This window comes from Notolepis coatsorum (genome assembly GCF_963971535.1).
Source record: "Notolepis coatsorum genome assembly, chromosome: 15".
Classification (NCBI taxonomy): domain Eukaryota; kingdom Metazoa; phylum Chordata; class Actinopteri; order Aulopiformes; family Paralepididae; genus Notolepis; species Notolepis coatsorum.
The window spans coordinates 39,597,029-39,741,207 of NC_140179.1; the positions used below are offsets into that span (position 1 = coordinate 39,597,029).

The window sequence follows — 144,179 nt, forward strand, 5'->3', positions numbered from 1 at the left end:
AAATTATATGAAAAGGTTATGAAATGAACAAGAATGTGATAAAACATGTAATAAAAACGGAGCTCAATGCATACATTTGATCGTCGAAATCCATTTGTTTCCCCAATACCAAGATGACGGCGGTCTCGTGACGTCGGCGTGTCTTCAAGAATTGTAGATTTGCAGATCAGACAAACGAACTTTGATTATGACATTGTGATTTTTTTTTTATCACAGTAGACAGTATTTCCTGATTTATGGGCTGATAAGAGGACATAGCCACAATCCCTTCTGTAAAAAGTTTATTTTTGAATGTATCAACAAAATGAAGTTTTGAATCTGGCATTATCCATGTTGGTGATTCGTGTCTTGGCGATATGCAAATGTTCACATATTTAATGAGGATGTGCCTCATTCACAAATTTTTTCTTAGTTTTTATGTACATAACAAACTGGTAAAGTTTCATAGTGATATCTATTAAAATATTTGTTTAGCAAATTAGGGGGTACTGTCTCGCCTTAACAGACCCTGGTAACTCTCTCGCCAAACTACAGATTCTACTAAACGACTATGGTGTTATTTTAGGATATAAGGTGAACTGGAAGAAAAGTTTAATTCTTCCATGAACAAATTTATATGGTATTGTAGTGCCCAGTGTATCTATGGAAACATGTACATGGGATTATAGACTGGGAGGTCTGTTTACCCAGCTTTAAAAAGTATTATCTTGCAGCTCAAATTAGATTTATGTCATTCCTTTTTGAGAATGATGATGCCCCCTCCTGGATACAAATAGGATTGCATCCCCTGAAAGAATAGGTATCCAGTCATTTTATTCAGAAATTCAGAAAAACAAATAACTGAATTTGAAAATCTGGACTAAATTAGCCCATACCTTTGACTGTGAATAACAAGGTTCTGGAGATTAAATGTACTCATACCGTGTTATTCACAGTAATAGAATAGAATAGAATAGAATATAATTCTATTCTATTCTATTCTATTCTATTCTATTCTATTCTATTCTATTCTATTCTATTCTATTCTATTCTATTCTATTCTATTCTATTCTGTTCTATTCTATTCTATTCTATTACTGTGAATAACACGGTTCTGGAGACTAAATTAACTCATAGCTATGACTGTGAATAACAAGGTTCTGGAGACGTGGCATCATAACCATCACCATCTGTTTTTTGACAGTTTTGAAAAAGGACTTCTCATGTCCTTTGAACTATGAAATATGACCTATTCAACAAGACCTTCTATCTTCAGTTAAGATCTTTCCTTAGAACCAATATAGACCCTGGAATGACTTTGTCTGTATTTACAGAAGTGGAGAGACCTATTCATGAAGGAAGTGGATAAAATTGTATTCATAAAATGTACTCTTTAATGATGAATGAGGGCCCGAAACCAGGTCTACACAGATCTAGAGTGAGATGGGAATCAGATCTGAATATAATAATTGATGAACCGCTTTGGTCAGATTTATGCCAGGACAGTATGTCTGCATAAATGCCCGGTACAAACTGGTTCATTATAATTTCCTCCATCAACTGTATACCTCACCCCCACGGAAAAACCATAAATCAAAGCCTGAACTGTCAGAAATGTGCTTCAGAGGTCATATAGAGGTCGGTTCCTCCCTGCACTGTACCAAAGTGAGTCCCTTTCGATGTGACGTGTGAGACCAAGACTTCAGGGGTTGCTTTCCCATTACACCCTGAGCTTTGCTTATTGGGGAACTTAACAAATTCAGTAAATTTAGTAAATTCCGATTTAGATTGACAGAAATGGCTTTGTGTGTGTGGCCAGGAAATGCACAGTGATGTGGAAATCTGACTCCACTCTTCTTGTTGATGGTCATCAGTTGTATTCCTCTTGGGAAAACTGCATCTAGTCTCAGAAAACACACCTTTCTGAACATGTGGCATCCTTGCTTAGAGTATGTACATCGCTTGATACCCCATAGGGATCTGTTAACCAATAGGCTTCCTTAAAGTGGAATGTTTTTCACTCTATGCACTGACTTAGTTTTATTTTTTGTTATTGTTTCTTGTCATGTTGAGTTTAGGAAGGGAGGGGATCATGGTTCATGTTTGTCTTTGATGTTTTATGTCATGGATAATTGATCATCTTGAAAAGAAAAATCCCCCCACCCCCATAAAAAAGAAAAAATAATCTTATGATTACATTGAGTTGTAGGACATGTTAAGTGTTTTTATGCCTAAACAAAACAAAACGTTTACATTACCCTTTAAATTGTTTTTGTGCCAATATCAGAGGGACTGATAACAATGTGACACGACAACCAGGGGAAGGCGGAACGTGAGATGGCAACTAATCATAGAAAGCTGAAAATCGTCCTCCTCCTGGTCCTGGCATGTGTGGTCATTCTGCTACGCATCAACATTCTGGAGGTAAGACCATGGTTATGAGTGGACCTGCTTAAAAAGTGTGCTCTGTTTTACATTTATATCAAATTTAAATAAATATATTTATGTAAAATGTATATTTTTATTTATATAAAATATATTTATTTATATTATTTCTTTAATAAAAGGACAAAGATTTATGATAAATAATACACCCTTTCATACAAAAATTGCAGCCCAAAGTACTTCACAGCTGTAGACATAAAATAGACATTGGCATAAAATGAGCATAAAATGTACATAATTATAGACGCCATAAAATGAGCAGAGAATTGACATTAACTAACCTTTGTCTTTTACTATTATGCACTTTGCTACTAATTTATCTACTGATTACTACCTACTATGCTAATTATGTCTGGATAATGGGGAATAACAGGACCTGAATCTGTCATGCATATCATACATTTTCCATCTTATTTAAAGTCAGTGGTAAATTACTGACAAAACAGTAATTTAGTCAATGTGTGGTATGTTGACCTGTCAATGTCAACATACCAGCTGAGATCTCTGCGAGGCCAAGGCCAGAATAATTTGTTGACACCAGATTCGGCTCAAACAAGGGACTAAACATGTTTTGCAATTATGCCACATCAATGTGGAACGCCCTACCCAAAGCTGTAAAGGAATGTGAATCACTACCCACTTTCAAAACCACTCTCAAAGAGCACCTACGGGAGACTGCAATTCGAAACTGGCCCCTGTAAATGTCTTAACTCAGCCCCCTCCAATGTACAGTAAATGTCCTAACCCAATAATACACGAGACCCTCTTCTTGGAACCAAGTATGGTTTAGTTGGTATTCCAATGTACAGTTGTACAGTTTCCCCCACCCCGCCTACCTACCCACCCCACCAGTGGCGGCCGGCCGCTGGGGCGCCGCCCCCCTTGATTGAGAGAGAGGAGAAGAAGAACTTGTGTTTTTTATTTTAGATATTTTGAAGCCATAAAAATAAAATAAACATGTTTAAAATGAATAATAATTACTATTAAAATGCACAATAACGTTAATATAGTATATAAATCATTGTTTTGTGCATGCTATTCTTTCTCCACCCTCGTTTGTGACTGACGTCACTCTCAGAAATCTACCTACCTACAAACTTGGGCGCTTGGCTTAACGCACACTGACTCGGCGTCACTGCGCGCAAGCGGCCAATGTAAATTAATCAAGGAAATAAATGTAGCCTATCAACGGCCATAAATATGATCTGTGGGGGCTCGGCTTTCTGGCGCTGCAAGCAAGCAGTCACGCACTCTGTGCTCCACTCTGTGTGTTCACTTGTCACCAGTCCTCAAACAGAAAATACTTGCCTCGAGGAGTATTTTCATTTTCGATTTCTAGCTAGCTATCATGGATAATTCTGTTAAATCCATCAAAGCAACACCATTTGAAAGACGGACACTGCAAGAAAAACTCAGATTGAAAGAGCTTCTGTCGTTTTCTAGCTGATTCGGTAAGAAGTGTTGGCTAACAAGGAGCTATATGGCTAGCTGGATGCAGTCATGTAAATGCCGTATTTTCTGTTACTGGAGTAAAGGACATGAAACACTTTATTTTATTTTTTTAAAGTGGATTAAGGCTTGTGGACAGCTCTCGCCCCCTTCAACTCTTCTGATGGTAAGTAAGTCATATGTTTAATTTGCAAGCCAGCCTTGGCTCTTTTAACAATATGCAAAATATGCTGTACACTGAAGTTATTCTTGGTATATACTGTAGGTCTGATCCTTTGCAATCTTCTAAATTGTGTAGTGCTTGCCTGCTTGGGATTCCACGAGGTACTTAATGCTGTGTGTGAGAGAGAAAGATAGAGAGATAGAGGAGGGGGATACTAATTCATTTCGCCGCGGGGGGGGGGGGGGGATAACCCATGGGACAATGCATTGGTAACTTGTCTCGAATGACAATATATACATCTGTGATTATTATTGTACGGATCGGAATACGGGCGTGCGCGTGGGAGCAGGGGGGGAAACTAACTTTTTGGCTTACCATCCAACTGGCGAGTATATGATTTTTTTTACCAGCCAAACAGATTTTTTACCAGCCATAAATAAATCGCTAATTGTGATAATTACTTCTTTGTATGTCTTCGTCTAAATTGATTTTCAATCATAGTAATAATCACACCATGTCTCTACTCTTTAAAATATTTATTACCATAAAACATTAATAAGTGTCTCTACTCTTCACAATATTAGCATAAAACATATATTAATCACACCGTCTCTACTCTTCAAAATATTAGGATATCACATATTAACATGAAAGAGGGAACTATTCTGGACTGGGTTGGGCTCAACTGGGCAGTGAAAGATGCTGGGCTGGACTGGGTTGGACTCAACTGGGCAGTGAAAGATGCTGGGCTGGACTGGGTTGGGCTCAACTGGGCAGTGAAAGATGCTGGGCTGGACTGGGTTAGGCTCAACTGGGCAGTGAAAGATGCTGGGCTGGACTGGGTTGGGCTGGTCTAGGTTGGACTGGGTTGGGCTGGACTGGGCTGGGCAGTGAAAGAACCAAGCATTTCACCAGGGGTGTAAAGTACTTGAGTAATTGTACTTTGTTACAATACTTAAGTACTGTTTTGGTGGATTTGTACTTTACTCTAGTATTATTAGGTTTGTATACTTTGTACTTTTACTCCATTACATTTCAGAGAAAAAAAACATACTTTTTACTCTTTACATTTAAAATGCAGACCTACAAAGTACAAATCTCACAGGTCCAACCATTTTAATTAGTATATTTTAATTGTTTATCTGGCCGAACTAACATTAACGTTATTAATCCTGTGACCGCAGGTAAACAGCCAATCAAATCCCCATCAATGGAAAATGAACCCGCCCATACCCATGCTGATTGGTCCTTGTGCAACACTAGAAAGCGGGGATCTTTGATTAAACACCTGCTATCAGAAGAATAGACAGTCAGATCCGCATTATGCTGTGATTAATATTGTGATATTATTCAGGGTACTCCAGTATTCTGTCTTTAATATTGTGATATTATTCAGGGTACTCCAGTATTCGGCTTTTAATATTGTGATATTATTCAGGATAATCCAGTAAACTGTGGTTAATATTGTGATATTATTCAGGATACACCATTCTGTTTTTAATATTGTGATATTATTCATGCTGTGATGTGAATGCCGTCCATGTTAGTTTACCTTCAATGGAGAAGTGCATTCAATAATTTTTATGCAAAGAAAGTGTCCTCTGTTCTTTCATTTCAGCATTGTCTATCGCAGAACACATTCCATTGTGGGCAGAGTGTATGCTTGGTTTCATTCCAGCCTTGCCTAAACACCAGCTGATGATTTCACTAATTGGCTCACCTCTTCAACTAACTCACCTGGTGCAATGTATAGTTAAAATGAAAACTTGGCCCATGATGGAATGAGTTTGAGACCCCTGGTCTATCCCTTTCAAAAGAAAATGTACTTTTACTTTTGAGTACTTAAGTACATTTAAAAGTATGTATTTTTTATTTTTACTCAAGTGTGTTTTTAGCCAGATACTTTGACTTTTACTTGAGTCAGATTTTGAGATGGTACCCATACTTTCACTTAAGTATAATTTCTGGGTACTTTTTACATCCCTGCATTTCACTGTAATGTAATAGCTAAATAAAACAAAACTTGAACTTGACTTGTTACATTTGCACTCTGGTTGGATGCCAAACGTATTCCGTTGTACTGTACTTGTGCTGTATGATGACAATACATTGGAATCGAATCTCATGTCAACGCTAGGGGTTCAGCATCAGCAGGTGTATTCTGCATGACAAGTATGACAACATCACCGTTGTGAAGGGCATATGAGCGAGTGGTGATATGGGGGAAAACCCGGTAATAATAAAATGTCACTCGGCTGCATTTAAGCAAAGACGCTCAGTATGTTGAACGCGCGTTATGGTAGCTTGTTACATGCTAGGTAGCTAGCCGGCTAATGCTGGTTGACTTGAGTGAGTGGTCTGTCCACTTCCCCTAGATGGGCGGCATCTTCTAGAAAACGAGTGTTCATTGGAGGAGCTTAGAGTGCAACGATGATGTTCATTGGTTATGGATTATTATGAGGCGCAAATGGGAGGAATCATAAGGGGGCAGACCAGGCTGCAGAAACAAATTAGTGGGGGGGCATAAAATGTTCTCGGGGGGGCACAATGGTTTTTCAACACAGGTTCCCTTTTATACGTTTCAGCTGGGACAACGGCGCTGTGGCTTGCTTGGCGTTGCCCACGGTGCTGAACTAAACAGCAGAGAGGCAATTGAAAAATCAAATTTCTCTATCTTAAGAACATTCACTTATACAAAAACAGACTGAACGGATATATATAACAGACCTGCTGGGGCAGCGGACTGAGAGCAGGGGACACAGACAGGCTGGATAAGATGGTCAGGAAGGCCAATAGCGTGGTTAGGGTGTAGCTGGACGCCCTAGCGAGGGTGGCGGAGAGGAGGAGCCTTGCTAAGCTCCAGGCCATCAGGGAAAACCCCTCCCACCCACTATACACAGACTTGGCTGACAGGAGGAGCATGTATTGTTATAGGCTCACACTACCTAAATGCAGCACTGAACGGCACAGGAAGTCCTTCATTCCGACAGCCATCAGACTATACAATGCATCACTGTGCCTCACTGCATCACTGAGCAAAGAGTGACAGTTACCATCTTCCTGGACTCTTACTTTTTAAACAGCACTGTGCAATATTACACCTACTGTAGACTTCAGTATATTTTTACTGTATTTATTTACTGTATCTTTTATTCTATTTTTATTCTATTTCATTTTATTCTATTCTTAGGCCATTTGTTTTGTTATTCTTATTCGTGACTTGTTCTGTCTAAATGTTTAATGTTGAGTGATTTGGAGTGTCAAATTTCCCTCAGGATAATACATTTCTATTCTATTCTATTCTATATCTTTGAAAAGTCTCCATTTATTCAACACTTCTGAATTCACTGACAAACTGAACTGAACTGACAAAAATAAAGTGCATAAAAAAGCAAACAAAATTCCTCCACAGGCTACTCACCATCATTAGTAGAGCGGCAAGCGGCGTTTGGGGACAGAGTGAAATCTTCTTAAAACACTGCCCCTCCACTCATTCCTGAACTTTTTTGTTAAGTCCTTCTCAAATGCCAACTGAATTAAATTGGCCTTGCGTCGATGAAGCATACTAAGGCGATGTAGGGTAGAAAACGAATTATCACAGAGTGCCGTGCTAGCTTCAGTAGTGTTGTTGTTGACATCAGTGCCCACTAGGGCTAAGCATTTAGATAGTCTACTTTGATTGACAAAAAAAAAAAAAAAAAAAAAAAAAAATCTCAGGGTGGGCACAGCTGACTCAGTGGGCGGGCCAGGCCCCCCAATGCCCGCCCATGGCGCCGGGTCTGCGAGGGCGAGGGATCCAGATGCGGACGGCCGTGTTACTATTGGCTCAAAGGGAAGCGTCTTATACTCTGTGTGGCACTGCCACTCGGGACAATAATACGGTCCGGTCGTGGAGTCACTCCACAAGTCTCCAATACAGCGCTTGCAGAACCGATGGTCGCACTTCAATGTGATCGGGTCGCGATATGTAGACTTACACAAAGGACACGCCGCCGCAGGGGTGTTGAAAGATGCGCCCATTTTGTTTATAAACTTTATCTGTTAGGGTGAGAGGTCCAGGAACTGGTGACAAAATGTCCCGAGTGCATGCAGGTCAGACCTACACAGAGGAAGGAGCCTCTGATTACAACGCCACTACCACAGAGGCCCTGGCAGGCGATCGGGGCGGACATCTGTGAGTACGAGAAAGAAAACTACTTGGTAGTTGTTGACTATTATTCTCGCTACATAGAAATAGCTCATCTACCAAACATGAAGAGTGAGACCACAATTGCTCGTCTGAAAAATATCTTCGCCGGGTGGGGTTGTCCAGATGAGCTTCACACTGATAATGCTAAACAGTTCACGAGCAAGATGTTTGAGAGTTTCACTGTGACATATGACTTTAAACTCATCACCTCTAGTCCTCACTATCCTCAGGCCAACGGTGGGGCTGAGAGAGCAGTGCAGACTGCGAAGAGGATCCTACGGCAGGATGACCCGTTTCTGGCTCTCATGAGTTACAGAGCTACACCAATACAAGCCACGGGTGCCAGTCCTGCACAGCTGATGATGGGCCGCCAGATCAAGACGACGGTGCCTACAGTCGATAAAGTGCTGTTGCCTGTGTGGCCCGACTTCGCTAAGGTGCGTGAAGCTGACGCCAGGGCGAAAAGGAGAAGGCATGCTTACAACCGACGCTATGGTGCCAGAGCACTTCCACCTCTCAGGCCAGGGCAGAGCGTGGCAGTGAAACTCGATGGTGAGCAGTGGCGTCGCGTGGGTAAAATAACAGGGGAAGCCAAAAGAAAATTATAAAAAAAAAAATTATTAAATATTTTTATTAATTTTTTTTTTTTTTAAGTCAAGCAGTCACCATGTACACTACAGTATGGCTCGGCGGCCAGTCAAACTTTCTTTTTATTTATTTAACAGATTGCAGAATGGGTACAATACAGTACGGCTCAATACACACAATTGTATAAGGGGTTGCAGACCAGAGAAAGACGTTTGTCTTGTTTACATCAGGGTCATTAATACTGCTGGAGCATTGGTTAATTTTTGGTCCGATTTTTCCTTGCACGATTTTGCGCGCCGCGTGGGAGCAAATTCGAGACACATATTCGGTTGCAAAAAGGTGTCCCACGGTCTCCTCTATGGCCGTGAATATTTTCACGCGGATCGGAATCACGGCGCGCCCGTGGGACACTTTTCCGTTTCGGCGAGTTTATTCCACGCTTTCTGTTTTCCTTTTCTAAGCATTTTAGGGGCTACATGTGAATGAGTAAAAGTTGCGGGACGCCCAGATGTTTCCACGATAGAAAGCTCGCGTGGATCCCATAATAGGCTCACTTAATACAGCGTTTTTAAAATCACGCGACATTTTCAGGGTCGCGAGCCGACCTTTTCCCCTCGTTTTCGATGATGGAAGTGATTTAGGAAAAGCTTCGGCACGCCGAGAGGTCCGCGTGGATTTAATCTCGCGAGGATCGGGGCAATATTCGGCCCGTGGGAACAGTTACGGGTTAATACAATGTTCAGAGTGCAGAGGGGAAAATATGCTGAGTGTTTTCCTCTCAGCCCCGTTTTAAACTTTGAGGGTGTGGCAGTCAGCTCGAATCTGATTGGCTAGGATCGGATTTGGACTCTATAATGCTGGAAGCCTGGAGAAAGAGACCTAACATCTGCCTCCTCTCCTGCTGCAGTGAGCATAGTGAGGCTGACAGTGTGTTAGAGGGAGTGAGAAGGAGAAGAGGGAGACATTTAAAAAAAAAAAAAAAAATTATAACACAGATGCACAGATGAAAAAGAATGTAAACTATATTAAGCATTCAGAGCGAGGCTCCACAGTACCTCTCAGCCGGCTGCTCCCGGCTGGGAAGCGACTTGCTACGGTCGCGCAAAGCGCCTATTGGCTCAGAAAAGTTGTCAGTCACCAGCCATGTGACAGCCAGGGAGTTATGAGACGTTTGATTGATTGAAAACTTTATTATGTTATGCGTTATCAACTTATCATCATCATGATAAACTTCAAGCTGTCAGACACACACACACACACACACACACACACATCCAGGCAGCAGTGTGTTGTGTGTGCGTGCGGCCAGGAGCGCGCAACAAGATGGTATACATTATGGTATATGAATAGTATATTCCACTGTAGCAGTATATGGTGTGCTGTACATTTGAATCTGATCTAATTTTGCACACGGCCATCGCATTATAATGAGCTGGACAGGTGTGTAATGTGTGTGTGGTGACGTGAAAGCGTATCTGCCGCGCGAGACTAGGCGAGAGGCTCTCGTGAAATCGGCAGTGTCCGCCCTCTTAACTCCTCCCCCGGCTTCACTCGGCTACTCTCGTCTACTAGTCGAGGCAAACCGAAATCCATCTTGAACAAGCCGCCACCCCAGCTTACACCTCCGAGTGACGTCACGCCGCTCTGCACCCCGTCCTATCTGGAGCGGAGGAAAGCCATGGTGATCGACGACGACGACGTAGACGACGAGATCATCATCGGGGTTTCGGCTCTTGGAGGGGCCGTGTCACCTGCTAGGGAGCCTGTTTCCCCTGTTCGTGAGACTGTCCCGGCGCCGGCAGGGCCTGAGAATCGTCTTCCAGAACCAGCTCGGGTGACTTCCAGGGGCAGAGTCATCCGTCCACCTGAGAGATTTAAAGACTTTGTGTGTTATTAGACATGTGGCTTGCCTCAATGGAGCAGAATAACCTCCGGCAACTACAGAGGTGACTGGGTTGTCTACCCCATACCCTCAGTAAAAAAAAAAGAAAAAAAAAAGTAACACACAATGTTGGTTTATGTTCTATTGTGACTTTCTCTGTTAAAAGAAAAGGGGGAAAGGGGGAAAGGAAGTATTGTTATTATGACACTTTGGTTAATGGCACTTTTCTATTTATTATTATAGCACTTTGATTAATGGCACTTTTCTATTTAAAAAGAATGAACTGATTGATATTGTGGTTACAGTATTACCTTGCACTTCTAAGAGCTCAGATTATTTGCTCGTTTGAGAGGACACTGCACTAATTTTGTATTCAACAGTATACACTGTCTCTGACTCAAAGAAGGGGAGATGCCATGTGAATGAATGTACTGGAAGTACAATTGTGTGTGTGTCTCTAAGACCAGACCATATTAGGCGCTCATGCGCCGGAAGTAGTGAATTCCATGTATGCTACCGAAACAACGCTGTGTGGAAGTGTCTACGAGAAGGATAATAAACACCACAACCTATGGAGTTAAAGGAGGTCGTCAAGAGTGTTTATTATATCGGTCATAACTTGAACAGTGTTCTTCTTCACTTAGTTTCACGTAATGTTTTGGTTGCACAAATCACGTGACCCAAATCAGCCAATGGAAGCGAGGGGTATCTAAGCGCGGGGGACCTCAGCCATTGGGTGGGACCCAAATCACGTGACCAAAATCAGCCAATGGAAGCGAGGGGTTGCTATGTGCGGGGCTTGTATGTGCGGGGCTTGTAAGCGCTGCGGTCTGATGTGCTGCAGCGAGATGCTTCCAGCTGCAGCACATCAGACCGCAGCGCTTACTATATCGCGACCCGATCACATTGAAGTGCGACCATCGGTTCTGCAAGCGCTGTATTGGAGACTTGTGGAGTGACTCCACGACCGGACCGTATTATTGTCCCGAGTGGCAGTGCCACACAGAGTATAAGACGCTTCCCTTTGAGCCAATAGTAACACGGCCGTCCGCATCTGGATCCCTCGCCCTCGCCCCTCGCTGCACCGCAGGTATGTCAGAGCTTCAATTGGTCATTCAAAACTAAATTAAAAGATAAACATGTTTACCACATGCCCCCCCAACATCCTCCAATGTACAGTTTCCCCATCCCACCTACCCAACCTCCTCCAATGTACAGTTTCTTCCCCCTCAAATGTATACTCTCTTTTTTAGACCCTTTTTGTATCACAAACAGTACTGTATTTGTAGATCTGGTATGTCATAAATGTATAGATGTAGCAGTACTGTCTATCTGTATGTCATGTGTGTCATATGATGAATTGAAAATGGGGGACCCTGATGTAAACAAGATGAAAGTCTTTCATCCCCTTAACAGTTGTTTGTATTGAGCTGTACTGTATTGTACCCATTCTGCAATTAATAATGTTTTCAATCAATCAATCAATCAGGTGGGACGATGGATCTGTGCCAGTGCCTGTGGTGCCAGCAGAGCCACTCCTTGGTGCCCAGGCCCTCAGAAGGATGGGAAGCAACAACGCCACCAGAGAGGCCATTACTGTCAGGGAAACCTTCACTGGGTACTTCTCAGCTGCTCAGCTGCAGGATAGGTGCCATGGCAGAATGGGATCATCTGAGGACCTCCTACTCCTACCTCCCGTATTCACCCAAAGGCTCTTTTCAGAGCCACCCAAAGGCTCTTTTCAGAGCCACCTACTTTGTGTTGAGAGAGTTGTTCCCATGCTCAACCAAGATTGTCCTTGTACAATAACTATTTATTACCAACAATTTTGTATAAATGTTATTCATAACTAGCATAATGTTTTGGCTATTACGATGCAAATCAAGATTAAACTTTGACCAATGCATATATACATATTACAATTATGGGCACAGATACATTTAGACATTGAATTGATTATTAGAACAGTGCATATTTATTTATCATTTATTTATTTAAACCTAAAAACAATTGAACTGATTACAATAAAACAAAGAACCTACAACTCAACTGGAAACTGAGCCTCATGCAAAACCTGCTGGATTTTCATTCTGACAAGTGAATTCTTTTCAAAAAAGGAGGTAGGGACCGCACTCAGAATATCGTTGTTTTTATTTTCATGTTGTTATAGCGCACTGCTGTGCACACTGATGAAGGCCGGATGGCTGAAAACGTTTTGTGCGCTATAACAACTTGAAAATAAAAACAACGATATTCTGAGTGCGGTCCCTACCTCCTTTTTTGCAACTTAATTAATGTTGGACTACGCACCTGTCTGAGCGCAGTGGTTACCCCCTTTTTCTACTAAAAGTGAATTATTTTCACCATCAAGTGTCCCCAAAGCTGGCAGCAGGCTCAATAAAAAATGTTCATTGCTGTTTCCTGCTGGTAGGTAGTCAGGCGGGTGGTGGTGGTGGAGGAGGAGCCCTGCCCTGCGGTTATGTCCCAGTGTGCAGCAGGTGGTGGAGCAGCTATCTCCGCTGGTGGTGCAGAGCTGTTATGTCCCCGACGGACGATGGAGGTGCCAGGGACCTCCCTCTGTGGAGCAGGTGGTGGAGCAGCTATCTCCGCTGGTGGTGCAGAGCTGTTATGTCCCCGACGGACGATGGAGGTGCCAGGGACCTCCCTCTGTGGAGCAGGTGGTGGAGCAGCTATCTCTGCTGGTGGTGCAGAGCTGTTATGTCCCCGACGGACGATGGAGGTGCCAGGGACCTCCCTCTGTGCAGCAGGTGGTGGAGCAGCTATCTCCGCTGGTGGTGCAGAGCGGGGCAGTGTTGTGGATGGACCAGGGCCCTCCTCCTCACTGCTCAAACCTTGGGTCGTCTGGGTGACAGACGACAGAATATTTGAAGTGATCAGGCCCTAAAGTCAATTATTACCTCTGACATATATGATGGAGGCAAGCAAGGAGTCCACAGTCTGCTGGCTCTCCATCTCCCTGAAATAGCTGCTGGTCTCCCTGTCTTGCAAGTGTGGCTCTAAAAAACTGAGAATGCTCAAATATTTCCATCTTTTTCTTTCTCCAGCTTCTGCTCCACTCTTCTTCTCTTTGTCAGCCTTTCTATCTTTTCTATATTAGGTCTGGAGTTGCCCTCATTAAAAACTGATTTGGAGTCTTTGGGTAAAGGAGTAACCTTAGCCTCCTTCCATCTCTTTGGACATAGTCCCACTTGTATACATCTATTAATAATATGACACTGGACTTGCTATGATCGTAGCAGTAATTCTCAATAATTTACTATCCAAGTTGTCTGTGCCAGCTAACTTGCTGTCAGGTAGAGCCTGGAGTAACCTTTCAATATCACTAACCTCAACCTGTTGAAAATCAAATGTACACCCTTTATCTTTCATTATGATATTCTTAATTATGTCATTTGATTTTGTATTGTTTGAGATGTGCATTCCCTGCCTGAGCTGAGATATCTTACTTGCATAAAAATCATTAAAATGGTTGGCAATATCACATGGTTTGGTTAGGACAATTCCATATGACTCAACAAAAGGTGTACAGACATTGGATTTTCTACCCATAATTTGATTTAAAACATTCCATAGATTTTTACCATCATTTCTCACATCATATAACCATGGTTTAAAATATTCCCTTTTTCTCACCTTATTTAACTTTGTGACTTGATTACGTAAGGAACGGTACTTTTGTCTGTCATCTGCAGAACTGGAACACACTGATGCTTTTTTGGCTACAGTATGTCTCTCTCATTCATTAAAATTCATTAAAAGCTACTATCTATCCATGGGGCTGATTTGTTTCTGACATAAATAAGTCCAGTGCAACCTCTGGGTCATCCTCACAACATACCTCCTCCCAGTTTATACCCAACATTTCATTAATAAAACCTTCTACATTAAAACTCTTATATGACCGTGAGTGAAATTTCAGGGGAGCTCCCACAGACCGTAGTACAATATATACATACATGAAACACATATAACACTGTACATAACAGAATATTTTAAATAAAGTGCATGATGAGTGGTAACAGTGATTATCAAGTCCAGGTAAGTGCATGGTGCACGTGAGGGGACAGTCAATGAGTGTTTAACAGTCTGACTGCTTGGGGGAAAAAGCTGTTCTTAAATCTTGAACTCTTGGCATGTATGGACCGGTATCTCCTCCCTGGGGGAAGGAGCTGAAAGAGGTAATGTGCTGGGTGAGACTGGTCCTTGATGATACACTTGGAGCGGTGGAGGCAGCGGGAGGTGAAGACGGAGGTGATGTTTGATAGAGGAGTCCCAACAATCCTGCCTGCCGCCTTCACCACCCTCTGTAGAGCCTCTTGCTCTGCCTTTGTGCAGCTGGATAACCACACAGACTTCACACAGACTGTCTGTACAATACTGCTGTAGGCCTATAATACTTATGTAAATAAGTAAGGCAATTGAAATATATCTGCAGTACAGCTCAATACACACAATTGTTAAGGGGATGCAGACCAGAGAAAGACTTCCGTCTTGTTTACATCAGGGTCCCCCATTTTCAATTCATCATAAATGTACAGTTCCCTCCCCCTTGTATATATTTACTGTATGTCACAAATGTAACAGTACTGCATGGTCTGCATCCCCTTAACAATTGTGTGTATTGAGCTGTACTGCATTCTGCAATCTGTTAATAAAGTTTTCAATCAATCAATCAATAAATCAATAAATCAATCAATCAATCAATCAATCGGTCACTGTACCCATTATACAATCTGTTAATAAAGTTTTCAATCAATCAATCAATCAATCAATCAATCAATCGGTCACTGTACCCATTCTGCAATCTGTTAATAAAGTTTTCAATCAATCAATCAATCAATCAATCAATCAATCGGTCAGGTCACGTGTATCCATTCTACAATCTGTTAATAAAGTTTTCAATCAATCAATCAGGGCCTGTGGTGGTCACGTGTACCCATTCGGCAATCTGTTAATAAAGTTTTCAATCAATCAATCAATCAATCAATGAATCAATCAATCAATCAATCAATCAATCAATCAATCAATCCCGCAGTGCAACGTGACCCAAATCATACGGCAATCTGTTAATAAAGTTTTCAATCAATCAATCAATCAATCCCGCAGTGCAACGTGACCCAAATCAGCCAATGGAAGCGAGGGGTATCTAAGCGCGGGGGACCTCAGCCATTGGGTGGGACCCAAATCACGTGACCAAAATCAGCCAATGGAAGCGAGGGGTTGCTATGTGCGGGGCTTGTATGTGCGGGGCTTGTAAGCGCTGCGGTCTGACGTGCTGCAGCTGCATACTATTGGCTGCAGCTGGAAGCATCTCATGGAGACTGAATAAATGAACAGTAGGTGGCGAGTGGTTGCGATTCGCCATTTAAACACCAAAGAAGAAGAAGAAGAAGAAGAAGAAGACAGAAACGAATAGTCGCGAGTCGCGACAACTAACGTTATAGTACTAAATTTAACGTTACCACGGAGAAATGGAACGCAAAAAGGCGCAGTGGACCGCCGAGGAGACCAAATGCCTGGTTGCGATCTGGGCAGCTACCGAGTTTCAGGAGAAGCTCGGTAGCGGCACACATAAGGGCAAACTATATGACGAACTGGTGGAGGAGATGGCCAACGCTGGATTTTCCAGGACGGCAGACCAGATCACCAACAAGCTGAAGAAGCTAAAGAAGGACTACCGGGACACGAAGAAGGAGTTGTCCAAAAGTGGTGCTGGACGTTGCGACACATGTCATCACAACTTTGAGCTCCTCGACAGCGTGATGGGCCAGAGACCGGCTAACCAGGTGACGGGGGCGCTGCGTTCAGCCACAACTGCCACCACACTCGATGCCGACCTCGCACCACCGGCCACGCCGGAGCCTTCCACACCTGATGACGCCGGTAGGTTGGCTGCATACCACTCGTTGAAAGTTCAGATAGGCTAATTTATGTCGACCAAAACACCGGAATAATTAATTTGGCCTAAAAGCTAAATGTTGCCGCGTTGTTACGTTGCAGTGACTGACAACTAATGTACATTTCGGTAAGCGACATTTCTGTAAACTCGTGTTCACATCTTTAATAAATGTGCTCCGACTTCTGCATATAATGTTTATTGTGGGAAACCATAGGCTATAACCAAGCCTGACGACTTAACCATAGACTTTCATGACCACGTTTCCAAGCTGTTTATGTTTTGGAGGGTAAAGTAGGTAACGTAATATTCTATGTGTGACATAGCCTTAAACTAAGTCGTTGTGTTTTAATATTGCCTACAGACTCATCCGTCAGGACCATGGACGGTGAGCCCTCCACCAGCAGACATGGTACCAGTGCTGGGTCAGAGGAGAGGGAGACTCCTGACCAGAGGCAGGCAAAGAAAATAATAAGCAAGTATTTGGGGCTAGACCCCCTTCTATTGATGATGATTTATGAAGACTGCTTTCTATTTAAATGTACATCACCCCTGGCAAAATTTAAACTAACATACGTCAGGTTGTGGTGGAGGATCTTGGGTGAATGAATGAGAACTTTATTAACAGATTGCAGAATGGGTGCAATACAGTACGGCTCAATACACACAATTGTTAAAGGGATGCAGACCAGAGAAACACGTTTGTCTTGTTTAAATCAGGGTCCCCCATTTTAAATTCATAGTGACATTTATGACATACACAACATACATGACATCATGACATAGGGACATACATGACATACAGCAGGTATAGTACTGTTACATTTGTGACATATACGATATATGCAAATATACAGTACTGTTACCCAGAGATCCTAACAGAAAATATACGGTGGGGAGGAGACTGTCTATTACAGGGGTCTCAAACTCAATTTACCTGGGGGCCGCTGGAGGTAGAGTCTGGGTGAGGCTGGGCTGCATCAAATATTCCACAAAAAAAGGGTTTCAAGTATTCAAAAAAAAGTACAACTGATGCAATCTTCTCAATCTTTAGCAATAACATTTCAGAACATGAACAGTTCTTCAGAACATAGGCTTCTCAGTGGTGTCAGTGGACTCATCCACAGCTATGGAAATGCACTGTGCATTTTTTTTATTCTATCACAAAGCTGTTTAATCAAATCACCAGCCAGTATTTCAGTTATTCTGGTTGCTGTGCGATCTGAGGGGGATTTGCTTTTGTTTGCCTTCAAACATGGTCTCCATCACTCAGTCATACATTATTTTCAAATTGCCACCCTTCACAAGAGCTACCATTTCCAATGTACAGTTTCTACGTCAAATGTATATACTCTCTTTTCTGGACTCTTTTCGTATCACAAACGGTACTGTATTTGCAAATCTGGTATGTCATAAATGTATAGATGTAGCAGTACTGTCTATCTGTATGTCATGTATGTCATATATGTTATGATGAATTGAAAATGCGGGACCCTGATGTAAACAAGACGAAAGTCTTTCTCTGGTCTGCATCCCCTTAACAATTGTATGTATTGAGCTGTACTGTACCCATTCTGCAATCTGTTAATAAAGTTTTCAATCAATCAATTCTTGGCATGTAGTCACATTGGTTTGGTGCTCAGTCGATTCACCTTTGAATTGCAGTCGACTTTTCTTTTACTGACCATCTTTGAAAATGCCATATTTTTCTGCTGCCTGCCTGCTGGCGAAACTAGGCTAGTAGCTACATTTAGCTCACGGAGATAAAACTGGGAGCGAGTTTACTGTAGATGTGCTGTCAACTGACTCGGACTGAAAGAGAGAGACAACTTGCATTCCGTGAAGACCCGCCCTACTCTGCCTCTGATTCGCAGACTGTGGGTGAGGGGGGTAAACGCTGACGGGATGCTGAATGTGATTGGACCAGACCCGTACACAGACACAGACAGTGGCAGTGCAGCGGGACGCGTGAATATTAAAGGCAACCAACTTGTGTTCAGCTTTTCGTTCAGCGTTTCTCTGATTGGCCACACGGCCACGTGACCGCCCTAGCACACGCCCTTATCCGCGCTGAGAGACGCGGCAGAGAGTGACCGCGGCCACGCATGCGCATGAGGCTCCCCCAGGTGCTCTGAGAGGTGCTCGTTGGTTAATGCCTCGTTGTGTTTGCGTTGTTGGTTAATCCCCGTTGTTGTTGGTTAATGCCATATCGCTATCGCCGCATCACTTCAAGCTTTGCACAACGCCAAACGTGCAGCACAGAGGTAAGCTACAGCTACATGTTTAATTGATTAATGCCATTACCTGCTGTGCTGTAGGCGCAAGCAGAGGTACAGTAGGTGTAGGTTACATGTTTCATTGATTAACGCCATTACCTGCTGTGCTGTAGGCGCAAGCAGAGGTACAGTAATTATGTCTATTTGATTATGGTGAAATTACGTACATGCATGCCTCCCTCTGAAAGCCCATCCACGCTGTGTATCATAGAGCACTGGGTTTTATCACTGGAGATACATTTCTCACTCACCATTGTATTTTATATGAAAATAATTGTAAGTAGGTGAATTCTACACATCTGACAACGCCATCTGACAATATCATAATGATGTGTTTTCTATATTATATCCACAATCATTCATCTAAAAAATTGTATGGGCGTAAATACATGTTAAGATATTCAAAATCGTCACAGCAGTATAGTTTGTTTATACTTCAGAAGTGATGTACAGTGACGAGTGAATCTGGTAGTTGGTTGTTAAAAACGCGAAATAACATAACGTTACAGCGTACAGTTTCTAGTTCAGTCAGCAGCCTCCACTGATGTTATGACGTTACGAAATAACATACATTATGCTCCGCGCTTCAATTATACATTATGCTCCGCGCTTCATTCATTCATTTCATAATCAGTCAGCAGCCTGCGTCCTCCACTGATGTTATGACGTTACAAACGCAGCGAAATAACATACATTATGCTCCGTGCTTCATTCATTAATTTCATAATAAGTCAGCAGCCTGCGTCCTCCACTGATGCAGCCTCCACTGATTGATTTCATTTGGGACCGCTGCCGCTTCCTCCACTGATGGATTTAATTTGGGACCCCTGCCGCGTTCGCGGCAAAAGGGGGCGGGGGGTCGTGGCCAATCAGAGAAAAGCTGAACACAAGTTGGTTCCCTTTAATATTCACGCCAGCGGGACATGCAGAGCACTGCTCGCAGTCAGAGGAGATAGCGAGGATGCATTTGCCTTCCACTTTACTTGATATCACTCCGGAATCACGTTTCAACCAAGTCACTAACATAACGTTGCTGTCATGAGCCTGCGCTATGGTAGCCTACAAGTGATAAAATAAATAAAACTTCCAACTCTCGCGCAACGACTCGGCAAACAGTTGCGTGCGGGCCGCATTAACACTAAACTTTGATGTCAAGTAGGGGGCCGCAAAATATCATCCCTCGGGCCGCAATTGGCCCGCGAGTTTGAGACCCCTGGTCTATTATGAGGGGGGGGGGGGGGGGGGGGTGGACATTTAGGACAGTACATAAAGTACAGATATAGCCTTGTTCCACACGATGTGAAAATCCGCCTAAAATATATACCTAGGTAAATGGAATATTGCTCCACTTCTACAAGGGCTATTTGCATATTCTTGGTATCTAGGTACATCTATGGACCTCAGGGAATGTATTCACAGTGTCAGAAATATTGTGTCTATTACTAGACTTGCTTAAATTGTGATGAAACAAAGGAGAATATGAATTATGATTTTTCTTTGCATCTTTGACAGTGAATAACACCATGATAATAATGACCAAACTTAAAAAACTGCCACTAATCTCGTTCAGTACCCTCTTGAGATCATGTGTACAAAAAAATCGAAGGAAATTAATAAAGGGAAGATGATTAAACCGAAGGTTCTGTAGATACAGTACTGAATTCTCCCATCCGGACCAATGCAATTTGAAATATTATTATAGAATATAGAATATGATGCTTATACATGACCTTATTATAGCCAATTCGCACATTTATATATATATATTATACATAAAAAATAGGGAAACAATGTCCAGGCACGCACTCCAGGTTTTTCCAAATTTATTGGCAGCCTGTAATCATGACGTTTCGGTGTGAACACACCTTCTTCAGAATGGCTTGCATGAAGCATGAAGGGTAAGTGACCCTAGTAAATACAAGTCAAACAGGAAGTGACAACACAGGAAGTGACAACACATTCCCACAAGAGATTGCAAAAAAGTACAAAATACCACTTACAAGCACAACCTTTTCAGAATTATGTAAATCAAAAAGAAAGCATGTAAATAAAAAAGAAAGAAACAGTAAATCACAAAGAGATATATCTATATATAGTTATATATTTTTTTTTATACAGAGTAGGCCTACATCTTAAACTCTAAACATAAACACTCATGACCCATATAAGCCATCTTTCAATTATAAATATAAAGAATGATAAATGAAAATAGTAAACAATCAAATGAAATGAAATAATCAAATGAAACAGGTCAAAACATTTTCCTCATTGAGGCCTCTAGGCTCTAGACAATCTAGAAAATGAATATAGAAGCATTCCCTTTGTAGCAAGAGCCTGTCTCTGTCGCCGCCTCTTGGTGGTCTCAAGACCTGCTCTATACCCATGTATTTTAAGCCAGAAATATCATGTCCTAACTTATTAAAGTGCCTTGCAACTGAAGACTTCTCGTCATTTCTTCTTATAGAACATTTGTGCTCCGAAATTCGATTTTTAAAACGTCTTCTTGTTTTTCCAACATAGTAAAGGTTGCAAGGGCATTTAAGCAAGTAAACAACAAAATCAGAATTACAGGTAATCCGGCCTCTAACAGCGATACTCCTACCTGTACTTGGTTGTAAATAAAATTTCTCTTTAATCATGCCATGACATTGGGAAAATCTGTTTTAACTAACTGGTCCCTTAAGTTAGGTTGCCGTTTGTAGAAGTATTTGGGTGGTTCCTGGAACACACCTCCGATCTTAGGATCTGACTTTAAAATGTACCAGTATTTGTTCACAATATCACGCATATCTCTAGAAATAGGGCTGAAGGTGGACACCAATGCTACCGAGTTGCTTTTTACTTTGTCTTTATGTGTAAAAAGGGATTGTCTGTTTATCTGTTTAGTTTTATTAAGAGAATTCTCAATAAGGGCCTCACTATATCCTCTAGATCTAAAGTTCTGACAAAGCTCCTTGGCTTGTGTATCAAAAATGTCATCTGTATTACAGATACGTTTATATCTCAAAATCTGACTAAATGGAAGGCTCCTCTTGAGCTCTGGTGGGTGATAACTGCTATAATGGAGAAACGAATTTCGATCAGTCTCTTTTTTGAAAACTTCGGTATGGACAATATTGTCTCTTTTTCACCAATACATTAAGGAATGCTATGGAATGTGAATCATAATTCATAGTAAACTTAATAGTCTCTCTCTGAGAGTTGAGAAACAAGTGGAACTCTACCAGAGCCTCTTTAGTGCCTGACCATACAAAAAATAAATCATCAATATACCTCCAATAGGCTTTAATGTGTCCAACATATGGATTATTATTGAAAATACATTCAGACTCAAACTTCGACATAAAACAGTTGGCCATATTAACCGCTACCGGGCTGCCCATAGCTAGGCCTCTTTTCTGTAAATAATATTGATCCTGAAAACGAAAATAATTCTTATTAAGGACTTCCTGAGTCAATGATATTAATGCCTCAGTAGAGGGATGTAGCTCTATTCTCTGATCCAAATAATATCTACATGCACTTAACCCATCAATATGTGGGATGCTAGGATATAAACTAGAAACATCCATAGTACACAAAATATCAATAGCTTCTATACTGCACTCATACAGCTTACTTAGAAAGTCGGTAGTGTCCTTTAAATAACCAGGTTGTGCTGCAGCCAATTCTTTAAGGTGTGAGTCAACACATTTTGAGATAGGTTCTGTAAGTGACCCGATACCAGCCACAATAGGTCGACCTGGTGGGTTATGAAGATCCTTGTGAATTTTGGGCAAAGTGTAAATAATAGGTCTTACTGGGTTATCATTCACCATGAACTTAAATTCCTTCTCAGAAATCTCACCCTCCTTAAGAAGGCGCTTTAGAAGGAGGGTGAGATTTCTGAGAAGGAATTTAAGTTCATGGTGAATGATAACCCAGTAAGACCTATTATTTACACTTTGCCCAAAATTCACAAGGATCTTCATAACCCACCAGGTCGACCTATTGTGGCTGGTATCGGGTCACTTACAGAACCTATCTCAAAATTTGTTGACTCACACCTTAAAGAATTGGCTGCAGCACAACCTGGTTATTTAAAGGACACTACCGACTTTCTAAGTAAGCTGTATGAGTGCAGTATAGAAGCTATTGATATTTTGTGTACTATGGATGTTTCTAGTTTATATCCTAGCATCCCACATATTGATGGGTTAAGTGCATGTAGATATTATTTGGATCAGAGAATAGAGCTACATCCCTCTACTGAGGCATTAATATCATTGACTCAGGAAGTCCTTAATAAGAATTATTTTCGTTTTCAGGATCAATATTATTTACAGAAAAGAGGCCTAGCTATGGGCAGCCCGGTAGCGGTTAATATGGCCAACTGTTTTATGTCGAAGTTTGAGTCTGAATGTATTTTCAATAATAATCCATATGTTGGACACATTAAAGCCTATTGGAGGTATATTGATGATTTATTTTTTGTATGGTCAGGCACTAAAGAGGCTCTGGTAGAGTTCCACTTGTTTCTCAACTCTCAGAGAGAGACTATTAAGTTTACTATGAATTATGATTCACATTCCATAGCATTCCTTGATGTATTGGTGAAAAAGAGAGACAATATTGTCCATACCGAAGTTTTCAAAAAAGAGACTGATCGAAATTCGTTTCTCCATTATAGCAGTTATCACCCACCAGAGCTCAAGAGGATTAGTCAGATTTTGAGATATAAACGTATCTGTAATACAGATGACATTTTTGATACACAAGCCAAGGAGCTTTGTCAGAACTTTAGATCTAGAGGATATAGTGAGGCCCTTATTGAGAATTCTCTTAATAAAACTAAACAGATAAACAGACAATCCCTTTTTACACATAAAGACAAAGTAAAAAGCAACTCGGTAGCATTGGTGTCCACCTTCAGCCCTATTTCTAGAGATATGCGTGATATTGTGAACAAATACTGGTACATTTTAAAGTCAGATCCTAAGATCGGAGGTGTGTTCCAGGAACCACCCAAATACTTCTACAAACGGCAACCTAACTTAAGGGACCAGTTAGTTAAAACAGATTTTCCCAAAAAATTGACCCATTTTATGGCTAATATTCCAAATGGCAATTTTCCATGTTTGTCTTGTACCCAATGTCATGGCATGATTAAAGAGAAATTTTATTTACAACCAAGTACAGGTAGGAGTATCGCTGTTAGAGGCCGGATTACCTGTAATTCTGATTTTGTTGTTTACTTGCTTAAATGCCCTTGCAACCTTTACTATGTTGGAAAAACAAGAAGACGTTTTAAAAATCGAATTTCGGAGCACAAATGTTCTATAAGAAGAAATGACGAGAAGTCTTCAGTTGCAAGGCACTTTAATAAGTTAGGACATGATATTTCTGGCTTAAAATACATGGATATAGAGCAGGTCTTGAGACCACCAAGAGGCGGCGACAGAGACAGGCTCTTGCTACAAAGGGAATGCTTCTATATTCATTTTCTAGATTGTCTAGAGCCTAGAGGCCTCAATGAGGAAAATGTTTTGACCTGTTTCATTTGATTATTTCATTTCATTTGATTGTTTACTATTTTCATTTATCATTCTTTATATTTATAATTGAAAGATGGCTTATATGGGTCATGAGTGTTTATGTTTAGAGTTTAAGATGTAGGCCTACTCTGTATAAAAAAAAATATATATAACTATATATAGATATATCTCTTTGTGATTTACTGTTTCTTTCTTTTTTATTTACATGCTTTCTTTTTGATTTACATAATTCTGAAAAGGTTGTGCTTGTAAGTGGTATTTTGTACTTTTTTGCAATCTCTTGTGGGAATGTGTTGTCACTTCCTGTGTTGTCACTTCCTGTTTGACTTGTATTTACTAGGGTCACTTACCCTTCATGCTTCATGCAAGCCATTCTGAAGAAGGTGTGTTCACACCGAAACGTCATGATTACAGGCTGCCAATAAATTTGGAAAAACCTGGAGTGCGTGCCTGGACATTGTTTCCCTATTTTTTATGTATGATATCAGAGGTTACAGCACCCAGTGTCAAGTCTAGTGAGGTGAGCGCGTTCTACTACTTTTTTCACTTATATATATATTATACATATATTATCTTTCAAATGCCCGAGTTCAATTTGGATTTAGTATCACCAGGCGTGCATAAGACCAGATAATGAAATCTACTGTAATCTAGTGTACTTTTTAATTTTCCCCACAGTGCAACCGTTTTGAAACTAATTTCAGATATAATTGTTCCTACATGCTAACAATAGGGAGGAGAAACTAACTGCGTTTCAATATTTGTCAAAAACGTTACCTTTTGTGGCTTATCGCGAATCATAACAGTTATTGATATGATTCATTCAGAACGCTGAACTTTGAAAGCCCACAGTATCTGACAGGAAGTGTAGTTCGGAAAAATGCCAACGCTGGTCGACAGCTATGCATGTCCTCTACGTAATGGCCACAAAAAGACTACAATTCCCATGGTTCAAAATTTCCATTTCTGTTTCCGTCTTGGAATAGACTTCAGAAAATCGAAAACTTAAAACTATCTAATGGCACTTTTAACCTATTGCTAAACTAACGTATTGATGATAATATACATTCTACATGCTTTTGTGACATGTTAGTGATGTTAATACTTGAAAACGTTTGACAAAAAAATTGCAACTTATATGCAATATTAAAAAAAATATGGATTTATGACCAGATGTCATTTTTTGGGTCGGTACCGACCCCGTGGGGTGGAACAGGTTAAGACATTCAAATATATAAATGTATATAAAAAGAAAAACTCTAAAGCCTAACTAAATTTTGTCATTACATATTTGAAAAGGAGTGGGAAGAAGTATACACTTATACTTATAATGAAAATTAGTTAATAAAACATTTGATGAATTCCTTATTATTATTTGCCAAAACTGTAGCTTACCCTGTATAGTTCCTCTAGCCATTGTATATACATATTGTAACAAAGGTAGCAGACAGGGGTAGGTGGAAGGTGCAATATGGTTGTACAAGTAATCAAACACAGGGGCGGCTGGGTGGTGCAGCGGACATTGCGCTCGTCACCAACGCAAGAGGACACCGGGTTCAAATTCGGCTGTCGGCGTTGCCTCCGGCTTGGGCCGGCCGTCATACTGGCTCAATTGGCAGAGTCAGCGGGTGGAAGTCGATGGGTGGTAATCTGGACGTTGTGGACAGCGACTCCTACAGGTCGGTTGGGGGACGCCTGCACAGCAGAGACAGGAAATGGCGGGGGTAGTGTGAGCCTCCCACACGTTACACCTCGCCAATGAGAGTCCGCGCTGGCAGGTGAAAAGATGTGACAGGCTGCCTCCTCGTGTACCGGAGGGGACACGTGATGCAAGGCTTCTATCCTCCCTACGACCGACCTGTGGGGGGCATATGCGAGCAACGTTCAAGACAGGGGAGGGGAGAATTGGAAATGTTCAGCAAAAATTGGGATGGGAGAAAAAGTGGATAAAAAAAAAAAAAAGTAATCAAACGCAGTCAAATAGCTTTAGCTCCCCGCTGGACAATGGCCAGGGGCATTTATTTAAGCAAACAGAAAATTAAGAAAATCATACCGGCTCCCACTGGAGCACCGAACTGCTTTCACTGTAGTCCATTCCCTAACTAGGCCGGGCCGCTGTCCGGCTTACTGGTTGTCAACTCACGGTTGCAGATGTCTCCCCACAGCTCTCTCACTCTCCAATGCAAGAAACACTCTGAGGCTCTTTGTCTGTTCTCTAGGAGAAATGGAACGCAAAAATGCGAAGTGGACCGCAGAGGAGACCAAATGCCTGGTGGCGATCTGGGCAGCTACCGAGTTTCAGGAGAAGCTCGGTAGCAGTACACGTAAGGGCAAACTATATGCCGAACTGGTGGAGGAGATGGCCAAGGCTGGGTTTGCCAGGACGGCAGACCAGATCACCAACAAGCTGAAGAAGCTAAAGATTGACTACCGGGACACGAAGAAGGAGTTGTCCAAAAGTGGAGCTGGACGCTGCGACGCATGTCCCAACTTCCAGCTCCTCGACAGCGTGATGGGCCAGAGACCGGCTAACCAGGTGACGGGGGCGCTGCATTCAGCCACAACTGCCACCACAATCGATGCCGACCTCGCACCACCGGCCACGCCGGAGCCTTCCACACCTGATGACGGTAGGTTGGCTGCATACCACTCGTTGAAAGTTCAGATAGGCTAATTTATGTTGACCAAAACACCGGAATAATTTATTTGGCCTAAAACCTAAATGTTGCCCCGTTGTTACGTTGCAGTGACAACTAATGTATATTTCGGTAAGCTACATTTCTGTAAGCTCGTGTTGACATCGTGTTGACATAAATGTGCTCCGACTTCTGCATATAATGTTTATTTTTTTTTTATATATTTTTTTTTAATTATTTTTTAAACAAACACATAAACATAAACATAACAACATAAAATTAGATATACAAGCATTAATTAACAGTGCACATCCAATGAAATTACCATTTAAATAAATGTAATATACAAGGTATACACCTAATACTTGCTATCTAATACCCTATACACATATGCTCTCACTCGCTCCCCCCCCCCTTGGATAATCCATCCATCATCATTCGCTCCTAACCAGGCACTACCATTCAAATGCTAGTTTTTATTCTCTCCACCACTTCTAACCACCTCGTAATTTTGGATTCACTGAGACCCAAAATTCTTGCTGTAGATATTTCTAGATAAATCACTTCGAGATATGTAAGAATCCAGACCTTCCGGCACATTTTTTTCCGGTTGAAACCATCGTGATGCTATCAGCTTTTTAGCCGCTGTTATACCAGATAAAACCAATCTCTTTAGCTGTATAGGGACTGCAAACTCGAAAACATCATTCAACAGTAATACAGAGGGGTGTACAGGTATATTCAGAGTTAAGAGATTTGATAATTGCTGGGTCACTTCTTTCCAGAATATCTTAACTGGTGGGCAATCCCAGTACATGTGCATAAATGTACCCTCATCCCCATTTGTACATAAGGAGCATCTGGAGTCTTGTTTAAGACCCATTCTGTTCAGTCTTATAGGAGTCAGGTATGTCCTATGAATATAGTTAAGATTGATTTGTTGATGGTCCGGGTTACGTGACGCAAGTCAAACATTTGCCCAGGCTTCTTGCCAATCAAAATTTATTTCCAGGTCTGGTATATCCCTCCTCCAGACTGAGTCTAGGTGGAGGATTTCATACGAGGACGTTAGTAATTGATGATAAAAATCTGATACAAAACCTCTCGATGTCTCTCTTTCATAGAAGAATTTGTGGTATCTGTGGTGTTCAATTGGTATCCTTAATGGGACACCATGAGCCTTCAAACATAACAATAACTGTGCGTAAAAATAATATGTGGAACTGGTGAGATTAAATTTTTTGTGTATTTCCTCATAACTACAAAAACCCTGTTTGTTGAAAACATCTCCTAATGTGTGTATGCCCTGCTTTTCCCATCTAGGGAATCTTATAGGTAATTTCCAATCAGGAGTGCATTGTTATTGAATAAGGGAGTATGATTATGCCATTTATGTGGGTTAGAATATTTCTTTTGTGTTTCACGCCATATCCGGATCGCATGAGTAATAATGGGGCCAAATTCCAGTTTGCATTGCTTACCGTACTTTTCGCACTATAAGCCCAGGGTACAAAATAGTCACACGCCCACCGCCACAGGCTTGTAGATATAATGTTTGGCCGTCATAAATTAAGGCCTGGGCGCCATCTGGCGGCCAACTAAATCCACTGCATGATGCAGGGAGTAGTCCAGCTGAGCGGGAGAAATGTCGTGGGAGCGGGTGGAAGTTGCCCAATCTGGAACAATCTCCGGGGCTGCAGCTGGACCCTATTGGATGCGGGCGTGGTGAGTTGAAACGAAAGTGAAACTGTGTGTGTGTGTGTGAGATGCGCTCTGCTCACGAGATCAAGTTTGTAACATGAGACGCACATGAGATCTGTCTTCATCCGTTCTTTAGCCTACTACAAAAAAACCCTGCAATCGCGTTTTTGATTGTGCTCTGATATTTAATTTTGCATTTGATTTGACCAAATATGTGGAGGCATATTCCCGGAGTAGCTCCCCCGGGTCCCCCCTCAAAATTAAGAAAAACAGGCGACAACATTAACGTTGACGAGTCAGTTGCTACCACCAGCACCACCGATAACACTGCACCTGCTACTAGCGTCGGTGTAGTTAGGAAATTTAACCAGAAATGGTACACATCTGATTCCGGGAAACCACGAGAATGGCTTAAATTTGAGGGGGGGGGGGGGGGTAAAGTTTTGTATACCATGTCGTGCCAAAGCAACGGATAAAAGAAAACGAAATTCATTTGTCATCGGGACGTCGGTGATGAAACTGGAAGCCATCAAAAGCCACGAGACGTCACGCTGTCACAGGGACTGCTCTGTTGTATACAAAGCACAGTCTACTCCGCTCCTGGCTGCTCCGACTGTTGACCAAGCTGTCAGAGTCGACTCTGGCTAAAATGCGGATACTATTCCGTAACGCCCACGCTATAGCGAAAAAATCAAGACCATACAGGGACTTGGATGTGCGAGTAAGTTTATTGTGTTTTTTTTATAACGTTAGTCCAGCATGTTCATATAGGTGTGTCGGCTTTCACTTTCAGCTAATTATGGTTGTAAAGCCTACCCAGTGGAATTGTTTACATAACAATGCATGATATTATATATTATTATATTATTATTCCATACAAGGCTGGATGCATTACAGACTCCGCTAACATCCCTTGTTGCCTTGTAGGTGGCAAGTATGGATTTGTTTATCTTGTTTGAAGTTGTTTTAATATGTTCTTTAATTCTTTTGCTTCCATATTGTAAATAAATTCGCAATAAATTATTTGCATTTAAAACTATTAACGCTGACTCATTCCTTCAGTCCACTCAAAATTAGGCTAATATTCCTTATGTTGTTTATGATATTAATTGAAAATAGCATACGAGAGTATTATATAGTAATAATAACACATGGCGATATACTAAAAAGCTATTTATAATTTTTGGCTTGTAAAAAATCTGGATGGCTGGTAGTTTTTAAAATCTACCAGCCAAATGGCTGGTAAGTCAAAAAGTTAAGTTTGTTCCCTGTATAAGCCGCACCTGACTATAAGCCGCAGCAGCTAAATTGAATGATGTGTACATATATGTGACCAAGTCTAGCGTTTGTGCCAACATGTCTCCATTTTCATTTTCCAGATTTTTCCAGATTGTGAAAGTACAGAATGTAAGCTTTCAAATGATATGTCATACTTAGAAATCTGAGAATGTTTTGAATATCATATATTCATTTAAATCTTGTTACTCAGTCTGTTGTCTAAGGCTGCGGTTAGTCTTTCGTTTCATTTTCGTTTCATTTTCAGATGAGTTTCGCCGCAACGGAGCGGGAGGCGAGTCACACTTTCGTTTTGTCATCTGAGCACAGTGATGTAGTACACTGCCAAAGCAGTAGGTGGCAGTAGGTGGCGAACATGAAGGCAATTTTCAACCAATCAGAACTTGAATGTGCCAATACACTTCCTGCAAAGAAAATGTCAACAAGGCGGGCGCCGCCATCTTTGCCTATTTACCCAATGCAGCACTTATTTTTCAGCAAAGTGTAATAAAAGTGCAATAAACAAAACGGATACATTCACTGTGTGTTCTGCCTCTCATTTGTTGATGAAACAAAACTAACATCAACACAAGTGACCACCAAGAGCGGATAGTTTAGTCTCAAAAAAGATCGGTGACGTTGTTAGCTACATTGTTAGCTGCATGTTAACGTGAATGGAATATGCCATTATAACAGTATAGCATTGTGGCTAGAAGCTAACGTTAGCTCACGCTAGTTAGCCAGCACCAAACTGATGATATCGGGAGCTATCAGTAGTTAGATAACATTAGAGACACCGCCGTGTGTATTAAACAAAGGTGAATAGATGACTGGGTCATTTTGTTTAATGCTTGTTAAGATCGAAAGAGGAGCTCTGAGCTAACAGGGTCTGATAGCTAACGGTAGCCAGCTGCTCATGCAATCGGTAATGCTAGCAGAATGAATGGATGTAAACTTTATTTAACATATTGCATAATGGGTACAATACAATACGGCTCAATACAAACAATTGTTAAGGGAATGCAGACTGTTGTAGCTTGGACTGGGGTCCTTATAACAATAACTTGACAACACATGGTAGCTGCAGCTATTTGGGACAGCTCTGCTGTCACCGGAAGGGCACGCAGATGGTATCTACTGCGCATGGGCGTTTTCGCAACAACGGCTCCGTGCAGATTACACGACTACTCCAAAACGGAAAACACAATTTAGCGTTTTCAGTAGGGCCACAACGTATCCGCCAAAAACCGCATTTCTGTGTAAAAGGGACAGCAAACGTATTCAAAAACGTATAAAAACGAGCACAAAAACACTGTGTGTAACAAGGGCCTAAAACACTCAAGGGGAGAAAACGCCTCTCAAAGATTTTCACACTTCAGCTAGTTTGGGGGGGGGGGGGGGGGGGGGCATGGACAACTACCCTCACCTGAATGCGTCCATTGTTAACGTTAGGCCTAACAAAAATAATGGTTGGTTTCAGGTTGCCGACCGACCCTGCCGATTTAGGTGCGACCCAATATATTTTATGAGTTTTTAAAAAAAATTATATATTTAAAAAAAAAAAAAAAAAAAATTTTTTTTAGAATAAAGTTTCATAGAAATCTTAGTCAAACATTTAGTATTATGGATATTAAACATGCTGGCAGAGTACATGCATCCATGTTGTTGTGAACATTTTAATTAAATAAAGAAATTCCCTATCCATAGTCGCCGTGGGAAAGAATAAAATAAAAAAATAAAATAAAATAAATTCCCTACCTACCCATGGCCAAACTGACAACCAACCTGAAACCAACTATTATTTTTGTTAGGCCTTAATGACTCTCTGTGTGAATGCCTTTACCTGGCTCAGTGAATCTGAATCCCAACACGCAGCTCTATTCAGATGCAAAAATAAACTCAGCCCCCACCTCTCCTCTGTGGAGAGGAACAAACTGTTTCAAAACAGCCTTTTTTAAACACAGAATTCTTACAATTAGTTATTATATCTGTTTGCTGTTATACAAAATATGTTCTTCAACTCTCGAACTGTAGTTATATATAAATAAAAAAAAAAATTTAAATTTTTTTATTGTGTCTCTGTGTCATTTCACCCTGGCGACTTGTAGGCATCATCACCAGACTGGGTCACATATAAGCCGCACTGGACTATAAGCCGCATGTGTTTTAATGTTTAATTACCATAATGTAAGGAGTGGAGCCTGCGGCTTAATTTGACTCGACACGGGAAACCTCACCCGGCCCGGACACGGAAAGGATTGACAGATTGATTGCTCTTTCTCGATTCTGTGGTGCCGTTCTTATATTGAGCTTTAAGTTCCCACCTCTACAGAGAATGATTCCCACCTCTACAGAGAATGACTCCCATTGGGACACAATACTGTCGGATAAATAACAAGAATTAACTCATTTACAAGTTGTATTAAGTTTAGCAAATAAGGGAACAGATAAATAACATTTCAATGCAGTAAAAAAAGCAATATATCGATTTTCGGGTTTTGTCCACATATAAGCCGCACCATTATATAAGCCGCAGGGTCGAAAAATGGGGGGAAAAGCCGCGGCTTATAGTCCGAAAAGTACGGTAATTGATAATTTGGTGTATACTATGTCCTGCAGTCTATGTGGTGCTACTATATTTACTTCTAAATTTCTCCAGGATACTGATGCTTGGGGATCAAACCAGGTTGTCAGTGGTCTTAAAGTGTACGCCTTAAAATAGTGGAAAAAATCTGGAAATGCCATACCTCCGTCGGCTTTGTTTCTCTGTGCGGTGGATCTTTTTATACGTGGTGGTTTGTTATTCCAAATAAATTTGTATGCGGAAGAGTGTAATTTTTTCCAGTAACCATCTGGAGGGGGTAACGGTAGCATTGAGCTCATGAAGTTGATTCTAGGTAAGACATCCAGCTTAACTATTGAAACCCGTGCCTGTACTGAGTTTTTAAGTTTTGACCACCTGTCAAAGTCGTATTTGATTTTATTTTGGATTTCTATGTAATTGTGCTTCACCGTTTGGCTTATGGTAGGGAATACTTCAACTCCCAAACATCTAAAGTGTTTAACCATTGGTATTTCTACTGGAAGGAGTATATTTTTTGCAGGGGCGTTAAGTGGAAGGAAAGCCGACTTTGGCCAATTTATCTTAAATCCCGATAGATCGCCAAAGTCATCAATCAACTTGAGAAGATGAGGCATTGTGGTGTTAGGGTTTTGCATGAACAGTATTACGTCGTCCGCATATAAACTAATTTTGTGTTGTGTGCCCTTGATTACGATTGGTTCTATGAATTGGGATTGTCTTATATATTGTGCTAAAGGCTCTAATGCACAGTATTGTATATTGTATGGTAACTACGTCTATTCTGCATCGAACATTGTACATATGTCTAAACTGAACACTGTGACCTCATTTTTTTACTTCTAATTTTACTATGTTATTTTATTTCATACTTATCTTGTCTTGCACAGTCTCTGGAGCGCAACAGTAAGAAGCATTTTGTATAAAAGTATTCTGTAATTCTGTATGACAACTATTAAAGAAACTTGAAACTAATGATAAATCGAATAGTCCGGGACTAAGAGGGCAACCCTGTCTAGAAGAGCGTGATACCGGAAAGATTTCGGAGGTGATTATACCTGTTGTAATCATGGCCGATGGGTCTTTGTATAATACTTTAATCATATCAATGAATCCTTTTCCTAACCCCATCCTTTCTAATACTGCCCATAGATACGACCATTCCAACCTATCAAAAGCTTTCATCGCATCCAGGGACAGCATCGCCTTAGGTGTGGTGTCGTCCTTGCTGGCATCTAGTACGTGTAGTAATCGTCTTATGTTATCCGTGATCAAGCGGCCTCTTATGAAGCCAGTCTGATCCGGATGAACCAAAGACGTCATATGCTTTTGAAGTCTGATGGCTAATACCTTAGAGTACAGTTTGATATCGGTTCCGAGGAGGCTTAAGGGTCTATAACTACCACACTCGGTGGGGTCTTTGTCTTTTTTAAGGAGGACTGTTATGATTGCAATATTGTCGTTCTTATGGAAGTTCCCCTCCTTGATTGAGTATAAAATCATATTAAGTAATAGGGGTCCAATTACGTCCCAACATGAGAGGTACATTTCTGGTGGGATACCGTCTCTTCCTGGAGCCCTACCACTTTTTATTTCAGATATGGCCTCCCTGAGTTCATCTAGTGTGATGGGTGTTTCTAACTGTTTAGCGTCATCCTCTGATAGTTTAGGGAGTTTAATTTGATTAAGATATTTGTCCATTTTGTTTTGATCGAAGGTCGTTTCTGATTTATACAAGTTGGAGTAGAACTCTTTGAATGTCTTGTTGATTTTTTTAGTGTCTGTAACAAGTCCTTGTTGTGCTTTAATTGTAGTTATATCTGCAAATGTTGCGTTGACTCTTAATCGCATAGCTAGTAGGTGACTTGGTTTAGAACCTTGAGAATAATTTTGTTGTCTTGTGCTACGTATTTGTACTTCAGATTGTTGTTTATAAATAGCATGAATCTCTTTTTTTTACCACATTAATTTGATTTTCCAGTCGAACCGAGTAGTTATATTGTAAGGAAGAAAATAACGTAGAGTAAAGCGTTTCCAGCCCTGCCAGTTTTGAGCAACGATTTTTGCGTATTTTGGAAGAAAAGCACCCGGTAAAATCCTTGATCAATCCCTTTACCGACATCCATAATATTCTGGGGTCCGGCACCGATTTCGCATTCTCTAGTAGGAATACTGAAAGAGCTTTTTTGAGTTGTGTAATGAATTCCTTGTTATTCAGCAGTATCGTGTTAAATCGCCATCTTGGGGCTCGGGATGACAGTTGAGTATACCAAATGATCCTTTTAGGAGTAAATAACAGTGATCTGATAATGCATTGGGTACCATTTCCACTTCATAGTTATCAAATAGTCTCGGGGTTGCAAAAACATAATCTATTCTTGCAGATCGACAAGAGTACTTCCGGGTCGTGCGGTTGAGTGATCGCCATAGATAATTTACACCTGTATTCTTCGACCAATCCTTTAACGCATTAGATGGATTTTTTTAGGGCTGTCAGTTTATCGCGTTAATTAGATTAATTAATTACACAGCAAATTATCGCGTTTATTAAAATTAACTCAAAATTAATTACAATTTCCATGGTCCATTTGCATGTTCTTGGTATCTGATTCTAGGGACATCTATGAATCTCAGGGAATGTATTCCCAGTGTCAGAAATACTGTGGGCTAGATCCACAAATAATGGAGACTTTTTTTTAATATGGTCCATTTGCATGTTCTTGGTATCTGATTCTAGGGACATCTATGAATCTCAGGGAATGTATTCCCAGTGTCAGAAATACTGTCGGCTAGATCCACAAAGAATGGATTGCACGGTGCAAGTTGCACCCTTACTTAAAATTCCCCCTCACTGGAGGGACTATACAACTCCCGCTGCCTCAAAAAAGCAGTAAAAATACTGAAGGACCCACACCACCCGGGCAACAAGCACCTCGTGCGGCTGCGCTCGGGCAGGCGTTTCAGCGTCATGCCCACCCGGACTAACAGACTGAAGTAAATTTTTTATCCCAGGGCCATATGTGCACTAAACTCAGCTAAATTTTAAAACAACAGTCTCCTTGCACCCCCCCCCCCCCCCCCACGCACACACAACATTAAGAGATAGGGCAATTATATTTTATACCCCCCTGTTTTATTAATGTTATTTACGCCCCACCCCTGTTTTTATGTTTTATATTTAACACTGTGTTTAGGACTGTTTTTATTTTTTACTAGCACCTAGGGTTGCATTTTTTAATTTCGTTGTAACAACTGTAACAATGACAATAAAGATCTATTCTAATTCATTATGAATTGAAAATGGGGGACGCTGATGTAAACAAGACGAAAGTCTTTCTCTGGTCTGCATGCCCTTAACAATTGTGTGTATTGAGCCGTACTGTATTGTACCCATTCTGCAATCTGTTAATAACATTTTCATTCAATCAATCAATCTGCGCGGTGATTGATTGAATGAACATTTTATTTTGAGTCAATTGTAATGAACCAAATGAGAATATCAATCATTTTTTTTTTATCTTTGACTGAATAACACCATGCTCAAATTGACCAGACCTGACAAATCTAAGCAAATTAATAGATGTAAGATGATTAAACAGAAGGTTTTGTACTAGATACAGTACTGAATTCTGCCATCTGGACACATGCAATTGGAAATATGATTATAGAATATAGAATTTCAGGCATAAAATGGTTATGCGATTAAAATGCGATTAATTAGATTAATTAATTACAAATCCTGTAATTAATTAGATAATTTTTTTTAATCGCCTGACAGCACTAATTCTTTTGTTCGTTGGAAAAGGTGGGATAAGATTTATCCAACCCAGGATCCCAAATGGCATTAAAGGGGAACTATTTTACTATTTCTTTCACTATTTGGGCACTTTTACACAATTCCTGTGAGTTTATGGAACACCTCTGTAATTTTTTATTTTTTTTTAATTCATTGTTTTGTATTTCTAATGAAGTCCTCAAAAACAGCATTTTTCTACCTCAAGATCTTAAGCCGTTTTGAGCCTGGGCACCTAAACCACTGCGCCGCCTGAACATTATCATGCAGCGGTGTCTCTCTGACATCACAAATCAGCACATTTTCAGATGACTCAGTTCAGTGAGGGTGAATATTGTGAGAGGAGAATTGGAAGAATGCGCCAATATGAGAATTAGAGACATAGATCATATTAATATAAGTCCACATAGCTAGGAAACAATGCTAAACACTGAAAAAGGCCATTTATAAGATAGTTCCCCTTTAAAACCCGCACCAATTATAAATGAGTATTCTGGAAGGTCTAACATTGTTCTGGCAAGTGTAGTGTAGAAATTAGCTTCGTATAGATTTGGGGCATATACCGCTACCAACGCTATTTTCCTATTCCTGTGTACAATCTTAGCTATGGTTATCCGACCATCTGCATCAGACCATACTCCCTTCAATTCAATATTCAACTTCCGTTTCACGACTATAGCAACTCCACGGGTTCTCGTTCCAAAGGAAGAGTGACTAATGTTATGGTATATGTTGTCCGCTAACGTAGCTTTGTCTTTCACAAAGATGTGCGTTTCGCTTAAAAGAGCCACATCAACCTGTTTGTTTTTCATCAATGTGAGCACGCTTTTGCGTTTATGTTGATTATTTATTCCCCCAGTATTCCAGATCATTATATTCAAACTAGCAATAATCTATACATATTGTTTTGTATTTGTTGGTAATACTTCTGGAGTGCGAATTCACAATGGATTTACATCCTACTATTGAGGTCCCGTTGAGAGCCGAGCATAAAAACATACATATATACAAATAAACCCCTGATCCCCCCTCCCTTGCAGAGCCGTACAAGGTACCTATTTGATACCTCCTTCGCGTACAACTTCTTCCTATCCTGCACCTCCGGTCAGCCCAGAATGAGCAATTTATCCTAAACTTTCCTATGTATACCATAGAATCTATACTTTTAATTCTAATTTAATAGAATGTCACCTGTGGCCAAGCCACTCTCCCGTTAATGTAATTAAACAAAATGAAAAATATACCTCAATTAGTATACTAATTTAAATTTTTTTTTTTTTTTTTTTTTTATTATTATAAACTTCTACTAACATGTATTGGTTAGAACATTTCAGAATAAAGAAATAAAGAATAAGAAATAATGATGTTTAGAATTAGCTATCGAAACCCATAAAGTCAGGGAATAACTACTTAAAATGTCCCCCTTTTTTTTTTTTAAATAACTTTGCATGTTTACACATCTAAATGACAAGGAGATTTTTTAATACTTGTATGCAGATCGTCCCCCGTCAAGAGTGATCATTAATCTGTTATGGTGGTCGTTGTTCTTCACATCTATTTCAAGTCTCATATCGTTGTTATTTTCCGGGGCCATCATTGAAAAAGGCATTGTATTCCTCCAGAATGCTGTCAGCCGCTAATGACTTGCAGATTGTTGTTGTAATGTTCCAGTACATTCCTCTTGTCATAGAACAATAATAATCCAGTGTATTCCAGTATATTCCATTATGACTCATAGCCTTCAAGTAAAAAAAAGAAAATAGAAAATTCTAGAATGTTCTAAAATAGTCTGTATCAAATCATGACCTGCATATTACCATGAATCTATATATATGGTGTTTAGCGTTTTATATTAAATTACTTATCCCTCAATGTTGTCAAAAGCTTGTATGATGCCGTTTTTGATGTCCATGCGATTGTAAAGTTATCCAGAAAATATTAATCTTGTCATCCACTTTTTATATTCTTCATGTAATCTTCTGCCGCCTCAAGCGAACGTAGCACGAATCTCTTTCCATATCCCTCCACAATGGAAAGAATAGCTGGATACCGTAGGACGGGGTGTCTACCTTTCTCATAGAGCTGATGTACTACATCCTTGTAGCGGGCCCGTAGAGTTATGGCTTCCTTGCACATGTCCTCATAGAACCACACTTTTTTCCCTTTGTATATCAGTTTTCCCCATTTCTTGCGTGATTCCCTGATGATCGTGTCTCTTGTTCCAGTTTCCCGTAGGCTAGCAATGATCACTCTTTCCTTGTTGTTATTGTAGTTTACGGTGCCTATTCTGTAGCGTTTGTCCACTATCTGTTCTGTAGGTAGGATTTCAGGACCTAGAATTTCGACTAGCACTGCAGCAAATGTGGCATCTGTGCATTTGACTGATTCATCCAAACCCACTATACGGAGGTTAAATCTGCGGGCATGACGTTCGATTTCGAGCAATCTGACCGTGTTTTCCTCTTTGTTGTCCTGGATCATCTGCCAAAGCTGTTTGTCCCCCACTTGCATCTCCTTCGATACTTCGGCGATATTCTCAAATAGTTCCTTATTCTTCTCTTCTTGTTTCAGTGAGTATTCGATCCCAGTATTTGCAACCGCCGTTATGCGATCGGATTGTACTACAGCCTGTGCATTGATGTCTTCAAGTTTAGCCTCTATAGCCAACTTAAATGCGATAGCATTAGCTTCGGCTCTCTCAACAGCTCTAGCTATATTACCAGCCTTGGCATCAACTTTATCAACCTTGTCGGTTAAGATCTTTATCAGAGCTGTCAGCGTTTTGAAATCGGGTGAAGTACTCTCCATGTCTGTCTCGGATGAGGTCGTAGGAATGTTGGAATCCATGAGATTGTCGAGCTTTCTATTCTCTATAGCGTCTGCTTTCTTCTTCACAGTAAAGCGCGTTACCGCAACGTCTACTTCACGGCTCTTTGTATTATCTTTCTTTGCTGGCATGTTGATTTTTCCTGTTGATATAGTTAGTTGAAGGTCTTAGTTAATATATACGTCGAGGTTTAAACACATTAGTGTTGTATAAAGTAGGTTTTTATGCTAAATTAACAAAAACTGGAGCGGAGCTTGTGACCAATGCGACTGTCACATACTGTCGTCAAACCGGAAGTCTCTGCATATAATGTTTATTGTGGGAAACCACAGGCTATAACCAAGCCTGACGACTTAACCATAGACTTTCATGACCACATTTCCAAGCTGTTTATGTTTTGGAGGGTAAAGTAGGTAACGTAATATTCTATGTGTGACATAGCCTTTAAGTCGTTGTGATTTAATATTGCCTACAGACTCATCCGTCAGGACCATGGACTGTGAGCCCTCCACCAGCAGACATGGTACCAGTGCTGCTTCAGAGGAGAGGGAGACCCCTGACCAGAGGCAGGCAAAGAAAAGAATAAGTAAGTATTTGGGGCTAGACCCCCTTCTATTGATGATGATTACAATGATGATTTATGAAGACTGCTTTCTATTTAAATGTACATCACCCCTGGCTAAATTTAAACTAACATACGTCAGGTTGTGGTGGAGGATCTTGGGTGAATGAATGAAAACTTTATTAACAGATTGCAGAATGGGTACAATACAGTACGGCTCAATACACACAATTGTTAAAGGCATGCAGACCAGAGAAGGACGTTTGTCTTGTTTACATCAGGGTCCCCCATTTTAAATTCATAGTGACATTTATGACATACACAATATATATGACATCATGACATAGGGACATACATGACATACAGGTATAGTACTGTTACATTTGTGACATATACGATATATGCAAATATACAGTACTGTTACCCAGAGATCCTAACAGAAAATATATACACATATGATGGGGAGGATACTGTACATTAGGAGGGGGTGGGAGAAAATGTATACATACGGTGGGGAGGAGACTGTCTATTAGGGGGGGGGGTTGGACATTTAGTACAGTACATAAAGTACAGATATAGCCTTGTTCCACATGTGAAAATCAGCCTAAAATATATACCTAGGTAAATGGAATATTGCTCCACTTCTACAAGGGCTATTTGCATATTCTTGGTATCTAGGTACATTTATGGACCTCAGGGAATGTATTCACAGTGTCAGAAATATTGTGTCTATTACTAGGCTTGCTTAAATTGTGATGAAACAAAGGAGAATATGAATTATGATTTTTCTTTGCATCTTTGACAGTGAATAACACCATGATAATAATGACCAAACTTAAAAAACTGCCACTGATCTCGTTCAGTACCCTCTTGAGATCATGTGTACAAAAAAATCTAAGGAAATTAATAAAGTGAAGATGATTAAACCGAAGGTTCTGTAGATACAGTACTGAATTCTCCCATCCGGACCAATGCAATTTGAAATATTATTATAGAATATAGAATATGATGCTTATACATGACCTTATTATAGCCAATTCGCACATTTATATATATATACATATATTATCTTTCAAATGCCCGAGTTCAATTTGGATTTAGTATCACCAGGCGTGCATAAGAACAGATAATGAAATCTACTGTAATCTAGTGCAGCGGTTCTCAACAGGGGTTCCGCGGCACACAGGGGTTCCGCGGAGAGCTGTCAGGGGTTCCGCGAGATGCCTGATGGGAATGTTTCTTTAAGAATATAGAATGACAACTATTAACTAAACAAATAGTCTATCTAGTGCTTCATGTGTATACAATAATTGCCTAATCTAATAACATGAACTAAAAAAGAAATCGATCAAAATGTCTTCACACGTTTCGTAAAGTTATTATAGAAACAACTTAACGTCCGCGTCAGGCGTCATTGCTTTTACCAACAGATTTTAACGCATTTCCAGAGAAGTCGCATTCGTGTGACGTCACATCGCGGGTCCTATCTCCGTTAGAGCCGGCTCTGATCCGTTATCAATGAATTGCAAAGCGGGCGGCTGTCGTGATAATAATTACTAAATGCATTCAGTGCTGGATCTAATCAAATGGATTTATCGAGACACGTTATGGAAAGTTCAAGACCCGATCACAAGCGTGCTAATTACACGCTTGGGCTACGGTGATGGGCTACTCGCCAAGTGCAGACAAAGTGAGTGTATCCGCTGCTGTTATTATTATGATACAAAATGTGAATGAATGAATGAAAACTGTATTTAACAGATAAACAGTAAAAGGCACTCTGCAGATTACATTTATATATAGCTGTTTTATACGTCAACATTGTGTCCCTGACCGTCAACAAAGAATGGCAGGATGTGATGTCATAAACAAGCGTCACCTCACTAGAATAATATTTCCAAATGGTCACACTATGTTATTTTTATAGAAAACAGTGCAGCTGCAACAGATAGCACTTTATTGATATTTTTCTGTATTTAAAAAAATAAATACATGATTTTCTGTTTTGAGAAATGGTCACACTAGTTTATTTTTTTTTGAAAACAGTGCAGCTGCAACAGATAGCACTTTATTGATATTTTTCTGTATTTAAAAAAATAAATACATGATTTTCTGTTTGATAAATGGTCACAATGTTATTTGTATAGAAAACAGTGCAGCTGCAACAGATAGCACTTTATTGATATTTTTCTGTATTTAAAAAAAGAAACAGACGATTTTCTGTTTGATAAATGGTCACACTATGTTATTTTTATGGAAAACAGTGCAGCTGCAACAGATAGCACTTTATTGATATTTTTCTGTATTTAAAAAAATAAATACATGATTTTCTGTTTGATAAATGGTCACACTATGTTATTTTTATGGAAAACAGTGCAGCTGCAACAGATAGCACTTTATTGATATTTTTCTGTATTTAAAAAAATAAATACATGATTTTCTGTTTGATAAATGGTCACACTATGTTATTTTTATGGAAAACAGTGCAGCTGCAACAGAGCACTTTGATATTTTTCTGTATTTAAAAATAAAATACATGATTTTCTGTTTGTTTCCCGGTTTCAATGGGTTAAATAAACGTTATTTTGAAAGCAAGCACTTTTGTCATCATTGTAGCAAAAAAGACAGGACCGCAAAAGTCTTTATCGTATGTAGGGGTGCCCTGGAATATGTTTTTGGACACAGGGGTGCCTTGGCAGCAGAAAGGTTGAGAACCCCTGATCTAGTGTACATTTTAATTTTCCCCACAGTGCAACCGTTTTGAAACTAATTTCAGATATAATTGTTCCTACATGCTAACAATAGGGAGGAGAAACTAACTGCATTTCAATATTTGTCAAAAACGTTACCTTTTGTGGCTTATTATCGCGAATCATAACAGTTATTGATATGATTCATTCAGAACGCTGAACTTTGAAAGCCCACAGTATCTTACAGGAAGTGTAGTTCGGAAAAATTCCAACGCTGGTCGACAGCTATGCATGTCCACAAAATGGCCACAAAAAGACTACAATTCCCATGGTTAAAAATGTCCATTTCTGTTTCCGTCTTGGAATAGACTTCAGAAAACTTAAAACTATCCAATGGCACTTTTAACCTATTGCTAAACTAACGTATTGATGATAATACACATATATATATATATATATGTTAGTGATGTTAATACTTGAAAACGTTTGACAAAAAAGTCGCAACTTATATGCAATATTAAAAAAAATTGATTTATGACCAGATGTCATTTTTTGGGTCAGTACCGACCCCGTGGGGTGGAACAGGTTAAGACATTAAAATATATAAATGTATATAAAAAGAAAAACTCTAAAGCCTAACTAAATTTTGTCATTACATATTTGAAAAGGAGTGGGAAGAAGTATACACACTTATACTTATAATGAAAATTAGTTAATAAAACATTTGATGAATTCCTTATTATTATTTGTCAAAACTGTAGCTTACCCTGTATAGTTCCTCTAGCCATTGTATATACATATTGTAACAAAGGTAGCAGACAGGGGTAGGTGGAAGGTGCAATTGGTTGTACAAGTAATCAAACGCAGTCAAATAGCTTTAGCTCCCCGCTGGACAATGGCCAGGGGCATTTATTTAAGCAAACAAAATTAAGAAAATCATACCGGCTCACACTGGAGCACCGAACTGCTTTCACTGTAGTCCAGTCCCTAACTAGGCCGGGCCGCTGTCCGGCTTACTGGTTGTCAACTCACGGTTGCAGATGTCTCCCCACAGCTCTCTCACTCTCCAATGCAAGACACACTCTGAGGCTCTTTGTCTGTTCTCTAGGAGAAATGGAACGCAAAAATGCGAAGTGGACCGCAGAGGAGACCAAATGCCTGGTGGCGATCTGGGCAGCTAACAAGTTTCAGGAGAAGCTCGGTAGCAGCACACGTAAGGGCAAACTATATGCCGAACTGGTGGAGGAGATGGCCAAGGCTGGGTTTGCCAGAACGGCAGACCAGATCACCAACAAGCTGAAGAAGCTAAAGATTGACTACCGGGACACGAAGAAGGAGTTGTCCAAAAGTGGAGCTGGACGTTGCGACACATGTCCCAACTTCCAGCTCCTCGACAGCGTGATGGGCCAGAGACCGGCTAACCAGGTGACAGGGGCGTTGCATTCAGCCACAACTGCCACCACAATCGATGCCGACCTCGCACCACCGGCCACGCCAGAGCCTTTCACACCTGATGACGGTAGGTTGGCTGCATACCACTCGTTGAAAGTTCAGATAGGCTAATTTATGTCGACCAAAACACCGGAATAATAAATTTGGCCTAAAACCGAAATGTTGCCGGATTGTTACGTTGCCACATTGCCGTGACAACTAATGTACATTTTGGTAAGCTACATTTCTGTAAGCTTGTGTTTACATCAGTGGCATAATTTCAGTAAAAGCCAAGGTATGGCAAGGAGGGAGGGTACATTTCTGTAAGCTCGTGTTGACTTAATCTTAATAAATGTGCTCCGACTTCTGCATATAATGTTAATTGTGGGAAACCATAGGCTATGTAGCGGGTGTGTGGGTGGGTGGGCGAAAATATATACATACGGTGGGGAGGAGACTGTCTATTTTGGGGGGGAGGGGTTGGACATTTACGTTGGCCAGTTTCGAATTGCAGCCTCCCGTAGGTGCTCTTTAAGAGCGGTTTTGAATCTGTACACACATGACTGTGTGGCACAGCGGAACAACAACACAATCATCAAATTTGCTGACGACACAGTAGTGGTGGGCAGGGCCGCCTGGGAGAAATGCGAGGCCCTGTGCGAGATTTAAACGCGAGGCCCCCCCCCGCCCCCCCCCCCCCCCCCCCCCCCAAAAGGTAAAAAAAAAAAAAAAATATATATATATAATTTTTTTTTTTTTTTATACAGTCAACATATTCGTAAATAATAGCGCTGCCCGAGGCTGGGCATGATACAGTCAACATATAGCAAGAGAGAGAGCGAGAGAGAGCTCCCGTTCTACAGTCAATATACAGTGTACAGAGAGAGACACATTGGAAAGAAATTTAAATGCTATTTGGCCCTAAACAGAGAGTACACAGTGGCAGAATACCTGAGCACTGTGACTGAAGATCCTTGACTAGGTACAGACTCAGCGAGCACAGCCTAGCCATCGAGAAAGGCCGCCATAGGCAGACTGTGTGTGTTAGAAAGAGAGAGAGAGAGAGAGCATGTGTGTTAGAGAGAGAGCATGTATGAGAGAGATAAGCAAAGATGACCCCCTAAAGGATATTCAACTTTTAATGAAAGAACAAAACAGAAGGAAAAGATAACTTCACAAAGGCAACATGAATATACATAGATCCAAAAGGACAAAGATCAACACTTAAATCCAAAGAGAAGAGGGTCTATACCAAGAGAAAACAAAGCAGCAAGGAGCCAATGGCCGACAGCTAAAGGCTAGCCAGGTAGGCTACTGACACCAGGCCACACACAGCTTTGGCCAACGGCCCAACGCTACCCAAGCTACACAAACGAACAAATGAATTCACACACAGCACATGTCGTATCTCCAAATGTTGTGAAGTAACATATGTTTTGCCTGGAAAAAAACATCGTTATTAACAAAACATTCGGGAGGGGAAGGAAGGAAGAGTGGGGTAATGTCATGACATTTTCATTAATCTTACCTGCACCAAGGAACGCAGGGCGAAAGGCCGCAACACAGGTCTCCACGTTGACGAAAGGCCTCTCGCTGTCGGGACAAAAATAAGCTATGGCCAGAGCCTTGTCATGGTGCAGGCCCGACTACATCTTCTGTCAAAGATGATGTCGTAGTCAGAGTGCCAGAACCCCCTGCTATTCTCACGGCTAATGTCAATGGTCGTAGCACAAGCTAACAGCTAACTCAAGGCTAACTGATAGCATCAAACAAACGTTCCCAGCCGAGCGCAGCCGGCAGCTAACGTCGAAGCTAAACAGCTAACTGGCTAACAGTTAGCTCAACCAGGCTATCGCTAACCATTAGCTAACGCAGAAGCAAGCTATGCGGCTACATACAGGTGCTGACACCAGGCACACACCGTTAGCTACTAGTAGTACTACAACAGCTAGTCGGCCAGTTTAGCTCCAGAGAGAGAGAGAGAGAGAGAGAGAGAGAGAGAGAGAGAGAGAGAGGAGAGAGCGATGTCCACGGCGGGAATAGAATAGAGTTAATAGAATAGGTTAAAAACTCACCAAACGTCCAAGAGGATGGAGACAACCGCGTGGAGTTGACGAAGTTCATCTGCCAAACGACCATCCTCTTCATCTTGGCTGCATGTCTCTAGGTTAGCTAACGCTAGATAGCCTTTAGCTAAGCTAGCTACTAGCCGACATCATCATGGCTATATCCCGACTGCATCATGACAAGGCTCCGGCCATTTGTCCCGCCTTTCGTCAACGTTCCTTGGTGACCGACCGACTGATAATGACCGACCTCTTCGAGTTGGCTGGCATAACTAAGCATAATAGTAAAAAGCTGCACGCGCGAAATAGTCAAACGCAGCTGACTCACGCCGGCGTACTACACAAGTAAGTAACCACTCCGCTCCCTTCGTTGAAACCAATAGTATGTCTGCTGCAGAGCACCAGAGCTCCCTTCGTTGAAACCAATAGTATGTCACTGCAGACCCAGGAACAAGTCAGACACATTCTACAAACGTGTCTAATGTGAAATATATAAGCATATAAGCAAAACTAGATTTTAGGTCTGTGATGAAAAAGGGCCTCGCTGGAAGGGGGGCCTCGCAAAAATAAAAAAATAATAAAAAAAATATTTTTTTTTTTTTTTTTTTTTTTTTTTATTATTATTTTTTTTTGCGAGGCCCCCCTTCCCGCGAGGCCCTGTGCGACCGCACTGCTCGCACACCCCCTGAGGCGGCCCTGGTGGTGGGCCTGATCTCTGCAAACGACGGGAGGGCCTACCTGGAAGAGGTCAAGGTCCTGGCGGGATGGTGTCAAGAGAACAGCCTCTCCCTGAACGTCAGCAAAACAAAGGAGATGATTGTGGAATTTAGGAGGTCGGGGGTCAGGGACTACAGCCCCCTCAGCATCGACGGGGCACCGGTTGAGAGAGTGAACAGTTTTAAATACCACATATCCGAGGACTTGACATGGCCCACACACATTGACAGTGTTGTGAAGAAAGGCACGGCAACGCCTCTACTTCCTCAGGCGCCTAAGGAAGTTCAAAGTCAGTCAGAAGATCCTTAAGAACTTCTACTCATGTACAATAGAGAGCATCCTGACTGGCAATATCACCTCCTGGTTTGGGAATAGCACCGCACAAGACCGTAGCAGACTACAGAGAGTGGCCCGTTCAGCCGAGCACACTATTGGAGGGGGGCTTCCCACCCTCCAGAACATTTACAACAAGCGGTGCATGGGTAAGGCTAAGAGAATTATCAAAGACTTCAGCCACCCAAACAACTGCCTCTTTGAACTGCTGCGGTCAGGCAAGCGATACCGGAGTCTCATGGCAAGCACAGAAAGACTCAGAAGAAGCTTCTAACCCCAGGCCATCAGGTTGCTCAACGAACAATAACACTATGCAACAACCATCAAATGCACTCACAGCACACACATCCACACGCACACACTCACTTTAAACAAACAACTCACTGCAGCACCCACTCTACACACTTTAGAACACCTAAACACACTTTATATTTATTGGCAAAGAATTTGCACTACATTTACATTTACATTTAGTCATTTAGCTGACGCTTTTATCCAAAGCGACTTACAAGTTCTGTACGACAAGACAACCCATACCTCAGTACACCTTACTGTAAATTGTACCTAAATTGTAACTGAGGGGTACAATTCCCTGACTGTATTGATAAGTATGGTATCATTAAACCACTACCGTCTTATGTACATTACTACTGGCCATACAGTACACAGGTATCTTATGATGAACACTTCCCACAATGACTCGGTTCCACACAAAACTGGATTTAAGTATTTATTAGCAGCAATGATAGTACATAATATACTTTACTTTGGATGCGCTTATAAGGCAAAGGAATGTGCGTAGGCAAATCAATAACGTATGTCCATTCTCATATTACGCAGGAGATAATAATACAACCTGAATCTTAGGAATTATATCTATGGTACACTAGTAATATAGCGGGAGATACTGGTAGGGTCCCTCCGGTCGTAAGCCAGCAAGGGGAGAGGATTTGTCGGTAGTAGAGTCTGGGTCAACGATGATAAAGAGACTCCAAGTACAGGAGACAGTGCAATAATCTCTTGATCCGCAGACGAATACAGCTGTTCTCCGTAGCATGCAGCTCCGCATGGAAGAAAGCTAGCCGGCCTCAGTGGTCTGAGAGGCGGGCTCGACGTGGCTCCTCACAGAGTAAATCCCACACAATTGTGGGTGTCGGCGATTCTCCGCTCCATCAATTACAGGACCAAAAGCAAATATAATCCAGCCGAAAAGGGCTATGCAGTCGTCGGTAGGTTATCCAGTGTACATGATCCACACGGTCCTCGTCTAGGGCCCCTCGGGTGAAAGCGCCAGGGTAAGCAGCCCAGCCTGGATAAGCACTCTAGCTGGTACGAGGAAACGTTGGTGATGCTGGTAGGGCTGTCTTAAATGCTTCGAAGCTTCGAACGTTCGATTCGATGGCACAAGCTTCGAACATTAAAAAAAAATCGAAGTAAAAAAAAATAAATAATTTTTTTTTCAAATTTTTTGTTTTACTTCGATGTGTGTGTGTGTGTGTGTGTGTGTGTGTGTGTGTGTGTGTGTGTGTGTGTGTGTGTGTGTGTGTGTGTGTGTGTGTGTGTGTGTGTGTGTGTGTGAACTACCCATCCCAGTTAGGACAGCCGAATCCCGTCCAATCTTTCGCCGTCGACTAAAGACTCACTTCTTCAACCATTATCTGAAATGATAAAAAAAAAAAAATGAAATATATGAAAAAAATGAAAAAATATGAAATATAACATTTAGATAAGGTGCTACTGAGATGTTTTGGTGAGTTCTTTGTTTTTTTGTGCAAGTTGCCCTTCTTAAAAATGCATGAACATTCACTGATAATTGGTCTGTAGTGGAGTCTACAAGGTCTACATTGCCGGACCATGTAGAATCCGGACCTTGTAGACTGACATAATTCTGTGCATAGTTTAGTCTACACAGGCCATATTTCAAATAATCAAAATCTTACTTCATTCATCTTAAACATTCTTGATTTGGGGGATTGGTAGTTCCCATGAAATCTGAAGTTGTTCAAACGACAACAGCGATCCACCTTGAATTAAATCACACAGCCGAGTGAAACCTTGTTGGATGCGTCAGTCACGAAAGGGGCTACTTAATTAATTAATCCAACCCACTTTATTTATAGAGCACATTTAAAAACAACAACGTTTACGAAAGTGCTGTACAAGTCCCACAACATAAGATAAAAAAAAAAAAAAAAAAAAAAAATTTAAAAAAAATTTTTTTTTAATTTTTTTTTAATATTTTTTCGAAGCTTCGAATTAAAATCGAAGCTCGGCCCCGAAGCTTCGATTGCCAAAAAAAGCTTCGAAGGTCAGCCCTAGATGCTGGTCACTGTAGAACGGTAGCCGCACGATACACTATACACAAATAGACTATTACTGACTTAATAGAATAGGTCGAACTCGACGGTACAGCGTTAAACTCTGATACTTCAGTTATTAATTCGCACGCGGTCTCAATGCTCTATTTGGGGCCAAACAGGCCATACTTCACCGCACGTTGTATCGTGGGTGAGGCTTCAACTTATTGGGTAACTCTACTTCTGTATTCACCTGCGCCGTATTTATACGTTAGGTGAACAAACTAGTACCAGCTTTATTCCTGTCTCATATCCTTGCGCAGAACCGTTCATGTCCAGGCAAGTCCCCGGCGGTGACTTTGAACCAGACCTTGGAGGTATGGCAATGGCGCCTGGTGGACCGCTGTCAATAGGAGAATGAAATATTATGGTCTGTACTAGGCTAAAGGGATATTCCGTGTATATGTACAAGGAATACACAAGGGATATCAAACGATATACAAATATTATGCAATATATATCAATCAATAAATATATATATTCGGTTTAATCTGATCCTTCGTAACAGCCGCCTCCTAATTAGTCCCACCTAATTAGATAAGCAGAGACAGATTAACCGCACTGTCCGCTACTCAATGTCTGTTGGGAGGGTAGGGCAGTTCACAAAGTCAGGGGGTCATGGTCGTCATCAATAGTGTCGGGGAGCCTTGGCAACTCTATTAGCCTCGCCACGGGCCGAGTGTATATCCGCCCTTGGACGAGCACTTCTGCTGCTCTGACCTTTCCGTCGGCACCGGTAATCACTTTGCTTACGCGGCCGGCCGGCCACATAGCTCGGGGTAGTGACTGGTCGATAATCATGACGACTGTTCCTTCTGTCAAATTGTCTCTCTCTTTCACCCATTTCTGGCGGGTCTGTAGAGACGGTAGATAGTGGAGTAGGAAACTGTTCCAAAACTTGTCAGCCAATACTTGACTGTACCTCCACATTCTTCGGCCGTTCGCTTCTTCAGGCCTGTACACTGTCTGTGGTAGCGCGGGGTCCAGCCGCCCCATCAAGAGAGTGTTGGGGGTGACTGGGTCGACATCTGCTACATCACTTGAGACGTAACCGAGGGGCTTTGAGTTCAATACTCCCTCGATCTCCGTGAGGACTGTCGTTAGGACTTCTTCCGCCACGGTCTGGGCCTCAAGCACGGCGTACAGGGCTGTCTTTATTGAACGTACTTCTCGTTCCCAAGTTCCACCGAAGTGAGGTGCGTTCGGGGGATTAAACTGGAAATCAATCTGGTATGGAGCGAGGTGGGTCTTAAGTTCTGGGCCCATAGCTTGGAAGCTCTCTCTCAGCTCTCTTTCTCCGCCTTTGAAGTTTGTCCCGTGATCAGACAATAATATAGACGGTTTCCCTTTCCGCGATGTGAATCTTCGGAAGGCCATAAGGAATGAGTCTGTGCTCATGGTTGGAAGGAGTTCTATGTGCATCGCTCGGGTGGTCATGCATTTGAATACAATACCCCACCGCTTCTCGGTTCCTCTTCCTTTCTTTACATACAGCAGGCCGAAACAGTCCATACCGGTGGAGTGAAAAGGCTTGTCGCTGAGTCAGAGGCGACAGGGGGGTAGGTCAGCCATCCGGGGTATACTGGGCTGTGCTCGCCATTTACGACAGTCTAGACAAGTCCGCTGGAAACGTCGTACTGCTTCTCTCCCTTGCAGTATCCAATAACGACGTCTGATCTCCGCGAAGACTCTCTCTGCCCCGGCGTGATGCACGTCCTCGTCGTATTTCTTTATGATAAGCTCTGTGACCTTGTGTCGGCTGTTTAAGACTATCGGGTACTTGACGTCATCCGGTAAGTCTGGAGCTCTCCTCAGACGACCACCCACTCTGATGAGATTATGGGCGTCGCTCTCGGGGGCTAGGTGGAGCAATCTGCTGTCTGACGGGACGGGCTTTGCTCCCTGTAGACAGTCTAGCTCGTCGGGGAACGAGTCTCTCTGGGCTCGCTGTAGCAGAAGAAGTTCTGCTTCTTCGTAGTTAGCTGCAGTAATGTCAGTAGTGGGCTGAACCTCTGGGTGGTGCCACAGGAATGTCTTTAGCTGCGCACTCTCAAGGGTGAGGCAGTCGTCTATGTTGGGGTCTGTGGGGACGAGTGTGTGTGTCAACCCACAGAACATAGATTTCTTGTTCTCTGCCTCCTCTTCACTCGCCTCCCGTGGGGTGGGTGTAGTAGGGATGTGCATCTCCATCACGAGGCCGATGCGATGCGCATCTCGATACGGTGCCAACGATACGATACATTAACGATACATTTGAAGCACCGGGCGATGCAATGCGATACGATTCACCCCCTGTTGAGATACGATACGATTCGATACGATTTGATTCAACATAATGCGATTCGGGGCGATACGATGCGATTCAACACGATGCAAAATAATGATACAATTTTATGGTATGACAGAGGATTTGGTTGTATTCCTTATATGCAGCTTATATTATTATTAAAAATAAAATAATCTACTGTAAGACAATTTATATAAAAACTCTTAGGTGCCTAAGAAGACTTTTGCATAAACTGTCTTTTCTATCCACTTTAGCTAAAAACACACACACAATGTACTACTGTGAGACAATAATAATCATACACAAAGGGATAATGGCTTATAGCAGACTTAAATGATTTTATAATATTTCAGATAATGAAATTAAATGTTTATCAACTATCCAATTAGTATTTATATTGTAACGTTTGGCCACGTTAAATCATTGAACAGAGAGAGAGAGAGAGAGAGAGAGAGAGAGAGAGAGAGAGAGAGAGAGAGAGAGAGAGAGAGAGAGAGAGAGAGAGAGAGAGAGAGAGAGAGAGAGAGAGAGAGAGAGAGAGAGAAGCGTCTTCAATATACCCCCCCCCCCCCCTCCTCACTAATGGAACTGGTGTTGCGTTAGTTAGTTAGTTAGACACTTTAGTTTAGCGTTAGCTGAACGGCTAACTGGCGTTAGCCAGAGGAAGCCCAATTCTATTCATGTCCTCGACTTCCACTGTTTGTTGTTGTTAACTGTGACGCGGCTCTCGCCTTCTGTATTAGTAGTATAGTATCAGCTGTGTGCAGTCACAGTGCACTGCTGACAGAAGTGGATGAGAGGAAATTATATTAATGCATCGGTTTTGACCGACGCAAAGACGCTACAACAAGATGCATCGCGAGTTCAACCTGAGTTCTAGCCGGTGCGCACGTATTCCACCGGTGCACGCGCATCGTGAACGTGTATGCCGGCGCACCGATGCAAATCGATGAATCGTCACATCACTAGGGTGTAGGCCACTCTTCTTCCGGGAGCTTGAGGAACTCTGGCTCGTCACTATATAGATTGTGACGGGTGAGGTCATCCAGGGACATTCCCCGGGTGATGACGTCAGCTGGGTTGTGTTTTGTGTCCACATACCTCCAGCTTGCTGCTTCTGTTAAATCTTGGATCTCTGTGATTCTGACTCCCACGAAGACCTTGTATCTACACGAATCAGACTGGATCCATGTGAGTACGGTCGTGGAGTCTGACCACAAGATTGTTCTTTGCACCGGGATGGTGAGTTCACGTTGGATTAACGTGGCGAGTTGCGCTCCTGCTAGGGCTGCGCAGAGCTCTAGACGCGGGATAGATTGTTGCTTGCGGGGGGCTATTCTTGAGCGAGCCAGGATGAAAGCAGTATGTATTTCTCCTCCCTCCTCTCGGGCACGCAAGTAGGCCACCGAACCGTAGGCTACTTCGGAGGCGTCGCTGAAGACGTGCAGGTCCATCTGGCACGTCTCCGGCCTCACTGTGGGTGGGAAGTAGCTGCGGCGTATGTTGACACCTGGGAGTGAGCTGAGTTCTGTCTCCCACTCTCTCCATGTGGAGGCAAGGTGTTCGGGTATGGGGTCGTCCCAGCCCTGGTCCTTGTCCCATAACGCTCTTACAATCATCTTTGCCCTGGTGGTGTAAGGTAGAATACATCCCAACGGGTCATATTGTCTGGCGAGTGTTCTGTATACACTCCGTCTTGTGGTCGGTAGTGCAGTCGACCTTCCCTGCTCCTTGGTCAGGGGTGTGTGTTTATAATGGAGCGAGTCTGTTTTGAAGCGCCAGACTAGTCCTAATGTCATTTCTTGGGCTTCTCCTGGGATGGTCGCCATCCAGGTCTCGCTGCTTGCTGCCTTGTCCTCTGGGGAGAGGCTGCGCAATACTTGAGGGTCGCTGCTGGCCCACTGCCGGAGATCAAAGCCGCCTTTGATCAGGGAGGCGCGGAGCTTGAGTAGGAGGGCCTCGGCTTCTTCTGGCATCGAGACGCTTTGCAGACAGTTGTCCACGTAGAAACTATTTCCTACACTTTGTCGGACCTCTTCATCAGCTGCTGGGTCCTCTGCGACATGTTTTTGCAGTGCAAACGTAGCACAGCATGGGCTGCATGTGGTTCCGAAAGGGAGGACTTCCCATTGATAAATGGCTGGTTGCTCGTCCCCGATCCTCTCTCTCCATAGGAACCGCAGCAGGGGCTTGTCCTCTTCCACTAGTCGCACCTGCAGGAACATCCCTTTGATGTCGCCGCTGATGGCCACCTTGTCTTGGCGGAAACGTAGTAACACGCCTAGTAGAGAGGGGCCGAGTGTTGGGCCGGGCAAGAGCTCTTTATTCAGATTTTGTGATCCGATCTGGTAGCTGCAGTTGAACACAATACGATCCTTGCCGTTGTGGTGGACTTTGTGGTGCGGCACGTACCATGATTCGGTCGTCTGATCGGCCTCTTTAATGTCAATTTTCTTTATGTGTCCCGCTGTGATTAGCTTGTCAATCTCAGCGCGGTACACAGTCTCTTGAGCGGGGTCTCTGGCTAGGCGCCGCTCTGTGTTCAATAGATACCGCTCCGTCGCTTCTTTTGGGGCGTGGAAGGTAGGCATACCCTCTCGCCTCAGGAGTGGAGTTGCGTATCTCATCACTCCGTTGACTTTGACTCTCTTTGTCCCCCGCTCGAGGAGGGCTATAGCATAAATGTCTTCCTTGGAACGAATGTCTTTCTTTTCGTTCTTAAAGGGCATTGTCTCTAGTGTCCATAGCCTCTCGACATGCTGTAGGAGGGTGGTGTCTTCTTCTGTCACTCTGGAGTGGAGGCAGCTAGTGGCTGCTGTTCGGTTAGGAGACCTAGCGAGGGGGCCTTGTAGTGTCCATCCTAGGCGGGTCTCGACTGCTGCAGGACAGCCTCTGGGCCCTGTGTGGACCCGGTCCATCGGGACGATGAGGTGTGCATGGTCGGAGCCTATCAGCAGGGTCGGGGTGGCACCGTCTATGAGCGGTATAGGTAGTTGACGCAGGTGCACATATTTATCCATCAGCTTGGCGATGGGGTAGGTGTACTGCGACAGGCCTATATCTTGGCTGGTGAAAGCGTTAGTGATCCTATACCGTCTCTCTGGCTGCCCGCTTGCTGCGATAGTGAATGAGACATTCTCGCCCTTTATCGTCTTTAGGTCTCTTCTTATTGTCCGAATCGTCATCGTTTCTTCGCTCCCCCGCAGCCCCAGCTGGGCCGCAGCGGACGCGAGGAGAAGGGTCTTCTCTGACCCGTCGTCAAGGACGGCGTAGGTGTCCATGACCTTGTCTTGGTAACTCAATGTTACGCGGACCACCTTCAAGAGCACCCGGGCGCCCCCGCTGCTGGCGGGGTCAATGTACATAACACTTGCCTTTGTGCTGCTTGAGGGTGCAGGCTTTCTTCTGTTACTGTCATGTAGGACGTCCAAGTGGGCTCCGTCACACCGACTACACCTCTTCTTTAAGCGGCAATCGGCTGCCATGTGACTGCGCGCACATCGGTAACAGCGTCGGTTGGACTTTATCCATTGACTCACCTCGTCGGCGGTCATCTTCTTGAATGTGTCACAGTGTGACAGCCAGTGTTCCTTTTCGCAGTACGGGCACACCATCTTCCACTTCTCTTTCATCGAGGGGGTACTGTGGTTCTTGTTGCTCGGTACTGATTCTGCTTGGTGCATGACGGTCACCAATCTGCGGCCATCGTTTGCTCTCCTAGGTCCCTCTCTGGAGCTTGGTGTGCTCCGCACGAACGTATCCAACCGTAGGCTGTTGACTTCTCTCGCCAGGAAGTCGGCTAGGTCTAGGAGGGATGGCTCGGGACCGTTAGGATCACGGTGGTCTCTTTGCCGCCTGAAGCGCTCTTGTCGGGCGGGCGGAAGCTTCTCTAAAATCCTCTCGACATTAGAGTTTGCGTACAGTTCGTGCATACCCTTTTCCTTTTGCGCCCCCAGCATCCCTACCAGGGATTGTACCTTGATAGACAGGTCATCTAGTGAACGATTGTCTGTGGCTGGGGGTAGACGGTCAATATTCCTTATCTCTTGTATTACGTAGTCCCATATGTGTCCATATCTTTGGTCGAGTGCTGCTAGAGCCGCGGTGTATGGGGTAGTAGAGGTGGAATATGCCAGCGCTATATTGTGCGCTCGGGGCACCTTGAGGTGCTTGAGTAGGATAGCATATTTGTACGGTTCATCAGCTACATCGGACATCATTGTCTCTAAGCACATTCGTAGCTCTGTGTACTGTGCTCTGTTCTCGTGTGTGAAGTCCGGGAACGTCGGTGTGCCAAGGTACGATGCCATGGATGGCTGGCACATCGGTGAGCGTTGGAGGAGAGGCCTCCTAGGCGAGTCTCCTCTTACGTGTCGTGGTGGGCTGGTACCTGCTGGGTACCAAGGCCCGCGTACCCAGGTGCTGTTCCTCGGGGCTGGTCGTGCGTCAAGCTCACCCGTGAATTGAGTCGGGGGTCTGTAGCACAGAGCCGCGGGGGTAAAGTCTGGGCTGTACTGAACCTCCTGGTCCTGTGGAGTACTGTGATGCTGTTGGGCTTGACTCTCCTCCTCTCCCTCTTCTTCTTCCTCTGGCAGGTCATCTAGATCCTGTAGTCGTCTATTTAGCCTCTCTGCGGTATAGACCGGTTCTTCCCTGTAGCTGGGTCTCGCTTGGACCGGTCGGGGAAGGGGTTCGGAGAGGGGTATAGGCTCTCTCTGGTGGTCGGGCTCAGGGTCGCTTGATCGGGTAGGGGAGGGTGCCCTTGACCCTTGTCTTGACGAGGCCCTGGAGCCCCGTGCGGAGGGAGGGGGGGTTGCCCTGGTAATCAGCTGCTCCATTATCTGCGCTTGTAATCGGTCGCGCTCGGCTTCGCGCTTGGTGAGAGCGAGGTCGCGCTCTGCTTCTCTTTGGGCACCGGCAGCGGCGCGCTGGGCTTCGGCGGCGGCGCGCTGGGCTTCGGCGCGGTCTCTTCCCATATTCTCTTCCGTCTGGAGGCGTCTAATCTCTAGGCGTATGCGGTCTTCGTCACTCCGTTGCTGCGCTTGAAGGCGCTCTCTTTCCATGGAAGAATGTTCGCGCTCACTAAGCGTCTGTGCTTGGAGTCGATCGCGCTCGGTTGAGGCTGCCAGGCTGGCGAGGAAGGCCTGCGCCAGCATCTTGTCCGCCTCGCTGGGGGAAGACGCTGGTTGAGGTGATCCGCTCCTGGTAGTACTCGTTGGAGATCCGTTCTCCTGTGGCGTATCGAGGAGATCCATCTCCGGGGTGCTCGTCCCTTCTTGTGGTGGGTCGAGTTCCATCCCTGGAGGGCTTTCTTTATCCTGGAGCTCTCCGGGGACTACTTCTTCGGTCTTGGCGGGGGGTAAAGTCATGTCAGGTCCCTCCTGGTCCCCACCGTGAGCTTGGTCAGTTACGTTAGAACCCACTAGGGTCTCTACTGGCGGGGTAGCCTGGTCGGTAGGGTCGGACATAATTTTACTATCTACTTTTTCCGCGTTTACCGTCTGTAGAAAGCTAGGTGGTATACTTTATACTGGCAACGTAATCCTCTAAGTACTGAGGTGTCTGCCGTCTACGCTGCGGGCGATCTATTTTAGGAGAACCGTTTTGTGGAGTGTTCATCATTGGCCATGTCAATATTAATACCACTATATTAATATTACGCTAGTTACCCTCCGGCTCGAAGGACCAATAGTAACTGAGGGGTACAATTCCCTGACTGTATTGATAAGTATGGTATCATTAAACCACTACCGTCTTATGTACATTACTACTGGCCATACAGTACACAGGTATCTTATGATGAACACTTCCCACAATGACTCGGTTCCACACACAACTGGATTTAAGTATTTATTAGCAGCAATGATAGTACATAATATACTTTACTTTGGATGCGCTTATAAGGCAAAGGAATGTGCGTAGGCAAATCAATAACGTATGTCCATTCTCATATTACGCAGGAGATAATAATACAACCTGAATCTTAGGAATTATATCTATGGTACACTAGTAATATAGCGGGAGATACTGGTAGGGTCCCTCCGGTCGTAAGCCAGCAAGGGGAGAGGATTTGTCGGTAGTAGAGTCTGGGTCAACGATGATAAAGAGACTCCAAGTACAGGAGACAGTGCAATAATCTCTTGATCCGCAGACGAATACAGCTGTTCTCCGTAGCATGCAGCTCCGCATGGAAGAAAGCTAGCCGGCCTCAGTGGTCTGAGAGGCGGGCTCGACGTGGCTCCTCACAGAGTAAATCCCACACAATTGTGGGTGTCGGCGATTCTCCGCTCCATCAATTACAGGACCAAAAGCAAATATAATCTAGCCGAAAAGGGCTATGCAGTCGTCGGTAGGTTATCCAGTGTACATGATCCACACGGTCCTCGTCTAGGGCCCCTCGGGTGAAAGCGCCAGGGTAAGCAGCCCAGCCTGGATAAGCACTCTAGCTGGTACGAGGAAACGTTGGTGATGCTGGTCACTGTAGAACGGTAGCCGCACGATACACTATACACAAATAGACTATTACTGACTTAATAGAATAGGTCGAACTCGACGGTACAGCGTTAAACTCTGATACTTCAGTTATTAATTCGCACGCGGTCTCAATGCTCTATTTGGGGCCAAACAGGCCATACTTCACCGCACGTTGTATCGTGGGTGAGGCTTCAACTTATTGGGTAACTCTACTTCTGTATTCACCTGCGCCGTATTTATACGTTAGGTGAACAAACTAGTACCAGCTTTATTCCCGTCTCATATCCTTGCGCAGAACCGTTCATGTCCAGGCAAGTCCCCGGCGGTGACTTTGAACCAGACCTTGGAGGTATGGCAATGGCGCCTGGTGGACCGCTGTCCAATAGGAGAATGAAATATTATGGTCTGTACTAGGCTAAAGGGATATTCCGTGTATATGTACAAGGAATACACAAGGGATATCAAACGATATACAAATATTATGCAATATATATCAATCAATAAATATATATATTCGGTTTAATCTGATCCTTCGTAACATAAATTGTACCTCATCCCATTTCTGCTTTGCACTATATAGTAGATTGTATATTAGTATATTGTATAGTATATTGTATGGTAACTCAGTTACTTCTACTCTGCATTGAACATTGTACATATGTACATACTGAACACTTGTGTCTACGTATGTGACCTCTATTTTTTACTTGCTATACTTATTTTATTATACTTATCTTTTTCGTCTAGCACAGTCTCTGGAGCGTAACAGAAAGAAGCATTTTGTATAAAAGTATTCTGTACTTCTGTATGACTACTAATAAATAAACTTGAACTTGAAACTTGTGGGTAGGGATTCACATTTTTTTACGGCTGTGGGTAGGGTGTTCCACATTGTTGTGGCATAATTGCGAAACGTGTTTAGTCCCTTGTTTGTGCCAAATCTGGGTTGCACATGATTTGTGGAACTCCCTCTGGTGTTGTGGGCGTGGTATTCACTGACCTTTGGGAAGTATTTCGACATGTACATGGGTACCTGAGTGGTGTAGTGTATCTTGTAGACCAGGGCCCTCATTTATCAACAATTCTTAGAAAGTGTTCTATCTTTGTTCTTAACACTTTAATCGCCGAAAACGCCGGAACACGTCATTCCTAGCCATGCTCATTCTGCCGAAGACGCCGTAACTCGTCTTTGATGTCAATATTTCAAAAATCTGTCATCGAAATCATATTTCCTTTCCGGAGCCCTGAGACACACTGCTGATCTCCTCTCAACTCTCTAGCGGTTCAAGACCGCCATCTGGTGGCCGATCGGCAGATCGCTAACCGGATATTAACCTTTGAACCGGTAGTGCTCATCCATATGTGGTCCGGCCACTTGCTATCGTTAGAGAGACTCCGTCTTGATACAGTGAACATCGGTCGGTGCAAATAACTCGAAAAAACAACATGATTTGGACGTATATACTATTATACAACCTGGAAATGGCATTTCTACATCCCATAATAGAAAAAATTCTGTTCCACGCTCATCTGCCAGCGGCGCGAGGAAGCCACGGTAAGATTCAGCGTTATATTCTAACGTGTTCTTTACTAACTGCTCTGATGAACATATGACCCACTCTGGATGAATCATCTAACGCTGCCCACGGAATTATAAACGATCCCCCGCCCATCCGGTCATCATCAGATGATACGTAGAAACTTCTAGAAGCACGTCCATTTGAATTTTTTTTTATCTCGCACAGATTCCTACCAAACTGTATTTGATCATCAATATAATGCATTTAGGGCATTACGTTCTTCACGTTCTGAAGAAAGCTGCAGAAAACGATAAAAACATACTTATACTTTAGACCATATTTTTGTATGAATATGTGAATGAAAAGGTTTAACGTTGCTACACCCTGAACAATACATATAGGACATTGAATGGGCCATAATAATGGCAATTTAGCAATAGAATTTAAAAAGTTATAGCCCTGCAAAGAAGGGGAACTTCTCCATGTTAAATAGGGCTGGCGAGGGATGGTAAATTATGAATTTAACCCCGGCGATTAAAGTGTTAAGCACATAATTTAGAATGTGTGTATGCACAAAAAAAACAGGATTTATCACACGTGCGTACACAGGTCGTACGCACACACCTGTCTTGATAAATATCACTTTGATCCTACACTGCAGCTTGTGCACGGCTTTACGTATTTGCATATAGCACCGCCCGTAATTAACCATATACGGTAATGGAACACCCCCATGAAATGTGGAAAAGTGGACTAAGCCGAGGGAAGCGTGTTATGGAGAAATACGCAGGCTGACAGACATGTACACGTACGGTGATGTCGGATAGGATATCTATTAACTTAAAGACCATATTTAAGCATTACATCACACGCAGGAGTGGTTTGTGACCAATAAACCATGCCTAGGGGTGGTTGTTAGGCCCGAGGCGCAGCCGAGGGTCGTTAGACCCCCCTAGGCATGGTTTATTGGTCACAAATCACGACTGCACGTGGTGTAAAGCTTTTATACAACTGCCAGATTCATCCAACCTTATTTCTATACAATAAACACACATTAATCGAAGATTTATTGAAAAAACCATCCGCCAGAAAAAGTAGTTCCCACAACTCCATGTGGAAGCAGCTTGAAGTGCATCCAACCAAACTAACACATCCAACTGTGTATTATTGGAATGATTGAGAGAAGTTGCCTCATGTGGAAGCAGCTTGAAGTGCATCCAACCAACTAACACATCCAACTGTGTATTATTGGAATGATTGATTGAAAATTTATTAAAACGTTTTCTTTGCCCTATAGGAAAAAAACGTTTTCTTCGCCCTATTTTTTTATTTATTTCTTTTAGCCTAAACTTAACCAGTTGGAAACCAGGGGTACAGTAATAAAATTAGCAATCAACCAATCAATCAATTCAATAGACCATGCTCACTTAAAACAGCGCTGCTTCTCTCTCAGTCTGACTCCCCCGCTGTTGCAGACAGGAGTGTGTGTGTGTGTGTGTGCGTGTGTGTGTGTGTGTGTGTCACAGTGTGTGTGTGCGTGTGTGTGTGTGTATGTGTGTGTGTGTGTTTGTGGGTACGCCAGCGTCGGACAGTGAGAGAGAACGCTGCAGTCAGTAGAAAGTAGGAAGGAAGAAATTTAAATCAATCAATTAATCTATCAATCAATCCGCGATTTTTCTTTTGTTCTAGATTGAGTCAAGACCCATCAATTACATCATCCAACATTGTTTAAAGGACTAACACATTCCCCTTGACAGAATCGCTTCATATTTAGTCGTTATGGTGCTTTCAACATAACCATTTGTTGTCCGCGATCTTGTTTTCTCCCGGAGTGAGCCGGGGAGGGTTATGTGATTTGGTTGTGGGCGGGTCCTGAGCCCAGGACCGTGGATTGTTGCCAATAAAGACGTGTGAATAGCCAATCAGAATCGAGAAATTTGCATGCCGTTGTATAATAACTAATAAAGACCGTGCTGGAATATGACTGCCTTTTTCCGTTTTGTTCGATTAATACCCAGGGATTAAAGTTCTCCTCAATCTTATTCCAAATCGCGATGGATTTTCCGTAAATTTTCTACCTGCTGCATATGATTTCTAGAGGCATACAATCTATTTTGATGTCAGTATTGGGTAGCCTATATAAACAATAATACGAGAGCATATACAAGAACAATGAATCTCACTGCCATGTATGATGTAGCCCAGGGGTCGACAATTAGGTCTGGCCACGGGCCAGATTTTCCCCAAGCCGTTGCTTGGCGGGCCAGGATAAAAAACAATGGCTAATTTAATATACTGATATTGAAAAAAGACAAACGTTTTTCTCTGGTCTGCATCCCCTTAACAATTGTGTGTATTGCGCCATACTGTATTGTACCCATTCTGCAATCTGTTAAATAAAGTTTTCATTCATTCATTCATTCATTCATTCATGAACAGCAGATCAGCTGTTGCAGATCACCGCGGTGGGTGATGAACAGATCAGAATGCATGAAAACACGACTCACCATACCTTGTTTGTTGTTAAGTCCTCCAAAATCCCTGCTAATGTTTGAAACATGTCATATCCACTCGCCGCCCTCCAATTCCAGATTGGCGTTGAATGCAGCTACTTTATCTGCCAACTTGAACACAGTTGTCATCATTGCCTCGTTGTTGTTGTTGTTGTTGTCGCCACATATTATGCAGAGAGGACGTCGGCTCGGCACGCAAGAATCACCGACCTGTTGCGATAAACCCGTATTTTAAGTATGGCTCCTGTTTATTAAAAGAAGCGTTATATTTCCCCGTTGCAAAGAAGCTATCCAAAGATGTTTGTTTTGTTTTTTTTAACTCGCTCGCATCTCGAACGCGGAAGTGAAAGTGCGTTAGGGAAATATACACGCGGCCCCGTGGGACTATTCCATTGGTTCTCCCAGTCCACGTGACAATTTCTAGCATTTCAATTGGCTATAGTGACAGACATGCTTTTGATGACTACCGGTAGATAGATACAGCTTCACAATAAAAGACACCCTGGCGTCCCGAGTGAATATTTCCCGCGCGTAAAATAAATATCATATTCTCAAAATAATCTGACGTGCCAGAAATTATTGCTGGTGGGCCAATGTCGGCCCGCGGGCCGCCTATTATCGATCCCTGATGTAGCCTATACGCCATGTGTAGCCTGCCTATGTGATCAATACAAACATGAACTTGAATTCCATCATGTCTGTGTACACTGTTGTCACAATGTAAATAAGAACGTGCACTGAAAAGTTATAGTATGTAGTTGGTTGATTATTTGTATGACAGTCATAAACCCTTGCAAAAAGTATCAGTGTTATTTAATGAATTGAAAACATGCAGCATCCCTTTCCTCCCGGCAGCAACGACATTTATCAGGCAAATGCCCATCACTGAGTGGAATCCCTTTCTATTCACATAACTGCATTTGTGATGGAGCTTTGACAGCTACATGGGTGGTACAGTAATAACAGTCTATTACTCGATCCATCTACAATATCACGATGGACCGTGCCATGTAGCCTATGTGATCAATAAAAACGCGAACTTGAATCCCATCATCATATTTACATAGTCTGTCCACTATCTTTATTACTTTGTTATTTCCCCCCCTATCTATGTAAAGCGACCTTGCATGGGTCTCTTGAAAGGCGCTATATAAAATGAAGCTATTATTATTATTATTATTATTATTATTATTATTATTATTATTATTATTATTATTATTATTATTATTATTATTATTATTATTATTATTATCACGTCTGTGCGCAGAGCTCACAAACTGTCTTTTACTGTTAGTCTCAGTGAAGTTTACACGGAGCGAGGTAATCTATTCTAACCAACAAATTGAAGTAGAAAGCATTTCGTTGTGGCAATCTTATTTGGAAACATGACACAAAATAATAGTATGTCGCTTTTTATTTGAAACAATATTTAATCGTGTTTGGAGGTGGGTGTTCTGCGTCTGCCCCCGTGCCAAACAAGCAAGCCAACCTCTTGTTCGCGCGTGAGCCCGTTATAATTACACTACTGTCGCTATTTTACAATGAACTATAATGAATTACGGGGCATACAGAAGTTGAACACGCCAGTGTTGTAAGTAATGCACAGAAGCTTATTTCCGCGTTGCAGACTGCAATAATTCTACCACCGGGCGCCAGCTACGCATGCTCCGAGCTGTGCGTATATATACGCACAAAGTCAAGCACAAGTTCAATTTGATAAGTCCCACACTTTGCTTAGAAATGATCGTACGCACTGGGTTACGCACATATCTGTGCGTACGCAACGTTGATAAATTAGGGCCCAGGCTCATTGCAAGTTGCTGTACTCTGTGGTCTACTCTAAGCCATCCTAGGTAGTCAAAGTGGGCAGGGGTGAGGTGGGTTTTAGGAGTCGAATAAATTCAGATTTTTATGTTTGCTATTGTATTACTATTACAAATGATGCTACTGATTAGGGCTGACCTTCGAATTTTTTTTCGGGGCCGAGATTCGATTTTAATTCCGAAGCTTCGAGATAAAATTTCTTTTTTAAATTATTTTGTAAAAAAAATTATTTAATTTTTTTATGTTGTGGGACTTGTACAGCACTTTGTTCAACTTTGTCAGTGCTGTAAAGTTGAAACATTTTTAAATCTTAGACAAACAAAACACTTTGCTTTCATGAAATATTGTAAGCCATCATTTGAGGCTTTATAAAAGCAGCACAATGAACAGAAATCCGTCAGTGCCGAGTCCGACCTCATCTTAAATAACAAACCGCATTGCTTGTTGTAGTTAACAAAGAGAGGCAGAGTTGATTTAGCAAAAGAAATAAAAAAAATCATATTCTTTTTTTATCGAATTTTATTTTCATATTCGAATTCCATGCCCATCGAATGAAGCTTCGAAGTATTTAAGACAGCCCTACTACTGATGTCTGTGCAGTCATCATACATGTTCTCTCTCCACATTAGTAATGTTAACAATATTACTGCAGAGCAATGTTATTTTCTAGGACGACTGATTTCAGAAAGTGTCTCATTATTTACGTGTCTTGAAGGTAACTTCCTGCTCTTATCCTCGTTAGTCGTTATTATTACTCAAACCAGTAAGTCTATCGTGACAGTTGCCAAAATCGTTCAATGGAAGGCGTTGCCTTGGCATGTTAAAGGTCCCCTATGCAGTTTTGAGATACATTTTGAAAGTCAAAGAAGTTAAATAAGTCCATTTCCTTACTGAATAAACAAACAATTCCCAGATGAAATTGGGTCTTTGGAACAGTGAAGGTAGAAAGCTATATTTTGTTTGCAATGGAAAGTAATATAGATTACAAATAATAATTAACTAGATAGTCTATGTTTCCCCTTAACTCATTCAGGACCAACAGCGCCCTCTGCTGATGGCCCTTCGGTGCCAACGCTTTATCCAATGGAGAATAGGACTTATTTGCGAGTGCATAAAACATATCAAATATAATAGCAATAGATCTAAATAACACAGTGATCGTCAATGAGTTGCTTCCAGTCAACATGCACGAAACAGATAATGTTTTCATACATACATTTCCATTTTATACCGTGATGAATATCAATATATTTCTAGGGCATTCTGTCTCATCTCAATAAACTCAAACTCAATAAAACAGCAAATCGAGCTTAAATGTATTTCCTTAGAAAGCGTGCCATTTGTCGCTTGATTTATGAATCGTTTTCAAATAAACGCTAGATTATCGATAGTATATGTGTCCTCATGCACAAAGAGAAGTGGGGTCTGAAAAATCGATTCTCCGTACTTTGGTTGGCGCGAACCTCACACACACACGCGCGCGCTCCAATGGCGGAGAAAGGAACATCTGATTACCCCAAGATTCGTAACATAAAGGCCTTACCTCACATCTGATGTCATGCAAAAAGATTAATCCAATTCCTGATCGCCATTCCAAATATCGATTGTGTCCATTGATCCAACATTATAGTCCAAAACACATAATCCATGCAGCTCCCAGTCCCACCAGTCAATGCAATAGTATCCAGCGCATGCCCGAGAAGTCAAACCTGGACCGGACTTATTTTTTTGATGCACAGTCTCAGCCAATCCAATCCAATGATGTGCAATAGCATCCGGGAGACGATAGGCGGCAGTATTTGCCCTTTGCGAGCTCAGACCCATTCCCAATGATAACGTCAGGCTGGATGGATGAAAAATGAATGGATATCGCTAATAAAAGAAATATGGATTAAAACCTGAGATTTCTCGGGTTTGGCGCCCAGAGCATGGCGAGTTAACCCGGACTATCTCGGGTTTGGCCTCCAGTGAATTAAAGGGGAACACCACTCAAATAAAAAATGAATTCAATCAACATGTAATAACATGAGCTACTATCTCCCAAAGACAGACACCAGAAAAGTAAAAATCAAACGTATGATGTCATCAAGTATAAAGCCTGGAGCGGCTCTGTTGACAATGAATGGGAGACTGGTTTTGTGGACCCACAGAACGTTTGTTTTCCTTTTCTTTTTCATATCCAAATTATCTTTATTCTATAGTAGTGTTCTCAGTCAGGTGGTCTGAAACTGAAAATGTACCTATGAACTCAGAACATTTCCCTGGGTGTCTCATTACACCTATACATTCTTTACCAATTTATTGTCTATGGAGCAGCTTCATATTTTATACTTGATGACATCACAAGTTTGAATTTTAACACTAGTTTTTGAATTTGGGAGAGTTGCTAATTTTCACTAATATTTGTGTACCGTCATGGACCAGAGGAATAACATAATAATTCTGAAATTGGATGTAGTTCCCCTTTTGAAATAATTCCCCATTGAATTATTAAATTTTATTTCAAACCTTTATTTAAACTAGAAAGGCAACTGAGGTTTTCCTCATTTACAGTCATGTTGAGTATACTTACAGAGTTAAGCAAAAAAGGCATATCAAATCACACGGAATATAAAACCATAACAATAAGACAAGTAAGGATAACAATCGATTAAAACATGTACAACTTGATTGACAAAGGTTGGAGATCAAGGTTTTAAACTGCAACAGAGGGGAGAATCTCAACCTTTAAAGTGGAGATGAAGCATAGCGATAAATACATATTCATAGCATCACATTAGTATTTAGATAAGCCACAGAAAAAAATCACGTTATAAAAATAAGCAGTTTCTAAGAAAAAACGATTTGTTATGTGCATTTTTGAAGCATTTATCATTATGGGCGCGGCCATTTTGTTGCTGACGTCATTGGGCTGGTTTGGTGTATACACTGCTGGTTAGCTGCCTATAGTGAATGGGTCAGTCAGTAAATAAAATGTTGCCTACAAAACAACCGCGGTGGTTCTGTTTGTATTGCTCCTGGCTGTTCAAACTAATTTTACCGTGTGAGAGAGAGGAAAGTTGGTTAATTTCCACAAACTACCAGTGAAAAAAACAGTGTTGTTGGCACGTTGGCTCAGGCTGGCTGCACTCAGGCGGCGCGACCAGCCTGTTGGACAGGGAAGGAGGATCTGCAGCGAACACTTCATTGCCTCGGATTATGTTGTTGGGGTGGGATGTTTGTCCAGAAGACCACTAATCAGCTGAAGCCGGACGCGGTTCCCTCGGTCATTGACAGACAGACCGGCCCAGGCAGTTCAGCGTCGCGGAGCATTCAGCCTGCTGGCTACCTAGATCCACTTCAACCAGCCGAGCGTCGGGAGCTCCAGCAGCTTGTCGATGTGCTAATAGCCTCGGCAAGCTAACGGTAGCTGGCTACACAGCTTGTCGATGTGCTAATAGCCTCGGCAAGCTAACGGTAGCTGGCTACACTGCTTGTCGGTGTGCTAATAGCCTCGGCAAGCTAACGGTAGCTGGCTACACAGCTGTCGGTGTGCTAATAGCCTCGGCAAGCTAACGGTAGCTGGCTCCAGGCTATTAGCACATCGACAAGCTGCTGGAGCTCCCGACGCTCGGCTGGTTGAAGTGGAGCTATGTAGCCAGCAGGCTGAATGCTCCGCGACGCTGGTTGAAGTGGATCTAGGTAGCCAGCAGGCTGAATGCTCCGCGACGCTGGTTGAAGTGGATCTAGGTAGCCAGCAGGCTGAATGCTCCGCGACGCTGAACTGCCTGGGCCGGTCTGTCTGTCGAAGACTGAGGGAACCGCGTCCGGCTTCAGCTGATTAGTGGTCTTCTGGACAAACCTTCCACCCCCAACAACATAATCCGAGGCAATGAAGTGTTCGCTGCAGATCCTCCTTCCCTGTCCAACAGGCTGGTCGCGCCGCCTGAGTGCAGCCAGCCTGAGCCAACGTGCCAACAACACTGTTTTTTTCACTGGTAGTTTGTGGAAATTAACCAACTTTCCTCTCTTTCACATGGTAAAATTAGTTTGAACAGCCAGGAGCAATACAAACAGAACCACCGCGGTCCCGTTGTTTTGTAGGCAACATTTTATTTACTGACTGACCCATTCACTATAGGCAGCTAACCAGCAGTGTATACACCAAACCAGCCCCATGACGTCAGCCATGACGTCAGCAACAAAATGGCGGCGCCCATGTTGAAAACAGGGATATTATATTTGATTTTTCAGACAAATAAGATAGATTTCACATTTGATTATAGAACCCTGTCTTACACAAGGTACACAACAAACAAACTAGGATCACATTGTTCACTGCTTCATCTCCACTTTAAGGACTGTTGGAGTTCATTCCATGGGCTATGGGCATCATAGCAAAATGCATATTTACCATAGTTACAATATAAATACATCTCTCTCTTCCTACACATTCACCCTTTCTACACAATATAAAGAGGCTGGCATGCAGTACATCTCTCTTCACTACACATTCACCCCTTCTACACAATATAAAGAGCCAATCAAAATCAAGTATACACTCAGGATATGGTGGGACTTCACTTAGATACAAATCTCATCCTCATTAATGGGTTGTGCCTGAACAACAGACTACTATCCCAGTTTAATCATTTGTCTTTGGGTTGATTTTGACTGCAGTCTTTATTTGCAGGTCTTAATCTCCCGCTGTCGTCCATGCGTCTCCTGGTTGCACCGGTACGCCTGATGTCTGCATATATGTGGCAGGTGGCCCAGCAGTGCTGTGTAGACCAGTATGGAAAACTCGCAGAGTTCATCAGTTTGGTGACACAGATGGTTCCAGAGCTTCTGAGTTTCAGGCAGAGAGCTCAACTCATCCTGGGACTGAGAGCACGGGTAAGACAACAGAGGGAATGGGGTAAGACAACAGAGGGAACGTTTAGACCTACAAGGTTAAAGAGATGCTTTGACATTTTCTTCACCAGACAACTGTGCCATTGGGGGAAAGGTTTCTAAAATGTTCTTTCAGTTTCCATGAAACGATTGGGGGTGGTGTGATTTATCAAGATCAATAACTACTATGTTAGTTTCCCACAAGTTATTTGTTAGTGATGGTGACATAGGGAGGTGTAGTCTGTCTTTAGTTTCCCGCACGGTCCACCTGTATAGGGATTTATCATTGGGAACATTTATTATCGGCTATTGTAATAATTCTGCCTCATTGCAAAGCTTTCCATTTTTGCACAAAATGAGTTCCCTTCTATCACTAACATTATTGTTGTAGCATTTGTGGTTGAAATAAAATGAGTTATAAGTAGGGATGCCCCCCGAAATCCGGTTCTAAACGGGAACCGGTACTAAATTAGATAAGCTCTGACTTAGTGTTGTCACGATACTGGAATTTCGAACTTCGATACGATACCTTGAAAAGTATCGGTATTCGATACCATTTTCGATACCGCGGGGGAAAAGATTAAATCTTAAAATGTAAAAAAAAAAGAGAAAGAAAATATGAATATATATATATTTTTTATAAATTTAGCTTTTGTTGCTGGTCGATTCTCCTCAGCTTCTCTCTGGTACTATAAGAGAAGATAAATATAACACTTTTAAAACCCTTTGTTTATCTTTAGATCAGACATTTAAAAATAACTAAATTATATAATCTTAGAAATTAAGTAAAGTGCCGAATGGGGCTTAAACAAGATTCCAAATGCACCCAATGTGCAAATGGGGACGAAGGGACATTTATGCACATGTATTGGGACTGCTCACCAGTTAAGGCATTCTGGAAAGATGTGACCCAACAAATATCAAAACTCGTATCTTGGAATATACCTGTACACCCCTCGGTATTATTATTGAATGATGTTTTTGAGTTTGCAGTGAATCCACAGCTAAAGAGATTGGTTTTATCGGGTATCACAGTAGCCAAAAAGCTGATCGCATCACGCTGGTTTCAACCGGAAAAAATGTGCCGTAAAGTTTGGTTTCTTACATATCTCGATGTAATTTACCATGAAATATCTACAGCAAGAATTCTGGGTCTCAATGAATCCAAAATGTCAATGTGGTTAGAAGTGGTGGAGAGAATAAAAGCTAGCTTATAATGGTAGTGTCTGGTTAGGTGCGAGGGATAGTGGAGGTACTTCTCAAGGTGGGGTCCGGGAGGGGGGGGTTCGAGCTGAGCATATGTGTGTAGGTTTCTTTAGATAACATGTATTAGGGGTATATCTTATATAAGACAACTAACTAAAATGTGATCTCATTGGATGTGCCCTGACAATTAATGCTTGTATATCTTATCGTGTGTTGTCATGTTTGTTTATATGTTTGTTTAAAAAATAATAAAAAAATAAAATACAAGAAATTAAGTAAAGTTAATAGTACTGCGTGTTAAGCATAACAGATTGATTGATTGGAAATTGTATTAACAGATTGCAGAATGGGTACAATACAGTACAGCTCAATACACACAATTGTTAAGGGGATGCAGACCAGAGAAAGACTTTCGTCTTGTTTACATCAGGGTCCCCCATTTTCAATTAATCAGGACATATGACATACAGATAAACAGTACTGTTACATCCAGACATTTATGACATACAAGATATACAGTACTGTTTAAGAGACAGAATTTCTAAAAAGAGAGTATATATAGTTAATTTACTTCTGACCATTATAGTCAAAGTATTTTCCTATGAACTGAAACTCATAAGACCACATAAGGCTAGCATCATTCAGTTAGAGCTATATTGGCCAACATTAGCCAGCTACTGCACCATGAACTGCCAGCTAGCCACCCCCAATCCAGCCAACCGTACAAATTACGGTCTCAGCCAATCACATCGATATGTACAGTTAGTTAGCTAGCCATTCCATTGCGAATTAAAAGGTAGGCAGCCAGCCAGTATTAGCTAGCTAGGTAGCTAACGTTAGCCAACTGAGAAAGATAGCTAGCTAGCCAACAGCTAGCCAACAGCTGCAAGCCTGCAAGGAATGCCACGAAGGCCAACATTAGACAACGCCTCATGTACCGTACTTTTCGGACTATAAGCCGCGGCTTTTTTCCCCATTTTTCGACCCTGCGGCTTATATAACGGTGCGGCTTATATGTGACTCGACGTGACCAAACTCGAAAATGTAAACATCTAAATATTGCTTTTTTGACTGCATTGAAATGTTATTTATCTGTTCCCTTATTTGCTAAACTTAATACAACTTGTAAATGAGTTAATGCTTGTTATTTGTCCGACAGTATTGTGTCCCAATGCTAATTACATATGGTAATTAAACATTAAAACACCTGCGGCTTATAGTCCAGTGCGGCTTATATATGTACACATCATTCAATTTAGCTGCTGCGGCTTATAGTCAGGTGCGGCTTATAGTGCGAAAAGTACGGTATTAAACTAAAGTCAATCGTTTAATCGGTCATTTTGTTTAATGATTCAGGGATGTTGAAAGAAGAGCTGTCGAGGCTCTGCACTTGAGCGAGTGAGAGCCGAGTTGTGTTGACAAGACACTCTGCGAGGGAGGGGGGAGGGGCAATGCCCCAGCAGCGTGTGTGCGTGTGTCAACAACTTGCTGTAGGAGAGAAGACTGCGAGAACGGCAGCTGGTATCGATAGTGCAGAAAGTATCGATATTGCGGGAAATGAGTATTGGAACTGTTTTAAATATTCAGAATCGATATGTATCGAAAACATTTTACAACACTACTCTGACGTTATTAATACTGCTATCGATACTCGATAAATGATGGAGTTTTTTTTTCAAGGAATTTAAACGTTGCGAACTATCTCCTCTCTCTGTCTTGCTCTGTCTGCACGAGAAGCGGGACTGAGTTACACACAATCGCGGCTTGAGTCGCTCACACAAATGCACATACGGGTACTTGGCTCCGTGCTGAAGTGCGCAGCACACAGACAGCTCTGCATGCGCTCATCATGGCGGAGAGAACGAAATGCTCGAAAGTCTGGGTACACTTTACGAAAGTCGATGCCGACAACGCACGTTGCCACAAGTGCAATAAAACATTTGCAAGTATGGGTGGCAATACAAGCAATTTGTCAAAACATCTGTTGTCAAAACATAACATTAGTCTGCAGAAATGCGCCGCTTTCGACTGCTTTGCTCGCAGTGTTCCATCCACGTCCACTTGCAGGTAAGCCAAGATAAGGAGTTAGCTAGGCTAATAAAGAATTATTACACTAAAAAATTAAATATAATTGCTTAGCTAATTGTTAAGCTACATATATATTTGAAAGACGACAATTTTTTTTGATCTTCAGGCTGAGGCCCACCCCTCCTCCCTTTACCACCACTGGTCCCAGCCAAGCCCAAAGTCCCTTCACCCTAGCAGCTAGAGGAAAGATGACAGAGGATAGGGTGAACAAGTGTCACAGGGTTACTGTTGCTGAAGAAATAATATTTATTTATTATATTTATTTATTTATAAAGTAAAAATAAAGCAATGTTGATTCTGTTAAAAAAAAATTATCTTGCAAAATAATCAAAAAGAACCGATAAGAGTATCGATAAAGTACTGAACCGTTAAGCAGTATCGATAAGAGTAGTAGTATCGATAAAATCCTAACGATACCCATCCCTAGTTATAAGGTTGTTTAATTTGTCGTTCAGTGCTGTCGCCTAATACACGTCACAGTTGCACTGATACCGAGCTAACTAGTTATCAGTGAAATATAAAATACCTAACATCGTTAGTTAGCATTCTCTGATTTTTTTTGCAGCCTGGGCTTAATGTAAATAGTTAATGTAAATGTAAATGGCGTATTTTTGTACATAGCATTGCTAACACGTTGCATTGAGCTACCGTACTTTTCGGACTATAAGCCGCGGCTTTTTCCCCCATTTTTCGACCCTGCGGCTTATATAACGGTGCGGCTTATATGTGGACCAAACCCGAAAATGTAAAAATCTAAATATTGCTTTTTTTACTGCATTGAAATGTTATTTATCTGTTCCCTTATTAAATATGCAACTTGTTTGTTGAAATGTTAATAAATGGGAGCTTCCTCAAACAGCCATCTCTTTCCCGACAATCCCCTCTGTGCACGAACCCTTACATATGGTAATTAAACATTAAAACACCTGCGGCTTATAGTCCAGTGCGGCTTATATATGTACACATCATTCAATTTAGCTGCTGCGGCTTATAGTCAGGTGCGGCTTATAGTGCGAAAAGTACGGTAACTGTAAAGGCAATCCTACGAACCAAAGTTGCCTTGAGTCTCCAGGTATTGCGTTGGTAGTCCGACACGCTCCGAATTGCAGTCCAAAAGAAAAGATGATAAAGATCCAATGTACTTTGTAAAATAAACAGGATTTATTTTAAAGCAAATAATTTATTATCACAACAGCCCCAATAGCTGCCTATAACTATAAAACAAACAAAAAAGGGGTTGGTAAATTAACATAAACTAGCAATTAAGTGCGTTAAAAAACGAATGGTACCGCTCTACCTGGGGCCTACCTGAACTCAAACTACCTGCCATGTTATAGGAGTGGTTAGGGGGAACATGGGAAAAAAGGGGATTAGACCAGGTAAGTCTTCATATTGGAATTCATTATGACATATATGAATAAGCACAAATACGATAATAAACTATATGTGTAATGGGGCAATACAGATACAATTTTCACCCTAGAATTTGGCTCCTACACTAACGTTAACGTTAACTTTACCCATAGCTAACGTTACCTAGCTAAACATATTAGACGTTAGCAATGTCTACTGTCGCCAGAAGTGAAGTGTAGTTCCTCAGTGAACAAAAACGTAAGCATTGTTATTTAGCTACTTTTACGATTAATTGCGAATTGTTTCATGTTGAGCTATAGATTGTGGATGAATACACACAGAAAGGTACACCATGCCTGGCATGCCAATGTTCATGCTTTATTTGTTTTAAACGAGACGATTTAGAAATGTGTCCATTGGAAATACATTGCAATTTCAAGTGAGGTGGACCGCACAGGAAACAACAATGACTACACACTAGGGCTGGGCAATTAATCGGGAAAAAAAATTGCAATCTCGATAGACCTATGCAATCTCATTTCTAAGTCATGACGATTTTTTTTTATATACAAAAAAAAGTTTATAAATTATTTTTTATTATTATTATTTTTTACTTTTTACTTTACTTTTTAAATGATTTTATTGAAAAATAAGAATCGTGAGAGAATCGTGATTTCAATTCTTAGAGAGAAAAATCGTGATTCACATTTTAGCAAGAATCGCCCAGCCCTACTACACACCCTCAAGACCCCTACGCTCTGCATCTTCTGGCCGCCTCAGACCTACTCCTATCCAAGCTCCGGGAGGGTCATCAAAGAGAAGTCGCCTATTCTCAGTCCTTGCCCCACAATGGTGGAATTAACTACCCACCCCAGTTAGGACAGCCGAAACCCGTCCAATCTTTCGCTGTCGACTAAAGACGCACTTCTTCAACCATTATCTGAAATAAAATTAAAAAAAATATATAATAATAAAAAAGAAATAACCTAACCCTAACTAGCCCTACTGTCATGCACTTGTCCTAATAAACTAACCTACACTGTAGCACGCAACACTTTGATGAACATTGTTACTCAGCTGATAGAGTTGTGCCCTTCCTGATGACTTGTCATACAGAACTTGTAAATCGCTTTGGATAAAAGCATCAGCTAAATGACAATGTAAATGTAAATGACGTAACCACTACACCTCCCTATAGTGAGTTAGACCTCCCTTACAAGTTCTTTGTTAGCCGTGGTGACATAGCCTAGTGAGTTAGACATTCCTTAGAGCCAAGCTATGTGATGGTCTCTCTAGCTTGAATTTGAACTTCCATTGGACCCATCATAGATACAAGTGTTGTTGTGGTTTCATCAGTTTCAAATGGAATGGCCTCCCACTAGGGATGGGCGATATAACGATAACGATAAATATCGCGATATATTTTAATAATCGAATATCGAAATAAAAGAAAAATCTAAAAAAAAAAATGTGTGACCTGCAACAGGGCGGTTTTAAAACCAGAGACAGTGGACAGACTTGTCTTTCTTGCCTGCAACTTAAAGTAATGGCTTTGCTTGTCCAAATGACAATACTGACCAAATTGAGATTTATTTTTCTCTTGTCCATTTATTTTGTTTGCTTTCTAATTTAAAATACAGTTTGAAACCGTCTGTACACAGTAGGCTATGTGTGCTAGCAGAACTAGACTCCAGTCACGAGTCACGTTGCACATGTGCGGTGGTTTGTCCACCAAAAAAGCGCCAAAAGATCGAAAATAAACTAGCAGAGCCAGAACTGTTCAACTCCCCTGGAGCCACAGCCAGCAGAGAAGCCGGTTTACTTTCGCTTTTAAACCAGCTCAAGTCAAGTCAAGTCAAGAGTTTTAATTGTCACGGCATACAAGTATACAATGAAATGCGGGTGTACACAGGCTGCAGCCTGAGAACTGGAGTGTGAGGGGATGTAACACTAAAGATGGCGGCAACGACAAAGAATTGCTGCAAAATAAACATACATCTGTTGTTTAAAAAAATAAATAAAAAAAATCTTTTTTATACTTATAACAATTTAGATAATTATCGATATCGAGAAATATGATAACATTATCATATCGTTATCGCGATATGATTTTTTTCCATATCGCCCAGCCCTACCTCCCACCAGCAGGGGCCCCCAAGCAACCCAGTATTTTCTCTTTGCAAATGTCTGGTCGGGTAGGTAGGCCAGGGTAAGTAGCAGGCTGGGTAGGATAAGATTAAGCCCCTAGTTTAGTCATTCCAAAAGAGGCCATTAGTTCTGCAGACCATAAGTCTCATGCTACTCTACAAAACAAAGTCAGGATACTACACTCTCTGTATTGGGTTATTGATCTCTGTACCAGATTATAGATCTCAGTATTGAACACTGATCCCCTGTTTTTGCCTGGGATTGGATCCGATATCTGATGCCAGTATTGGTGTTGGTGCATCCCTAACAAACATCTAATGGTGTGTGTTCCTCAGCTTACCCTGGAGTTGTTGCAGAGAGTGGAGACATTTGACCCTCAGGCCATCCAGGAAAACCTAAACACCATCCGTCAGTGGACAACAAACTGCATGCAAGAAGAGGTAGTTTAACGTCTGTAGATTACTGCGTCTGTCGGTCTTGCTGCCATTCATTCATACATTCTGTCAATATTAACATTGGTCCTCATTCTCAAACATGTTCATAAGTACCTGTAGAGGCAGAAACCGACTTGGTGGATTTATATATTATTATATTATTATTATATATATATATTATATTATATATTAGAACCATGCACTGTTTAGACTGTCTTAACCTTTAGACTGTCTTATTTATGTTTGGACACTAGAGGGCTCACCACCCATTACAGCCCACTCCTATAAATAGCCAAGGTGATCACTGGAATCTTGTGCACCTGCAGAGGTTTTACCTTCAAACGCTACTGTTTCACTGTTGGAACTGACCACACGGAGCAATTGACGACTGTTCTGTTTAACCCTTAATTCACTATCATTTACCCTTGGACAACAATAAACCCTGTAAACCGAACCGGCGGCAACTTTGGACATTCAATTCATTCAACATCACAACTTTGGTACAGCGTGAAAAGGCACAATAGCAGGTGCATCGTGGACGACTGTCAGCAACCCAGGAATGACAGTCGGCCACTACAAAAGTTTGAACGTGAGTGAAGAACGTGAGTGAAAAGAAGAAAGTTTGAAAGTGTCCTCACGACAGAAGGACGTGAGTACAAAAGTTTGAAAAGTTACCCTCACGACAAAAGAACGCGAGTGAAAAGGAGGAAAAATATCCTCGTGAAAGAAGGACGTGATATGCGAGTATAAAGTTGGATCACCTCCCTCACCAAGGACAAGCAGAGGTAAGAAGATTTTAAATAAAACCTCCATTGATGAAGAACTGGATAACGGATAACGCTGCTGTATTTATGAATGGAAATGACTCGGGACATTGCTACTTTGTTGCGCTTCCTTGCGAACGCTGTGGAGCATTCTAGCGTCGGACTAATTAAATTGTGATGCTGTGGATTATAGAACGGACTATGCGCCGTATTAGAAAGTGGAACCATCACAATTAATATTGTCTGGACGTGTGGAAACTGGACACTAGATGACGCAATGAACTATGATTTAATTCCGATATATAATACAACAGTGGACAGTGCAACGGAGAATTAAATGTGGAACCATCACAATTAATATTGTATGGACGTGTGGAAACGGAATAACATTGGCACATTGGCAACTGAATGATTACGATATTGTGGAAGGATATGGAACTGACGATGTGCCGTATCATTTAGATGTGGAGCCATCGTAATTAGTGTCGTCACTGACTGAAAGTGTGTAAACTGTTCTCTTGGACATTGATGTAGATGTGTGGCAAAAGCTATAACTACATTACTGCATTCATAAGCAGGAAAAAACGCAAACCCTCTTTGACGTCACGCTAAGTGAATGCAACATTCAAATTACAAAAGGATAAATAAAAAATAAAAAGAATACAGTAACAATGTCTGAAGCCAAGATGAGGAAGAGGCAAACCAGCAAATCTGTACGCCTTGCCCATTCAAACCCTTTAAACCTTAAGGATTTGAAATTGGAATTGGAAAGAATAAATAACAAAATATCTGAAGCCAAGATGAGAAAGAGGCAAATTGCAATTAAAGAAGAAGCCGTGCTAAGAAAGGCTGAAGATGAAAAGGAAAGCTTATGGGTACGCTCTAGGCTAAGAAAGGCTGAAGATGAAAAGGAATGCTTATTTATACGCCTTGCCACTGTGGCTTCAGAAACAACAAAGTAAGTGGAAATATGAAACTGCCCTTGCCAATGTAAACCTTAAAGATTTGAGACACGAGTTGGAAAGCAGGATAAAGAAACAACAAAGTGATAGGAAATTGGAAGAAGAAAAGCTCTCAGCCGAACACGCAGCCAGGCGCGCAGCCGAGCGAGCAGCCAAGCAAGCGGCCAGGCGGGCATCATCAATGGGAGTCTTGGCTGAGAGGCGCAACATTGTACTGGCCAATGATAATGTTTTTACTAATCACTGTGTTGATTTCAGCTCCAAGGAGTACGAGCACAAAATACAGAGTCCAGAGGAGAGGACAGCCATGATGATGAAGAAGAGGACGACAAAGCAATTGCGCCTCATGTTCCCTCCAAGGAGTGGATTGTTCCTCAGACAGTTCTTCAGAATGAACTAGATGATGATGATGATGGGGACGGTGAGGAGGACGGCGTCGATGATGAAGACAAGGAGGAGGACAGTGATAAAGAAGAGGAAGAAGAGGTAGATGAGGTGGACCAGTGGCCAAGCCATACTGCTATAAGCCATAAGACAAGATGTGCTGTCCCTGCTGGTCGAAGCCGGCATGTGCTGCCAACAACCTCTCATACCCAAGCCCCTCAGTCTCATACTGATCTACACCAAACAAGCGGAAGCAGCAACCTAGCATCAGATGATGGAGAAGACAAGGAAGCTGATGATGATGGGGCAGAGGCAGAGGATGAAGACGGAGGAGAGGAAGGAGAGGAGGGGAACCAAAACGCTGGATGGGCGGAAGCCATGGCTAAGATCCTGGGAAAGAAGACCCCAGAGAGTAAACCCTCCATCCTACTGAAGAACAAACAGCTGGACAAGCTGAAGGAGAAGGAGAAACAGGAGCAGCTGGAGAGAAAGAAACAGGTTGACAAGAAGCGGACCTGGGAGATGATGTGTAGAGACAAACCTGACCTGGTCAAAGACAGAGAGATGGAACAAAATCTACAGAGAGTTGCTACCAGGGGGGTGGTGCAGCTGTTAAACGCTGTGAAGAAACAAGCTTATCAAGTGAAGCCCATGGAAGCCCATGGTGTTACCGGGGCCGGTGATGGCCAAACACTTTTGAATATGCCAGTTTCCAAGAGGATAAACTACAAAAGATGACGGCGTAAAGGAAACCTGGGGAAGAATGGCTGAGACCTCCCGACCGACTTACCGCAGAGAGTCCTGATGTCCATGATGGAGAGTCACAACCAGTAGACATTGGCTATATGCCTATCAGAGCTATAGGGCTCTGTTGAACTTTGAATAGACATTGGCTATAAGCCTATCAGAGCTACATGGCTCTGTTTGTTAAAACAAAACAAAAAAACACTTTGAATATTATCATTGAGTTACCTTGACTGTTATTTGAATTACTAATTAATTTGTTCTTCCCATGCACAGGGACAACAAGCGAAAACCAGGACCCAGTCAAGCTTCTTTGTGTTTAGAACTATGATTTGAAATAGATTATTATTGAGGACATTGACATTGATTATAGGTTATGTCGGCTTCTTTGCCTCTTTGCTATATATATATTTTTGTAATTCTGATTTGGTGCACAATTAAGGGGCCGGTGTGTAGAGGCAGAAACCGACTTGGTGGATTTATATATTATTATATTATTATTATATTTATATATATTATATTATATATTAGAACCATGCACTGTTTAGACTGTCTTAAACTTTAGACTGTCTTATTTATGTTTGGACACTAGAGGGCTCACCACCCATTACAGCCCACTCCTATAAATAGCCAAGGTGATCACTGGAATCTTGTGCACCTGCCGAGGTTTTACCTTCAAACGCTACTGTTTCACTGTTGGAACTGACCACACGGAGCAATTGACGACTGTTCTGTTTAACCCTTAATTCACTATAATTTACCCTTGGACAACAATAAACCCTGTAAACCGAACCGGCGGCAACTTTGGACATTCAATTCATTCAACATCACAACTTTGGTACAGCGTGAAAAGGCACAATAGCAGGTGCATCGTGGACGACTGTCAGCAACCCAGGAATGACAGTCGGCCACTACAGTACCTTTGTAACTATCTTGGTAAAAAGTTTGTACTAACAAATTACAAAGATCCTCCTCCGGATTCCTGAACGCGTGAAAGTGGCCAAAATCATCGCACCTGGGTTCTCGTGAATGAAAAACGTCTCTCATTCTTAAACTGGAAGCACGTTCTCGTACAACTTCATTTGTATACAGAAATGCCGTGCCAGATCCTCATAAGGAGAGGCTATCCATTGCGTCTGCTTGGCGTTGACCCTTATGGGGGAAATATTCAACAAGGAGCGAGAAAGCAATTGGTGACTGATCAAAATTAGATTAGATTCAAATGTATTGTCATTATACAGCACAAGTACAATACAAAATCCAACAAATGTAACATGCAATGCACAGTTAGAAAGTGATGAAACTGGTAAAAGGCTTCATTTGGGATAAATAGTTAGTGATTGCTTTCACGTCGATTCTACAGACATCCTCTGAAAAGAATTATAATAAAGATAAATATGACAATATTTGTATCATTAACAATTACGCTTTGCATTTATAGTCATGACTCAAATGAGGCATCGTGAGCATTACACACTGCAAACTAAATAAATAGGAACTAAAAGTTAAACCAATCGCGGATATTGTGGAATAGACTAATAATAGATGAACGAATTCCATATAAATCTATAGTTTATTAAGATGCAGCAGCCGATGCAGGATATTGTGAGGATACTGTACATAAATACACGCACACACACGCGCAAGCTCCGTAGCGCGAAAGCAATTTGCAATATTTGTATCATTAACAATTACGTTTTACTGAGGGCGGCTGGGTGGCGCAGCGGACTAAGCGCTCGTCACCAACGCGAGAGACACTGGTATAGAATCCGGCTGTCAGCTGTGGTGCCTCCGCCTTGGCCGGCCGTCATACTGGCTCAATTGGCAGAGTCAGCGGGAGGGAAGCCGGTGGGTGGGTCCTGGTCGTTGTAAACAGCGACTCCTACAGTTCGGTCGGGGCGCCTGCACAGCGAGGGAAGGATCTGGAGGGAGGTAGTGTGACTTTCCACACGTTACACTCTCCCAGTGAGAGTCTGCGCTGCCGGGTGAAAAGAAGTGGTGGGCTGGGTACACATGTGTCGGAGGAAGCATGTGATAGTCTCCGCCCTCCCAGACCGACGGTAGGGGGTAGAGTGCGCAACGACCAGGAAGGGGATTGGGAATTGGCATAACGACTAACATTGGGAGGGGAGAAAAACGGAAAAAGAAGGGGGGAAAAGATAACATTTACATTTATAGTCATGACTCAACAAACTATGTCTGAAAATAAATAAAAAATATGCACTCAGTGCACACACAGTTCTACAGTATGACTTACTACTAATAGGGCAGCACATATCCATATATTTCCTAATAAAACAAGTCATTAGAATAATATAAGCCTATTGTAACGATTCATTATGCACGCGTATACAGTACAAGTCAAGTCAAGAGTTTTATTTGTCACGGCATACAAGGCATACAGTGAAATGCCGGTGGTCATGTCCGCAGCGATTGTACAATAATACAAGTAATAAGAATAAGACTGTGCAATTGTGCAATAATACAAGTAATAAGAATAAGACATAACGGGTATAATGTACATAAAGTTTTTTAAATGCATGGTAAAGACATGCTAAGGTCCTGCGATAGTGCAATACAGTGTTAAGCTACGGATGAGGCACTGGGTCTTATGTACACTACTATACAATATACAGTTATACTATATATCCTTATGCTATCTTGCTATATCCATCTATTACTATACAAGAACCATTCCCGTTCTTTTTATTATTATTATTTCTTTTTTAAAGTGACTTTTCCATTGTGTAAAGTGACTGTTGAGTGTGAGCGTGTGCAGCATGTGTGTGTGAATGAATGAATGAATGAAAACTTTATTTAACAGATTGCAGAATGGGTACAATACAGTACGGCTCAATACATACAATTGTTAAGGGGATGCAGACCTGAGAAAGACGTTTGTCTTGTTTCCATCAGGGTCCCCCATTTTCAATTCATATAGACATTTATGACATACACAACATACATGACATTTATGGCATAGGGACATATAGGTATTTAGTACTGATACATTTGTGACATAAACGGTATTCAAATATACAGTACTGTTACCCCTAGATCCTGACAGAGTATATACATATGATGGGGAGGGGACTGTACATTAGGAGGGGGTGGGTGGGTGGGAGAGAAATATACATACGGCGGGGAGGGAATATATACATGCGGTGGGGAGGAGACTGTCTATTAGGAGGTGGTGGGGGTTTTGGGCATTTACGGTGGCCAGTTTCGAATTGCAGCCTCCCGTAGGTGCTCTTTAAGAGCGGTTTTGAATGTGGGCAGGGATTCACATTCCTTTACAGCTTTGGGTAGGGCGTTCCACATTGTTGTGGCATAATTGCGAAACGTGTTTAGTCCCTTGTTTGATCCGAATCTGGGTTTAACATGATTTGTTGAGCTTCCTCTGGTGTAGTGGTTGTGGTATTCACTGACCTTTGGGAAGTATTTTGACATGTACATGGGCACGTATAGTGTATCTTGTAGACCAGGCCCATTGCAAGTTGCTGTACTCTGTCGTCTACTCTAAGCCATCCTAGGTTGTCAAAGTGGGCAGGGGTGAGGTGGGTTCTGGGGTCCAGGTCAAGACCAGTTTGTTTTGTGATGTTTGTAATTTTGTTTTAAGCGCCTTTGAGGTGCTTTGGTACCATGAGGTGCATGCATAGTCATAGTACCCTTGAATGAGTGCTCCTGCCAGAGTCTTCAGGGTATTCTTGTTTACCAGAGAGGAGATCCGGTACAAGAATCTAGTTCGTTGGTTGACTTTTTTTATTACATTGGATGCCATTTTGTCACAGGAAAGATTTGCCTCTAGGATGGAACCCAGGTAGGTAATTTCGTCTTTCCTTGTGACAATATTGTCACCCACTGTAACTGAGAAGCCGTCGGTCTTGCTGAGTTTGTTATTTGAACCGAAGAGAATGGACTCTGTTTTGCCCATGTGTAATGATAGTTTGTTATCAGCGAGCCATATGCAGATTTTGCCTAGTTCCGAGCTGAGGGTTTTTTCAACCTGCAACTTGTTCTTGTCAGAGACCAGCAGGGCTGAGTCGTCCGCAAACAGGAACAAGTTGCAGTCACAGGCTGATGACATGTCATTTGCATAAATTAGGAAGAGTAGCGGTCCTAGTATGCTTCCTTGTGGAACACCACAGCTCACTGTGAGGGGGGGGATAGAGTACCGTTTACCTCTACCATCTGTTCTCTCCCCTCCAGGTAGGATTGCATCCAGCTCACTGATAAGCTATCAAAACCAATTGCTTTTAGTTTGTCCATTAGAATGGAGTGATTGACGGTGTCGAAGGCCTTTTGTAGGTCCAGCATGACCATGCCGCAGTATTTGCCCGCGTCCACCTCTTGTTTGATGTGGTCGTTCAAATAGAGGAGGCATGTGTCAGTGGAGTGGGACGTTCTGAAGCCAGATTGGAATTCGTATTTTTCTTCCCGCCAGGTACTTTTCGACCTGTTCGTAGACTATTTTCTCCATGACTTTCGAGATGGAGGTAAGAATAGAAACAGGGCGGTAGTTGCCTGGGTCTAATTTGCTGCCCTTTTTGTGCAGAGGGGTCACTCTCGCAATTTTGAAGTCCTTGGGGACGTGCCCCTGTTTTATAGAGAGGTTTATTATGTGTGTGATGACTGGGGTGATGGCGGCTGCTGCGTCTCTGAGGAATTTGGAGGGGATGTTGTCATGGCCAGTGGCCTTGTTAGGTTGGAGGGCGCTCAATTTTTTGAGTACCTCATCGGTTGTTACCATTTCAAGTTTGAAGTCGTCTTTGTGGACCCCTAGGTTTTTGTAGTATGCTACTATGTGTTCTACCCCATAATGCCCTGAGTGGGAGGGTAGTTTGTTTACCAGTGTTGTGGCTATGTTTGTGAAGAAGATGTTTAAGTAATTGGCTACATCCAGCTTGTCTGAGATGAGCGTGTTGTCCGTCTTTATGTTTATGTTTGAGAATCTGGTTTTAAGTTTTTTACTGCAGCCTAGTTGATTATTGAGTAATTTCCAAAGTTCGCGGGGTTTGTTTTGTTTTCCTCAGTTTTGTCGTTGATGAAATTTCTTTTTGCGGTTCTGACCATGGTGTTTACGTCATTTCTTAGTCTGTTTCCTTGAATTTTTTGTTCAACCATGTGGGCTTGGAGTTCACTGTTTGAGCTTTTGGAAAGCTTTGTCTGACTTTTATGAAGTTCAGAGCATTTTTTGTCTCTGGTTTTCATAGCGGCCAGTATTTCAGTGTGCATCCATGGCTCAGCGCGATTTTTAACCCTGGTGGTTCTTATGGGTGCCATGTTGTTGAGTATTGCTGTGAATTTGGTTTTGAATCCAAGCCATGTTTCTTCAACCTGTGTACCACTGAGTTCATCTGACCAGTCCAAGCTCCCCAGTTCTAGGTTAAAGGCCTCTCTAGAGTAAGTTTTGAGGTCTCTAGATGTGACAGCCGGCCTTCTGTTTTAGCTTTTTGCGGGTACAGAAAATCATATAATGATCACTTAACCCGCATGCTATCACCCCTTTATTGGAGATCATTGACTTGTCAGAGGTCAAAATGAGGTCAATGGTGGTTTGTGTCGAATCACATACCCTTGTGGGTTGGGTGATTAGCTGGCTGAAACCGTGCAGATCAGAAAATCTACTGAAGGCCTTGAAGACGGGTGCTGCTTTACGCAGCATATCCGTGTTCCAGTCCCCAATAAGAATTTTTTCTACCCCCTCCACCCCAGCTAAACACCCATCAAGTGTGTCATAAAAGCCACTCTGTTCTGGTGGTCTATAGATTGTGCCTACTAGTACTGGTTTCGCCCTGTCTAATAAGATTTCAATCCAAACAGTTTCAATTTCATCATGGTTAAGGTCAGTACGGTTGATGTATTTGGTATCCTTGTGTATATACACACAGACAGATGTGTGTGCATGCTAAAGTGACTGTTAGTGTGTGAGCATATACAGTATGTGTGTTGTGTGTGTGTGCTTGTGTGTGGAGAGTTTAGTGTTCAAGACTCTGATGGCCTGGGGGAAGAAGCTGAGCCAAAGTCTCTGTCCTAGTTGCTGGTGTGCGCAGGTGTTTGCCTGACCGCAGCAGCTTGAACAGGCTGTTTGCCTTTTTTTTACGACTGAGTCTATGTGTGTTGTCCATGTCAGGTCCTCTGAGATGTGGACCCCCAGGTACTTAAAGCTGCTCACCCTGTCCACGGTAGCTCCATTTATCCACAGTGGTGTGTGTGTCCCCTTCTGTGTTCTCCTAAAATCCACTATCAGCTCCTTGGTTTTACCAATGTTCAGGAGCAGGCTGTTGTCCTGACACCAGCGTGCCAGTACATCAACCTCCTCCCAGTAGGCCTTCTCGTCGTTGTCAGAGATCAGCCCCACCACCACTGTGTCGTCCGCAAACTTCACTATGGAGTTGGAGCTGAACCTGGCCACACAGTCATGTGTGTACAGTGAATACAGCAGGGGGCTGAGAACGCAGCCCTGGGGGGACCCGATACTCAGGGTGATGGTGTTGGAGGTCTGACCCCCCACCCTGACCGCCTGAGGCCTTTCACTCAGAAAGTTCAGTATCCAGGCGCTCAGAGCGAAGCTCAGACCCAGCTCAATCAGCTTGTCCACCAGTCTGGTGGGGACTATGGTGTTGAACGCTGAGCTATAGTCAATGAACAACAGTATCACATAGCCCCCCAACAGTATCAAATAGCCCCCCTTCTGGCTGTCTAGGTAAGAGAGGGTGTTGTGTAGTACCTGAGAGACCGCATCGTCAGTGGACCTGTTTGACCTGTATGCAAATTGCAAAGGGTCCATATCACTGGGAAGGGAGGCACAAATGTAATCCTTAACCAGCCTCTCAAAACATTTCATGGCCACAGAGGTGAGTGCCACCGGTCTGTAGTCATTAAGGCCTGCTGGAGAGGATTTTTTTGGTACAGGGATTATAGTGGACATTTTGAAGGAGGCGGGTACCACGGACTCAGCCAGGGATAGATTGAATATGGTGGTGAACACTGTGGCTAGCTGGTTATCCCATCCGGGCCTGCCGCTTTCCTGGTGTTCACCCTCATAAATGCTCTTCTCACACTGTTTTCCGTCAATGATAGTGTGTGTGTGTCCCCGCGGATGCCCCCCCAGCCCTCCACGACGGCCGGCGCGTCAGTGCCGTCGTTAGCCGGTGAGCTAGCGTCGCCACTGTTTGCACCGAACCGCGTGTAAAAGGAGTTGAGTTAATCCACGAGAGGCGTCGGCACTCCCGATTGAGGGGGCACTGACTTTGTAGTCAGTTATCGTCCGTAGTCCTCGCCATAAACCTCTTGTGTCGTTCTGGGCCATTTGTGCCTCCATCTTGCCAGTGTATGTCCTCTTAGCAAGCTTTACGGCCTTGCGCAGAGTATAGACTAGCCTTATACTCATCCATATTTCCTGACACTCTGCCCGTGTTATAAGCAGCGGTGCGAGCATTCAGGGCCACTCGGATAGTATTGTCAACCCACGGTTTCTGGTTTGGGAAGACCCGAACCTTCTTCGTGGGTACAATGCTATCTGCTAGTGTTGTTATAAAACTCACAAAAACCTGAGTGAACTCACTGACGTCACTGGAGCTCGACCGAAACATCTGCCAGTCGACGTCATCCAGTGCGTCCTTTAGCGTGGCCTCTGATTGGTCAGACCACTTCTTTACCTCACGTGACACGATAGCGTCACGTGATCTCTGCCGGTAGGCCGGGAAAAGCAAGATGGCGTCATGATCAGATGTGCTCGTTGAACCAGCTAATGGAGGGGCCAGTACTGCCTTGTAACCGGTTCTAAACGGGGTGTAACAATGATCAAGCATATTTCCTCCCCTGGTGGTGCAAGAGATGTGCTGGAAGAAGTTTGGCATCACTTTCTTCAGATTCGCCTGGTTGAAATTGCCGGCTATGATCATGGCTGCGTCTGGGTGTTTGATCTGGTGTTTGTCCAAATGGTCCCGCAGATCGGCCATGGCCCTGGCGGTATCCGCTTGTGGTGGAATGTACATCGCTGTCATGATTATGGCGGTGAATTCTCCGGGGAGATAAAACGGGCGACATTGAATGGACAGATGTTCCAGGTCCGGCGAGCATGAACGAGAAAGTATCTTTACCTCTTTGGGGCTAACCCAACTGTTAGTGTGTGTGAGTGCTGAGTGCATCTGCCTTATGCATCATCACCAAGCCGTTTCTCCACTGGCTCTTAGATGTGCGCACTAAGCAATGTAATAAATAAATAAAACCAACAATAAATAATATCATAGAAAACAAGAGGAATATGAATGGTCTATTCCAGCGTTTCCCAAACTTAGGGTCGCGGACCCGTTTTTATTAGGTCACCAATTAAAAAAAATTATCAGAATGTTGCTCAATGTTGGGGTTTAAGGTTGAGCGACGGAGGGAGGGGGTAAGAAATGGAGAGTTGAAAAAGGGGTGAGAAATAGAAAGGAGTTAATAAACTGATAAACTTCTTTATCAGTAGTTTATAAATGTATGTTATGGCAATTCATGATGTATTTTTGTAAGTTTGGGTCCCGGGTAAACACCAAATTTCTCTTTTGGGTCTCGAGCTGAAAACGTTTGGGAACCCCTGGTCTATTCCATTATAGCTACATCCACGCGATTGGGTTCAGTTCTTATTTATTTATTTTTGGACATGGTTCGTTGAGTCATGACTATATATAAAACGTGATTGTTAATGATACAAATATTGTCATATTTAGAATCGAAGTGACACAATCCCCAAGGATTTCTCCCAAAGAAAGCTGTTAAAAATGAAACTGTCCGACTTACGACTGCCTTTTAGAGTTTGTAAATCCAACAACGAATTTACAATACAAAGCCGTTCGAGAATGCCGAATAAGTTCGTAAATTGTATTACGAAGGAATTCCTTGGTAACTTTCACGTATGTCCATTCGAGAATGAGGACCATTGTTTTTTCTTTAGGGACCACTCAAAATAAAATATTGGTGTTCATGTAATGAGGTGTTTATGATTCATGACAGGACCTAGAAGAAAAGGTGGAGATTTCAAAGCAAGCGTTTGTAGAGCTGGTCCAAACTTTGCTTGATAATCCATCTGGAAGGAAAGACTTTTTCAAGGTTTGTTGCTGCAACATTATTCCCACAAACCTTGGTACTTGATATATTGCAAAGAGGAAAACACAAACTAAATATGTCTTTTATTATTTGTTTATTTTTATGAAGGATGTATTCCCAGTCCAGTATGATGCCTGTTTTGACACAACATTACAAATCCTGGTGTGGGAGTTCCTGTCCAGACTGGAGGAGTTCTTGCCAGTGCCAAGTTTTTCACAGGTAACGTTATTCAGGAACTAAAGACCAGACGTTTCACAGGTAAAGTACTACAGGAACCAAAGACCAGACGTTTCACAGGTAAAGTTATGCAGGAACCAAATACCATTCCACTAGTTCAGGGGTCGGCAACCTTTACTATCGAAAGAGCCATTTTCCCCCCTCCTGCACAAAATAAAATTCATCTGGAGCCGCAAAACATATTTACCCTTAAAATAAAGATAACACAGTGTATAATGTTTATATTAGGGCTGTCAGTTTATCGCGTTAAATTAGATTAACTAATTACACAGCAAATTATCGCGTTGTGAAAATTACGGTAACAAAAAATTTATTAAAACATTTATTTTTTTATTTAATTTAAATATTTTTGTATCTCATTCATTCCATAAGAACGTAGAATACACATTTACAAACTTTTTTTAATATGGTCCATTTGCATGTTCTTGGTATCCGATTCTAGGGACATCTATGGATCTCAGGGAATGTATTCCCAGTGTCAGAAATACTGTCTGTTACTAGGCTTGAGTAAATTGTAATGAACCAAATGAGAATATCAATTAAACTTTTTTTTGTTTATCTTTGACTGTGAATAACACTATGCTAAAATTGATTAAACAGAAGGTTTTGTAGATACAGTACTGAATTCTGCCATCCGGACACATGCAATTTGAAATATGATTATAGAATATCGAATATCAGGCCTAAAATGGTTATGTGATTAAAATGCGATTAATTAATTACAAATCCTGTAATTAATTAGATGCATTTTTGTAATCGCCTGACAGCACTAGTTTATATACTTATACTCAGTGCCGTCTGGGAGAAATGCAAGGCTCTGTGCGAGATTTAAACGCGAGCCCCTCCCTAAAGGTAAAACAATTTTTTATATTTTATTAATTAACAAGAAAAAAAATGTGTGCATACAGTCAACGTATTCTTAAATAATAGCGCTGGGCATATGATACAGTCAACGTATTCATAAATAATAGCGCTGCCCGAGGCTTATGGCGCTTTCACATATAGTTTTGGTGGACTCTGTGCGATTCTGGGGGTGAAGTTGCAACATTGTTGCATTCTTCATTCGGTTAGTCTGCATTCACATTGCAATTTGTCAAGTGCACCAAACTTTCTGAACAATGTCACGTGGTCGAAAAGGGCGCTCATCTATTGGACACAACAGAGTGAAAATGTGTGTATGTGAATACGAGCCCTATCGTGTGTGTGTAGTAGACTCAGCGGGAGGAGTGTAGCGGAGAGAGAGTCGGGGAGCGGACGGTCTCTCGGTTTGATTGCACTGAAGCGCTGGTGAGGTTGACCGGTGAGGAGGTTTTTTTGCCCGCGTGTGTGTGTGTGTGACTGCGAGCCCTGTCTGACTCCAGTTCCACCATTTGACCGAATGTCCCGCATCCCGCATATTGAGAGGATGTCCCTCTTTTCGAAGCAAAAAAATAACATGGGTCTAAAAGCCCCTCCCTACAGTAAACGTAGCAATCCGCCTCTTGTCCACACACATTGCTCTGCTCGTGACGCTACCTCATATCGCAGATCTGATTGGTTAGGTAGTAATTTAGCGCTCTGCTCGTGAGAGTCGTGAGTCACTTCCTATATTTGGTCCGCGTTTGGTCCGATGAAGCGAACCGAGACCTACGTTTTCAGGCGGACCAGAGTTTGTGTGTTTGGTCCGCACCAGAGTTCGACTGAGCATTCACACCACCCAAAAAAAAGCGGACTATCCAAGAAAACGAACTCTGGTCCGATAGTCCGCACCATAACAGCTCTGGTGTGAAAGCACCCTTAGTGGCAATGCACCTGTCCAGTCGTACACCTGGCAGTAACAGGGAAAATGCATAAAACACCCCTGGAACCTGATAAACAAGCTTAAAGCCAGGTTAATTTTTCAAGCACGACATGCAGATTTGCAGTTTTGCCGTATTTGAATCGAACTCTATAAGCTTAGTACACACGTCACAAACTGCACGAGCACAGTGTGAAATGTTCCCAAAGAGCAACTTGTAAAAGCTGCATGATGCAACACACCGAGTGAGAGTGACAGTGTGAGAGAGAGAGAGTGAGTGAGTGAGTAAACCGTGGAGCTGACAAAAGTTCACAAGTCCCATGATATTGTCCCCCCCCGTTGGGATGAACTTGGGAGTCTGTTCCTAGTTTATCTGCCACACATTAGCACTCGGCGATAACGTAGCTAACGATAAGGTTAGCTAACGCTAGTTAGCTGTCCCTGCCTTTAGCTAAGTGATAAGTGCCGGCATAAGCCTAGGTCAGATTGATAACCCCATAACTCATTGGTCCGCATCTCAACTTCAAGCAGCGTCCTGCGACGTCTGTGATGTCTAGGACTCAATGCGTCTACAAACTGCAGGGGTTAAACCCAATCGACCCAGGCCCACACATGCACTCCTCCGTCCTCTCCAGTCATGCGGTTGATTGATTGGAGTTGCGGAGTATATTTATTCTATTTTGCACTGAGAAGGACTTTTCCTATTCATAGGATATCCATTTAACTTATTTGGTTTCACGTATTACCACTGTATGGCTTTACTTGATAATCACATTTATACAGAACCCACCTTTAGTATACATATACATATACATGTTTCTCCTTAGGCCTCCGTATGGATAAAGCCACACTTCTAAAGTTTTTACATCATTAATCAGGAACATTACGGGACCGCGTGGTTGTCGGCTGGTTTCTAAAGTCTTTACATCATAAATCAGAACGCAAAGGGTGGAGTTACAATGCAAACAACATTTCGATGCTTACCCGTCCGTCTGGTCAGAAGAATGGATACAAAAAGATATATTTATAAAGAAGTATTTTTAATTAGAAAAGGCAAGTTACAAAAGAGACTTCATTGGAAAATTTCCAATTTAGTTAAAAGAAGTATAAAACAAAACATCTCATCTGGCACGGCTTGTGCCCGGTGTCTGCAAGCACCATCTTCCTATCCCTCCAAAAAGTCTCAAAATCTGCCTGTGATCTGGCCAGTTGGCCTTTATAAAGGGCCCCAGATCTCTTTGCTTATTGGTCCAAATACAGCGCTGTCACTGTGATGTCATTTCACCAGCCAGTCAATGCACGGTACGTGGGGACTGGCTCTCCTCCCATCCTACTCTACTAGGCCGTAACTTGAAAAGTAATTGTAACATTTTTGCTGGAACAGACTCCCTTTGTCTCTGTTGTGGAAAGTCCCTTCACTTTTCATCTCATTCAGACCCCACAAAGGGTTAACCGGTCAACCATGCGTCTGCCGGCCGGAGAGCTCCGGGAAGAGGCCCTGCCTGGCAAGGTCGCATTCTTATGGTTAACTCCCTACTGCAGGCTCATGTGGAGGTAGGGAGACAGATGCATCTGTACAGACCAAGCAAATCATTCTTCTCTACGCAGAAGCATATAATTGAATACTGAAGCATATTAAAAATAGGTTAGATTCACACAATCACTGTCTTCCAACCAGAGTTTTAGTTTTAAAGTGTATAAAGAATATACTGGTTATAAAAGAACAAACAGGAATGTCAATTTCAAGAAGGGTCACTGTTCTGTGGCACTCAACATGTGTCCACACATAACGTGTTTCTATTCCATTGTCCAGGAAGAATCTACAGACATTCCCCATAATCATATATAAGATCAGGATGTCATACTACCCAGTGTCACTTAGTTGGCTGTGACACTTTACACCCCCTCTGTCATCCTGGTCGGTCATTTTCCATTGTCTTAATAGCGTCTGTACTGGGGGACGAGATGGCGATTGTGGGGTCACGTGGCTGTGACTCTCCACACCCCCTCTGCCATCTTGGTTCCCTGTTACCCTGGTAGCCGGCGGGAAGACTTGCATCTGTTGTTCCCTGGCTGGACGGCTCGACAGGATAGGGGTCACGTTGTTGCTTGGTATCCGGCGGGAAGACTTGCATCTGTTGTTCCCGGCCAACGCACCTGAAGACAACACCTGGTGGTCATCGTGTGGTCACCTTGGTCATCTTGGTCATCTTGGGGTCACCCCCTCTGACCTCTTGGATCTCTCCCATAGTTTGAGGTAGGTTGAATTGTCACTTCTCGGGCGACCCCACGGGAGGGGGGTCTACCCTGTCCGTAGGCCTCGCAGGACATCACAGATACAGTCCACAGAGGACTCATTTCTTTTCTCTCTTTCAGGTCCATTCAGGGCTCTCGTCGCCCTGTAACCTGGGTCCAGGCCGATGTCTCTCCGTCCGGTCTAGGAGGTCTAGGAGGTCTGGGAGGTCTAGGAGGTCTGGGAGGTCTGGGAGGTCTAGATGAGGACCTTGAGGATGCTCTGGAGCTTGACCTATCCCGGTCTTCCTCCATTTCCGAGTTCTGACCTGAGTCAGTATATTCCTTCTTGCCATTCGCTGCGTCGTCCGCTGACTCCGGGGGACCTCTCCCCCCCCCCCCCCGTCTAAGAATGCTCCTGGCCCGAAATAGGGCAGGTTCTGATCCTTCCGGTCCGAACTGTACTGTCGGTCTCCTTGGTGTATCCTAAGGAGGGAGGTCGGTTCTTTCCAGGATCGCAACTTATTCACTTTGATCATCTGATCCTTCATATTGCGTACAGCTCTCTCTGCCACCCCGTTCGTATCGGGCTGGTAGGGTACAGAGTATTGGGCCATTACACCCGCTTCCTCCAGTAGTTTCAGTCCTGCTCTCAGACACTGCTATTCGTCTCGATGGCACTGGTTCAGGTTTTGTCCCCCTTACCAGCGCACATTGTTCACAGACCTTTCGGACTGTTGTTTCCGTCCACTTCCTTCTTGCACAGGGGGTCTACCCTGTGTTGTGCTTGTCTCGGTCCAGACTGGGTAGTTAGTTACTGTTTATGTCTGGTATTAGCTCCGGCTAGTTAGCCAGCTTGTAGATTCAGGCTATGTAGCCTCTTATAGACTCAGCTCCTGCTGATAACACCAGCCTGTATTATTACGCCGGTTCCACTTCCGTCACAGTAGCAGGACTTATGCAGGACTTATTCTGATTTTAAGTAAACATTAGGTTATTTCTAGTTCAGGTGACCTGGTACCTATTTTTCTACTTAGGTTTCGACTGTAAGTAAACATTACGTAACTTTTTAGTCATGAGTGATCTTTCACTGCAATCACAAAAATATACTTTAAGTGTGATTCTTTCTTTGAGTAGAACCTTCTACGTTTTTGACTGTAAGAAAACATTACGTAACTTTTTAGTCATGAGTGATCTTTCACTGCAATCACAAAAATATACTTTACGTGTGATTCTTTCTTTGAGTAGAACCTTCTACATTTTTGACTGTAAGAAAACATTACGTAACTTTTTAGTCATGAGTGATCTTTCACTGCAATCACAAAAATATACTTTAAGTGTGATTCTTTCTTTGAGTAGAACCTTCTACGTTTTTGACTGTAAAAAAACATTACGTAACTTTTTAGTCATGAGTGATCTTTCACTGCAATCACAAAAATATACTTTAAGTGTGATTCTTTCTTTGAGTAGAACCTTCTACGTTTTTGACTGTAAGAAAACATTACGTAACTTTTTAGTCATGAGTGATCTTTCACTGCAATCACAAAAATATACTTTAAGTGTGATTCTTTCTTTGAGTAGAACCTTCTACATTTTTGACTGTAAGAAAACATTACGTAACTTTTTAGTCATGAGTGATCTTTCACTGCAATCACAAAAATATACTTTAAGTGTGATTCTTTCTTTGAGTAGAACCTTCTACGTTTTTGACTGTAAGAAAACATTACGTAACTTTTTAGTCATGAGTGATCTTTCACTGCAATCACAAAAATATACTTTAAGTGTGATTCTTTCTTTGAGTAGAACCTTCTACGTTTTTGACTGTAAGAAAACACTACGTAACTTTTTAGTCATGAGTGATCTTTCACTGCAATCACAAAAATATACTTTAAGTGTGATTCTTTCTTTGAGTAGAACCTTCTACATTTTTGACTGTAAGAAAACATTACGTAACTTTTTAGTCATGAGTGATCTTTCACTGCAATCACAAAAATATACTTTAAGTGTGATTCTTTCTTTGAGTAGAACCTTCTACGTTTTTGACTGTAAGAAAACATTACGTAACTTTTTAGTCATGAGTGATCTTTCACTGCAATCACAAAAATATACTTTAAGTGTGATTCTTTCTTTGAGTAGAACCTTCTACGTTTTTGACTGTAAGAAAACATTACGTAACTTTTTAGTCATGAGTGATCTTTCACTGCAATCACAAAAATATACTTTAAGTGTGATTCTTTCTTTGAGTAGAACCTTCTACGTTTTTGACTGTAAGAAAACATTACGTTTGATTGATTGATTGAAAACTTTATTAACAGATTGCAGAATGGGTACAATACAGTACAGCTCAATACACACAATTGTTAAGGGGATGCAGACCAGAGAAAGACTTTCGTCTTGTTTACATCAGGGTCCCCCATTTTCAATTCATCTGGACATATATGACATACATGACATACAGATAGTCAGTACTGCTACATCTATACATTTATGACATACCAGATTTGCAAATACAGTACTGTTTGTGATACAGAAGGAGTCAGGAAAAGGGAGTATATACATTTGACGTAGAAACTGTACATTGGAGGAGGTTGGGTGGGGGGGGGTTGGGTACACTGGGATATTGACAACCATACTGGGTCATCTACATTGGAGGTGGTTGGGGGGGGGGGGCACACTGTATATACAAGCAAAACTGTACATTGAGGGGGGGGGGGAGACACTGTACAAACAAACAAAATTGTACATTGGACTATTGACAAAACCATACTAGGTAAATGACTGTACATTGGAGGGGGTTGGGTTAGGATATTTACAGGGGCCAGTGTTGAATTGCAGTCTCCCGTAGGTGTCCCTTGAGAGAGGTTTTGAAAGTGGGTAGTGATCCACATTCCTTTACAGCTTTGGGTAGGGCGTTCCACATTGATGTGGCATAATTGCGAAACGTGTTTAGTCCCTTATTTGAGCCGAATCTGGGTTTAACATGATTTGTGGAGCTCCCTCTGGTGTTGTGATCGTGGTATTCACTGACCTTTGGGAAGTATTTTGACATGTACATGGGTACCTTGGTCGTGTAGTGTATCTTGTAGACCAGGCCCATTGCAAGTTGCTGTACTCTGTCGTCTACTCTAAGCCATCCTAGGTTGTCAAAGTGGGCAGGGGTGAGGTGGGTTCTAGGAGTAAGGTCAAGCAGTAGTCTGACCAGTTTGTTTTGAGATGTTTGTAATTTTGTTTTTAGCGCCTTTGAGGTGCTTTGGTACCATGAGGTGCAAGCATAGTCGTAGTACCCCTGAATGAGTGCTCCTGCCAGAGTCTTCAGGGTATTCTTGTTTACCAGAGAGGAGATCCGGTACAAGAATCGAGTTCGTTGGTTGACTTTTTTTATTACATTGGATGCCATTTTGTCACAGGAGAGATTAGCCTCTAGGATGGAACCCAGGTAGGTAATTTCATCTTTCCTTGTGACAATATTGTCACCCACTGTAACTGAGAAGCCGTCGGTCTTGCTGAGTTTGTTATTTGAACCGAAGAGAATGGACTCTGTTTTGCCCATGTGTAATGATAGTTTGTTATCAGCGAGCCATATGCAGATTCTGCCTAGTTCCGAGCTGAGGGTTTTTTCAACCTGTAACTTGTTCTTGTCAGATCATGAGTGATCATGAGTGATCTTTCACTGCAATCACAAAAATATACTTTAAGTGTGATTCTTTCTTTGAGTAGAACCTTCTACGTTTTTGACTGTAAGAAAACATTACGTAACTTTTTAGTCATGAGTGATCTTTCACTGCAATCACAAAAATATACTTTAAGTGTGATTCTTTCTTTGAGTAGAACCTTCTACGTTTGGTTTTTTCAAATCTGTAATTAATTCTACTCCAGAGGCACCTGACAGCAGTCATTTCGGTTCATATTCTTTCGGCTTTTGATACCTATTTAAATAGTATAAAGCCCAACTCACTTGAACTCATGTTCTTAGCCCCGGAACCTCCAATCCGTTTTGACAGACCTATAAACCAGTGACTTGGCCGCCTAAGCACCACAGCGTCCTGTGTGCTGAGGCTTCCAAGTCCCCACAAATCTGATAGGCCCGTCGGATACAGAGACCCTGATGCTCGCTCTGTCCCCCCGCGTCAAGGTGCTAAGCTTGATGAGAGTTTGCAGAGTCTAAATTTTTTGCCCATGGGCGCTGGTGAGTGTACATCTCATGCAGCTGATATGGCTGGTAGGGTGCTAACTCACCAAATGGTTGCTGTCAGGAAATCCCTTCTGAATGAAATAGATTACAAATTCACTTTACTTTACTCTGGGTTTAGAGCAAGGACGGACATCTTTACATATTATACTTAGAATATATACAAAATGCATGTAGTATTCTATGTCATGTTTCTTCCTAAATGACAATAACACTTTATATTATTCCTCTTGACAGATGAGCTGTATGTCAAGTGCAGTTTGCACTTGCTTGAGTGTCATGTGTCAGGGCCCCAGAAGGTAATTTCTCCCTTATCTCTGCTTCCGGGATTTGAATTCCTCCCTTGTTGCCTTCCTTTCTGCTTGCTGTTCTGGGGTTAATGCGGCCCACTCGTCTGGAGGTAGGTATAGGTAATTCTTCTTCCGGGATTTGGATTCCTCCCTTCTTGCCCTCGTCTCTGCTTGCTGTTCTGGGGTTAATGCCCCCCAGTTGTCTGCAGAGAGGTATTCGATGCCGGAAGGATCCTTTTTCCTTGTTCTCTCCTTGGTTGTTTTCGGGGGAAGCTCCTGGGAGGCCCCTTTTGTCAGATAGCATTTTGACTTGGTCATACAGCATACACTCGATACGTAACTGGTCTTGTGACCATGCTGCGCATCGGGCTGCCAGTAGGTTACCCCCTGGGACTCCTCCGAATAGCTTTTCAAGCAGTAAGCATGATCCCTGCATAGGTGTTCCATTCATGACTGATTCGGCTGCAACACTGAGAGACATGCTCCCGTCTCGCACCTGTGGGATCAGTCTCTCCACCATGTTATCCCCTGGATCTTGACCGGGGGTCCTTACTCCTCTTTCCATCCGTTGCGCCATTGAGGCCTTTTCTGTGAACGGCCGTTTTGGCTGCGCTTCACATAGCTTTGGGCTAGGTAGCCATCCAGGTCGCCTTTCTATGAACGGCCGTTTTGGCTGCGCTTCACATAGCTTTGGGCTAGGTAGCCATCCAGTTCGCCTTTCTGTGAACGGCCGTTTTGGCTGCGCTTCACGTAGCTTTGGGCTAGGTAGCCATCCAGGTCGCCTTTCTGTGAACGGCCGTTTTGGCTGCGCTTCACATAGCTTTGGGCTAGGTAGCCATCCAGTTCGCCTTTCTGTGAACGGCCGTTTTGGCTGCGCTTCACATAGCTTTGGGCTAGGTAGCCATCCAGGTCGCCTTTCTGTGAACGGCCGTTTTGGCTGCGCTTCACATAGCTTTGGGCTAGGTAGCCATCCAGTTCGCCTTTCTGTGAACGGCCGTTTTGGCTGCGCTTCACATAGCTTTGGGCTAGGTAGCCATCCAGTTCGCCTTTCTGTGAACGGCCGTTTTGGCTGCGCTTCACATAGCTTTGGGCTAGGTAGCCATCCAGTTCGCCTTTCTGTGAACGGCCGTTTTGGCTGCGCTTCACATAGCTTTGGGCTAGGTAGCCATCCAGTTCGCCTTTCTGTGAATGGCCGTTTTGGCTGCGCTTCACATAGCTTTGGGCTAGGTAGCCATCCAGTTCGCCTTTCTGTGAACGGCCGTTTTGGCTGCGCTTCACATAGCTTTGGGCTAGGTAGCCATCCAGTTCGCCTTTCTGTGAACGGCCGTTTTGGCTGCGCTTCACATAGCTTTGGGCTAGGTAGCCATCCAGTGAACATTCAGTGAACTTGTGGCTAGTTAGCTCTCGTCTGGCTAGGGCCAGTTCACTTCCTGTGGGCAAAGCACGAAATTATGTTGCACTTGTAACTCCCCCCAGAGCTCTATAAACATTACGTTACCCTTTAGTTGTGAGTAAACGTTGCTTTAATCACAAAGATAGAGTTTTCTATTCATTTGTGATATCCCCGAGTAGAGCCTTCCACTCGAGTCGCCAGTAGAGCTTTCTACTTAAATTTTTTGTCAAATCTGTAATGAATTTTTGGCCGTTAGCACCTATTCAGTTAGTATAAATGCCCAACGCCAGGGACGCCATGATAAGTGCCGGCATAAGCCTAGGTCAGATTGATAACCCCATAACTCATTGGTCCGCATCTCAACTTCAAGCAGCGTCCTGCGACGTCTGTGATGTCTAGGACTCAATGCGTCTACAAACTGCAGGGGTTAAACCCAATCGACCCAGGCCCACACATGCACTCCTCCGTCCTCTCCAGTCATGCGGTTGATTGATTGGAGTTGCGGAGTATATTTATTCTATTTTGCACTGAGAAGGACTTTTCCTATTCATAGGATATCCATTTAACTTATTCGGTTTCACGTATTACCACTGTATGGCTTTACTTGATAATCACATTTATACAGAACCCACCTTTAGTATACATATACATGTTTCTCCTTAGGCCTCCGTATGGATAAAGCCACACTTCTAAAGTTTTTACATCATTAATCAGGAACATTACGGGACCGCGTGGTTGTCGGCTGGTTTCTAAAGTCTTTACATCATAAATCAGAACGCAAAGGGTGGAGTTACAATGCAAACAACATTTCGATGCTTACCCGTCCGTCTGGTCAGAAGAATGGATACAAAAAGATATATTTATAAAGAAGTATTTTTAATTAGAAAAGGCAAGTTACAAAAGAGACTTCATTGGAAAATTTCCAATTTAGTTAAAAGAAGTATAAAACAAAACATCTCATCTGGCACGGCTTGTGCCCGGTGTCTGCAAGCACCATCTTCCTATCCCTCCAAAAAGTCTCAAAATCTGCCCGTGATCTGGCCAGTTGGCCTTTATAAAGGGCCCCAGATCTCTTTGCTTATTGGTCCAAATACAGCGCTGTCACTGTGATGTCATTTCACCAGCCAGTCAATGCACGGTACGTGGGGACTGGCTCTCCTCCCATCCTACTCCACTAGGCCGTAACTTGAAAAGTAATTGTAACGTAATCCATCAGGATAAGTGGAAGGTGGAGATTTTGAAAAAACCTAAACTTAGAAAATATATTGCAATTAAAAATGAGTATTTTACTGAACCTTATGTAATGTTAAACTTAAAGAGAAGACGGAGGTCTCTGTGTGCCCAGTTGAGGTCTGGCACCCTGCCATTGGCTGTGGAAGTGGGTAGATTCCAGGGTAAACCTGAGGAGGAGCGGTTGTGTGTTCTGTGTGATCTGGGAGTGGTGGAGGATGAATATCATTTTGTTTTTTATTGCCCTTTGTACACCACTTTGAGGAGGGCTTTATTTGAAAAAATTCAAATTGTAAACCCAGATTTGTTTTGGCAGTCTGAGAGCTGTATGTTGAGTTGTTTTTTTGTGGAGGACATCTTCGGTTTTGCAGGATTTTTGGAGAAGGCATGGCACCTGAGACAAAACACACTGTATCCTATATAATTGTATTTGAATTCACCTTGTTTTTCTGTTTATTTACATTGAGTACAGCTTGTGTTATATTACGTTTTATTGTATTTTCTTGTATTTTTTTTATGGCCATCTTGGTCTATGTCATTTGTTAAGTAATTGGTAAAGTATATTATTATATACTTATTGTTATGTGTCTTGTAAGCCCATATGGGCTGGGCATACATCTGTATGTAAGACACGAAAATAAAAAATATCAAATCAAAAAAAAAATGTAACGTTTTTGCTGGAACAGACTCTCTTTGTCTCTGCTGTGGAAAGTCCCTTCACTTTTCATCTCATTCAGACCCCACAAAGGGTTAACCGGTCAACCATGCGTCTGCCGGCCGGAGAGCTCCGGGAAGAGGCCCTGCCTGGCAAGGTTGCATTCTTATGGTTAACTCCCTACTGCAGGCTCATGTGGAGGTAGGGAGACAGATGCATCTGTACAGACCAAGCAAATCATTCTTCTCTACGCAGAAGCATATAATTGAATACTGAAGCATATTAAAAATAGGTTAGATTCACACAATCACTGTCTTCCAACCAGAGTTTTAGTTTTAAAGTGTATAAAGAATATACTGGTTATAAAAGAACAAACAGGAATGTCAATTTCAAGAAAGGGTCACTGTTGTTCTGTGGCACTCAACATGTGTCCACACATAACGTGTTTCTATTCCATTGTCCAGGAAGAATCTACAGACATTCCCCATAATCATATATAAGATCAGGATGTCATACTACCCAGTGTCACTTAGTTGGCTGTGACACTTTACACTAAGCTACTAGCCGACATGGCTAGCCCGACTGAACGTTATAACACGCAACAACTTTCATCTTCAGTCCATCTGCCGAACGTCCTCTTCGTCTTGGCATAACCTAATCACTATACTTTGTATTGATAAGCTTACGGCACGCAGCGTTATTTCTTCTGCTCCGATGCTGCACATTTGGTTTTCAAAAGTAGGATGCTCTTGGCCAAGACATTCGCTTGCTCCCGTGGATAGCGCCGAATAGACCCTGTACCTGTACCCCCTCCCCTCGTGGATAATAGCGGTCTTCTTCACATCTCTCTATCGACTACCAGACCGACGCCAACCAGCTCCCCCTAGTGTTGTCCTCCCACGATGCTTTGCACAAAAGTAAACGTGTCATTGAATGAAACCAATAGTATATCTGCAGAGCCTGGAACACTATTCTACAAACGTGTCTAATGTGAAATATATAAGCATGTAAGCAAAACTAGATTTTAGGTCTGTGATGGAAAGTGATTGTTAACATTCTATTTATTTTTATTAAAAAAAAGATATTATATATATATATATCTTCTCTTCTCGCGAGGCCTTGTGTGGCCGCACTGCTCGCACGCCCCTAGCGGCGCCCTGCTTATACTATATATAGAGAGAGCGATTGGAATTTATTCAAAAGCTTATTTCTAGTATGTACCTATTGTTATTTTTCGTTCGGGCTCAATTGTCGGAGAGGACACGGGTAGAAAATACAGCTGTCACCAAATCCATTTAGAATAAGAGACAACGGACCCAGTACTTTGTTGGTGGTGTGAAAATATTAAATATCTTTGGAACAGTTTGTGTTAAATTTGATCTTTTTGCAAATTGAAAGTGAACAAGAACACTTAAAAGTAACAAATTGAAAGAGCATCTCTGTTGCATAAAGGCTGGCTGGCAGTGTGCATAGAATAAGGCATATTATTGAAATTAATTAACAAACGCATCTATTAATAAAGTATATCTGGAAGACCATCTGTTGGAGGCTGTCGTTTTCAACAGATGTATTACCATTCTACTCTTCAAGACATTTTCAACCCCACTGGAAATGATTGTGACCCTGTGATCTTCCAATCAAAGACCTTAAACATTTGACATAGCTCTGTTATTGTGTTGCTATTTTCAATCTGTAGAGTTGACACCTATGTTCATCTAAGACTACTAAATTAGATGTTGTTAGTCTGTTCTATTGATGTGTTCCTTTGCGTAAATCTCACTTAGAATAAAGAGGATTAAGTCAGTGATGACATCGTTCCATCTTTTTCAGATAGCGTCCAGTTCCTCCACCGTTCTCCTGGACTCAGATGAAGGTCAGCAGTTTGTCTCAGACCCTGAAGATCTGAAGATGCTTCTGCAGCATCACAGACAGCATAAAACGATGACAAAAAGTAAGAACCTTTTTCTTATTTAAGTTTTCCTGTTAAATTATTCTTTACTGTCTTTCATTCAGAAGCAACACCAGTACTATTAGTTCTCTTAAACAGAATTGTGTCACTAACACCACATCTTTCTGTTCATCAGATCAGTTCTTCTTCCCGTCAGACACCATCCTGTCAACACTTGCATATAAACTGACTTCAGAGATGTGTAAAGATCAAGATAAACACACTATGGAGAATACAAGAGGTGTGTACAATATGGTTAGATAATAAGACACTCAGTGAGATTATATAGAGATCAAATCAGTTATTATTTAGGTCAAACTACAAAAAATACAGGGTATCCGCGGATCCTTAAAAAGTCTTAAATTTGTTTATCAATAATTAAGGCCTTAGTTTGTCTTAAAATGTCTTAAATCCATTTCAGAGGTCTTAAAAATGCCATAGAAAGGAAAGATAAAATGCCATGTCATCTTATGTTTTATTATGAAATCTGGGGAAAAACGGTTAACGGGAGATAAAGTCTAACTTTTTATTGACAGTGTTGTAGCATCACGCAGACCGGAATGGGGCGGAACCAACAACGGTCCTTATGTTGGCCGGGAACTATTTCAGCAACGGAGTCTAGCTAACGTTAGCAAGGCGAAGCGGAAGCGATAAAGCTAACGTTATGTTTAGTTTAGTTTAGTTTAGCATTTGCACTCATTAATATGGGAAAGTACCAATTTAACGAGAACTGGCTCGACAATCCACTGTTTGGTTGGTTGGTCCCAGTCAAAGACCATTACGAGGCCTGCTGCTGCTGCTGCTGCAAAAAAAAAGCAGTCGAGTCGCACATGCTGAGCGCTAAGCGTACCTCTGCAAAAACCCGCCTGCAAACTACTATTTCACATTTCTTTTCGGCCCCTGCCTCCACATCAGCTACGCCATCTCAGGTAGGACTATAACATCTCGGAAATCGCTAAGACATTAACATGCGGCAAAGACAAAACGTCCTACATAGCCAGGTTTGGATTGGCCTCTTACATCCAAAATAATCTATTCACGGATGTAAACAAGGACACGTTTGTGTTTATGTTCGATGAGAGCTTCACCCACTATGTATTTTTTCCTCCCACCCACCCCCTCCTAATGTACAGTCTCCTCCCATCATATGTATATATATATGTTAGGATCTATGGGTAACAGTACTGTATATTTGCATATCGTATATGTCACAAATGTAACAGTACTATATACCTGTATGTCATGTATGTCCCTATGCCATAAATGTCATGTATGTTGTGTATGTCATAAATGTCACTATGAATTGAAAATGTGGGACCCATTTTCCCAGGTCTGCATCCCCTTAACAATTGTGTGTATTGAGCCGTACTGTATAGTACCCATTCTGCAATCTGTTAAACAAAGTTTTCATTCATTCATTCAACCAAACCACAAAAACAAAACAACTGGATGAATGAATGAAAAACTTTATTTAACAGATTGCAGAATGGGTACAATACAGTACGGCTCAATACACTTGTTAAGGGGATGCAGACCAGAGAAAGACGTTTGTCTTGTTTACATCAGGGTCCCCCATTTATGACATACATGACATCATGACATTTATGGCATAGGGACATACATGACATACAGGTATATAGTACTGTTACATTTGTGACATATACGATATGCAAATATACAGTACTGTTACCCAGAGATCCTAACAGAAAATATATACATATGACGGGGAGGAGACTACATTAAGAGGGGGGGGGGGGGGGGGTTTGGACATTTACGGTGCCCAGTTTCTAATTGCAGCCTCCCGTAGGTGCTCTTTAAGAACGGTTTTGAATGTGGGCTGGGGTAAAGTGGGTTTTAGGAGTGAGGTTAAGCAGTAGTCTGACCAGTTTGTTTTGTGATGTTTGTAATCTTGTTTTTAGTGCCTTTGAGGTGCTTTGGTACCATGAGGTGCAAGCATAGTCGTAGTACCCTTGAATGAGTGCTCCTGTTAGAGTCTTCAGGGTATTCTTGTTTACCAGAGAGGAGATCCGGCACAAGAATCTTGTTTGTTGGTTGACTTTTTTGATACCCTGGGCAGGGTGGTAATAGTTATGTGTTCTGACAGGTATCAGTCCTATAGTAATAGTCATGTGTTCTGACAGGTATCAGTTTTATGGTGATAGTCATGTGTTCTTAAAGGTATAAGTCCTATGGTGATAGTCATGTGTTCTTACAGGTATAAGTCCTATGGTAGTATGTGTTCTGACGGAAATGTGGCTGTTGCACTTGCTGCTTGGCCCCTGGTATATTTTGTATAGCTATTTATGTTTGTCACCCCTTTGTTGAAATTCATCCAATCCAGTTACTCCTTTAAGTTCAAGATTTTTAAGTTTCCAAGTTATGTTTTAATAAACATCTTTGGACCAATGTGTCCCTAAACTTAAACTAATTGGTGTCGTTGCATGATTTTTGCCATTTTGTTATTGTGAAATTGGTATTAAATTTAATTCTGAGTGGCATTAAAAAGTCTTAAAAAGCCTTAAATCTGACTGGGCTAAACCTGCAGATACCCTGTAATAGGCCTGCCGCGATAAGCAATAAATCGATTAATCGGCGCGATAATTAAAATGAATGCAATGATTTTGACGGGCGCGATTAATTGCTATTTGCGCGTTTGTTTTAATGAGGCGGAACCAGTACCTCTTGTCAGTCACTCTCCGTGTGGGGGGCCGCTGGCTTTACTACAGAGTACAGCACGGGAGCTCCATGGGGCAACGCCACATAGCTTAACTACATTTCTCAATAGCGTTGCTCCTTTTAACCAAGTAGCGTTCTTTGTAGTGTAGCCTATTTTTAGACCCAAGTAGTTACTCGCTACTGCCCGGAGAAACTGGACTGCTAAATAAAGATTAAAGATCTAGCGTTGACGCTATTCAATGCTAGCAACATTAGCTAAATAGCTAACAAACTAAATACAATGTATAGCTTAGCTACAACACACAATAACGTTAATACAATTACATGCATCATTGTTTACATGAACGGGTGGGGCTAGTCAAAGGACTGGACACAGGGACAAGTTAAACATGAATTAAATTATTATAACAGGTAGTTTCGAGTCGTGCCTACGCACCACCACAGGGCTATTCTATTATATACGGTTTTGACGCTTCCTCCTCATCGTTGATTGCCTGTAGTAGCTGCATCTAACGTTAGTAGCTAATGTTAAAACTAACCTAAAGTTAGTTGTTCACCAACAATCTCAACATTTGTTTTATTATTAGCTCAAAAACACAGAACCGGACGAGATAAGTCCGCTCATACGTTCTGCTAGACAATACTTGCGCTCCCGTCGGTGGGTTTCAAAATAAAAGTCTAAAACACCAGAAAAGACATTTATTTTGTACAGCGTTTTCCTCCACGAGTACTCGAGTACATCATGTGATCAATCGATCTGGATTATTTTTGCCCATCCCTAGTTTATCCTGTGCTGAAGTCTCCATTCCAATAGAGATAGTATATATTTTGGTGTTTATTTGATTATTGTTTCGTTTCCACAGTTTTTTTCCTCATACTTTATTAACATTTTGTACATGGTACCGCAAGGTACATTAATAATACATGTACATGTTAAAAGGATGACACAAAAAGCCAGACAGAGGGCTTGTTTCCAGTTTCAGTTTGTTTTATAATAAACAATCAAACTGAGCATTTTTTTATTTAGGATATTTAAAATGTCTTCCAATGTTAAATAAAGGTTTATTGCACTTTGAAACGGTTTCCTTGCATTATTATGCTATTATTATATTAGTAAAAAAAAATAAAAAGGTTAATTGTAAACTTTTGGGAAATACATTTCTCAAAAAAAAAATTCTCTCAAAACCGCAATAATATCGCTTATCGCAATAATTTTCTGGGACAATTAATCGCCCAGCTAAATGTGTTATCGTGACAGGCCTACCCTGTAATATATGGATGTGTGCTTGTGGTGTCTAATGATAAGTGATCACATTTCTTCTATGTCCCGACTCCCTCAGTCCTAGTGGAGAACTATCAAAAGTCTGAGGGATCATTGCAAAGACGGCGAGAGAAGGAAGAGAGAAAGATGTGGCAGGAAGAAAACAAGCCGTCTGAGAGAGATACCCATGAGGAAGAGGAGGAGGGGACTGATGAAGGGTCTAATGAGGCTGTGGGATCATACTTCCAGCAACAGCAGGAGGAAGAACCGTCTCCACTGAGGGCACCTCTGTCGTCTCCAGAAACTGACACTGGTGAGAATAACACATTTATTATTATAATAATACATAATAACACATGTATTATGAATAATACAGAATACCACCTTTAATCATAATAATACATAACATGTATAATAAAACATGTATCATAAATAATATAACATAATAATATATGTATTATTATAATACAGAATATCACATGTATTATTATTATAACACATCATAACACATGTATTAATAATAATAACACATAATAGGTGCGGCTGGGTGGCGCAGCGGACATTGCGCTCGTCACCAACGCAAGAGACACCGGGTTCGACTCCGGCTGTCGCCGTTGCCTCCGGCTTGGGCCAGCCGTCATACTAACTCAATTGGCAGAGTTAGCAGGTGGAAGTCGATGGGTGGTAATCTGGACGTTGTGGACAGCGACTCCTACAGGTCGGTTGGGGACGCCTGCACAGCAGAGACAGGAAATGGCAGGGGTAGTGTGAGTCTCCCACACGTTACACCTCGCCAATGAGAGTCCGCGCTGGCAGGTGAAAAGATGTGACGGGCTGCCTCCACATGTATCGGAGGGGACATGTGATGCAACTGTAGAGATGTTCCGATACCATTTTTTCCTTCCCGATCCGATTCCGATACCTAAGCTTTGGGTATCGGCCGATACCGATACTGATCCGATACCAGTGCATACATAAAAAAAAATTCAAATAAAAAAAGAATTATATAAATTATAAAAAATTAATATATATATATACAGCTACTGTTTTATATATACTGTTTTTTAGTAATAACTATAAAGTAATGGTATTTATTCAACTTTGTGATTGTATAGATTAGTATTAGTATCAGTAATTGAAAACTATCTCAATGAGTTCACCCACGGAAATGTTGTTGGCACATTAGTTCCACACGGACATTATTCGTTGCTGCACTTGCTTCCACAAAGCTCCGTTTAAGTAGCAGAGGATCTGTTGTGATTTTTGCACAATAAATATTCAACATTCTCTTTTGAGACTCCGCCTCAGACTCTTATCATTTGGCACTAAAAGCTAAACATTGTCACCGATATGGCTGTCCGCAACATGTCATTAATTGTGTACGCGAGGTGGTCGATCACTGACGACGTTAACATGAGCTAGGTTAGCTAGCATGAGCTACCGGTAGATGGAAAGACTAACTTTACTGATGAAAATGTGATTTACGTTGGAATACTCCTTTGCCAACTTGCTGTACTTTGCTTGCAGGTCTGCAGCCATTATTGCTGGATTATGAATAGCCCAAACTTTAGCCAAGGTAACGTTAAAGCTAAACCTTTAACGCTAGTTAACGCTAGCTTTCGGTTAGCTGTTCAATGCTAATAACACCACCAAGCGAATGCATCAGAGCTCCCCGTCAACACCGCTCCGTCAGGAGGATGGCATTTAAAGGAAAACTCCAACATTTTGGGAAATTAGCTTATTTAACATCTTCCCTGGAGTTAGACAAGAAGATACATACCTTTTTTGTCTCTGTGCGTGCATTTAGCTTAGGGAACAGTCGCTCCGTTAGCATAGCTTAGCTTCATCACTGGAAGTGAGGCGGGGCCGGAGCCTTACAGTGTATAGTTTGATTGATTGATTGAAAAGTTTATTAACAGATTGCAGAATACACTCCAAATACAACTCCAAAACGTTCATGTAAACATGTTTTGACCCGTGTATTCACCACGTGGAGAAATAAAAAATAATTGAATTAGACAATTACGTTTTATAAGCAAATATACTCGGAACTATTTTTTTGCCCAACCACTCCTCTCTGAGCGCACCCAGTGATTTCAACGTGGCGTTGTGATTGTTGACATTCTCATTCATTCAAAGAGTCCGAACAGATTGAAGTTTATGGATACCATGACTTGAAATCCTCTTACCTTGACGATTAAAAGCCTCCCCAATTTAGAAAACAGTAATCCAATGGCTGGTATTGTTATACCGGACGCTCTGAGCTAACCGGAGCTAACACAGATCAGGATGGTAAATAAAGCATATATAATGACTTCCTTTCTGGGGTTGTCAAAATAAAAGTGCGACGTTTATACGAACCTAAACTAACGTTACAACTAACCTAAAGTTAGTTTAGGTTTGTGTTAACGTTAGATAATGTACAAAATAAACGTTTTCCGCTGCTATAAACGTTGCACTTTTATTTTGACAACCCCAGAAAGGAAGTCATTATATATGCTTTATTTACCATCCTGATCTGTGTTAGCTCCGGTTAGCTCAGAGCGTCCGGTATAACAATACCAGCCATTGGATTACTGTTTTCTAAATTGGGGAGGCTTTTAATAGTCAAGGTAAGAGGATTTCAAGTCATGGTATCCATAAACTTCAATCGGTTCGCACTCTTTGAATGAATGAGAATGTCAACGTGGGGCGGCGTGGCTCAGGGGTAGAGCGGGTTGTTCAATGATCCAAGGGTTGGTGGTTCGAATCCCGCTCAAGCCCATGTCCATCCCACTGCCGTTGTGTCCTTGGGCAAGACACTTAACCTACTTGCCTCGTATGAATGTGTATGCATGTGAATGAATGTTGGTGGTGGTCGGAGGGGCCGTAGGCGTTGATTATTCGCCACGCTTCCGTGAGTCTGCCTCAGGGCAGCTCTGGCTGCAATTGTAGCTTACCACCACCGGTATGACTGTGTATGAACGAATAATGGACTCTGTGAAGCGCTCTGGGTCTCATGAAGAGCGCTATATAAATCCAAGTCATTATCATTATTATCAACAATCACGACGACACGTTGAAATCACTGGCTGCGCTCAGAGAGGAGTGGTTGGGCAAAAAAATAGTTCCGAGTATATTTGCTTATAAAACGTAATTGTCTAATTCAATTATTTTTTATTTCTCCACGTGGTGAATACACAGGTCACAACATGTTTACATGAACGTTTGAGTTGTATTTGGAGTGTATTCTGCAATCTGTTAATAAACTTTTCAATCAATCAATCAAACTATACACTGTAAGGCTCCGGCCCCGCCTCACTTCCAGTGATGAAGCTAAGCTATGCTAACGGAGCGACTGTTCCCTAAGCTAAATGCACGCACAGAGACAAAAAAGGTATGTATCTTCTTGTCTAACTCCAGGGAAGATGTTAAATAAGCTAATTTCCCAAAATGTTGGAGTTTTCCTTTAAGAAAGTATCTGCTCTTAAAATGACAAACAGCATTGACACTTTAATTCACGGTCGGTTAAAAACACGTTTGTTTTATAATGCTCACTCAGCAGACCGCAGTGTTGTTGATAAATTACGTCATATGGTATCGGAGCGCAGAATTAGAGGGTACTCGCCGATACCGATACCAGCATTTTAGGCAGTATCGGCGGCATTTCCGATACTGGTATCGGTATCGGAACAACTCTAAATGCAAGGCTTCTATCCTCCCTACAACCGGCCAGTGGGGGGCATATGCAAGCAACGTTCAAGACAGGGGAGGGGAGAATTGGCACAGCGGAATTGGGATTGCTTGACAATCCTCTCAAGGCTGCGGTTGTCCCTGTTGCTTGTGCACCTTTTCCTACCACACTTTTTCCTTCCACTCAACTTTCTATGGATATGCTTGGATACAGCACTCTGTGAACAGCCAGCTTCTTTAGCAATGACCTTTTGTGGCTTACCGTCCTTGTGGAGGGTGTCAATGACTGTCTTCTGGACAACTGTCTAGTCAGCAGTCTTCCCCATGATTGTGTAGCCCACTAAACCAGACTGAAAGACAATTTAAAGGCTCAGGAAACCTTTGCGGGTGTTTTCAGTTAATTATCTGATTAGAGTGTGACAACATGAGACTACAATATTGAACCTTTTCACAATATTCTAATTCTGTGAGATACTGAATTTGGGGTTTTCATGAGCTGTAAGCCATGATCTTCAAAATTAAAACAAATAAAGGCTGTGGTTTGGAACCTTCAATAGACCAGTAGTAGATGATCGCAATATTCTAGAAGGCACAGTTGACTAGAGAATTTGCAATGTAGCTTGGTCCCGTTCCATTTAGTGCTTTGTATATAAGAAGGAGGACTTTGAAATCGATTCTAAATGTTACCGGAAGCCAGTGCAGGGTAGCTAATACTGGACTGATGTGGTCTCCCCTCTTGGTTCTAGTTAGTAGCCTCGCTGTTGAGTTTTGAGTTGGAGTCGTTCAGTTTTTTTTTGGGAGGCTGTGAGGAGTGCATTACAGTAGTAAAGTGGGCTTGAGATAAAGGCATGGCTCAGTTTTTTTGTTTATTATACTACAGAATACCACCTTTAATCATTATAATACGGAATAACACATTTAATAATATAATAATATAGAACAACACATTTATTATTATAATAATATAGAATAACACATTTATTGTCAATGATACACAATAACATATTCATTAATATAATACACTGTTATATAGTATGTTATACATGTTATAATACGTTCACATTACTTTTTAAATGTGGCCAATATCAGATTCCAATGTGAACTGGTCACGCTCCTGAACTGATCCGTATGCTCAAATTAACTATAACAAAGATGAAAGTAAACATGGAGGACACTGGAGTCAGTTTATTTCATTTATACGTTGATGTGCAGTGGAGGCCAGCTAATTTGTGAGCAGTGGAGAGGAGGAGGTGAAAGAGAGCCATTCCTTCTTCTTTCAAACACAGACCAGTTATGATTCCCTCATGTTTTGCTTGTATCACCCCAAACACCTCACTGTCCCTCCACTGACACTACCTACATTACAGCTGTCTTCCATGTATTCACAGAGTGACTCCTGAGTCTACTCTAGAGTGACTAGAGTGGATTTTTATCTAGTGACATACAAGTCACAGGGATTCTGACATAACTGTTCAGACTGAGGTCGAATTGCAAATAAAATCAGACCTGAGTATTTGATTTACGACCACATTATGAAAGTGGCCCAAATCAGAATTGAAAAGATCAGATTCAATTTGTGCTGATTTAAGCCACTTTTGCCTGCAGTCTGAACGTAGCCTAAGACGTTGTTCAAAAGTCCCTGTTTCACCTGGAGTTCAGTAGGGGTGGAACAATACGCATTCGAACCGTGTACCGTACGGTACGACCTCCACGGTTCGGGGCGTCTGTGTATCGTACGGTTCAGATGATGCGCAAATAAAAAATAAAATAAAAAAACTTCATTTGACGGAGCCGGGAGAGGTGAGCGCTGGCTGCAGCAGCAGCACTGCAGCCAGGTGCTAGTCAGTTTGTGTAAAAATGGCAAGCACAATATAAATTAATCTTCATTACGACTTTAAAAACATAGCCATTAACATTACATAGGCCTACACACATCTTGCCATAGCGTTAGCAGTTTGTACAACACAACGCATGTTGAACTATGGTAGCCCGCCAGCTAATACAGTCAATGCAATGTTATCGTAGCTACTAGCTAGCAGAGGAGAAAATGGGAGTCTGAGAGGCGGGGTGTTTAAAGACAATGATAGGCGTTTATTCAACATCCAAGAAGGCTAACATACAACTGTGTTTTACTAACTCCAACCGGGACTATTGCCGCTTTTCCACTGCATGCCATCACCTCCTAACGTTACCGGAGCTGAAGGTCCGTGACACTAAAATGTCCCTGCGGACCCGCCAACCCATAGATAGTTCCAACCCACCACAGTTGCACTCAATATTTAAATAATGTTAGTCTAAATAAATGTAGACAGATAATGTACGTATTTTAAAAATAGAATGAACAGAGCAGTGTTGTTTTGAAACGGTACAGTGTGTGTGTGTGTGTGTGTGTGTTAGTTTGATGTATGCTGCAATTTATATTGATGGCCTTCTAATTTGTTTATTTATTTATTTATTTTAAATAACAGTGACACTTTTCCCTTTGATAAGAAATCCAGCCATATTCCTTTCATTGTATTTCAAATACTGCACGTTAATTTCAAGCAGAAAACGAATCTTTCCATTAAGAACTGACAATCAGGGAATTTAAATATTGTTGACATTGTTTTTTTGTGTTTTTATATTAAAGAAAGGAAAGTCTAGTGCTGGCTGAGCATATTGTTTGTTTGCACTAAGCAAATGTAGCCTATATCTTTCAGTCAGTTTGGTCTTTGTGTGCCAAACATTATTTAAGGCTGTAAACACTGTAAACTTTTTTTTTCTTTTTTCTATAAATGAGAAGCATGTTTAGATTTGAGTGTTAAATTTTTTTTATATATAAAAAACAACGTATATCGAACCGAACACCGTGACCCCAAAACCGTGATACGAACCGAACCGTCCATTTTGTGAACCGTTCCACCCCTAGAGTTCAGTGTTCTTTCATGGCGAAAAAAAATGCAAGTAAACTTAAATGTTCAATTGTCTATTTATTTTGTGTATGAAAATGTATCATAGATGTACCGATTACTGGATGAATAGATTATTCTTTTTTTTTTATTATGTTTTTGGTAGATCTTTTATTGTTTTTTTTTGCCACCCTGGCGCCCCGAATAGATTCTTAATTATTTATTCTTAATAGCAAGCTCTACTGGCCGTGGCACAGGATAGGGTTAAAATACAAGTCAAGTATTTTTTTCTTCATGCGTGAGGCATGGACTTCAATATAAATACATTTGGAGATTCACTCCCAGCCCCCTCAGAATGCATTCAAAAACCACCAGCTTGGTTTGTCTGCTGCACAAACATACACCTCTGACGTGCGGCCATTCTGCCTCCTTTCTCTGTCTGTAACCCTGTTTCTCTTGTGGTGTTGTCTGTCTTTAGAAATGCCAGTGGACCTGCTCTTCCTGGAGAACATCTGCTCGGAGGTCCCAGTTAATAATGAGAGGAAGGTGAAATGCCACCTCAGGAGAAAGGACAGAAATCCAGGGACTGAAAGGATCCAGGGCTCTACAAGAGATGGAGCTGAAGACCTCCTCCCATCCTGTAGACCCAACAGCTGTTCTACCAAGATAACCAAGAAACACTCCTGTTCTCAGTGTGGGAAGAGTTTCCGACACCATTCTGATATAAAGAACCATCTCCAGATTCATACTGGCCATAAGCCTCATCTCTGCTCCTATTGTGGCAGAGCCTTTAGGAGTAAAGACACTTTAAAAGACCATCTGCGCACTCACACTGGGGAGCGCCCGTATGCCTGTACATTATGTGAAAAGAAATTTATACAAAAGAGCATCCTAAGAGTACACCTCAGGATGCATAAAGGAGAGAGACCATATCTGTGTAGTGACTGTGGGAAGGGCTTCTGTGACTCCGGGTCCTTGTTGGTTCACTCACGCCAGCACACAGGGGAGCGGCCTTATCATTGTGTTGTTTGTGGAAAGGGTTTTATTACATTGCAGCTACGTAAAACACATCAGCAATATCACACAGGAGAGCGTCCGTATCCCTGTCCTGACTGTGAGAAATGCTTCCATACTCAGAGTGGGCTGAAAAGGCACAGTCGAACTCACACTGGAGAGAAACCCTTCCAGTGTCTTGTGTGCCACAAGAGATTTTCACGACAGTGCAACATGAGAGTTCATCTGCGCAGTCACAGATAACCAGCTATAATGTTGCCAATCACAGATAATCAGCAATAATGTAGTCAGTCACAGATAACCAGCAATAATGTTTGTCAGTCACAGATAACCAACTATAATGTTGTCAGTCACAGATAACCAGCTTTATTACATGGCGTTTTAACATTTGCCGAAATGCTTGATTGTGATTGGTCAATAGCCCCCGACAGCGGTGAATTATTTTTCGATAACCACCGGTGATTATTGTTTTTCGCAGCTGGAGCAATCAAGCCCACTGACACACACTGTTTCAGTGCAATCAGACACACCTGTCGGCTGCCGGCGATAATAATAATCACTTTATTTGGGCTGACAGAGCCACAGAACAACTGCGTCTGCATTTGATCTCGTCTTGTCGATGGTGTAAAATGAATTAGGTACCGTACTTTTCGGACTATAAGCCGCGGCTTTTTCCCCCATTTTTCGACCCTGCGGCTTATATAACGGTGCGGCTTATATGTGACTCGACGTGACCAAACCCGAAAATGTAAAAATCTAAATATTGCTTTTTTGACTGCATTGAAATGTTATTTATCTGTTCCCTTATTTGCTAAACTTAATACAACTTGTAAATGAGTTAATTCTTGTTATTTGTCCGACAGTATTGTGTCCCAATGCTAATTACATATGGTAATTAAACATTAAAACACCTGCGGCTTATAGTCCAGTGCGGCTTATATATGTACACATCGTTCAATTTAGCTGCTGCGGCTTATAGTCAGGTGCGGCTTATAGTGCGAAAAGTACGGTATATTGTTAGTAAGTTAGCCATGTAATAAGCGGGATAATGTATAGCTATACTCGGTCATTGTCGCAAAATAATTGACCTTCACTGATGTTTAAAAGGCGCCTCGGTGTTCTAAACTCCGTGTCGGTCAATTATTTTGCGACAATGACCTCGTAGCTATACATTATCCCTTACATAATGTTGTCAGTTACAGATAACCAGCAATAATGTCTGGGAAAGCTGTTGTCAACAATAGGTGGCACTGTACATTCAACTCAACTAAATGATTATTCATATCTCCTCAACTGTTAAGTTTGAGTGTCCATTATTCCAGGGGTTCCCAAACTTTTCAGGCCGCGACCCCCAAATAACGGTGTCAGAGAGCCGCGACCACTTATTATAGGAGGTAAATTCTTTTTTTTAAATTTTTTAATAATAATAATATTTATTTTTATTTTTTTAATAAATGGAAATGTATGGTTGAAACATGCAAACGTTCAAACGCACACACACTAATAAGCATTGGAGGCTTTTAACCAGGGCCGGACTGGGGAAATCATTCAGGCCAGGAAATATAGTGCAAAATATAGCCCCAGTCAGGCCACTTTTTAAGCAGGGGATCCCCCACCAGGAAATGTTTTGTTACAAAGACTTCATTTCCTGCATTCTGCTGCAGGAATTATTTTATTTGTAGCCTTTAAATGCCAGTGTTTGTGATAGCATCACAAATTATTGTTAAAAAACAGGCTAGCATGTGTATGATTAGCAACAACACGGATTTTCAGTTTTTTTGTAATTGATAAAAAATACAATCTTATTCAACTTCAGCCCTGATCATAACACCACATATTCATTTTATAATTCTAACCCTTTAACACTTTGATCGCCATGGTTAAATTCATAATTTACCATCCCTAGCCAGCTCTATTTGTCTATGGAGAAGTTCCCCTTCTTTGCAGGGCTATAACTTTTTAAATTCTATTGCTAAATTGACATTATGGCCCATTCAATGTCCTATATCCATTGTTCAGGGTGTAGCAATGATATACTTTTTCATTCACATATTCATACTAAAATATGGTCTAAAGTATAAGTATGTTTTTATCGTTTTCTGCAGCTTTCTCCAGAACTTGATTTATAGCCCCAAATGCATTATATTGATGATCAAATACAGTTTGGTAGTGATCGGTGCCAGATGAAAAATTTCAACTGGAGGTCGAGGGGGCGTTTATAATTCTGTGGGCAACGTTATACCATTCATCTAGTGTGGGTCATATGATCATCAGATCAGTTAGTATAGAAGACGTTAGAAAATAACGTTGAAACTCACCGTATCTTCCTCGCGCCGTTGGACGATCAGCTTGGAGTAGACAGTTTTCGATTATGGGATGTTGATCCTGATGAACCATTTCCAGGTTGTATAATACTATATACGTCCAAATAACGTTGTTTATTGAGTTAGGGCGAGCGATTGATTATCCAGTGTGTTGAGACAGAGTCCTGCTAATGAGTGCCCGGACGAAATATGGATGAGCACTTCCTGTTTGACGAGTCACTTCCTGTTGGCGATCTGCCGATCGGCCACCAGATGGCGCTCTTGAACCGCTAGAGAGTTGAGTGGAGCTCAGCTGTACATCTCAGGTCCCCGGAGGAGAAATATGATTTCGAGCACAGATTTTTGAAATATTGATATCAAAGACGAGTTACGGCGTCTTCGGCAGAATGAGCATGGCTAGGAAAGACGTCCAAAGGCGTTTTCGGCGACCATAGTGTTAAATGCCAGTGTGTGTGATGGCATATATTTGCAATATATCAAATGCAAAGTAGATATTTCTGGGGGGGATTATTACAGGCTAGCATGTGTCAATGATTAGCAGTTTTTTGTAAGGGTCCCGCCTCCACCAATCACATGCGGCTCCCTTGTGTGTGTGTGAGAGCAAGAGAGAGAGAGACAGATAGTTCTCCAACTTGTGTGAGTTGCAGTGATCTCCTGGTTGTTCCCCACCTAGGTTATCTAACTATTGCGCTGGTGCAACTAGAAACACTGGCCTGGCCTGCTTCTAAGTTCAGTGGCCTGACTGCATTTTTTTTTGGATTTATTTTTTTATCATCTGGCGACCCCCCCGCGCACGGCGGCTCGCGACCCAACTGGGGGTCGCGACCCCGACTTTGGGAACCCCTGCATTATTCAATACCTTAGTTGTTGAATTTCAATATCCATCATTGAAAAAAAAAAAATCTTTAACTCATTCAGCGCCATCGCTTAACACTTTCTCTGCCACGCTTATATCCATCAATGTTTGATCTCTGCCACCACTTTAAGTCTATGGAGATGTTCACCTTCTTTGCAGGGCTATAACTTTTTAAATTGTATTGCTAAATTGACATTACTATGGCCCATTCAACATCGATTATCTATCGTTCAGGATGTAGGAACGTTTTACTTTTTCATTCACACATTCATACGAAAATACCGTCGAGTATAAATATGTTTTTATCGTTTTCTGCAGTAATTCCTAGAACGTGAGATATAGGCACAAATGCATATATTAGATTATCAAATGCCGTTTGATACCGATCGACGCTATATAAAAAATTTCAACTGTACATGGTCCTAGACGTTATGACTGATCATGCGCGGGTGAACGGAGGGGGGGGGGGGGGGGTCGTTTATAATTACGTGATCGTCGTTAAAGGATTTATCTAGTATGGGTGATATATAGATCAGAGCAGTTTGTATGGTTAATAATAAAGAAAAACGCTGAAACTCACAGCAGCTTCCTCGTAGTGTTGGGCGATGAGAGTGGAGCAAACAGATCCCAGTTATGTGATGTGGATCGAGGCGAACCAGTTCCGGTTTGTATAATACTAATATACGCCAAAATCATGTGGATTATTGAGTTATGGCAACGATCCATATCCACGGTGTGTGTCTTGAGTCCCGCGACGATAAACGAGTGACCGGACGGAATTAGGGGACGGACCGAGCAACAAAGGGGATATCCGGTTTGGCAACTCGCCGATCATTTACATTTACATTTAGTCATTTAGCTGACGCTTTTATCCAAAGCGACTTACAAGTTCTGTACGACAGGTCATCAGGAAGGATACAACTCTATCAGCTGAGTAACAATATTCATCAAAGTGTTGCGTGTTACAGTGTAGGTTCGTTTATTAGGACAAGTGCATGACAGTAAGGTTAGTTATTTTTTCAGATAATGGTTGAAGAAGTGCGTCTTTAGTCGACGGCGAAAGATTGGCCGGGATTCGGCTGTCCTAACTGGGGTGGGTAGTTCATTCCACCATTGTGGGGCAAGGACTGAGAATAGGCGGCTTCTCTTTGATGACCCTCCCGGAGCTTGGATAGGAGTAGGTCTAAGGCGGCCAGAAGATGCAGAGTGTAGGGGTCTTGAGGGTGTGTAGTTAGAGACCATTGACCGGAGGTAGGCGGGAGCGGTTCCCTTTGCCGCACGGTATGCTAGGTCGAGGGCCTTGAAGCGGATACGTGCAGCAATGGGGAGCCAGTGCAGGTCCCTAAGAAGTGGGGTGACATGGGCCGATTTCGGTAGGTTTGAGATCAGGCGGGCCGCTGCGTTCTGAATTAGTTGAAGAGGCTTGGTGGCAGTGGCCGGGAGGCCAGCTAGCAGTGCGTTGCAGTAGTCGAGGCGGGAGATGACTGTTGATTGGACGAGGAGTTGGGTGGCTTCTTTTGTCAGGAAGGGGCGGATCCTTCTGACGTTGCTCAGGAGGAATCGGCAGGTTCTGGTTGTCGCTGCGATGTGAGCAGAGAAGTTCAACTGGTCGTCAAGGACAACACCAAGGTTCTTGGCGGTCGGGGACGCGGTCACAGCTGCATTCTCGACTGTGATGGAGAGGTCGGTCAGGGGGGAGGATTTGGCCGGCAGGTGGAGCAATTCTGTTTTTCTTAGTTTCAGTTTGAGGTGGTTGGTCGTCATCCAGGCGGAGATGTCGGACAGACAGGCCGAGATCCGCTCAGAGACGTGGATATCTGAGGGAGGGAGGGAAGGAGAGGAAGAGTTGAGTATCATCGGCATAACAATGATATGAGAAGCCATGAGTCGTGATAATGTTACCCAGTGATTTAGTGTAGAGGGAGAAGAGAAGGGGTCCTAGGACCGAGCCCTGGGGGACACCCGTCCGCAGGGGGGCGGGTGGCCGACAGAGTCCCTCTCCATGACACCTGGTAGGAGCGGTCATTGAGGTATGATGTCAGCCATGTCAGCGCAGATCCAGCCACTCCCATTCCTGCGAGGGCCGCGAGGAGGATCTGATGGTTGACTGTGTCGAAGGCTGCAGATAGATCTAGGAGAATCAGGACAGAGGAGAGACCTTTTGCTTTTGCTAAGTGAAGTGCCTCTGTGACCGCAATGAGGGCCGTTTCTGTGGAGTGGCCAGTCCGGAAGCCAGACTGATTAGGGTCTAGGAGGTCATTCTGTAAGAGATAAGCAGTAAGTTGGTTGGATACAGCACGTTCAAGTGTTTTAGAAAGGAAGGAGAGAAGAGAGACAGGACGATAGTTGCCTATGACGGTGGGGTTCAGGGTTGGTTTTTTTATGAGGGGCATGACTCTGGCTTGTTTTAGGGAGGTGGGGACCACCCCCGAGTTGAGTGAGGAGTTGATGGTTGCAGTTAGGAATGGGAGGATGTCCGGTGCTATGGTCTGGAGGAGTGGGGAGGGTAGCCGGTCCAGCTGGCATGTAGTCGGACGGTTCGACGTTACCAGTGTCAGGGTCTCGGCTTCTGTAATGGGAGAGAAAGATGACAGAGTGAAGGATGAGGTTCTCGATTCAGTGTTTGGAATGGGTGGGGGTTTGGAGAAGGAGCTGCGGATGTTCTCCACTTTTTCCTCAAAGAAGATCGCAAAGTCTTCGGCAGAAAAAGATGAGGGAGGAGGGGGAGTGAGGAGGGAGGACATGGTAGCATGCAGTTTGCGAAGATTCTTGGCAGAGGCCTCAATCCTATGGTGAAAGAAAGAAGCTTTGGCATTCGTAATGGTTTTGGAGAATGTTAACAAGAGGTTGTGATATGTGTCGATGTCAGCAGTGAGGTGTGACTTTCTATACTTCCTCTCAGCCGCTCTCAGGACCTGTCTTTGTTCTCTCACTGCATCCGTCAGCCATGGACTGGGTGAGGAACGGCAGGCAGGTTTCTCAACGAGGGGACAGAGCTTGTCGAAGGAGGTTGCAAGGGCTGAGAGGAGGGTGGAGGTTGCCATCTCTGTGGGGAGAGCAGAGAAGGTGTCACTCAAAGGTAGAGCGTATATTATGTCAGAGGAGAGGGTGGAGGGGGATAGGGAGGGCAGGTTGCGTCTGAGTGAGACGGTTTGAGTTGGGATGAAGACCTTCCGGTTAAGCATGAGAGTTAGTGAGAAGGATATGAAGGAATGGTCAGATACATGTAGGGGAGTTACCATGGTGTTAATGATGCTGGAGTTACGGGAAAATATGAGATCCAAGGAGTTGCTTGCTTTGTGGGTGGGAGCAGCCACCAGGTGGCAGAGTCCCGCAGCATCAGACAATCCTCCGTGATTGAAATATGAATACCAATGGCGAAAATATGAAATATGATCAGAATAACGTCGTAAGCCGTGATCTGGCAGAATTCGCATGAACTTGAAACCCGTCTTAAGCCGTTTCCGGCGGGGAATGTGTTAATGAGCCAGGGGGGCGCTAGAACGCCATCGCTTTAATCAATGGGGAGACTGCAAGATTTGCGAGTGCTTAAAATATATCTTATATTATAGCTATGGGTCTAATACACCCATCGATTGTCAGTGAGTTGCTTCCAGTCAACATGCACAAAACGGATTGTTTTTTCATCCGTACATTTCCGTTTTATACCGTTTTGAATATGAGTGTAGTTTGTGATTCTTAGTAATCCCAGGAAAAGATGCGATAATAGCCCTTTAGTGGAATACACTAAACACGTTGTCATTTTTCGCCTGATTATCGAATCTTCCTGAAATCAACGCTAGATTATCATTATTATCCTTCCTCGTGCATACATGAAATGGCCCTCGTAGCGCGGTGCGCCCCCCCGCCACCTCCTGTACTCAACGGTAAACAGCCACACACACACACAGATAGCTTTGATCGCGGTAGAAAGAAATATCAGATCAACGCAAGATTTTATATATAGAGTGAGTCCTTACTTGGTCTCTGATGTAATGCAAAAGAAATAATCCAATTATCTGATCACCATTCCAAATACTGCTCGTGGAGGTCCGTCCCACATTGCCCGGCATTGCATATGAAGCCTCGCAGATGTATAGTTGTAAATGCTCGTCCTGCCGGAGTATTTAAAGCCCGCCCGCACGGCTCAGATCGGCCCAGAAAAGAAACTACACCATTTCTAATGGAGTGCAATACCGGCTGGAAGGCATAGGCGGCGGTATTTGCCCTTTTGCTAGCTCAGACCCATTCCCAATGATAACATCAGGCTGGATGGATGAAAAATGTATGGATATAGCTAATAAAAGAAATAACGATTAAACCCCGACTTTACTCGTGATTGGCGCTGAACGGTTGGCGAGTTAACCAGACTTTACTTGTGAGTGGCGCTGAATGAGTTAACTCTTTCAGTGCCACTCACGAGATTTCTCTGGGTTTTTTATAGGTGGTTGCGTGCCACTCACGAGATTTCTCGGAATTATTATTATTATTATTTTTTTGCGATCTGAAAAATTATTGCATCACCCGAGCCTACCCGAGTATAGCCGAGCTGCGCCGGTGATCACTGTGGAAAAAAGCGCCCCCTGTCGTCTCCCAGATGACATAAGTGATTTTGGAATGGACTCAATGAAAATGAATGGGGAAAAAAATCCGGTACTCCACATTTTCCAGTTCACTGATCCAGCCGGGGTTACCACAGTTCATTCTGGAGCCTCAGATCCCCGCGGATCATGGAGATCTACAGTGTCGCGTTGGATCCATACACGTATCGATTTTTTCGAATGGTGATCAGGAATTGGAATATACCAGTTGGATACCATCTGATGTCAGGTAAGGACTCAAAACGGGGGCTTTTCTAACTGCTCTGAAACGGAAACGACGCGATAAAAAAACAATCTGCCTTCACAGCATTGACTGGAAAATAGTCTTTGATAATGCGATGGGCAGATTAGACACATAGCCATAATTTAAAACATAGATTAGGCGATATTAACGTTAACATTGGCGCCGATGGTGGCATTCACGCGGTAAAACGGAAAACCAGGCGTGGCACTGAAAGAGTTAAAGGAACACATCAACATTATGGGAAATGCGTTTACAGTCTTCTCCGGAGTCAGACAAAGAAGATGGATACCGATTTTCTCTCTACGTTCAGTAGAAAGTTATCTGGCTGTAAAATAGCCTAGCTTAGCACAAATTAATGGAAGCGGATACAGATCAGCTAGCCTAGCTGTTGGCCAAAAACACCACCCTCTGAGAAAATATACTGTATTTGGATGAGCTTGTTGCTGCCATGGGATGATGATGAAAAAATATACTGTATTTGGATGAGCTTGTTGCTGTCATGTGATGATGATGAAAAAATATACTGCATTTGGATGAGCTTGTTGTCATTCACTATTCTGAGGAGCTCCAGGTACTTTTAACCGTCTATATGTTCATTATAAACATTTACGAAAATGTAATAAATTCAAAGGCCATATTGTCATTCATTTGACCATGTAGATCAATTTTCACCCAGGATCTAGCCACAACAAATATATTGATGAAAACAAATAATTATATGAATTGTGATGCTCGACCTTGAGATAGTTGTAAAATGATGGGACTGCCTTCCCTAATGTGCTATAAGCAGCTATTGATGCCAAACTGGATCCAAGGTTTGACAAAATCCAAAAGGAACCAACAGCCCACAAATAATGTGTTGCAGTTTGGTAGTTAAGCCACTAGATGGCAGATTTGCTCTTCACAAGAACCATCATTTGATCGTCTCATTTCAAATGCTGTCTTCACACATGCCCCAACATGTGGTTCAATATGTATAGAAATGTTTCTGGTGTGGTATATATTTTTGAACTAGCATACATATCAATTTAAACAAATTCAATAGCATGTTCAGGTATCATCAAATCAACCATTCAATAGAGTCAGCATTTGTTAATGATTAACCCTTTCACCGCTGCACTACCAAACGGTTAACCCTTTCACTGCGACAATACACAGAAGGTTAACCCTTTCACTGCCACACGACAGAAGGTTAACCCTTTACTATCACACAACCGACGGTCACCCTGAAAGGCTTAATGATTAAAGGACATACTGTAGGTACTGCCATTTTCAAAGTTTGGAGCCTGTGTAAATAGCCTGTGTAAATCTAGGACACCCATATGTTTAGTTTTCAGCAAATGATAGTGTCTTAGAGAAGGTAGCAGGTGGTAAAGCCCAACGGCCAACGTGGCATTTCAGTCACTTCAGCAAGGAGTCTGTTCAAATGTATAAATATGATTGTATGTTATGTTTCATCACTATCTGAGCCAGCGTTTCCGTTAGCCGGTAATTACCGGTATTTGTCCGGCAAAATCTCTTGAAGTCCGACATATTTAATTTCTCCGGTCTTAATGTCCGGTGAAAATAATTCCCTGAGTCTAAGCACAATTTGATTATTTGAATTGTATTAAAATAGGCTAAAATTAAATAGCCTATGCGATGAACGAAACGATCATTACATTTGTTTCCTCGTTGCTTCTAATAATGACAACGACGTTGTCAGCGAGAGCTTTAAAAACATAGGTCTCGGTTCGCTTCATCGGACCAAACGCGAACCAAATATAGGAAGTGATTATTATTACCACTGCTCGCAGCACTCACTGCAAAACAAGCACACTGCATCTAATCTCTCTATCTATCTATCTATCTCTCTATCTCTCTATCTATCTATCTATCTATCTATCTATCTATCTATCTATGTCTGTGCATCTTGGGAAGAAGGAAGAAAAAACGCGGCTTATTATTATTACCGAGGCGCGCGGCTTATTATATTATTAAAACGGCTACTTGTGGGCACTCATAAAAACACCGTGGTCTACAAGTTGTTTAGCGAGAGGATGGTGGTAATGTAGTTCAATAGAACAATGGATCAATGCCATGTCAAAACTCGGCTCCGCTGATCTGGGCTCCGCAGTACACACCCAGACACACACACACGCGCGCGCGCACACACAGGATCGCAGCCACACACACATTTCCACTGTCCAATAGACAAGCGCCCTTTTCGACCGCGTGACATTGAGGTGGAGAGAGTAGTCACGCAAACCACGATAATGTTGCAGTCTCTCTGCTTTCTCAGTTCTTCGCTTGATATAATTAATACAAATGTCCAATATAACGGAATTCGTTAGCTCATAAAAATGTGATTATAACAGACTGCTGTTTAGTGTGGGACCGACTGCCACATACGCGGTCTATTTTATTTCAAGTCAGCAGCAGCACGGAGACGGAGTATCGAGGGACTTATTTTATTTGGAATATATTAATGACTGTATACGCAAAAGTAGCCTAGTTTTAAGTAATAATATTATAAATCTACATGCCTTGAGGATGACATTCTTTATATAGCCTGCCTATCAATTTTTTTAAAGCTCAATAAACTATGACCGGAATTAATCTCATTTGTCCGGTAGTTGAAATCTTGCAGGTCACGGAGACCGGCAACAATTTTTTCTAACGGAAACCCTGATCTGAGCGTTCCGCTACACTTCCACTCTGCACCTTTACATCCATCGTGGCTACACCCGACCCATGTTCCATAAAACACAGGGCGGGGCCACCCTTTCCTCCTTCCTTGTTTTTTCACGGTGAAGGCTTGCTCATATGCACCGGCTAACAGTGAAATACTAATTTTCAGAAGCCCCCTCGGCCCTCGGTGCGCTTGACGAGCCTGACGCTACATATGATGATGGAGAGGGTTTCAGCCCGTCTCGAAAAAGTCATCAGAGTGGGAACCCCTGGCCGCGTCACAGCGACGTAGTGTCACAGCACAGGTTCCCACAGCCCCGCCCTCGCCAGGCTGGGTATTACGCTTGTGCTTCCCCCGTCCAGACTACCGGTCCTAATAGCGGCAGAGGTGTGTCAGGCACGCGTAATGTCAATGATAGTAATATCATTACAGGGTTACAGTGTGTGAAGAACTTTTACTCACAGAATAGGAAAGACCACACGTGCATGTCCGCAGGGCAGGTGATCCCCAGTGTATAGCTAAGACGGGACACTGCTCAGCAGGGGAGCCGCGTCATCCACTCCCTGACATAGGCATGAGCGAGTTGACTGCCGTTCCCCTGGTTTTGAACCCCCGCTTTCTGTCTGGGTCCCTCCATGGGTGCAATTGCCCCGACCCCACGAGATGCCTCGCTGGCGGAGTCAGGCGAAACCCCGACCCCACGAGATGCCTCGCTGGCAGAGTCAGGGTTCGCGATGCACAGCGGGAGGGACCGGGTCTCCTATCTACAATTCTTAGCGGGTCAGTGCCAGTTGGCCGCGAGATCGCTTTGCGATTTTTACCACGTGTGGCTACGGAAGTGCCACATGTCAGTATAGACCACTGCACTTCCGCGTTACATTGAAATCAGGGAGGAGATAGCGGGGGGAGCAAATTAATGAATGTGGATGAGAGCCTTGATGTAAGTGGTTGCAGCTACGGCTGTGGGGGTGCTAGAGACATGATCCAATAGACTTTTATGCACCCGAGTCTCCTGAACACGGCGAGACCAATTCCAAATCGATCATAACTAAATCGGCCGAGCTAACGTCCCTTTTTCAGCACCTACTCCCCATACGCATGCGCAGATTGCCAACGGAGTCTGAACGGCGCGAGAATGAATGTTGAATGTTCCATCAGAGGGGGGAGCTTGTGCCAGTGTCCTTTCAGCCGAACAGGATAATGGAAAAATTATCCCACTCAATGGCCAGACGTGTCTTATGGCGACATCTACAATTACCTCATTGAGTCTCCAGGTAGACTAATGTTTATATTTAAGTGCAGTGGTCTATAGCCGCTCACACTACCACCACAAGCTCCCCCCTCTGATGGAACATTCAACATTAATTCGCGTCGAAAGTACGGAAGTTTCTCGAAGTACTCGGAGGTGCATGCTATCTAAGAATGAAGTGAGCATGTGTTATTGGAATGATTGATTGATTGATTGAAAATTGTATTAATGTCCGCCTTGTTTCGAACTGGTTATGCTTAGGCCCTCTTTCGAAGTCGGTTATGCTTAGAGTTTCTTTAGAGCAGTCGGATAGACCACCAGCCCTGATTCCAAACTCTAAGCATAACCGACTTCGAAAGAAGGCCTAAGCATAACCAGTTCGAAACAAGGCGGACATTTATAAAATGTTCAATCAATCAATCCAATAACACACGCTCACTTAAAACAGCGCACCTCCGAGCTGCTTCTATAGAAAGTATGTTCGTACTAGGTTTGTGGCTGCCACAGGCTTGCCCAGTGAGAGGATTCTCCGGCGCTGCAGCTGGACCCTATTGGAAAAAGGGACTTTAGCTTGGCTGATTTAGTTCTGATCGATTTGGAATTGGTTTGATTGATTGAAAACTTTATTAACAGATTGCAGAATGGGTACAATACAGTACAGCTCAATACACACAATTGTTAAGGGGATGCAGACCAGAGAAAGACTTTCGTCTGGTTTACATCAGGGTTACAAACCACTGAAACCAGATTCTCAAACATAAACATAAAGACGGACAACACGCTCATCACAGACAAGCTGGATGTAGCCAATTACTTAAACACTTTCTTCACAAACATAGCCACAACACTGGTAAACAAACTACCCTCCCACTCAGGGCATTATGGGGTAGAACACATAGTAGCATACTACAAAAACCTAGGGGTCCACAAAGACGACTTCAAACTGGAAATGGTAACAACAGATGAGGTACTCAAAAAACTGAGCGCCCTCCAACCGAACAAGGCCACTGGCCATGACAACATCCCCTCCAAATTCCTCAGAGACTCAGCAGCCGCCATCACCCCAGTCATCACACACATAATAAACCTCTCCATAAAACAGGGACACGTCCCCAAGGACTTAAAAATTGCGAGAGTAACACCCCTGCACAAAAAGGGCAGCAAATTAGACCCACTACTGCCCTGTTTCTATCCTTACCTCCATCTCGAAAGTCATGGAAAAAATAGTATACGAACAGGTCGAAAAGTACCTTGCGGAAAGAAATCTAATCTACGAATTCCAATCTGGCTTCAGAACATCCCACTCCACTGACACATGCCTTCTCTATTTAAACGACCACATCAAACAAGAGGTGGACGCGGGCAAATACTGCGGCATGGTCATGCTGGACCTACAAAAGGCCTTCGACACTGTCAATCACACCATTCTGATTGACAAGCTAAAAGCAATTGGTTTTGATAGTCTATCAGTGAACTGGATACAATCCTACCTGGAGGGGAGAGAACAGATGGTGGAGGTAAACGGTACCCTATCCCCCCCCCCCCCCTCCCAGTGAGCTGTGGTGCAGCTTGTGACTGCAACTTGTTCCTGTTTGCGGACGACTCAGCCATGCTGGTCTCTGACAAGAACAAGTTACAGGTTGAAAAAACCCTCAGCTCGGAACTAGGCAAAATCTGCATATGGCTCGCGGATAACAAACTATCATTACACATGGGCAAAACAGAGTCCATTCTCTTTGGTTCAAATAACAAACTCAGTAAGACCGACGGCTTCTCAGTTACAGTGGGTGACAATATTGTCACAAGGAAAGATGAAATTACCTACCTGGGTTCCATCCTAGAGGCTAATCTTTCCTGTGACAAAGTGGCATCCAATGTAATAAAAAAAGTCAACCAACAAACTCGATTCTTGTACCGGATCTCCTCTCTGGTAAACAAGAATACTCTGAAGACTCTGGCAGGAGCACTCATTCAAGGGTACTACGACTACAGTATGCTTGCACCTCATGGTACCAAAGCACCTCAAAGGCACTAAAAACCAAATTACAAACATCTCAAAACAAACTGGTCAGACTACTGCTTGACCTGACTCCTAGAACCCACCTCACCCCTGCCCACTTTGACAACCTAGGATGGCTTAGAGTAGACGACAGAGTACAGCAACTTGCAATGGGCCTGGTCTACAAGATACACTACACGACCAAGGTACCCATGTACATGTCAAAAAACTTCCCAAAGGTCAGTGAATACCACGATCACAACACCAGAGGGAGCTCCACAAATCATGTTAAACCCAGATTCGGCTCAATCAAGGGACTTAACACGTTTCGCAATTATGCCACATCAATGTGGAACGCCCAAAGCTGTAAAGGAATGTGAATCACTACCCACTTTCAAAAACACTCTCAAAGAACACCTACGGGAGACTGCAATTCGAAACTGGCCCCTGCAAATGTCCTAACCCAACCCCCTCCAATGTACAGTAAATGACCAAGTATGGCTTTGTCAATATTCCAATGTACAGTGTACAGTGTCCCCCACCCACCCACCCCCTACCCAACCCCCCCCCCCCCCACCCCACCCACCCAACCACCTCCAATGTACAGTTCTCTCCCCCCCCTTCCCCACCCAACCCCACCCCACCTACCCAACCTCCTCCAATGTACAGTTTCTACGTAAAATGTATATACTCTCTTTTCTGGACTCTTTTTGTATCACAAACAGTACTGTATTTGCAAATCTGGTATGTCATAGATGTAGCAGTACAGCTGTCTATCTGTATGTCATGTGTGTCATATATGTTATGATGAATTGAAAATGGGGGACCCTGATGTAAACAAGATAAAAGTATCTCTGGTCTGCATCCCCTTAATAATTGTATGTATTGTACTGTACCCATTCTGCAATCTGTTAATAAAGTTTTCAATCAATCAATCAGGGTCCCCCATTTTCAATTAATCAGGTCGTGCCGTGTTCAGGAGACTCAGGCGCATAAAAGTCTATTCGATCATGTCTCTATCACCCCCAGGGGCGGACCTTCCTACAGGCGATATAGGCGTTTTTTTTTTTTTTTTTTTAAGTTTTGGCGCCCCCCTCTATATCGGCAACCATTATTTTTACATAAAAAATTTCTAACATAAGGGAAAATGAGCCAAAAATCTAAAACGGTCGGTCGGGCTGAGCCTCAGCTTTAGGTGTTCACAGTCAGAACATGCTAGAGCGCTGTGCATTGATGGGTATCGGTCAAGTGTTTATAGAATTGAGCGTTGAGAAAAGAAAGACTAACGTTAGAGAACTATGAAGAGGCAAAAGCCATCCGGCCATCCAGTTTAAAAAGAGAAGAAAAGAAGAAAACGAGAAACGTGCCAAGGTGAAAGGTATGCAATTTTGTACAACTTCCAAGACCTGCCACACCAAGAGCTGATGAAGCCAGCAGAGGCACTTGTACACACCTTAAACCATGGAGGGCAATCTGATTTGGATGGGAAGGAGCTGGCTCAGGAGTTGGACAATTTGATGTGATTGATGACTTTGCAGCGAGGAAGGTCAGAAGGATTGCACTGTAAATGGAAACCAGTAGGAGCTACAGGCTAACCATGAAGTGTGATGATAGGGAGTGGAATGTAAATAGTTCTTTAGACAAAGTGAATTTGTAATTTTTATTTATTTGTTGGTTTATTTAGCATATTATATTTTGATTATATATGTGTAACATATTTTACAATACATAATTTTCTTTTAAAGCAAATTTGCACGTTATTTTATTGTTTGTTATTATTATTATTATTGTGTGTTAGCTAAGTTGTTTATTTGTTTTAATTCTTTAGTGTGCACTTTACATTTATTCTTAGCTCTTGTTCTTTTTTTTTCAAAACTTTGTTTATTGAAGTTTTTTCGTTGCAATATGAGATGAACACAAGGTCAAATTCTACACATATATGCCAGACGTATTGCACATAGACATATAAGTAGTCAAAATATAGGTCTATTGAATGTAGACAATATACGTATTGCACAAAGCTACATATAATTAGTCAAAATATAGGTCTGTTGGATAAACAATATACCTATTGCACAAAGCTATGTATAAATAGACAAAATATAGGTCTGTTGAATGTAAATAATATTCATATTGCACAAAGCTACGTATAAGTAGTCAAAGTATAGGTCTGTTGAATATATAGACCAAAGCGAGTACACCACAAAATAAATATAGATATTGTTTCGGACATACAGTCAATTAAACAGATATGTACACTCAGGACAGGGACTGTACAGCAGAAATAGAGGAATGGAACACATATATATTTTTTTAAGTGAGAAGGTAGACATCAGGTTACATTTGCACATGTAGATAGGTCAATCGACTGGACAGTGCTAGGCTAGGAGTGAGCATTATTTATGGCGGGGGCGATTGAACCTTGTTCCCCAACATAAGTAAAGAAACGACCCCATGTTTTATAAAATCTAGCTGTAGAACCCCTTATGACGCACCTTATTTTCTCCATCTTAAGGAAGTGCAAAATATCCCTGAGCCACATAGAGTGAGATGGAGGAGTGGGTGACTTCCAATGCAGTAAAATGAGACGTCTAGCCAGGAGAGTAACAAATGCCACCAGGTCAGTTTTATATCGTGGCAGAGGCAGGGTAGTAGGGGAGATAGAGACACCAAAGCAAGCTGTAGAGCCTTTACCTATAAGCCTACTGCGAGGGGCAAGTGGGCTGGCTTGAGTTAGACGCGTGCTTGAAGAATTCAATGTCCAGAGTGCTTGTATCATTTTCGATATGCCAATCCATTTATTGACCTTTTTTCCACCAAATAATATAATACCAAAAACTCTTTTCCTAATTACACTGAACGCCGACCTATACGGCACATCAACACGAACACGGTCAAAAACTGTTTAGCTATTCCCCTTGCACACCTGCGGCTAGTCACCCACTGATCGGTATAAATGGGTAACCAACCCCTGTGGTGGTTGCCATGGTGACTGAAAATGCCACACCTCTGCACCGTGAGTACAAATAAACCGAAATAAACAGAAAGGCTTTTTGGCTCCAACACACCGGCCCCTAATTGAGAATGGCAGGAGGCCAGGAACAATTCAAAATAATATTTACGTAATGGAGCCAATACATTCATAAAAAATAACTCAAAAAACAATTATTTGAATTAGAAGCTTTAAATTGCAGCTTCTTGAAGCAAGCAAAGTTTAGTTACTGGTCTATCCAGTGTGCTAGTTTTTGTCTTCACTCGTGCAGAACGCACCAGTCCTTTCCTGTCGGGATAGGTCTCCAGGACTCTTCCAAGTAACCAGGAACCACATGGAGCTGTAGCGTCTGCGATCAATACAATGTCTCCAGGGACAAGACTTCATCTCTCCTTACTCCACCTCTGCCGCTCCTGTAGCAAAGGTAAGTATTCTCTCAGCCAGCGTTTCCAAAAAAGGTCTGAGATGTATTGGACTCGTCTCCATCTCCTTTTGAGGTAGAGGTCGGACTTCTCAAACAATCCAGGTGGCAAGATTGGCATTCTTTTCATTGTGAGAATGTGATTGGGAGTGAGAGCTTCCAGATCGTTGGGATCTCCAGACAACTTAGTTATGGGGCGATCATTAAGAATGGCTTCGACTTCACACAGCACTGTATGAAATCCTTCGTCATTCAAGGTTTGCTGGTGTAGAACTGATGTTAGTATTCGTCGAATCATCCGTATGATGCACTCCCATGCACCTCCATGATGAGAGGCTGTTGGTGGGTTGAAGCTCCACTGAATTCCTTCTTCCAGAAAAGCTGATTGTATTTTACTGTGGTTTAAAGCAGCGAGAGCTTCCCTCAACTCAACTTTTAGCACCAACAAAATTGGTTCCATTGTCCGATCTTAAATGAGAGATGGGTCCTCTTCTACAAACAAACCTGCGTAGAGCATTTATACAGGAGTCCGTATCCAATGAATAAGCGACTTCCAAATGGACTGCTCTACATGCCATACAGGTGAAAATGACTCCATACCGCTTTTCAAAGGAACGTCCCCTCTTGACCTCAATCGGGCCGAAAATCAACTCCAACATTGGTAAATGGAGGAAGATCAGCAACGATTCGCTCTAGAGGCAAGTCTGACATCTTCTGCTCACCCAACTTTCCTCTATGGCGTTTGCAGAAGACACAGTCAGACAGGACCTTTCTTGTTGCTGCATTGGCACTAGTGATCCAATATTTTCGGCGCAATCTGGAGAGAACATGGTTTCTCCCACCATGACCCATCTGTTCATGGATGTGCTTTAGTATGAGAGTCGATACATGGAGGTCTTTTGAGAGGATAACAGGATGTTTAGATTCCTCAGACATTGCTGCCTTACTCAACCTCCCTCCAACTCTAAGCAAGCCATCCTCCAGAATGGGGTCCAGTTTATAGATGGGACTGTCTCTTTACTTCACCCTTTCCAGATGTCAACACAGCAAGTTCATCAGGAAACTTTTGCTGTTGAGTGAAGCGAATGATGGCAGACTCAGCTGTAGAAAGATCTGGTGTTAAATTCTGGTTTCCCAATGCAGCTCTACTTTGTTGCATTTCCTGTTCCACTTTGTCTGCATCTTCATGACTCAGTTGGTTTCTTTTATGACTCATCTCCAATAGAGTCTTTCGTAATTTCAGGATCCAAGCAACTGACCTTTTCAACCTTTTCCAGTCAGAAAAGTAAGTGATCAGTTGGTGTGTGGCACTTGCGACAATCGACAATTACTGCGTTGATGGTGAGATCCTTTTTGACCTCAGGGTCATCAGCAGCAATGTTGTACTCCAAGATGCTATCTGGCCACTCTTCCTCTGGTTTCCAAAGAAACTCAGGGCTTTCAATCCACCTTCTGTTGGTCAGCAAATCATCCACCGTAACTCCCCTTGAGGCTTTGTCAGCAGGGTTCTGAGTGGTATGAATGTACCTCCACTGCGTGACTTCAGATGTTCTTCGGATGGTAGAAATCATATTTGCCACAAAGGTGTGAAATCTCTTGTCTTCATTTCTGATGTACTTTAAAACTGAAGTACTGTCAGTCCAGAAACAAGATTTCTCTAGGCAAAGCTGAATTTCGGCTCCGAGCATGGTGTCCACACGAACAGCAAGAACAGCTGCAGTGAGTTCCAAGCGTGGAATGGTGACTTGCTTTAGTGGGCAAACTCTGGCTTTACCTAGCAGGAAAGAGACATGACACCTGTTGCTGTTGTTCCATATATTCAGATAGGTCACAGTGCCAGGTCACAGTGCCATATCCACTTTCGCTGGCATCAGAGAAGTGATGTAACTGACCACGAATGGTTTCTCCAAAATCTGCCGGCTTGAGGCATCTTTCAACTTTGAATGCCATCACTCTTTCCAGGTCTCTCAACCACTTCGTCCACTGCTGTTGGAGAATTGGATGAATTTGATCATCCCATCCATAGTTCCTCCTACACATATCTTGCAGTATGAGCTTGGCTGGAAGTGTGAGTGGGGCAAGAAATCCTAAAGGATCATAGATTGAGCTGACCATCGATAGAATCCCACGTCGAGTATGAGGCTGTTCTTTGAGTGCCAACTTGAACTTAAAAGTGTCTGTATCAACACACCAATGAAGTCCAAGGGCCCTCTCCACTGGCAGTTGGTCTCTGTCGAGATCCAAGTCAAGCAAATTCTTGGATCGGTCTTCCTCTGGAATGGATAGCAGCACTCCACGGTTATTGCTAATCCATTTTGTCAAATGGAAGCCTCCTTTTTGACAAACATCCGTCAAATCCGTGACCATTTTAACAGCCTCCTCTTCTGATGGCAAGCTCTTAAGACAGTCATCCATGTAGAAGTTTCTGTTGACCGTGTCAAGTACCTCAGCAGGGAAACTGTTGTGGTTATCTTCTGCTGTCTTTCGGAGGTGTTACATTCAAGCCTAACATATGGCTCGTCAAGGCCTTGAATGCGACGTGGTGGACACAGGACACTGGACAAAAGTGTATCAAAAATAACTATTTATTCACAACTAACTAAATGGACAGAAAGAGTGGGAGCTGGGTGTTCCAGACTCCAAAGTTAAATAACAAAACTATTGGCAAAAGGAAGAACAAGCCGAATGTACAACAAAAACAATGAGAGCAGGTGAGACGCTGGAGAGCTGACACATCTCCTGTGAAGTGGGGGAGACTTGACTGCTGCCTGCACTCTGCATTTGTAGGGCGTGGTGCCTCATCACCACACCTGTGATCAATTAAAAAGCGGCCATTTTAAACACAAGCAAAAACAGGAAGAAACAGTGTGTCAATCAAACCACCAATTAGTGACAGCACACTTAACCACAATATGAATATGCACCACAGACAGTAAGTATCCCTCCACCATGTGAAAGTAATACGTAACAGGAGGGCATGACAAGCACAGCTAGGAGAAGACACTGCCCCAAAGAGATGCAGTCATCCTATATTCTACCAGTTCTTGGGATACGTCGCCGTCAGGCCACCACAAGAACCGAAGAAAATCTCTGTCTTTCTGTGCCACATTGACTTGATGGAACATCGCTTTAACATCAGTCATCAAGGCTACAGGTTCTTGCCGGAAACGTGCGAGGACTCCTAACAAAGTGCTGGTGAGGTAAGGGCCTTGTAGAAGCTCTTTATTGAGAGATTTTCCTCTATACTCTGCTCCACAGTCAAATACGACACGCAGATTGCCCTTCCTGGGATGGTACACTCCATGGTGTGGAATGTACCACACTTTTCCATTACACCGTTCCACTTGATGTTCAGGAACACGTTCAGCATATCCTTTACTGATTACGTCGTCGAGAAAGTTGGTGTATTCTCGGTGGAACTTCTCATCTCTCCCAAACCTCCTTTTCAGTCCAAGGATGCGTTGCCTAGCAACAAACTGTTTGGCAGAGACACTTCTTTCCTTTTAAAGGGAAGCTCCAAGGTGTAATGTCCGTCTTGAAGTTTGCATGAACTTCATATCATCCCTCGACATTTCCTCTTTGTCTTCTGATGACCTTTCATTAAAATCATGGTTGTACTGATTGTTCAGCAACTCCTCCAGATTTGTTATAGAGATCCTATTAACAATAGCAGCGGGGTTGACACTCACTCCGCTGCTCACTGTAGCTTGATAGGGGACCATTAATGACCCACCCCAATAGGGTCTTAATGGCATATGGGCCATTGCCACGACTATTCACAACTTCCCAAGGTTCAAGCATTGGAGGCATTGGTACCTATCAATAACTCCACATCAGCTTGAATCCGAGGAAGGGCAACCCCATCTAAGTATGGCCACTTAGCCAACTCCTCTTGGCTAATGATGTTACTTGTGGTTACGGGCATCCTCTTCTGGGTGTAGACCTTGGGCAGGTCATAGAACTGTTTCCCAGTGAGGCTGGAGATCTCCAAGTCTGTCAGTATGTAGCTGGACACGGATGCCTTTGGGCCCATGGTATGTAAGCTGATTTGTGTTTTCCTTCCTGTAAGGTTCAGCCTTCTCATTAGGATTTCTGAACAAAATGTGTCAGTGCTGCCTGGATCTAAAAATGCATATGTTGTGATGATTTTGTCTCCCTTGCTGGACTTCACCTGTACAGGCAAGATTGACAGAGTCCCATTGCTGCTTCCGGCCCCTGTTTGTCCACATGTTTGCAAAGAGATCTGTGCGTTACTCACCGAAGGTTTCTTTGGCTGGTTTGTGTTGCTTGCTCTCTCCTTCTGATTAATATGAAGAACACTGGGATGGTTTTGGCTGCACACCTTGCAAGTCAAGCGCTTCTCGCAATTCCTGCTAAGATGTCCAATGCGAAGGCAGCCAAAACAGATTCCTTTTTGCCTTATAAAAGTAATCTTGTCCCTGTGTGTCTTCTCCTCCATCTGAGGACATTGATCCAGAGTGTGATTTTTAGAGCAACATACACAAGTGTTGGTGTTGTGAGCAGATGCATTTCTTTGCTTTGCAGGGGTTTCGATGGTAGTAACTGTGGTTGCAAAACTGTCTTCTTTGAATTTGGGTTTAATTTGTGGTTTCATTCTGTTCATGTTCATAGGTTTACTTCCTGTACTTGGTGGTGTATTTTGAATGTCTCCGAAGACTGGGTCTGAGACAATCTTTAGCTGGCGCTCAATGAATGTGACAATATCCATGAATTGTGGTCTGCGATGGTGTTTTTCCATTATCGAACATACAGAGACTCTCCAATTCTCTCTGAGCTTGTATGGAAGCTTCAATAATTGTCCTGTGCTCCATCCCAAGACACATGTTGTCTTTGTAAAGATGGCGGTTGTGTTTGAATGAGAGTTGGCTGTAACAGCATAGATTGTTGTCTTTGCCAAAATGGGGGCTGTTGAATGGGTGTTGGCTGCATCAAGTGCATAGGTTGTTGTATTTTCCAGGGTGGTGGTTGTTGAATGGGTGCTTGTTGCTGTTGCATAGCTTGTGGTTTCCATAGTGATGGTTGTTGCACATATGATTGCTGTGCAGATGGTTGCTGCAGTTCTGGTGGTTGCATAGATGGTTGCTGTCAGTAGCGGCTCGTACTATCTACTGTTGGGTGGTCGCAGCCGGGGGTTCACGTTAGGTCGAGTTGAAAATGTAATGCTCCGAGATGCTCTGGAGCAATCTCTCTCTCTGTCTCTCGGATCAATCCAATAAAATAATTAACACATGTATATGTTGTCATTTTAAACAACTCACCATTCATTCATTATGCATCAGCAGCAGCTAAATTAATGTTATAGTTCACAACACAGCAGCGCGTTTTGAATCGCTAGCCTATTATCGTCTCAGCAAGCACAGTCAATACTTTCCGTAGCCGCATTTCTCGGAGACAGCTGTGTAGCGAGAGAGAGAGAGAGCGAGAGAGAGACTCACTGTTTAGTCGAAACGTCCAGGGCAGGAGGGCTTGATAAAGTGTATAATCCACTGTTGATGTATATCCAGACCACTGTCCACTGTCCAGACTGCATCCGCCATATAGCTTGTTAGCCAAGTGTTAGCTGTTAGCACCACACAACACAAGTACTTTGATGATTTCTTTGTCCATTTCCACGTCGAACAGACTGCAAACTACCTGGCGTTCTATCGCCATGCTCTAAGACAAACTTTAACCATAACCAACTTTGAAAGAGTGCCTAAGCTTAACCGTCGAAAGAACTTGCCGTCACGCTCTAAGAGAAATAGCTGCATCACAACCTATGATCACAACACCACAAGTTACACAACAGAACAGCTACAACAGAAACTGACGTCGGCCAATCAGAGATCGTCTCCGCGAAATGCGGCTACGGAAATTCTAGACGCTGCTACGGCTGCTTGCCTAGACCGCTTCAAATCGCGCCCGGCTTCCAACATAATACATCATATTTCAACGCACAGTGCGTTACGCACTGATTGGCTGCGACGGATACAGCGATGACGCACTCAGAGCGCTATTGCGTCTAGCCCGGGCGAGAAATACGGCTAGGAGCCGCTAGGAGAAATGCGGCTATGCGCAGTGAGTCACTTCCTGTTCAGGAAAACGATTATTTTTTATTTGATATATTAACGTTATATTGTGCATTGGAAACACAAACATACTTAAAATGAGTAAATATTATTCATTTTAAACATGTTTATATTATTTATAGTGCTATAAAACAAAAAACAAAACAAAATATTTTTTTTCTTCTCTCTTTATTAACAGGGGGGTCGGCGCCCGAGCGCCCCCAGTGGCCAGCCGCCACTGGTTGCTGTGGTTTTGGTGGTTGCATAGACGGTTGCTGTGGTAGTGATGTATATTTTTTTGCATGAGGATTGAGAGTAACTGAGGGTTCCTTTAACCTTGTTCCTTTCCTGTAGTAGGAGTCCATTCCATCGGACTGTGTGAGTGAAAGAGCTTGGTGACTGGGGGATTGTAATACTGCTATTCTTGCGTTGGTAGCTGCCAGTTGTGCATCAAGCTCCATCGTTTCCTTTTTCTTTTTCAGGATCTGTTCCTGCTCTTCCAGAGCGTGTTTATCCTTTTTCAGGATCTGTTCCTGCTCTTCCAGAGCGTGTTTCAGGATCTGTTCCTGCTCTTCCAGAGCGTGTTTATCCTTTTTCAGCATTTGTTCTTGCTCCTCCAGAGCGTGTTTATCCTTTAACGCTGCAGCGCGAATCACAAGTGAAGCTCTATCTGCCTCGGCCTGTAAGCGAGCTACTGAGGTAGAAGATCTGCTGGACCTGCTGGACCTGTTGGTACCAGACCTTGTGTGACCTTTGTGAGCAGATTTTTTACTTCCCACATTAGAAATGCTGTCATTTGGATTAATTAGATTTTGCACGTCCTCCTCATTCTTATTAACACTTTCCACATTAGAAATGCTGTCATTTGGATTAATTAGATTTTGCACGTCCTCCTCATCCTCATTAACACTTTCCACAGGTTTAGTCATTTTTGTCCATGCATTCATGTGATCAATAAAGTCATTGACATTGATCATTTTGGCTTTGAACTAGGGCTGCAACTAATGACTATTTTGGTAGTCGACTAATCTGCCGATTATTTTTTTCGATTAGTCGACTAATCGAAAACCAATGTAAACAACAAAAAAAAATGTTTTTTTTTTTTTTTTTAACTACCTATCTTTGTGAAAGTGGCTTCTCAGCTCTGGTCCAGCTGAAGACAGAGCAGAGGAACAGATTGGACATTGAGCATGACCTCAGAGTTGCTTGTCTACCATCACCCCAGACTTTGAAACTCTTGTCAGGACCAAACAACAACATCATAACATGATGATCCCATAGCAAATTAAAATAATGACTCATGAAACATTTGAATTTGGATCTTGCAACTTTAAATGAAATGTATTTGAAATCAAGAACAATACAGTCAGTCAGTGCATTGAGTCAAGTGCAATCACTCATAACAACTTAACAAGATAAATAAATTAAATAATACAAAATTGGAAGTGTAGTGCACTGTACTTTAAGTTTAAATAACTAAAATAATAATAAGAAAAAAGAAATAACTAGCAGCAGCATCTGCCCCCAGCACCACGGCTGATGGGGCTGTAACTTGGTCCAGGACCAGCAGGGGAGGGTGACGTACACTACTGAGTACTGACGTCGTGGAACAGCTGTAGGGGGAGACGGGGATGAGTCAGATCAGACAGACTTCTAGGTCTTTTGTTTGCTGGGTGTGAGAGGAGTCTGTGTGTGTGTGTAATTGTGTATGTGTGTGTGTCTTACTCTGATCGCTGTGTGAGAGTGAGAGGAGTGTGTGTACTGTACTGTGTAATTTGTGTATGTGTGTGTCTTACTCTGATCGCTGTGTGTGAGTGAGAGGAGTATGTGTGTGTGTCTTACTCTGATCGCTGTGTGTGAGTGAGAGGAGTGCGTGTGTAACTGTGTAATGTATTGTGTGTCTGTCTGTCTGTCTGATGATCATCATCTCCTGCAGGGGAACACAGTACACCAATTTCTTTAAATTGCAGTGAGTGCGAGCATATCGACATGCTCTGTACTTTAAATAACTACTAAAATAATAATATTAAAAAAAGAAATAACTAGCAGCAGCATCTGCCCCCAGCACCACGGCTGATGGGGCTGTAACTTGGTCCAGGAGAGGAGGGTGACGTACTACTGACGTCGTGGAACAGCTGTAGGGGGAGAGGGGGATGACATGAGTCAGATCAGACAGACTTCTAGGTCTTTTGTTTGCTGTGTGTGAGAGGAGTCTGTGTGTGTGTGTATGTGTGTGACAGACAGTGGTGGTATTGGTGGTGTATGTTAGTAGTGGTGGTGGTATTGGTGGAGTTAGTAGTGGTGGTATTGGTGGTGTTAGTAGTGGTGGTGGTGTTAGTAGTAGTGGTGGTGTTAGTAGTGGTGGTGTTAGTAGTGGTGGTGTTAGTAGTGGTGGTGGTGTTAGTAGTGGTGGTGTTAGTAGTGGTGGTGGTGTTAGTAGTGGTGGTGTTAGTAGTGGTGGTGTTAGTAGTGGTGGTGGTGTTAGTAGTGGTGGTGGTGTTAGTAGTGGTGGTGTTAGTAGTGGTGGTGGTGTTAGTAGTGGTGGTGGTGTTAGTAATGGTGGTATTGGTGGTGTTAGTAGTGGTGGTGTTAGTAGTGGTGGTGGTGTTAGTAGTAGTGGTGGTGGTGGTGGTGTTAGTAGTGGTGGTATTGGTGGTGGTGTTAGTACGTGTCTTACTCTGATCGCTGTGTGTGAGTGAGAGGAGTGTGTATGTGTGATGTCCAATGTGTGTGTGTCTTACTCTGATCACTGAGTGAGAGGAGTGCGTGTGTGTAATTATAATGTATTGTGTGTGTCTGTCTGATCATCATCATCTCCTGCAGGGGAAAACACAGTACACACCATTTACAATTTCTTTAAATTGCAGTGCAGGAACGTGAGCATATCGACATGCTCTGGAGTGAGGCTGGCCCGCTTCTTTGAGGCGATGTTCCCAGCTGCTGAGAAGAGACGCTCAGAGGGAGTGGAAGTAACTGGAATGCACAAGTATGACTTGGCTTGTGATGCAAGGGTTGGGTACTTTGCCTCATTCAACTTCCACCAAGACAGGGGATTTTCTGTCTTTGAGATGGGCTGCTCTCCGAAGTACATCAGCACTTCGTTAATGATCGCTTGTGTGCGTGCATCCTGATCATTGCTCTCAGTGTCACTGTCTGTTGACTCACTTCCAAGCAGTGAATCGAGAGCTGAAACAGACCTAGTTGTCTCAGCTGAGGCTGTGGCATAATTGTCATTAATGTCAAGTTGAACAACAGCTTCTTCATTCCTACTCCTAGTGGACTGTAGGACCAGAGCTTGTAATTTATTCTGAACAGTGAACCTCTCCTCTGGTGTCAGGAATTTTAGTTTTCGGAATCGTGGGTCTAGTGCAGATGCAATGATCGTTTTGCTTGGGTCATCATCTTTGATGGCAAGCTCTGTTGACCAGCGTGTAGTGGTCGCCACTGAAGCAGCCGCCTGGAAGGCCTGCACAGGAGCTGTATCATAGGCAGTGTGGGTGGACTTCAGAAGCCCTCTGACTAGAGGAGGCAGGGCGGAGACGGTCACATAGTTTTCACCACTCAGGTAGACAGTGGCACATTCAAAAGCTTGGAGAGCTTTGGCCAGTTCATCTAGCAGGGTCCACTGCTCAGGCTTGAGGTCCAGGTATTGTTTCCCTCTCTGTGTTACTGCCGGGTCAGACAGAGTCGCAGTCAGTGGCCATCTCTGTTCCAGCAGGCGAGTCACCATGTAATAGGTGCTGTTCCACCTGGTAGAGACATCTTGGATAAGTTTGTGTTCCGGGGTGCCCATCTGTTTCTGCTTTATTTTCAGCTTGCTTGAAGCCAGTTCACTCCTTTTAAAGTGCTCGACGAGACACCTCGCTGCTCCTAGTGCTTTACTAATCAGAGGCTGTTTCAGTGCATGATTGATCACCAACTGTAATGTGTGGCCTGCGCAGCAGATGGACACCCATCCATGCTTTTTCTCCAAGATGCCAGCAGCCAGCAGGACATTGGCGCCATTGTCATGAACAACCGCCACAAGCTTGCTTGGAGGGATCTCAAACCTTTCCACAGCCTGCTCAATCCATGTAGCAATGTTGGTCCCAGTGTGCCGTTCTTCGAGTGGCATGGTTGTGAGGCAGAAGCTATTGAGCTTCCAGTCATCACTTATAAAGTGACAGGTGATGCCAAGATATGCCTCTGTCGCAACACTGGTCCAGGCATCAGTTGTCAGGGCAATCTTGTTCTTGTTTGCTTTAAGAGCAATTTTAACCTTAGCAAAAGTATCTTCATACTTTCTCTCCATGAGCTTTGTAAAATGAGTTCTGGAAGGTAAGGTGTAACCTGAATGGAATGTGGTGACCATCTGCTTAAAGCCCTCATCTTCAACCATCGATAATGGTCTCATGTCTTTAACAAGCATGGTGAGGATGCTCTCTGTGAAGACTCCAGCCATTTGAGGGGTGCATGAGCCTCTCTTCAGGACAAACTCATCCACACGTGTTTGCTTTGCCCTACAATAGAAAGAGAACAAAAAAAACAGAAAGCTGTATTAATTATCATCAGAATTTGTAGGCTATAGTATCAGACTATCAGTTTATTTTTATTAATTATAGTCCGCCTTATATATACCTAGGCTAGAATTAATAATATTGAGATGCAATATCTATGTTTTCCCACTAGAGGGAGTTATCGCTTAAGGGATATTATTTTGTGGACTACAGACAGAGTGACTACAGATATATATGTGAGGTATTTCCGTATCCGGTTGGTCGGCATAACAAACGAAACTAAAAGTGAAGCAGCGCCAGCAACGCTGTAACCTCACCTGTACTAACTACTAAGCATGGCGCTGTTTAACGTTACTTACAACATACAGCAGCAGCGCAGCCTCTATAAGCCTCAGCAATAGAGTTCGCATAGCAAGCATTATATCCATATCCATGAGACGTTCTGTTTTCCAACGTAAAAAATACAATACTATGGCTAATTATACAACGGCATGCAAATTTCTCGATTCTGATTGGCCATTCACACGTCTTTATTGGCAACAATCCACGGTCCTGGGCTCAGGACCCGCCCACAACCGAATCACATAACCCTCCCCGGCTCACTCCGGGAGAAAACAAGATCGCGGACAACAAATGGTTATGTTGAAAGCACCATAACGACTAAATATGAAGCGATTCTGTCAAGGGGAATGTGTTAGTCCTTTAAACAATGTTGGATGATGTAATTGATGGGTCTTGAGTCAATCTAGAACAAAAGAAAAATCGCGGTTTGATTGATAGATTAATTGATTGATTTAAATTTCTACTTCCTTCCCACTGACTGCAGCGTTCACTCTCACACTGTCCGACGCTGGCGTACCCACAAACACACACACACACACACGCACACACGTACACGTTCACATTCACACACACACACTCCTGTCTGCAACAGCGGGGGAGTCAGACTGAGAGAGAAGCAGCGCTGTTTTAAGTGAGCATGGTCTATTGAATTGATTGATTGGTTGATTGCTAATTTTATTACTGTACCCCTGGTTTCCAACTGGTTAAGTTTAGGCTAAAAGAAATAAATAAAAAAATAGGGCGAAGAAAACGTTTTTTTCCCTATAGGGCAAAGAAAACCTTTTAATTTGTTTTACCTACTTTATATAGAAGCATCTAAGAATGAAGTTCTATGGAAAGTAGGTCTGCATTCCCTTAACAATTGTGTGTATTGAGCCGTACTGTATTGTACCCATTCTGCATCTGGTAATAAAATTTTCAATCAATCATTCCAATAATACACAGTTGGATGTAGGGCTGGGCGATATGGCCTAAATATGATATCACGATATTTTCTGACCTTTCGGCGATACACGATACACATCACGATGTTTTTCTTTTTTACCCCAAACGATTCATTGAGGCTTACCAAGACAGTATTTGAGTTTGCAAGCTAACATTAAAGACAAAATAAAATACCCATGCATTTAGCATTTTTATATTATATATTAGATTTAGATTATTGGATTATTAGATTATAATATATTGCATATATTTAGCAATGAGATATTATATGATTTAGATATGAAATATGATGAATTGAAAATGGGGGACCCTGATGTAAACAAGACAAAAGTCTTTCTCTGGTCTGCATCCCCTTAACAATTGTATGTATTGAGCTGTACTGTACCCATTCTGCAATATGTTAATAAAGTTTTAAATCAATCAATCAATCAATCAATCAATAGCATTTTTATGAAACTACTGTATATTTGTATGTCTCTAAATGTTTTGATGAATTGAAAATGGAGGACCCTTATGTAAAAAAGCCGAAAGTCTTTTTCTGGTCTTCATCCTCCTGTACTGTATTGTACCCATTCTGCAATATGTTAATAAAGTTTTCATTCATTCATTCTGACGGACAACAGAATAATTTTGATTGACAGTCGAGTCTGCCAATTACGTCACACCGCTTGCACCCGCCCTGCTGTTCTTAGCACCAATCGGCAAGCGCCATTCGTTTTTGACTTCCTGAATGTCCGGTGTGCTGACATCAACAAAGCTACTTACATTAGCTCCCCGCAACCGACTAGTAGGAGACCAGTGCACCACAGGATGACTAAATGAGCCATAATGATTTTACCTCAACAAATGTTATAATAAAAGCCTTTCCATACATCTGTCTGATTGAAAACTTTATTAACAGACCGCGGAATGGGCATATCTCAACACAGGCTGAGATATGAACGAGTAACGTGTGGACCAGATTGACGCGACACAATCCTATTGGGCAAAACATCACGATATCCACGATACGTTGAAAAAGTGTATTGTTAATGAACTGTACCCGATATTTATATAATATCGTCATATCGCCCAGCCCTAGTTGGATGTGTTAGTTGGTTGGATGCACTTCAAGCTGCTTCCACATGAGGCAACTTCTCTCAATCATTCCAATAATACACAGTTGGATGTGTTAGTTTGGTTGGATGCACTTCAAGCTGCTTCCACATGGAGGCAACTTGTCTTTTTTGTAGTTGTGGGAACTACTTTTTCTGGCGGATGTTTTTTTCAATAAATCTTCGATTAATGTGTGTTTATTGTATAGAAATAAGGTTGGATGAATCTGGCAGTTGTATAAAAGCTTTACACCACGTGCAGTCGTGATTTGTGACCAATAAACCATGCCTAGGGGGGTCTAACGACCCTCGGCTGCGCCTCGGGCCTAACGACCACCCCTAGGCATGGTTTATTGGTCAC

General features: G+C 42.5%; 1 protein-coding gene across 1 annotated transcript; it reads left to right on the forward strand.

The window, feature by feature from the left end:
- Positions 1 to 16,182: 16,182 nt before the first annotated feature.
- LOC311242020 (uncharacterized protein) lies at positions 16,183 to 102,031 on the forward strand (the record flags this gene model as incomplete). Its single annotated transcript, XM_084330976.1, has 10 exons — positions 16,183 to 16,599; positions 16,977 to 17,087; positions 26,642 to 27,052; positions 39,711 to 39,821; positions 43,596 to 44,006; positions 68,682 to 68,884; positions 76,012 to 76,116; positions 87,962 to 88,057; positions 88,163 to 88,273; positions 101,888 to 102,031. Exons 1-10 carry the CDS (start codon positions 16,188 to 16,190, stop codon positions 102,029 to 102,031), a joined length of 2,115 nt encoding a protein of 704 aa, XP_084187102.1. The 5' UTR covers positions 16,183 to 16,187.
- Between the last annotated feature and the right edge of the window lie 42,148 nt (positions 102,032 to 144,179).